The sequence below is a fragment of the Chlamydotis macqueenii genome, chromosome Z (assembly GCF_036417535.1).
Source record: "Chlamydotis macqueenii isolate bChlMac1 chromosome Z, bChlMac1.mat, whole genome shotgun sequence".
NCBI classification, from domain to species: domain Eukaryota; kingdom Metazoa; phylum Chordata; class Aves; order Otidiformes; family Otididae; genus Chlamydotis; species Chlamydotis macqueenii.
Window position 1 is genome coordinate 51,037,257 of NC_141593.1, and position 113,054 is coordinate 51,150,310.

At 41.8% G+C, this 113,054-nt stretch overlaps 1 protein-coding gene across 4 annotated transcripts; it reads left to right on the plus strand.

Moving 5' to 3' along the window:
* Positions 1 to 16,284: 16,284 nt before the first annotated feature.
* Positions 16,285 to 90,090, plus strand: SLC44A1 (solute carrier family 44 member 1). Of its 4 annotated transcripts, XR_015261416.1 has the most exons (17): positions 16,285 to 16,501; positions 35,235 to 35,324; positions 38,835 to 38,977; positions 47,023 to 47,159; positions 59,118 to 59,211; positions 65,305 to 65,474; positions 67,303 to 67,392; positions 69,441 to 69,568; positions 71,565 to 71,751; positions 75,563 to 75,728; positions 78,953 to 79,109; positions 79,364 to 79,447; positions 80,502 to 80,639; positions 82,211 to 82,447; positions 82,592 to 82,765; positions 86,413 to 86,493; positions 88,683 to 88,697. XR_015261416.1 is itself a non-coding variant. In XM_086770119.1 (16 exons), exons 1-16 carry the CDS (start codon positions 16,475 to 16,477, stop codon positions 88,704 to 88,706), a joined length of 1,953 nt encoding a protein of 650 aa, XP_086626245.1. In that variant the 5' UTR covers positions 16,285 to 16,474; the 3' UTR covers positions 88,707 to 90,090. The 4 variants fall into 4 exon arrangements, 2 of the variants coding, with proteins under 2 accessions (XP_086626245.1, XP_086626244.1); XR_015261417.1 differs by lacking the exon at positions 86,413 to 86,493 and having other exon boundaries at positions 88,683 to 88,718; XM_086770119.1 differs by lacking the exon at positions 82,592 to 82,765 and having other exon boundaries at positions 88,683 to 90,090.
* Positions 90,091 to 113,054: the final 22,964 nt, after the last annotated feature.

Below are 113,054 nucleotides of genomic sequence, written 5' to 3' on the forward strand. Positions count from 1 at the left end.
TGGGCACGGCTCCCTAGCCAGTTCTTTATCCAAAGAAGGGTATACCTACCCAGTCCACGGGCAGCCAGTTTCTGGATGCTCACAACGCAGTAAAACTGCTCTTAGTGAACTGCTCACCTTCCTATCCTGTCATGTTAGGCAGCATTACTTTCAGATAAAATAATGACAACTAGCAGGAAGCAGGAGTCCTGACAGAGTTCAGTGGCTATCAGCAATAGGATCCTTACAGAGACAAATTCCCTCCTCAGGTAAGGCAGGCTTGAGTTTCTGTTTCCCTGCTATTACAATGTTAATTCAATTTGCCCCAGGTAGTATCAACTCTACTCATGCATTCTGAGATTATCTATTTGACAGGATGCTCCAACTCAAAAACAGCCATAGGGCCCCGAAGCCTGAGCTGAGAGCTCAGGCCTCACAGCTGGTCCAAAGCACCAGGTCAGCAATGCACCAAGAAAACAGTTAAAATTACACATATGCTTGAAGTTCATCATCATTCAGCCAAGTATTTAAGCACATGGATGAAAACAACTACCTGTGTGAAGAGCTTTCCTAGACCAGGTCCTTACCTCCACAAAGATCTGAGACTGAGTTCTCCTACTAAGACGCCAGACAGGCCTGCAGAAATTTATAGTGGGAAGCCTTTCTCCTGAAGTTATTTAATTTTTTATTAGATTAAGTTGCTACTCATGGAGAGAGGGAAAAAAAAAAAAAAAAACAGAAGCCTGTGGGCATTGATTTTTGGCAATGATCATCTCTGAAAAGTCATCAAATATTCTGAAGCATCCTGTTGTCTTCGAAAACTCAGCAGTGAAACAAACCAAGTCTTGTATCACTATATTCTAAACTGAAAAACCTCCTGCCCTGCAAAAAAAAAAAAAAGACAAAATAGTGGGATATGAAATATTTGTCATTGAAAAACTATTTTTAATACAGTAGTTAACAACATTTCTGCTGACATCCAAATGCTGGATGCTAAAAATACTTTCCATCTTATTCTAATGCAGAATTTTGGTATGCACAAAGAAATAGCTGCTGTCTTCTTTGAGCACAGAACAGGTCTGACTTCTAAGGCTAGACACTGAAAAAAAAGCAGAATCCCAGGGCTGTGAGCTTACTCTTTTATTCTAAATTAGATATGCAGTTACTGCAGCTCTGTGGAAAATCAGGTCTTTGAATGTAGTAAATGGCAAGATGGCCATCTCTCTGCAAATCCCGCATGAGAGTAAGTAATATTTTTACAAACTGTACAAATACATTGACTATAGTGTTGTAAGAGACTCTCCCATATTCTTAAAAATAAAGTATCATAACATTTGAATAGTGAAATGAGACTTCAAACATTTTCTTATGTTAAGCAACAATGTTTATAAAAGGCACTTATTCCCATAGACAGCAGAAATAGAACAACTGGATCCTCCAGTATTTCAGCCAAACAAGTTGTCTTCAGCAGTTTCCATATATGTCAGAGTCAAAAATAAACCTTGGTTCCATTTCAGATGTATAGAGAGATGCTATTCCTGATTCCTAACTACAGGCACAATCACATTATGACTTGAAACACAAAGATTCTTGCATGTCTCAATGGAGAGAAAAGCAAACTTACTATAAGGCTGTGCAGTTTTCCTTACTCTTAAGTCTTCTTTCTGTACCATTCTCTCCCTCCTTACCACCAACAACCAGAAGTGATGGCCAGGAATATGAAGACAAAAGCTTTGCTTTTGGCTCCTTGATCAGAACATGTAGAAGTCTGATGACTGGGACACAACGCAAACCTCAGGTTACTGGCTGTGGAAGGCAAACAGAACTGATGTCAGATGTGATTAGAGTTTGGATTTCATCTTTTGCTATGCATGTTTTGAATTTGCAGGAGGAAAAATGTTGAGCTTTTCTTGTGACTCTTCTTAATATGTGTCAAAGATGCCACTTTCATAGAATCATAGAATCATTTAGGTTGGAAAAGACCCTTGAGTCCAACTGTAAACCTAACATTCCCAAGTCCACCACTAAACCATGTCCCTAAGTGCCATGGCTACACCTCCCTTAATTACCTCAACCACTCCCCTGGCCAGCCTGCTCCAATGCTTGATAACCTTTTTGGTAAAGAATTTTTTCCTAATATCCAATCTAAACCTTCCCTGGTGCAACTTGAGGCGATTTCCTCTCATCCTATCACTTGTTATTTCAGAAAAAAAACCAACAGCCACCTTGCTACAACCTTTCAGGTAGTTGTAGAGAGCAATAAGGTCTCCTCTCAGCCTCCTTTTCTCCAGGCTAAACAATCCCACTTCCCTCAGCCGCTCCTCATAGGACTTGTCCTCTAGACCCTTCACAAGCTTTGTTGCTTTTCTCTGGACATGTTCCAGCAACTCAATGTCATTTTTGCAGTGAGAGGCCCAAAACTGAGCACAGTATTGGAGGTGCAGCCTCACCAGTGCCGAGCACAGGAGGACAATCACTTCCCTACTCCTGCTGGCTACACTATTCCTCATACAAGCCAGGATGTCGTTGGCCTTCTTGGCCACCTGAGTACACTGCTGGCTCATATTCAGTCAGCTGTCAAGCAACACCTCCAGGTCCTTTTCTACTTGGCAGCTTTCCAGCCACTCTTCCCCAAGCCTGTAACGTTGCATGGGGTTGTTGCAATCCAAGTGCAGGACCTGGAACTTAGCCTTGTTGAAACTCATGCAATTGGCCTCGGCCCATTGATCCAGTCTGTCCAGATCCTTCTGTAGAGCCTTCCTATGCTCAAAGTTACCAACATTCCTGCCCAACTTGGTATCATCTGCTGATTGAGGGTGCACTCGATCTCCTCACCCAGATAACTGATAAAGATATTAAACAGGACTGGCCCCAATACTAAGCCTTGGGGAACACCACTTGTGACCAGCCGCCAGCTGGATTTAACTCCATTCACCACAAGTCAGGCAGATTTTTACTCTGCAAAGAGCAGACCTGTCCAAGCCATGAGCTGCCAATTTCTCCAGGAGAATTCTGTGGGAAACAGTGTCAAAGGTTTTGCTAAAGTCTAGGCAGACAACATCCACAGCCTTTCCCTTATCCACTAAGCAAATCACCTTATTATAGGAGATCAGGTTGGCCAAGCAAGACCTGCCTTTCAGAAACCCATTCTGACTGGGCCTGATTGCCTGGTTGTTCTGTTTGTGCCGTTTAATGCACTCACGGTCTGCTCCATAACATTCCCCGGAACTAAAGTCAGACTGAGAGGCCTGTAGTTCTCTGGATCTTCTCTCCGGCCCTTATTGTAGATGGGCATCACATTTGCTAACCTCCAGTCAACTGGAACCTCCCTGGTTAGCCAGGACTGCTGATGAATGATAAATGATGGAAAGTGGTGTGGTAAGCACTTCCACCAGGTCTCTCAGCACCTTTGAGTGGATCCCATCTGGCCCCATAGACTTGTGTGTTGTTTAAGTTAAGTGTCCTAAAATCCAACCTTTTCCCCTTGGATTATAGGAGCTTCACTCTGCTCTCTGTCCCTGTCTTCCAGCTCAGTGGGCTGGGTACCCGGAGAAAAATTGGCCTTACTACTAAAGACTGAGGCAAAGAAGGCATTAAGTACCGAAGTATTACACTTTCACATATAATAAATCCCCTTTCTTTTTGCTAAGAAAAATGAGGAAAAAAAAAACTCACTAGAAAAGAAAAGAATGGCAACAATACATTTATGTACAAAGACCCAAGGGAAGCAGGAAGAAAATATAAAATTTCTTAAATCACCACAGCAAACCAATTTCCTCCAGAGCCTTCAATACTCCTAGCCAGGGGAACAGAGCTGATGAAGGTTAAAAGCATTAAATTGTGCATGCAGAATAATTCTCAGTGGGCTGTGAAATGCAAAACTGGAGCTAGTTAGTACCATAAGTTTTTATTGCAGTTGAATCACCCTCAAGGTCCAAAGATTTTGGTTCAAAATCTTGAAATCTCACTTAACCTCTGTGAACATTCAAAAGGTGTTCTCATACTTGCAAGCTTTCCTCAAATCCTGCTACTTGTTTCCCACCTGCTTATTTGGAATGAAACACAAGGGGAAACAGACACTCCTTCATTAATCTGTATTCTGAAATATTATGTTCCCTTGTGAACAGCCAGAAACTTAAGTGAATGGGCAAGTTGTACTCTTCCTCCTTCATTCTGTTGTGAAAATTATGGAAGAGTCTCTCACTCCAAAGTGTACAGGACAGCAAAATATGCCTTTTACAGGATTAAGGAAGGTGGCAGGAGTGTTTTTTTTCCTCTGTGTTTCATGATAGCCCTAGTGCAGAACAGTTCTTTACCCTATCCTTCAGCCATTTTAGTATTTCCAGATATACCAGGACAGGAAACAGCAGTCTTATCCAGACTGGGAGATCCTGTTCTCTCTATTTGCTGCTCCTTTTGACCAACTCTTGCTATCACCAAGCACAGAAGATACAGCAACTTCAAGATTAATTTATCAAACTGGAAGCTGGTTTGATCTGCAGCTGCTTTATATATCATCATGTCTACCTTTTCTGCAACATATTTAGCTTTTTAAAGTTTAAAATCTCTCTGTAAAGCCACATTCTTGTTATACATGTTTCCTGGACATTCTCAATTTATCAGAAAGGTGCTTGGAATTAAAAACATTGTTTAAATATTTTCTCTACATTATGTGGCCTAAAGAATTAAACCAAGATAAAATACTTTGGCAGAAAGAGGTCAAAGTAGAAAAGCCCTCTGAACCTGAATTTTCCAAGTGCTTTAGCTTAGCTCAAAAAATATATCCTCTATGATCCTTTGTGATGTATTGTGATGTATTTGTGATGTATAGTGTTAGCCAAAAGCACTACAGGATGTGTCTTAGAGACAGATTCCTTTTGATGAAAAGTGCAAATATTGTTCAGCAAATAGAAAAACCGCATTGAATCAGGGTTGAACCTCTGTTGACACAGATCTGCAAATCAAAGCCTGAAAGATTTCATTAACAGGAGAACCTGTCAAATTTGCCCATGTCTTGAATCTGGCATAATATAAGTGACCTATCAGCTGCAGGACAGATCATATCCTTGAGAGGGAGTCCTGCTTGTTCCTTTCACACAGCTCCCTCTATCGTGATCTAGCAATTCATTTACAGGGACAGAACTGCAGTGGTTTGTAAGCACGGGGGGGGGGGGACGGGGGGGAATCCTGCACGGTTTAATAACGCCAATTCTGCCACCTAGTGTCCAAGGAAAATTAACCTACAGTTCATGACAGGGCTGAGGGAGGAGGACTGGCTCAAACTGTGCCATAGCTGGCGGATGGGCGCTGCCGTAACGCCATCGGTACCCATGGTTCACCCAGGCAGTCTGCCTGCGCGCTCAAAGCGTAAGAGGGAATGAGCGTATGCTGCTCAGCAGCGCGTAAGAGGGATGACCAAGCCAGTACGTAGAAGCCCAGTTTTGATTCCTTAGCACACACCAGAGCTCCTTGCTGATGACTCTAGACCTCATCTTCAGGGAGCTCAGTAAGTAGGTTCAGCTATTGCCTGCACAGAAGCACAACACAGGCAGAGGGAAAGGCAGCAGATACTGATGTTCTTTCCCAGTCCTTTGGCTTATTGGGCAGTGAGCCTGATTTGGACCCCAAATCTCTAGCATATGGGTGGTAGTTCAGCAGGACCTTCCTGTGTTCAGAATTCACACAAGGAATCCTCACAGTATTTGCTCAAAGTAGAGCTTCACAGCACTGTTCCCCAGATGAACTGCTAGCAATCGGCACTCTCCGTCTGAAGCGTGTTGGCCACAGAGTGATTCAATGCAATTTCCAAATGTCAGACGGAATCCTCTGAGCTGAGCCATCCATGAAAAAGACATAATCCGCATCCAGTGGAAATGTATGTGCTCTTCTCTGCCCAGGATCTTGTGACCTTATTTTCATTACTCTGTGCCATGTGCAGAGGTTATAGGAGGAGATAAAGCATTTAGGGTGGAAAGGTTGCTGTGCCTGCTGCTATGAAGGGAAATGGCAAATAGGATGGTGGTTAGAGATGTGTTTTCAGAGCAAAGTCATACGGGTTAAAACAACTAACTTCTACACATCTGCCTTGGAAGCATTCCTAGGCTAGATCATTGCCTATTGCTAAACTCATTGCTACCTGCTGCATTTCTCAGTGCTTACCTATAGCAAAACACTCTTCAAGCTTTTGTAAAAGGGGATGGCAATTGGATAGAAAACTACAGTTGAAAGACTAAAGATGCAAAAAGCTGAGCTGCTTACAGGCCTGTATTACTAATTAATAAAGTGTGCAATAAATAATTAAAAACTTGGCAGGGTCAGAGCTGCAAATAGAATCCAGACTTGCTATCTCCATCTTCCTTGCTCTAAAGACTTGAAAATCCTTTGTGCCTAGGTAGTTGTGCATCTGTTTTACAACCTTAGTAACACTGCTATAAAAAAGCTACTGGAAGTAAAGCTAGCTACAGGGCTTTAGTTTCAGGCAGCTCATTTGTTCTTTCTTATCCATCTGTAACTCAGAAAATTTATTCAGAATCCATGGAACTAAAACAAGGTGAGAGAAGAATTCAGTGCAGTGTCTTCAGAACCCATATCTCATACAGCTATTCAGCCTTGTCCCAGGAAAATAAAGGTAGCACTAAGCAGCTGAGCACATCCTTTGGAGACATTGTGGAATTGGTGGCTCTGATCAGAGAAAAGATTCACAGTAGGATGACATTTATTCTATGAGAGCCTGTGAGGTCAAGCTGTTTGGCAAATGTGATGGAATAAAACCTGAAAAGGAGGGAAGGTCTCTCGATTATAACCGAAGCTCTTTGAGATTTTTACTCTATCACTTTTATTGCAATTGAGCTCTCTTGTTGTTTTAAGAAATATTTTGACTAAGCAGTTTGTCCCTGAAAACTGCAAGTTCTTTGAAATGGAAACTTCTTGTGGCAGTGCATAGATCTTGCCCTAAATCTGTCAGAAATGAATTTTGATACGTGAAGTACCACAGTCTGCCCTTGGTCCAACCAGCTGTTCAAGGAGTGAGGCATTCATTTGAAAAATGAGTGAACAGCAGCACAATACTTTCAACAGCAACTGCAATATCTTAGTAATGAGCTGATCAACTCAAAAATATCTTTTTTTTTTTAAATAAAAAAATGTGAAGTTAATTTGTTTTTTTCATACTGCACAACAAACACCTACTGAAATATGTTTCTGTGGGATGGTCACTGTTTGCCACTGATAAGGACATTTTATTGTGTAAAGTCCAATGTCTAACATAACTTGCCTGAGAGTCACGGAACCTTGTGTTTTCTCTATCTACTCACAAATCTTCCTGCTTTTCACTGTTTTCATTCATTCATTTCTTCTACTTTGCAAACACAGACTTACCATACCCTCAACCTGTCTCAAATACACAGTGCATCAGGAAGCAGTGAGGAGGGCAGCTGCTTCACAGGGGAGGTGAGTTTGTAGCTGCGAGCCTTATGGCTCCTGTGAGCAGTGACCTCACCAACAAGAAACTGAGATGCAGAGCTGTATGTCCGGGTGAGGATCAGGGCCAGACACAGTGACTGGGGTCAAACAGACCAGAGACAAAGCAGTCTGATGTCAAGCCAGGCAGCCCAGTCCATGGGTCTGCTTTAAGGTGAAGATCAAGTGCTGACACATCTGCTTACACAGATATGATGTGGGAATAGCAGTAGAACCTCAGCATAAGAGCAGCAGCCAAGGGAGAGGAGGGGCAGGCCCTTACCTCTGGCCTTCTCTACAACAGTTGTTACTAGTGAAAGAGCTGACCTTGGGCTCAGACGGCTAAACTTAACTTGGCCAACTAAACTCCTGGAAGGTGGATGTGCTCTGCGCCATACACAGTGAAGATCTAAAGCAAAAAGGGAGATATTTCCTCACCTACTTCTACAAATTGCAGGAGGCTTTCTGGTAATGAGCTATTGCAATAATCCAACTTGGATAGACTTGGTGGATAGACTCCACCTCTCTAAAGTATGCAACATTCCCACAGCACTGTTAAAAAAACCACTTCTTCCATATCTAAATGTTTTCCATCTTTCAACTTGAAAACTGTCTCACTAAAACTTTTGAATTTCAAAGTGACACGCTTTTCACTCTTCCTCCATCCCTCCTACCAGCAATAGCTAGAAGAGCATCCCTATCAGTCACTGCATCCTGCCCCGGGGATTTTCCAGTGTGCCATGAAAACCAATAAAGCTGCGCTGTTTGTATCCAGGGTCTGTCGGAGGCTCCGTGATCAACGTCTAGCTAGCTGCCATGATTAAGTTTCTGGAATCTAATCAATGAGGTAACAGGGATAGTGACAGGAGGAATCAACAAAACCTCTTCAGTCAATTATTAGCACTCATGCCACCTTCCCCCATGTCCTTAGCCTGCTGCCTGAGCCCCTTCACAGTTCTGTCATTAATCACATGCTCATTAGTCCTGCAACAGAAGTTAAACACTTCTGCTTGTCTGCCACAACCGTGATGATGTCACAGCAAAAGAACTATTTCTCAGCGTCACCTGCTCAACAGTGATGTGTCTTCAAGTGAAACAAAAACACGTTTTGCGTGTCAGCGTATTATCTACAGGCAAACTGTTTCTGCTTTTATTTTGGAAGCATTCTCCTACCTAGGAACTTAAAACAGCTGTCAGTGGAAGCATTAATAGCAGGAAAAATTGGTGCAGGTGACTAGCGGGTGGAGTTTGAATGGTGTCAGGAGGAAGCAAAAAGCAACCAGAATGTTTCGGGGTACTTTCAAGTTAATGGTTATGGGAAAGGCAGAGAAACCAAATTCCTGCAGACAAAGGCTGGCTTTCTATACATTATAAAACCATTTACTTGGTGGATATTATTCCAGTATTTAGAGGAATACTTTGACAAATGAAACAGATGTAATCAGAACAAAACAAAACAAACCTAAAAAAACCACTGACTGATTGTGTGCCTGTAAAATACTTCTGAGTTTGAATGAACCATCAGAAGCAACTGTATCTCTGCAAATTCTGCAGGTGAATCGTAGCCTCCAGGTAATCAAAGACCTAGTAATCAAACATAAAGTGTTGACAAGAAAAAATGCTTGAAGAAGTCATGGAACTTGCTCTTCTCCAGAATACTGTCAGCCAGTGTTTTTCCTTTGGTGTTTATGCATACCTTGCAGATGTCCAAGGATTTTTTTTCACCCACCGGAGCTTTTTGTGGCCTTAGACTCGATAGCCTTGAGTGTAAGGCTGTGTCAGCCAGCACAAGCGTGGTTCAAGGGACACGGGCAGCCTGATACCTGATACTACTGAGCAGATGCAACATACATTTACTGGAGGACACACATTGTTCACAGTACCACCCAGCTGTCGAGGACCAGTAAGGATGGAAACCCTCCAGCTAGACCAGGTAGGTCACACAAGCTCTACCACTTGCAAAGTTTAAATTATTTTCTTAAATAAGCAATGTGGTGTGTTTTTTTTTTTTCCAAAGGAAAGTCAAGATTAACAGGAGCTGACAGATGCACAGAACTTCTGAAAGTCTCTTTCCTGCCACCCAGAAAAATTAATGTAACACCAGATTTTCAAACATTCTTATGATCCTTTAGAGGCTTTCTCTAAGCAAAGCTCTTGTTATGAGTTTAAAGTTAAGCATGTCTATATGTGTAGGAAACTTGCCAGTTGATATCCTCAATTTAAAATAAATCTTTATCCCTGTTTATATATATATGTGTGCTTATTTTTATATAAAAAGAAATTGCTTTTCAAATTTTTAATACCCTCATTTTAAAGGTGAACAGGAGTGACTCAAAGAGCAACCAAGCAGTGAGGCCAAGACCTTTAAAACCCATCTCAGAAGGAAAACATCCAGTGAAATTCAGTGTGAAGCCCCTCATATCTTCTCCTGGTTGTTGTCACTGCCAGCTGCTATTGGCAGTATGTATACTGCCAACTGCTGTATGGAGCTGAATTATGCTGAGCCCTGTGACAGTCCATTTCTCTATCCACCTTGCTGGCTTAACTCAGCCTCAAAGTTTCAAAATACTTTCAAGGATTCACAGACAGGATACCCATCAATATTTTTAGCTCCATCCATGTCTATTCACTTACACTGAGTATATTAATGAGGATTTGTGTCCATGATAAAGCAGTATTTGGTCTTAAGCCTGCACCTGAGTTGAATGCCAATTCTGAGCCCACTGTACCTGTTCTCCACAACAAATAGTCCAGACTTATGCTAATCTAGCAACCTCTAATTGGCCATTACTGTAACTAAGCTATAAAATCCATCACAGCCTAAGTCAACCTCTGGAGAGTGATGTTTCTATGTCTTCTCTCATAAAAAATACCATACAGAAAACCAGAGCAACACAACACTTGATATTGCCGTATCTCATTTCTTGTCTTACTCCGAGAAAAAGCTGAATCTTCCTTGATGAATGCTTCCTTGCATAACATTAAGGAGTGCCAAATGGAACAGTACCTACCTCCACAGTCCCTCTTCCCATCTTCCCCAAGAAAACAAATGGCAGGTCCCTTTAGCATAGTTTTTTTTTAGACAATTACTTTTCTCCAGGAGATTCACTGCAGCAGCCTTACAAGAGATTTGTAGCAGGCAGTCCTCCATCTGTAGTCTTACATCCTCAGTGTGAGTGCCATAATTTTCCTAGAGTGATATGACATGAGATCATAATGGCTAATCATGTATTATGATGATACTGTCTCTACAGGAAGGATTGCACTTGGCTTTGTGTCTCTCCTTTGGGCAACACAAAACTTCCTAATAAAGCTGAAACAAATTATGTTTTTCTGGTTGCTGCTGTGATATCAGTTGGACACCTCCCACCCCCACCCACATCCACACACACACCCGCCCCCTCCCGGAACAGCACTGTCCCAGCTGTTTTAAACAATATTTTCTGAAGAGTGGATTTCTCAGGGGTTTGGATGCTGGATATGGAACATTTAAGCTCAGATTGCAAGCATTATTTTGGCTTAGGCTGATAACAATGTCAATATGTGACAGGTGTTTCACTTGCGTGAAATGACGTATTCATACAGTTTTCACACACAGGGGTCCAACACCAGAATGAAGTCCAACTGGTATTAAACATTGCAAAGCAACATGTTCCAATATAGAAAGGATATCTGTTTTACTTTCATTATGGCATAAATGGACTACTGTAGGCACAAAGCATATTCTTAGCCATTCTCCCAACACCTTGAAATATTATTCTTCTAATGAGTCTTGAACATTTTTGATAGCCATCAATGGACAGGACCTCCACTGTACACCTCTGTCCTCTCAAAAAAAAAAGTAACATCTCTAAGAGTTACAATGGATCAACACTCTGATTCAGAACTGTGGAAAGAATATTTCGCCCTCCTGATTCATCCAAAAAGCTCTCTGCTGTTTTGTTTTTCCTTGGAGTCTCCAGTTCTTAACTTGAAACAGACCTAACATGACCAATTTATGAGGCTGCAGCACAAAGTAGAATCACAGTACGTTTTCTGACTTTCCCAATAAGTTCCCTGAATTGACCTGTTCCTCTGTGGTCAGACAGACAGCAAGAAGACTTGCCATGACTGACTAAAATTCATAACTGATAGGATCTTCAGTGTGCAAGCTGGACAGAGTTTGTAAGACACAACTTCAATTCTCTGTTTTGTGACTGATGTCATAGAATCATAGAATCATAGAATGGTTAGGGTTGGAAGGGACCTTCAAAGGTCATCTAGTCCAACCCCCCTGCAAGGAGCAGGGACATCCCTGACTAGGTCAGGTTGCTCAGAGCCTCATCCAGCCTGGCCTTGAACGTTTCCAGGGATGGGGCTTCCACCACCTTTCTGGGCAACCTGTTCCAGTGTTCTATAACTCGCATCGTAAAAAAATTTTTCCTAATTTCTAATCTAAATCTACCCCCCTCTATTTTAAAACCATTACCTCTCGTCCTATCGCAACAGGCCCTACTAAACAGCCTCTCCCCATCTTTCTTGTAGGCCCCCTTGAGGTACTGGAAGACCGCTATCAGGTCTCCCCGGAGCCTCCTCTTCTGCAGGCTGAACAGCCCCAACTCTCTCAGCCTGTCCTCATAAGAGAGGTGCTCCAGCCCTTTTATCATCTTCGTGGCCCTCCTCTGGACCTTCTCCAACTGGTCCATGTCCTTCTTGTCCTGGGGGCTCCAGAACTGGACACAGTACTCCAGGTGGGGTCTCACCAGGGCAGAGTAGAGGGGGAGAATCACCTCCCTCGACCTGCTGGCCACACATGTCCTGTGTGACTTGATACAAGCACCCATGCTGTAGTTCCCTAGCAGTAAAACAGTGCAATGGCATAGTTGAACTTTTCAGGAAGACTATCAGTTTCAGGTGAATTCTGAGATACACTAAAGAAAGGGGCCACCGGGCTCCAAGTGGGTCAGTGGCCTTTATCCCCACATTGCTCATAGCGACAGGCTGCCATCCTATTTGCCGTGTGTTTGCTGGAATGCCTTCTTCTGTTGTCCTTTCGTTAGTATTCTGGTGAAATCAGCAGAATTACTCGTAGGCATATTATGGAGGGCATATGTGTGATTCTGTATTTAAATAGATTAAAAAAGAGCTAAACAGGAATATTGAGGCTAAGCACACAGGATAGTATTTTTAAAAATGCAGAGTGGTTGTCAAGCATTCATAGGTGCAGATTTATTGGCAGGTAGAAGTCAGTAGAATGATAATAAGCTGAGTTTGTCTATTAGAACAGGGAGGTGAACACATAGACTGTAACAATGTCTTGCTGGTGCAATACTTAATTTTTAGTCTGCATAATGCAACTCTTCCATTTAATTAACAGCAAGGCCAGGTTTCGAACATTTCTTGATCGGGCAGTTAGCCCAGTAGTGAGCCTGTTTGAAAACTCAATCCCAAAACTCATACTTAAGAACACACGCAAATGGTCTGAATTTTATCTACTGCTATATTAAAGGCATTTATCTAATTAATATGGGACAAAAGCTATGGATTGTTTTGTGCCTTGGAAAATCCTTAGGTGTTTAATTACAGATGCGTAAGGTCAGATCCTACACCTGGTGAGGAAAGGTAAAATTATCACACAATTCATACTTTCTGAGATGTTTCCTTATCTTTTTTTCTGTCCTCCCCACCCTTGACAGAGTGGAAGCAGTCCGGATACAACCTACAATTTACGCAGGTACTAAAGGCATTTTTGTAATTTTAGGGCTTTCTCTTTCTATTGCCACCTTCCTTTCTTAGTATCAGATGGCAATGAAAGGAAAATATAGATAAAGCTCATCCTTCTTGGCTGAGGAGACAAGGGCAGACTCAAATCTGTTATAGAAAAAAAAAGCTAGATTCTTATTAACACTAAATCTGGGCAGTCAGATTTGAACTTGATGAAAGATTAGAGCAGATTACAATCAGCTTCAGAAAGGAATCCATAATGCACAATTAAAAAAATGCACTTAGACATATGCTTAAAGTTCAACTTCCTTATTACTGAATTGAGATTCGGCAAATTCCCACTTCAATCCCTTCCAGTTTCTTCCTGAAACACTAATCTGAATAAATATAAAAGCAAGTACAATCATGAATAAGCAAGAACCTTTTAATTTTGCCTCTCATAGAATACTTTGGGTTGGAAGGGACCTTTAAAGGTCATCTAGTCCAACTCCCCTGCAAGAAGCAGGGACATCTTCAACTAGATCAGGTTTCTCAGAGCCCTGTCCAATCTGGCCTTGAATGTTGCCAGGGATGTGGCATCCACCACCTCTCTGGGCAACCTGTCCCAGTGTTCCACTATCCACATTGTAAAAAAAATTCTTCCTTACATCAAGTCTGAATCTGATTCCTTCTGTTTTGAAACTATTATCCCTCATTCTATCACAACAGGCCCTGCTGAAGAGTTCCTCCCTGTCTTTCCTGTAGGTCCCCGTTAGGCACTGGAAGACCGCTCTAAGGTCTCCCCGGAGCCTCCTCTTCTCCACACTGAACAGCCCCAACTTTCTCACCCTGTCCTCATAGGAAAGGTGCTTAAAGCCCTCTGATTACTTTTGTGGCCCTCCTCTGGACTAATTCCAACAGGTCCACGTCCTTTTTATGTCCTTCTTACTCTCTCTTGTGTGTGGCTGAACAAAGCACAGTTAAACTAATGAAAGCCAGATATCTATCGCTGCTCCTATTACCACATCCCTGTCAAAAATGCAACCAAATTTCCTTGGGCCAGAAGCAAAGATAAGGGCAATTACTCTGGTGATTACTTCTAACACTCAGATGTGTTAACAGTTGTCACATACTTACACTAAACCTCAGCTACCTGTGCTACAGCTGGTGTATCTTTACAAGCTTTTCCATAAAGGCTTGCCCAGCTAACTAAGGACTGGTGTTTATTTAATCACTGTAAAACTGCCATTCCCCCTGTGCAGCTGCTTTTGATTATTGGCTAGAATGCCCTTTTTTTTTTTAAGGCTCCACAAATATGTGGGGCAGAGACTGTTTTAATCCATTACTATCTTCCAATAATCATGATGAATGTGTTTAGTCTACGTGCAAAAAGTAGAAGGCAGTATTTAATTACCATGACACATTTTGAGGTTCTAAATGAGACTATTAAAATGAAAGTACTAAATGAAAGGACTATTTTAAAAAATTGTATTTGGTCTATTTAACAGACTGACTAAATTACATCTATGCCACAGACATCATGCTGTTGCTACCCAAGCAAATGAACAAGACAAACACCAGGAGAAATTCAATTTTATATATAGCAAAACTGACGAACAGAGAAACCAAAGTGACATGTCCAAAGTTACACAAGCACCAACTACAGATTTCTTGTTATCTAGTCCTGTGTCGATCACAAAAGAAATATGCCTCCTAGAGAGTGTTCCTGCAAAACAGTCCTTTGATGGTCACACCTTTGAATGTGACATAAATATTTGGACAGAATGAGGTGGAACAATGAGAAATAACAGCAATGCACATATAAGGGATTAATAGGTATTTTAACCACATGTTAGAAAACATAAAAATTGCGAGAAGTGTTGTTACTTGCTATTAAACTGAGAAGAGCTAAAAAAAAAGTATGATTCACAATTCACCCACATGCCAGCTTTTGTTCTATTTTGGAAGCCTAACAAGACTCCTTCTCTAGTCACAAGGCCTCTTTTGCCTCATTCTGCCTGTCAAAGGATCATTTTAAACTGAAGTCATTGCAATGTTATTTCTAATCATGGATATTCTACTATATTGGTGAAATTAAACCTGCTACAGAGTCAAGATTCAGGAAAAAAAATATTTTAACTTAGACTATCACTTAATACATTTAGGCCACATTCAAACAAAATTGTTTGGCCAGTAAACATACCTTAAGAAGGACTGCCAGTTTCCAAAGAGAACTCTCTTTGATTCTGAGACCTTTCATTCTGAGACCATTCAGTCACTTTTCTGCCATTAACAACTACAAGATGCAGCCATGTAGTGACTTCCCTGGTTTAGAAGCTGTGAGGCATTTGTTGCTACCTGGGTGACTTAGGAACATGGTCCAGCCTGCAGTTCTGAGACTGAAATTGTCTCTGTTAACTGTGCAGCAAGCATCATCCTGATGTAGTTCACAAAACCAGCTTTTTGCAGTTACTGAGTTGTATGACTCCAAAGAATGAGACCTGTCTCTGAGGCAGCTACAAAGCTTGCCAAAACCAGCTGCACAAATATGTCCTAAGGGCAGATTCACATATTTTTCAATCACTCAGGGCTACTATTTTCAATGACTGAGTACTGTACACGTTGCAGCACTGGAAAGGGCAAGTCTGGAGAATGGGATAAGCCACACCAAAGGCTGTATAAAACACAGGCCCACTAGGCTGTGGGTTTCTCAAGCGTCTCTCACTGCCAAGCAGAGGCACTTCAAGCCTCCTCTAAGACCTGCAAGCACACGGCCACACAAGCAGCACTCTTCTCCTTTTACAGGTAATAGCAGCCACTTGGAAACCTCCCTGACCAGAACACAGCTTCCCGATGCGTCCCTCCCGCGCACTGTCCACGCACTGAGCGGCGGCCCCTCCTTCGGGAGGTCGGGGAGAGGGAGGGGGACGAAGGGTCGAACGCCTGACCACGTCTGGCTCCGGAAAGGCGGCAGCCAGGGCCCCAGGGCCGGGCGGGGCCCAGCCGAGGCCGCCGCCAGCCCTGCCGTCGCCGTGGCAACCAGGCAAAAGCGATTGCGCCAGCGGAAGCGACGCGCGGAGCTGGGCGGGGCTGAGGCGGAGGCGGTGCCAAACGCCCGCGCAGGTACCCCCCGCGCTGCAGTGCCCTTGGCCCCGCCCCCGCAAGCCCCGCCCCTTCCCCTCAGCCGCGGCAGCCGCTGCCGCCGCGGGGGGAGGATGAGGGGGCGCCGCGGCGGGGCTGGTGCTGCAGCCGCGCTCGCCTGATCGGGCCCGGCCGGCGGCTCCCCGGCGCTCTTCCGTGCCGCCTCGCACCTCGCCGCCGCCGGGCACCGCCAGAGTAGAGCCCCGCCGACGCCATGGGCTGCTGCAGCTCCGCCGCGCAGGTGAGCGGCCCGCGCCCGCCGCCGGGCCCTGCGGCCCCCCCGCCCCCGCTGCCAGGCCCTGTTACACCCCCCTGACCCTCCCGGCTCTGTGTCCCCTCCCCCGCTACCGCGTCTGCCTCTCACGCTGTCCCATGGCTGTGTCCCGTTCCCCCCGCCGCTCCCGCGCCTGCCGTGCTCTCCGATGGCCGCACATCGCCTTTTGCCCCTCGTGGCCCTGCTCTCCCGGGGCTGTGCACCGGTTTGCTGCCTCCCACCCCCGCAGTCCCGCTTTCCTATGGCTGTGTGTCCCCGTGCTGCACCTGTAGCCCCGCTTGCCCACGGCTGCGCGCTTGCTTGCATCCCTGTAGCCCTGCTCTCCCGTGGCTATGAACCCCTTCTTGCCTTCCCTTCCCTCCTCAAGCCCCCTCAGCAGCTCTGTTCTCCCATAGCTGTTCTCCCATGGCTTGCTCTCCTCTTCCATAGTTCTGCTCCCATAGCTATGCAGCATTTTGCTCTCTGTATAGCTCTGCTCTTCTCCCTTGTGGTTGTACACCTCCTTGTGCACCCCCCACAGCCTTGCTCCCACCATGCTATGCATTTCCACCTTCTGCATTGCTCTGCACACTGTTCTGTGTGCCACTTCTCCTGTGGATCACCCCTACTATGGCTTTGCAGTCCTTGCCATGCCATGCTCCAGTCCCCTGCCACGGCTGCAGCTGCATACCTCCAGCTCTCCCCTGCCATCCCCATACTGCCTTCCACCCTGTTCTAGGGCTCCATACTCCCTCTTCCCCTCTGCCATGCCCCCTGTATAGCTGTACACTCCCTTCCCTTCCCTGCATTTTTTTCCTTTGGGGTCCCTACTGCCCCACCCAGAGCGAGGAGCCATCTCATGGGAGGAAACTTGCTCTGTCTAGGGCTTCCCTTAGGTCCACTGCCTCTGGAAAGGGAGACGGTCCTAATCCCAGCCCCCTTCCCCACTCCACGGGTTCAGCTGCCTTCCTGCATCCTTTTCCCTATGTATGACTGGCCTCACACACGTCTCATTTCCAAGCTTGATTTTGCTTTCATTCCCCTCCCCCCTTGCTCTGCTTTGCCCTTACTGACTCCTTTTTTTTCCCCCTAGAGTGGTGCTGCACCAGGGCCGTACTGTTTTTCACTTGGCTCCTTTCCAAGGGCTGTAGGACGAGCGATCATGACTAACATTATGGCTGTGCTTTGCTTGCGTGTAAATGTTAGTTTCCTTTGGCTGTGTCACTTGCGGTGGCTGAATCCAGCTTTCAGTAGACTGCTTATGTGGGAAAGTCCGTCTCTGCTGTCCCAGATGACTCATCACAGAGATGAGTTTTTCTGGCTCATCTGTTCAGGCAGACTTTTTTTTTTTTTTTTTTTTTTTTTAATAAGGGCTCTGTCCTTCCAATGCAAAACACTGCAGAGAGCTGTCCAGTTGCAATAGGGAACATCCTTTCTGTACAGCAGTTTTTGCTGCAAAGAGGAAGGCAATCAGCTTTATGGTGCATGAAGAAATGGTTTGAATTTCAGAGAGGGAGATGCATGCCAAATGTTAGAGGAAGATTTTAAAATTCTTTGGTCACTGCAGTAGACTGCCAGGGGAGATTGTGGAGTCTGTATTGTTTGAGGTTTGCTAAAAAACGTGTTAGATAAACATCTCTCAGGAGTGGCTTAAAGAAAGCTGATACAGACTTGGAGCACTGAGAATGAAGTTGGTGTTCTGAAGTCTTTTCCAACCTTATTTTTGGTGATTCCTATCCAAATTGCTTTTCTTAAGTGTTTAATTGGCCCTTTCTAGCTCTTCTCTATGAATTTGAATTGCTGTTTGCTTTTATGTTCTTTTTCTTAAATGAAAATGCAGGCTTATTTGTGGGTAATGTTAGACCACAAGCAGAAGAAATAGAGGATCAGATGGTTTAAATATCTGGCTTGTTCATAGGTTTCAACTAACTGATTTTGTTTTTCAGTGAAATTTGTGTTGCACTGGCAAGGCACGTGAGGTTAATAGTACATTCCTGAACCTTTCATTTGCCTTCCTTATGTGTGACAAGATTCGGTACAGTAACTGAGCTTTGTATCCCATATGTGTAATTTAAGTATGAAGAATGGTTGTGTGCCTCCTCAGGAAATCCACATCAAAGGCTAGTTCCTGAATATTTTGTCAGGAACAGTTTTGTCTGCTATATTGATTTCAGAAACCTTGCTACCAACAATACAGCATTACATTAGAGACTAATGTCTGTCTTTTTCTCCCTTTTATCATTAACAATGAATGTTGTGTTCCTCATCTACATTATCTTTATACTTCCCCCTCCGTTATTTGCTCTTAAGCTTTCCTTGAGCAGGGGTCCATCAGATGTTCCTTCATGTTGCCTCACTTCTTGCTTCTCCCTATATAGCTTAATCTCTGACAGATACAGTCTTTCCGTTTATCATGGATTCCTCACCCTCATTCCTTCTAACTTTTTTTTTTTCAAATTGTTTCTCATTAAGTTTATTCTCTAGCCTATTTGATCTTCATCTGCTCATTCTCATTTCTGCTTCTGAGAGAAGTGATTACTTCTGTTTTGATTTTGCCAGCCATCTTATCTGGTTACTGCATCTCAAAGTCCCTTTCTCATGACTGCCACCTCCTCGTCTCCTTTATGATAATACTGACTGTTGAACCAGGCATATTTCTTTGACGTCTTCTTCCTAGCTCTTATTTCATACTCAATTATCCTTGTATTTTTGGTTTTTTGCCCCAAATGCATTTCCCAGTTCCTTTGCTTTGCAGGCTGTCTAGAGCTCTGCCTTAGGCTTTTTCCTGTATCTCTTCCTCTGCAGAATCTAAAGGTTTCTAGAGAAAAACTGATTAGAATTGGCATATTTACCTTTGCTCAGCACTCTTGCCTGCTACTTACAGGCAAGATAGATTCTCATGTTTGCTCTCTGCTTTTTCTATGTTTAACTGCTTATCCTGATGCCAAAGCCCCATTCATTCAACTTTTGTCTTTTAATGGCAAATTTCTGTTTTTTCCCTCTTGCTGCCATCTTACTCCCTTCCTAATTTTATTCTGAGCTACTATCCTCCATCCTTAAAGTTGACTGTCAACTCTAGTCTGTTTTTCACATCTTCCTACTATCTTATTCCTCTCCTAATTTTGTTCTGGGTTGTTTTCCTCCATCCTTGTAGCTGACAGTCAACTGTCTTCTTCCCTTCTTCAGACTCCTGGAACAGAAAAACTTACGTTTGTTCTTGTACGCTCTCTCCTCTTTCTTCGTACTAAATTCACTCCACTCCAGGTTCTGTGCTCTGCTGAAATTGCCTTCATTAAGATCTCTATAGGCTCCTTCTGGCCAAGTGGCAAGGATTCCCTGCCTTTCTTACCCACCTTAATCTCTACTGCTTTCGATACTATCTGTAACATACCACTTGCCTTATTCTCCCAGGGCTTCTGTAGTACTGTCCTCTTGTTACTCTTCACTGCCTTCTACTCTCTGTTATTTCTTCTCCTCTACTGCTGTCTGTGCTTGTACTTCCAGTCTTTTTTTTTTTTTTCCTCCCTTTTGTTAACTTACCTCCTATTCTACCAAATTTGTCAAGTTAAACTACTATGAGTGATGTTAACTTAATATAACCATACTGGGCTTTCTTCCAGGTGTACTCATTATCTCCTGTTGTTTCACTGCTGTTTTACCTGTTGAGGTGCTTCAGTCTGGAACACTTCTTTCCAGTGTTTGTTTGTTTTTGGTTTTTTTTTTTTTCCATTTCAATCTTATTCCATGCTTGCACAAGGTCCTTTCAGTTCCCCTAGTGAAATGTCTTCTGTGATCTGCACTTGTTTTTTATCATCACAACCAGAGTTCTTGTTGACCTGTTGTTCCTTTTTGGTGTTTCAACTGTGTCATCCTCTTTTGTTTCTTCAGGGGCTCGTGCTATTATCTAGTTATTTAGGTGCGCTTTGCTGTATTTTTTTTGTGCTTGCTGTCTCTTGACTCTCACCATCTTGAAGCTTGAGCTCGTTGGGAAAACATTGTGCAATGTCAGTTACACCTTAAAAGTTGTTGTCTTAGAGCACTCTATGTACTTTTCATTAATTATAATTACCAGGTTATCCTAACACATCTTTGAACCGTAGTTGTTTGGCCAGAGTGTGATGAGCTATATGAGATGAAAACCTGGTAAAGGATAGAGGGGAAAATGCCACCTCTGTGTATCTCCTGTCTTGCAGTGCTGTTAGTTGTCATTACCTTCATGTGGTTTCAGCCCACTGTTCTCCCTTGCCATATTTTTATAATGAGCTTCTTAAGAAGGGTGCTTCCATCTAGGTGCATTTATTTCATCACGGATCTGTGTGCAACAAACCTTAAAAAGTTTCTACTCACTTTTGATACAGATAAGACTTTTTTGTTGTGCTGTTTTGGAATTGATCTTCTCTTCATAAATGTTGGGATCTTTTGAGCGAATGGTGCTGAAGCTCTGAGTTGATAAATTTCTTTCAAATGTTTAATTTCATTAAGGAAGAAAAATGGAATCTGCAGTTGAGTGGCAATACTTTCTTCCCTTTCTTTTGATTCTTCTTCATCAGTGGTATTTTCTGCTATCTCACAGTACTAGTCCATTATAAAACTGGATTTGCAGGAGATAACTGCTGGAGTTCATTGCTCCAATGCCACCGTAACTGTCAAGGCTGTGATGTAAATCTGTTTGAAGTAATCCGTACAGGTTTTTGGGTGGAGTTTTTTTGGTATGTTTGTTTTTTGTTTTTTTTTTTTTTAAGCAAACAAACTTATATTACATCATAACTTAGATTGCTCCACTGATTGAGTTTACAACACAGCTCCACAAAGTTTTCATTGTTTTGTCTGAGGGGACAGAAATTGCACTTCATGAAAGGGAACAAGCTGTGGGGAGAAGAGGACCTTAAATTGCTTTCTCTTGCAGAGAAAGCAATCCATTCTCCCACCCTGCTCTTCTGCAGTTGAACTGAAGTGGCTCATTGTGTGACTTAAAAGGCATTTGCTTTGTCAAGGTGTTAAAGAAAACAAGGTATCTTACTGAGGTCTTACTGTTTGTGTTGAGACTCAGAAATACTCATGTATGTTTCTTTATTTTATCCTTAAAGCTTTGTATGTTAGTGGCTTAATCTAAGATATGTGTGAGAGAAGCTTGAAAACTTGCTGGAAATTTGAGGCATGACTGGAATGAACAAAGCACATGTTCTTGGTGGTTTTAGTGGTGGCCTTGGTCTTGTAAAAACCCATTATAAGAGGAGATGAAGACAGATGATCTGTTAACTTACTCTTAAGCATCTGTTGTCAAAGCAACCCAGGATAACTCTAGAGTTCCTAAGTTTTAAATAAATTAATAGTTCTAATGAAATGTCTCTTCTGAGCTATTATGAACAGTAGAGATTATCAGTTGTACTTCAGCCATATCTTCAGTTGTCAGATTCTTCTGGTCAAATATCTGAATATCGGGGGCATCAAAACTTGCCTGTTTCATTGTGGGCATGGGTACGATCACGGAAGAAGACCAGCTGAATAACGGTGTTGATGGGCAGAAACAGAATGAGTTGTGAATTCTGCATTCAGGAGCTAGGAAGCTTGATTTCCCGTTCAAGACATTGACGGTATATGAAGCTTCTGTTCTAGCTTCTGGCAAGTAGATGTAGTATGAAGGATAAAGCATGCAAGCGGTATTCGAGAACAGTGCTTATGAGTCAGGCATCTCTGAAGTTGATGACTACTTTTCTGTATTTCTGGTCTGTGAATTCCATTCGTTCCTTGTAAAGCATGAGATGTCCTTTTCCAAATGCTGTCACAAACAACTGCACAACCTCTGCAAATAATTCCTTTTGATCTTAATGTAGAAGGAAATACTTCAACTACATAGATTCCGAGGGAATGGGGGAGAGTGGTCCAGAGCGGGGCTAAACTACAACAGTTAGTAATTGTGAGGGTATATTGAGTATCATCCAACTGATGGTACTCAATTTCATTTATTTATTTTTATTTTATTTATTTATTTATTTATTTTTACTTTAGTTTTCATTATGAAGAAATGACAGTGTTTGTATCTAGTGAAGTTGTCAACTGTTTCTATGCTGTTGTTGTGGTTTTGTTTAGTGAGGGGGGGCCTAAGGTGGTAGCTTCTGTAGGAAACTGCTAGAAGTTACTCCCCTTTGTTCAGTGGACTCGGCCGGGCCTAGGGTGGACCTGCTGCTGGCCAAGGCCGAGCCGACTGGTAGCAGAATGTTCCATGATAACGCCTCTGCAATAATGTATTTAAGAAGGGGAAAACAGAAAAAAAAAGGCGAGAAGATGTGAAGAAGCTGAGCGGGGGCGGAGGCGCAGGCCTCACCCTCTGGCCTCTTGCCAGGCAGCTGACTGGGCCTGACTAGGCCCGGCCCAGCCCAGCTGCAAGAAGTGGACATGAGATGAGATGGATGATGTGAAAACATTCTGAGAGGCATCTGCCTGCCTGTTGTGAAGAACTTTTCTCATGAGAGGAACAGCTGCAGACACCAAGGTCAGTTCAGAAGGAGGGGGAGAAGTAATGCGGTTCCTGGCCAAGATTCCCCTGCAGCCTGTGGTGACAACCATGGTGGAGCAGGCTGTCCCCCTGCAGCCCATGGAGTTTACAGAGGAACCAGAGATCCACCTGGAGCCCGTGAAGTACCCCACACCAGGGCAGGCAGATGCCTGAAGGCAGCTGTGGAGGGCCCGCTGGGGCAGCCGTTCTGGAGAGACTGCACCCTGTGGAAGAGATGACCCAGGACGGAGCACTTTCATGAAGGACTGTGGCGTATGGGTGGGACCCCACACTGGAGCAGGGGAAGAATGTGAGGAGTTCTTCCCCTGACTAGGAAGCAGCAGCATAAAACAACGCATGATGTACTGACCGCAACCCCCATTCCCTTTTCCCCCTGTGCTGCTCGAGGGGGGAAGGTAGTAGAGATAATGTTAAGCTTGGGAAGAGGGAGGAGTCAGGGGAAGTTATTTCATTCTCTGTCTCATTCTCCTGCTAGTTCTAGAAATAAATGAATAGTTTTCCCCAAGTCGAGTCTGTTTTGCCCATAACAGTAACTTTAAGGATTTTCTCCCTGTCCTTATCTCAAACCTCGAGCCGTTTTTCCTTATATTATCTCTCCCTCTTCTCTTGGAGGGGAGTGAGAGAGAGACTGCGTAGTCTGGTCCCGATCGGGGCTGAACTACGACAGCTGTTTACTCTAAAGGTGAGCTTTGCAATAACTGTGCATGCCTTTTTTTGCCCATTGGGATGACTGTAATTTTTGTTCCTTTAAACTTATCTCAGTGGTTTCTTAATAAATGCAATGTAGTTAGGCAGCTGTTTACAGCAGAAATAAACTCTGGCCTGTTTTGGTTTTATTTTCAGTTGAAACCACTCTTGCTGCTCTCCAGATATGTTATTTGGCTGAGGAACAGACCTCTGACTGTCGTATACAGATCCGTAGAAACAAAACAGGAAATCCATTGAAGTATTTTGTTCAACGTCATGATAACCATGTCCTGGGAATGCGTTGTCAGACTCCTCCTAGTTTGCTATGAAAAACTGCAAAATAATTGCCTACTTAAAAGGAAGTATGCTCATGAAATAAGCTAAGGGCTTGACATATTTCCCTTTCCATTCTCCTCCCCCTCTTTCTTCTGTAAATCAGACAGAGCCTTCTTAGCGTTGGTTCCTGTTAATCTAATACGCTTTCAATGTCCTCAAGCACTGCCCTCTTATTGTAATCCTCAGCCGTTTTCTTTCTTGTTATGCCAGAATTTTGGACCTGCAAGTCAGAATTTTATATTTAAGAACCTCTGTAAGCTTTTTTTTTTTTCCTCCTTCCAAACATAAGTTTAAAGTTTTTCAGATCTTCATTAGAGGAAATTGGGGAAAAAGTGTTCTGAGAAGTTTTTATTGTGCTGATGACAACCTTTAAATGTAACTGAATGTGGCTGTTGGCTTCTCAATTACCAGCATAGCTCTGTCTTTTGATTTTCATACACAGCAATATGGAAGAATGCTCATGGCCAATGTATGCAACAGTTAGTGCGTAGCGTTCAGTGTAGTGCCAGAAGGACCATGTTTGTGTTGGCGTGTGCAGGTACAAGCCCTTAACCTCGCAGAACCCTCCAAAGTAGGCCTTTGGCTTTGAAAGGCATCCTCTGCAAGGAATGTAAATGCAATACATAATTACATGATTTCACAATTTTCAATTGACAAATCCATTTGAATATAGGATGCATTTTGAAAGAGGAGTTAGAAAACTGCCATGAATGTCTCTTCTAAGCGGCAACATTGTTATTTTTCACAGCAGTACTGTGCAGGCCATGAGCTCTTAAAGAGCTGTGACATTTTTGGTCTTGAATTCTGGCTTTAGACACTTTTAAAAGGGTGAAAAAAATCTTTTAGAGAAAATTACTCTTCATACATGAAGACAGTGCAAAGAACAAGGGCAGCATTTTCCATGGAATGTCCTTCATCTTCTGTGGAGACAACTAATTGGGGTTGTGTTTTTTTTTTTTTTTTTTTGCTAATGTCATGTTGTGATAGAGCTAACACATTTGGAACCAAAGTGTATATTGCAGTTGGACAATGTTTTACTAGTCTAAAGTTTGAAAATGTTTTGTAATTTGGGACTTACAGTCTCATAGTAAGAATAAAATCTGAGAATCTGTTGAATAGGTTGATGTACAAGGAGAAAATTCAGTGTAATGAAGTAACTTGGTAGGTGCAAAATATCTTCAAAAGTGAACTGTTGGGTTTGTTTTTGTGGTGTTTGTTTGTTTTTGTTTTTTTTTTCATGACTACTTTTTATTAATTATTAAGAACCATGGAAGTACCAAACATGCATTGAAAATGACATTTTGATCCCCTGAAAAACATTACTGTGATATTTGTAAAGTGTCCTTATTCACTGCTGCTTTCAAATAAGTACCTAAAAATGTGATAAAGAAAGGAAAAAATAACAAAATACTTTGGGGATTAAAAACTGGGCTTTTGTCTACAGATGGCCTTATTTCTGTGCTTCAAAACCTCAGCAGGTGTGCTGATCGTGTCACCTCTTTATTTGATCAGCTGTGTTATGTTTCAATATAAATATTTAAGTTGTAGACTGAGGTGGAAGCGTGTAATAAAGGAGTCTTAGAAGCAATGTTTTATATGAGTCAACTGAAAAGATGAGTGGAAGATAGTATACAACACAGCACATGTCAGATTCATAAGTGAAGTCTCCACGTACGAGTTTTCAGGGTAAACATATTTATGTTACATTATCAATAATGTTGTAAGTGCTGTCTTATGTGCTCTCAATTTTATTTATATTATGTTGAAGACTCATAAACACTGTGTGTGGAGTATGAGAACATCAGTGAAGTAGCAGGTGTGGACACATTGAATTGGTCGTATGCTTAGTCTTTGGAGAAGCAGAGTTGAAATTCATTACTCTTTGGTGGATAATTTTAAAGCAGTATTACACCATAAGAAAATTTTCCATATGAGGAACTCTTGAGTTTTGTACTTTTAAAGAGCAGATGCATTTTTTTCAGTGGACAAGGCGTTGGAGAACCAGTGGTGATGTGGAGTTATTAGGCAAAGAAGGACGTGGGTGCTTGTATGTAAAGTACTGGCATGTGGCTCTCACTGAAGTCCAAAAGCATGACTAATGACTGCTTTGCAGTAAATTGAAAAATAAAGCATTTTGGAGTGAGACTGAAGCAGAAATTCCACAAAAACAAGTGTTAGACACCATGTCTAGTTTCTGTCTTCTGTAATGTAGTCCCTTTAGGAATTACCCAGAGGCATTTGGGCTTGTCATCCAGAGGAGGTGTCATCGTTGAGGGCACCTGCAGGGAACAATGTGTATTGTTTTCCTTTCTTTCTAGAGACTGCCACTTGTAGCTGTAATAGTATTACCATGACAAGTTCACTTGCCCCTTGGAAGTGAGAGACCTCGCTTCAGTTCTGTAAGTCTGGGGGAAGTCAAGCATTTGCCTCCCAGGAGCACATTTTCCTTGGCAGGCTCTTTGGAATAGCAGCAACACTGCTCTTTCCCAGGGATAGATCCAGGACAAGTCTACACTAATAATTTTATTGGTGTGTTTGTGGAGATATTTTTATTGATACAGCATGGTTCATTCTTCCAGGGTATTGGTATAGTTTAGTAGAGTGAAAAGTAGAGTGAAAGTAGAGGGTTTGCGAGTGTGTGTTCCTTCTCTAGTAATGGAGGCATGCCAATAATTGCTCTATGATAAATCAGTTTTATTGTGAACCTGAGAGAATCATCTGAATTTGTGATAAACTGCAGTAAGCTACTGCTTGGTGCTCTATCTGAACACCTGTAGGTTATGCACCGAAGTCTGTGGGTAACGGTGAGCATTTTAACTAGGGCAACTTCACACGGTGTTCTTAGGCTTCATGGTGTGGTAAACTAAGGGTTTTCTATTAAAAACTGCGAGTTGTTGAAGTGGTGAACTAAAGGTAGTTTTGACGCTTCAAGACTTTTGTTTGGTTACCTAAGCAGAATGCATTCACCACACAAAGATTTTATATGGAGAGCTAGTTAACTTGAGTTGCTACTTTTGTTCTCAGAAGTGTACTTGTGTGGGGAAGTGAGCGTGGGTTTTTTGGGGGTTTAGATTTTTTTTGAGCTTTTTTTGGGAACAGTGTCATCCAATCTTCAGAGTAATAGAAGATCCTAGAATAACTGTAGACTGCATTCTCTGTAGAGGTAACAAACACAGATCTTCATATTGGCATTGTCAGGGATTCTCCGCTCTGTTTATCTGTGAAGGTGTTAGACAATGTCCGTGTCCTTATGTCTTTAACAGGTTAAAAGCTGCCTAATGCTTTTGTTTGAAAATGTGAAACAACTTGCTAGATTCTAATTTTATATTCTGATGTTTTACACACTTGTTCAGATCAGTCATTATCTACACAGTTGGCTGTGTATGGAGAGAAATGCTCTGTTTTTAATGAAGTAGTTATTGGCTCGTGTTTATAGTGAGACACTTCATCAACACTTGTAATTGGTATCATGTATGTTTTAAACCACTTTGTGGTTAAAATGTAGTTCAGATACAGCAGGCTGGTCATCTTATTCACTGCAGTTTAACATTTATAATCAAAGGAGAGGAATGGCTGCTTACTTCATTTGATGTCAAAGTGGCTGCAGCTGCTTATGAAATGGGGCTCTTGCTTGGTTTTTGGCTTCAGGTTAGAGTGATGTAGAAACATGCTAAACTATTAATGCCTGGGATCAGGACTCATTTCCTATTCCTCTTTAGACTGTAGAATTAAAGTCTGTTCAGAGGTGGAAGAGTTTCATTAAGACAGTGTACAGTTGCACTAGTTCTTCTTTTTAAAAGTTGAATAGCGTAGACGGGTGTGCCACGTCTGGGGCAGAAAAATGCCATGCTCTCTGTTAATGACATTCTTGCATTGGAAAGATTTTGGTAAACTAGTAGATTGTGGTTCCTCTTTTTCGTAGGTGGTATGCTTCGTGGTAAAGGCCAGCATGTGATTGGGGCTGTTCTTTAGCTTGTAAAAATACATAAAATGAGTGAAGAATCAGCTCCTTAAATGGCCATTAGGAAAAATGAGCAAATGTTTCAAGAACCATCTCTTTTTTGCCAGTGTGGGGATGTTTCAATGACTTAGAATCGTAGAATGGTCAGGGTTGGAAGGGACCTTTAAAGGTCATCTAGTCCAACCCCCCTGCAAGGAGCAGGGACATCCCTGACTAAATCAGGTTGCTCAGAGCCTCATCCAGCCTGACCTTGCATGTTTCCAGGGGTGGGGCATCAACCACCTCTCTGGGCAACCTGTGCCAGTGTTCCGCCACCCTCATTTGTAAACAGTTTTTTCTAATGTCTAATCTAAATCTACCTCCCTCTGTTTTGAAACCATTACCCCTCGTCCTGTCACAACAGGCCCTACTGAAGAGTTTCTCCCCGTCTTTCCTGTAGGCCCGCTTTAGGCCCTGCTCTGGACCCTTATGTAAGGTTGTAGTTTAAGCTTAGCTGTGGGACAACTTCTGGACTGTTACAAGCTCTTTAACCTGGCTTGCCCGTTTCCCAAGGAGAACTCCAGACTGGACCACGCCTTACATGTCATTTTGTGGTGTGCACAGTACTGCAAATAGACCCACCAGTTCTGAAGCGCTGAACATGCATTATAGATGTAAAATGACTGTATTATGTACTTGCTATGCTATTGGAATAAACTGAGTGCTACTCGTACAATCAGTTGAATCTCTGGCACGTTATCAGAATCAACTTTCCTTCTAGGAAAGAAGGAACTTTCTGCAGGACTCAGGGCAGTTTCCCACAAAAGGTCCTGGTCAGGATAAGTTGGGGTTTTTTTTTGCCTGTAAGGACTGTTTATTAATGCTGTGTGCACACTATGGCTGTTTGTTTGCTATGCAGATGGATAGTTAGACAGTCATTTGTGAATTCCTTGATTTACATGTACAAACAGCAGTGACCTGCTTACTCTCCTGTGTTGAGCTACAGTCACTTACACTCTGAATCCAGGTGTTACGTCAGGGTAATAAAACAAGAGAGAACTGAAAGGGCACGTAGTTAGATTAATGTGGTTCTTAGGATTTGGGTTCATAACAAAGTATTTTAAACTGTCGCACCACTAATAATATACCTTAGGATTTTTAAAAGTATGATAAAAACTGTCCTTTCATTTAAAAAGAAAAAAAAGAACCTACTTATATAACTCAGAATTTGCAGTATGTTCTTATCATTACTGAAACTGGTTGGGTATAACAGTAAATATTCCAAGTTTTTCTACTGTGACTCTGCAGAGGAAAAAAAAAAGAAAAAAGCTATTTGAAAAGTTAACTTATGTGATCCTTTAATAGTAATTTAAACTGCTAGTAACTTACTTTCTTCTGGAAACCGTGCTAAGGCACATGGAATATAAGGAGGAGATTGGTGACAGCCAACACAACTTTACTAAGGGCAAATCATGCCTGACCAATTTGGTGGCCTTCTATCATGGGGTTACAACATTGGTGAACAAGGGACGAGCAACTGACGTTATCTGCCTAGACTCATGCAAAGCATTTGACACTGTCCCGCACGACAGCCTTGTCTCTAAACTGGAGTGACATTGGATTTGACAGATAGACCACGTGGTGAATAAGGAATGGGCTGGATGGCCGTACTCAGAGAGTGGCGGTCAATGGCTCAGTGCCCAAGTGGAGACCAGTGGTGAGTGGCATTCCTCAGGGGTTGATGTTAGGACCGACCCTGTTTAGCATCTTTGTTGGTGACATGGACAGTGGGATAGAGTGCACCCTCAGAAGGTTTGCCAGTGACATCAAGCTGTGTGGTGCAGTCAACATGCTGGAGGGAAGGGATGCCATCCAGAGGGATCTTCACAGGCTGCAGAGGTGGGTCTATACAAACCTCATGAAGTTCAACCAGGCCAAGTGCAAGGTCCTGTACGTGGGTCAGGGCAATCCTACACACAAATACAGGCTGGGCAGAGAATGGATTGAGGTCAGCCCTGAGGAGAAGGACTTGGGAGTGCTGGCAGATGAGAAGCTCACCATGAGCTGACAATATGTGCCTGCAGCCCAGGCGGCCAACCGTATCCTAGGCCGCATCAAAAGAAGCGTGGCCAGCAGGTCGAGAGAGATCGTTCTGCCCATCTACTCTGCCCTGGTGAGACCCCACCTGGAGTACTGCATCCAGTTCTGGAGCCCCCAACTTAAGAAGGACATGGACCTGTTGGAGCGAGTCCACAGGAGGGCCACAAAGATGGTCACAGGGCTGCAGCACCTCTCCTGTGAGGACAGGCTGAGTGAATTGGGCTTGTTCAGCCTGAAGAAGAGAAGGCTTCAGGGAGACCTTATAGCGGCCTTCCAGGACCTAAAGGGGACCTTATAGGAAAGATGGGGAGAAACTGTTTAGCAGGGCCTGTTGTGATAGAATGAGGGGTAATGGTTTTAAAATAGAAGGAATCAGATTCAGACTTGATGTAAGGAATTTTTTTTTTTACAATGTGCATGGTGGAACACTGGAGCAGGTTGCGTAGAAAAGTGGTAGATGCCCCATCACTGGCAACATTCGAGGCCAGATTGGATGGGGCTGTAAGCAGCCTCATCTAGTCGGGGATGTCCCTGCTTCTTGCAGGGGGGTTGGACTAGATGACCTTTAAAGGTCCCTTCCAACCCCAACTATTCTATGATTCTATAATGAACAATTTGTCCTAGATATGGACTTTCAGGAATTTAGAGCACCTGCACTTGGAAACCTTCTCTCTAGACAGAACGGCATAGCTCATGTAATTGGTATCTCATGAAATTTACCTTGGTTTGGCTTTGCTGACTGTGGACATTGCTTCAAAATTTTCTCTTCTCTTGGCTTTCTTAACACTGTGTTTGGTAGTCCTGGAAGTTAGATTAGTAGTTTGGAACACTTGCTCTTCTTCATGAGTAGTGAATCTTCCTATAGTATTTTCATGGGACATCCTTCATCCTGGGTCTCTTCTGAGGCTTGTTTTGGGCTGGAAAGTGAGTGGGTTGAATTTCTTTGTTCTGATTTGGTTTTATTTTTTGTCTTTAACTACCTGAATGAAGTTATGGCTATATTCTTATAACTTGTGCGTTCATATGCAAATAAAATTAGTCCTATACTCTCCAGTTGCTAGCTTAAACTCACTAGCCAAAGTAGACGCTAGAGTCTAACTTCTCACTACATCTCCTTTTCACCTGGTGAATATTACTCAGGCCAGTTGTTTGCTGGATTATCCTTAATTCAGCCCATCTGTCTTAGTACTAGCTTGATTTCTTCTTTTCTGAAACGTACCATCTGATCACCACAGGACTTCAGGATTTCTTTCTGCTGTCTTTCTCATCATGCTGCAACATCCTCTGTTGATGGCAAATTCCATCTTTATCCTGATCTTATTCACATCTTTGCTACTTACCCACAGCTTGATTACCCATATATATAAAATACTGCAGATGTTCTTTACTCAGCTTCTTGCTTCAGTCACATCACTCTCAAATTGTACGTTGCATGAGACATTTTGTGTTTAAAAAAAAATTCTCTAACTCCTTGCATCTGTAGTCTTCTGCTGGCATGCTATATATTTTTTACATTTTTTTTTTGTGGTGTTATGTGTGTGTTGCACTCTGCTTGAGGCAGATGAGTGCTTGTATGGTAGCATCCAGTACAGCTATTGCAGTTAACAGTGGAAGGGGGAACCACTGGTTTTGTGCTACGTTGATATCTATGAAGTGTCTTACAGTATGCAGAAGAAACATAAATTCAGACCTGCTATTTGTTGCTGCAAAAGTATATTTTGGAAGTGGCAGGGAGAAAGAAAGATGGAGGGATGGGGGTTCTATGTTTGTTTTGAAGTGATTTGGTGTAATGAATACCAAGAAAAGAGCCCCTTTTTATTTTGCATTTGCACACAATTACTTGCTGTCTTGAGATCAGGTAGCTTTGAATTCACGAAGAAAAGGTAACAGCTAATGTGCTGGTATTCTTCACGCTTCTCTTCTGCAAGAGAAAGCCGAATTAGACATCCAGCTTTCTAGGTGTGGAATTAAGACACAATTGTGCTGCACCCAAGAGTTCTGATTTGTTTTTGATAAGAGTTGAGTTTACTAAGGCTTCTGCAAAATAGACAGATGTAAATTTTCTGAACATAGTTATTTGGGTTCTTGAGTAAATAACTTGAAAATCAGCACAGAAGAGCTGTTATGGACAAGAAAAGTGTTCCCAACCTGTGAGCTTGTCTTGGAGAGACAGGCTCTTTTGCCTGCTTTCCACTCTTGACTGATAATGCTCCTGATTATCTGTGCTGTTGTAACAGTGCACAGGTAGTCCTGTGCGTTGTTAATAGCAAGAATGTTCATAGAGAGCATAGCATAAATTATGAAAGCTCTGTTTTAAGAGAAAACTTAAGATGAACCAAATAATTTCCAAGAATTTTCTTTTTCCTCTAGGTTATCTAGTTTTCTTCCATCAGGAAGTACTGAAGGCTCTTCTTAATCTGTCTGCAGGAAAGGCTGGAATCAGTAGAAGTGCTGATTTAGGACTGCAGGCAAAGCACGTTTGCTGAAATTTTATGGTATTTCAGTCATAAAGGAGACAAAGTATAGTTTCCAGACTGCAGAACAAACAACATTTGTTAAAATTTATGCTGACCACAGATAAGCAATTTGTGTTGCCCAAGCATAAATACCAAGGTCTGAGTAAACATCTAAGGGTGTACAGTGAACAGGGAACAGTCACTAGAGACATAGACATCAACATCAAAGATGAGGATGGAGGGCTCTAAAGCTTTGGAAGAAGGTTCAGTGGGAATCCAGAATACAAGGGAGCAAATCAGAAGAAGAATGGCAGATAAATCATGGTAGCTAGCTTGGGTTGTAGCAAGGTCTGGAGAGAAGCCTCCTGGAGAAGGGCGTTGTTCTAAAGATGTAGTATTTCATACCATGTTAGTATGGCAGGTGGTTAAATTGAAGGTTGGTAAGTATCTAGTGCCCTTTGAGTTGCCTACAAGGGTACTTTTTGTTTAAAATACCTTCCTCTCCCCCCCACTCCCTGCGCCGAGTTATATTTTGGAACAAAATAAAGACTGTGGACACAGAATTAATTCCTCTCTGTAACCTTCTAACTATGTGCTACACTATGGCATTTCAAGTTTCTTTTTGACATATAAATTGTAGTCCACTTAGTAAATTAAATAGATTACTTGTGGTAACTGACTAGTCAGACAACCTAAATCTTTGCCAGACCTATTACAGAAAATATCCAGTGGCTTTAAAAAAATCCTATTAAAAGATTTTGTTTGCAGGTGGTACAAAGAGGATAAAAAAAAAACCTAACAGAACAAACAAACCACACCATGCCATGCATGGTACTACTCCCTCTTTTGTCAAGGGCAGCTTACCCTTAAGGTGCAGTTATAGTTGGCATTTATCTTTACTATTTGTGACTAAAAGTAAATCTCTAAAGAATCTAGAGTTCTTGGAGAGGGTTTAGGAATAGGAAGCATGAAGCTTTACCTATTTTGTGCAATTATGATTATGCTAATTATGCTAATTATTATAAATGTCACAATCTTGTAAATGTTAAGTTTGAATAGTGTGTTAGTTTTAAGTGTGAACTGCCAGGATCGGAAGACAGTTTTGTTGAATGAATGTGGTAGAGTGCATCATGTGACCTATTAGCACCTCTCACTACTGATTATTGAGTAAAATAAAAAGGCGTTTGGCTGTTCAGAGCTCAGAGTGAATTTGCATAGGTTGAATTTAAAATATAAATATAATATCTGCAAGTGGAACTTCCTTAATACAAGATTACAAAAGTAGCATGGAATTTTCTAGTGCAAAGCCAGACTACGCAGAAAACTCTGCTTTTTGAAGCGTAGTGCACCCAGGTTTTAATTTGTATTATACTCCATTTGTAGTTTTCTAGTGGTAGTATTTGAAAAGGTTGCTTTGTGCTTAAAAATTAGCAAAAGTCAAAGTAATGAATACCAAAAAGCACCCTGCTAATATCACATGAGTTACATGCTATAACTTTTTTGATAAAAATCTGCAAAAATACATACTGGAGATAAAAGCTGTTGACATTTCATCCAACCATTCTGTTTTAATTCAGTACTGACATTTCCTACCTTGTCAACAAAGTCTTGAAGATGCTTCAGAGTCTTGAGAGGAAAAATAAATTCAAAATTTTAATAGATTATTCCTTTTGCTGTATCTTTGAGCTGTTGTGTATTCTCCCTATGTCAATTTCCTTGTCTTCTGCAAGTATGAGAAGAATGTGTGCATTTTTTGGGTCTTGGTAGACATATATGAACAGTTAGTGTTTGGGAACTAATTGAAAAAGCTTGACTGTGTAGCTGTGTTTTTTTAAAAATAGGTATAATAAATATTTTTGTTATAATAAACAAATTCTCCTATGGTAATTTGCTTTGTACTACAGCCAATGCTCATTCTTTTTCTTAAAATTATTATTCTCTTAAAAACATTTTGCCTAGGTGGCAAAATGACTGTTTTTAATAGACTTTGTTTATCTTAGCAGTGTATACACACTTGAGAAATTCTGCCTCATGATGAGCAAACTATTGGTTACAACTGCCTCTTTATACTTTGTAATAAAGCCTCCATCTTTAGTATTTCAACCTTTAAGTACATGACTTTCCTTTCTGGCACCTGGGCAATACTAAGTAGGGATTTCTTTGCTGAACTGTTAAGCTCAGCTGCCTCTTGGTGGGTAGAGAATTATTCCTTTAAAAGCAACTTATCACCTCCTTTCTAGGTGTGCTGTGCTTGTTAAACCTGCCAATAGTGTTTTAAAACTTCTTCAGAGCTTTTGAAAAGTTTAACCTTTTATATTTCTTGGAAAGCACATTACTGGAAGGTAGCCGTGGAAGACTGCAGTAGCAGATATTGTTGATTCCATACCATTAGCTCCTCTTTTCTGTTAATAAAAAAGTAATTGAAAGTAACCCTTTTTGTGGATAAATACCTGTAAATTCCCGGGTAAATTACTTGTTTTCTGGATAAATAAATTTTGTTGCTCTAGCTTCCAATGGAAGAACTCCTTTGAGTTTTTTGATCAAGCTGCTTCAGCTATACTGAAGTTTAAAGATAACTCCTGCTGTATGTTAATGCCCTAGAGAATAATTTTTCTGCTTTCTTCTGTTATTAGCAGAAGACAATTCAAAAAGTGTTGTTAACCTCATCTCTCTCTTCTCACAAAGAGCTCCAAGCGAGAGTGGAAGCCTCTAGAGGACCACAGCTGCACAGATGTACCATGGCTGCTCTTATTCATCCTCTTCTGTGTAGGAATGGTGAGTAAAACTCAAAGAATTCTGTAAATGTTACATAGTTGAAGAGTTTGCATTCATGAGAAAGAAGTTTTTAAAGCCCTTCAGTAACTTCGTCATGAGTTAAGGTCAGGTGAACCATCAGCTGTAGAACAGAAACATATGTACATATCAAAAGCCTTTGATGGGGATCCATAATTTATTGTTTGTGCCTTTGTGCTAGTTCTTCCTCCAGCTCCTCTTCCCCCGAAACTCCAGTTTCATTTGTAAGTGACTTTCAGCATGGTGAGGCATCACTTAACTGACGTTCCCTATGGAACTGTGCATGTCCCAGAAGTCATATCTTTGAGTCCAATAAATGGTTCTATGAATCACAGTAAACTTTTTGCTGAGAAACAAAGATTGAGTATCAAACAGTTCACTGGAATCATTTTCTTGGATGCTTAGTAGAAGCACCTGCTATTAGCAGCCCTATTACTAATGGCAAGATCTTTCTTTCCAAGTTGTCACATCTTTGTCCTGTGTGATGAAACCATCACCTTTCTCAAGACAACCTCACAACACTGTGCACTTGTTGTGGTTTTGTTTAGTGAGGGGGGGCCTAAGGTGGTAGCTTCTGTAGGGAACTGCTAGAAATCGCTCCCCTTTGTTCAGTGGACTCGGCCGGGCCTAGGGCAGACCCGCTGCTGGCCAAGGCCGAGCCGATTGGTAGCAGAATGTTCCATGATAACGCCTCTGCGATAACGTATTTAAGAAGGGGAAAACAGGAAAAAAAAAAAAAAAAGAAAGAAGATGTGAAGAAGCTGAGCAGGGGGCGGAGGCGCAGGCCTCACCCTCTGGCCTCTTGCCAGGCGGCCGACTGGGCCCGACTCAGTCCGGCCCAGCTGCAAGAAGTGGAGAGGAGATGCAAGAAGTGAATAAGCTGTGAAAAAGATCATGAGAGACCTCTGCCAGCCTGTTGTGAGGAACAGCTGCAGATGCCAAGGTCAGTTCAGAAGGAGGGGGAGAAGTAGTGCGGCTCCTGGCCAAGATTCCCCTGCAGCCTGTAGTGACGACCATGGTAGAGCAGGTTGTCCCCCTGCAGCCCATGGAGGTCCACGGAGGAGCAGAGATCCACCTGGAGCCCGTGAAGGACCCTGAACCAGGGGAGGTGGATGCCTGAAGGCAGCTGTGGCCCGTGGAGGGCCCGCTGGGACAGCTGTTCTGGAGAGACTGCACTCCATGGAAGAGATGACCCACGCCGGAGCAGTTTCACAAAGGACTGTGGCGTAGGGGTGGGACCCCACAACGGAGGAGGGGAGGAATGTGAAGAGTTCTTCCCCCAACCATGAAGAAGTGGCGTAAAACAACGCATGATGAACTGACCGCAACCCCCATTCCCTCTTCCCCCCTGTGCTGCTCGGGGGGGGAAGGTGGTAGAGATAATGTTAAGCTCGGGAAGAGGGAGGGGTGGAGGGAGATTATCTTGTTCTCTGTCTCATTGTCCTGCTGTTTGTAGTAATAAATGAATAGTTTTCCCCAAGTCAAGTCTGTTTTGCCCATGATGGTAACTTTAAGGATTTTCTCCCTGTCCTTATCTCAAACCTCGAGCCGTTTTTCTTATATTATCTCTCCCTTTTCTCTTGGAGGGTGGGGGGAGTGAGAGAGAGACTGCGTAGTCTGGTCCTGATCGGGGCTGAACTACGACAGCACTTTATGTTAAAAAGACAAACCTCCAAGAGCTGAAGATTAGTGAAAACTAGAAATACACTTCTTTTCATCTTACTTTGTTTTGTGGACCTATGTATGCTGTTCTTCCTAAACAGAGAATGTCTGTCACTGTCTTGTAGTGCTGTATTGCAAACAGTAGCCCTTAAGAGTTTGGGACTTCCGTGCTCTCAGCGTTCTTTTCTACTGTCCTTTGATGTCTGGTCTTTGGAATTACTCCATTGAAACGTTTATTTTTCTTCCCAAAAGTGTTTTGTTATTGGCTGTACTTCAAATACAAACATTATAATGTTTTCTTTAAATCATATGAATTATATTCTTGTTGTAACGTGAATATCATAAAACTGTAAAAAGCACAATACTTCTGAAACAAGCAGCTCCTTTTTTTCCTGTCTTTGTTGATGTTCCCTCGATACTCAGTCTATATCTACCTGTTCCCCTAACAATAAATTAGTCTGCTGTGGGCAAGTGTCCCAGATTTTCCTGTCTAAGCAATATGATATACAGAGCAATTATCCTGTTGATCAAATGCCTGTTAGTTACTGTTCTAGGGGACTTCACTTGAAGGGTCAGGTACCGTGATGGGTCAGGAGGACATCTCTGCACTGTTCTAAATTAGCTTAGGTAAGGAATTGCATGACTTCCCTTGCCCTGTGTGTAGGGGGAAAAAAGTCTTGAACCAGCCAAGAACCTGAGTACTATTGTATGTAAAATGCATGCTAATATATCCTTCACAGAATAGTAAGGGATCTGAGAAATTGAAAGTGAATGCTGGAAATCAGCTTTAATTATTACTTGTGATAGCCTTTTGCTCCCTTTGCCCTTGTTTTCACTTTGGGTATTAAGTCTGTAAGTGCATTAGTGTGTTGGCAAGAGAAGATGATAACCAGCTTGCTGTCTGGAGTTTCTCTGTAGTGGTAGCATGTCCTGTATCTTCAGGTCTTTAAAACCACAAACATTTTAACTGTTCTATGCCCACCTATTGTCATCATCTCATCTGATCCTGTCACTAGCATCTGTTGCTCCACACATTTATCTCAGCTGTTTACTTTGCTTCCCCTTCTCAAATCTTACCTTGCCTCATGTGTAAGAACAGTTCATTGGTGGTAGCAGAGTGAGCCGACGGTTCACTTCTCCTTGTTAAAGGTGTTGCTAGACAGCTAATGATTCTTTTGGGCCAGTTTCATGTTTGCAAAATCACCACCTTGATCTTGGTTTTGCTAGTGAAGTATCTTACAAGACCTGCCTGACATTGGGTATTTTCCACATTACTCTATCAGAGCCATTTTGCATTCTCTTGCTCTTTTCTGCATTTGAACCCAGTATTTGGAACTGTAGTGGCCTTGACCTGGTCAATTGCTTTAGAGGATTTCTTTAAAAGGAACTTATGTCAGATAGTTCTAGCTCATCTTTGAAAGCATAATTTGTAGGAATAAAAAAAAAGTAAGAAAATGTGGACTATCTGAATTCTCAAACATGCATCCTAACGCTTGACAACTCCGCCTCTGCTTGCAGCTCTCCTTCATTGCCTGTTTTTGGTCTCCCTTCTGCTTCATGCAGCACTTGCTGACAATATGACTCTAAAAAACATGTAGAAGGTTTTTAACTGTGCTTAGATAATATGCAGTGTTAGATGTCTGAATCCTCTTTTGGCTTGTATTCAATTTTATAATTGCACAACAGTTCTCTGTGGATAGTCCTTGTCTTTCCTTTTTCAGTCTGAAAGAATTTTTAAAGAAGCTCAGCTTAGAAACAAATGAATTAAACTGACTTTTCCCAGCTGTCAAACAGAGTATTACTAAACTGTGGGATTTTTTTCTCCTCCAGGGTTTTATCTGTGGCTTTTCAATAGCTACAGGAGCAGCTGCAAGACTGCTGTCAGGATATGACAGTTATGGAAATATTTGTGGACAGAAAAATGTCAAAGTGGAGGGAATAGTCAACAGCGGTCTGGACCTCACACAGAAGAAGTGAGTATGTGATTCAGTTGGTTCGTTCTGTAAACCAGGAAAGGCAAAACCGTTCTTCCTTTGAGTGGTTTTCAATAAAATGGGAAAATGGATATGGTAACTCATTCCTACTTGTTGTTCTCCACTTTTCTCACCTAGAGAACAACAGTCTTTTGCAAGAACTAGCAACAGTACTTGGAGAGTGTGTGTTGACAGATGTGCTATATCAGTACAGCTAAGATATTGAGGAATTTCCCTGTCTTAGCATCCACTTAATGTAGGAGTTTATATCAGGCCACTGAAGAACCTAATTTGTTACAGTCTTAGGTATTACAGGTATTCTCAGTTTTGGGAACAGGCCTTTGATATCTGTGTAGAAATGTTTTGCTTTTGTTGTATGCTGAGTTTCTGCCACTGAGTTTCAGGGGAGGTGGAATATATCTGACACATTAAAATGAGACTTTAAAATGTAAACTATAAGCAGAATATGTATTAAGTGTAGTTTTCTCCACAAGGAGAAAATGCACAAAATTTTTAAGCTGCGCACTGCTCTTATGAAGCAGTGTCATGTTAAAACACATGCTTAGAGATAGCACAGATTTCCTGTCTGCCGTGCAGAAAATCATCATACTGCAGTAGTAGTACCAGTGCTGAGTAACAAGAATTCTGGACTGACCGTTGAAAACCTGTGAACATCTGTTAATGTATGTCTGCCAGTCAGTGCTCAGAGTGCATCTATACAACTTGTGTGACTTTAGAAAGTAAACTATTTAATCTAACCTTAGAACAATGGTCTTAATTGACAAAAAAGATGTTTCTGTCACTGTTGATCACTTCAGAGAACTAACAAGTCTTTAACTTCTGAGTACGGTGGCCTTTTACTTCACAATTCACTTTCAGGCTAAAGAGAAAATCCATAATTTGCATAAATTATTTTGGAAGGATGCATTCCTAAGATCTACTTATTTTAAGCTGCTACTCAAAAGATTTCTAAATATCTGACTTAAGATTTAATGTGGCTCAATAATTGGTGTGTTACCAGAAGCATTTGAGTTAAATAAAATAGCCTGAAACATTCTACAGATATCTTCTGTCAAAAGAATAATTTCTTCATCTAATCACAGCTTCCAGGAGGGTTGAAGGGCTTAAAACTTACGCAGCATAGTTTTCCTACTTTTTAATATAAATATTTTAGCACTTTCTAAAATCAAATATATTCAGTACAAAATTGTCATTCTTAAGTTCTGAGAAAAAATATGAGTTTTAAAATTGTAGTTTTAAACTTGCTCACTTTTAGAAAGAAATAGTGTCTGAGTTTGTGTGAAGGTGGAGAAAATCAGACACTTCATTGAAGTGTAACAATTGACAGTGTAATAGTCTCCTACACGTAACAGAAATCAGGCCATCATGAGGAGAAATATCAGCTATTGCTAAGTGATTTCCTCTTGTTAAGGGAAGATCGAAAGTCAGCCAATATAAATAGAGACTGTTGTTAACACAGTTAATAGACAAAGCCCACTGCTTGTTGAAATCTTAAAAAGGTTCATAAGGATTATGTTTTTCTAATAAAGGTATCGTGGCTTGAGGCATGACCTAAGCAAATCAATGGATACACTCATGTGGGGTATCATAATCTCTGTCTGGTTGGAGGTGAGAGAAAACCTTCTGCCAAGGCATGTTATTCTGTAACTGTTCACAGTGAAGTGCCTGGTGCAGTCCAGGATGCCCAGTTTTGGAAGAGGCCAGTTCTTAAATAAGCGAGTGATCCTTCCCACTTTGACACTCTATAACTTTTTAAATTAGCTTCGCAATCTGCTTTGCGTCTGTCTCTAGCAGATGGAGTTCCTGCAGTGTCTGAGATGCATTCATGGGAGTATTTCATGCTATTTTATAGGAATACTTTTCAGAGAGACTGTAAAAATAAACTCTCCTTCCTGCCTGTACCTTTCCATTTGTGTAGAGAAAGACCGAGCTTTAAGCTCTACAAATGTGGTTCTGGAAATATGACTCTAATTTCATTCTGCTTGCAGGGTAATTCTGTCTTCATTTCCTGGTCCAAAGCAGAAAAGCAAAATAATATGTAAAAATACATTTTCTTCCTTGTAAATGACAGCAACCCGTAGGCACTGTAATGAGGAAGTGAAATGGATGTGGGCTGTATGGGTACGGAAATCTGGGTGTTAAGGGTGAAGAGCAGAGTCCTCATGGGGATATAATTTGAAATTATAATAATTATAATTCAGAAATTATAATAATTATAATTCAGAAATACTGAAAACAGTGAGGTAAAATGTTAAGGAGGAGGATTTTACAGCCTGGTCTCATCAACAAAGACTGAATCAGGCATCTTTTTATTTTTACAAAGAGAACACAGTACAGACTTAATAGGCTGTGCTCTGGAGTCAGGCATGGGATTATAGTCTAGCCTTTGCAGTGAATTCTCATTCAACCTATCTGCTTCAAGTAAGCTCCTTGCTTTTCAAGTTCTGGCAGTTAGAAGGGGGTTAAAAAATGACCTTTGATTTGCAAATAAATTATGACCATGGCAACCAAATCTAAGTCCCTGAAATGCTAGTTCAGTCTGATTTTTTTTATCATTAATACTTTGCTATTTGGATACAATTGAGTTTGTGCTATTTACTCAAGTACAAGAAGATGTGCATGTGCCACTGTAGGGAGGAGTCAGAGTGGCATTCCACCTTAATAAATGTCTTCAACTCAGGAAAATGCTTGGGGTTTAGGTAGTGGGAAAACCCAGGGACAGTTTGCAACAGTATACATGCAGAGAATTTGGTTGAGTGAAACTGTATATGCCCTACCCATAATTTGTTTTAGAGTGGATCTGATCACTTAATTCACTTCTCCATTATTGTGATAAGATACTTGTAGATCACAGCAAAGCATTATTCTGTAAAGTACTCATTTGCCTATAAAGAGATGCCGTAAGGGCTGACAGAAGACTAATGACATTAGCAAATGTAAGAATGTTCAAAATAATTGAAGGTAAGATAGTCTTGTTCATATGATTTGCCACAGTTCTTCCAGAATCAAGGTGTAGTGTACAAAATGATGATGCTTTGTCTTCCTTTTTTTTGAAAGGGAAGAGAGAAGTGCTGTATTTCACATGGGTGTAAACAGGTAATAACAGGACATTGTCTAGTAAGCTACTAGTAAGAAAAAAAGTTGATGCCTTTTTTTTTGACCTCTGATCATTTTGAAATGGTATTTTTAATTACTTGCCTAGAAATATGGATTTTTCTTTCAGAAGTAAAAAAAAGAAACACATTGCAATATAAGCACAAAATTATAGTAAAGCATAAGGAGGGTTATCATATGGACCTATAAAAAAGTTATGATGCATTTTGAAAAGTTGTACTGAAGCTCATTTTGAACTACATGCCTCAGGATGGACAGCATGACTCACATCATGGCTTTTGAAAAGTTGAATAAACTTATTTACCTTATGATGTAGGAATCAGCTTAAAATTAAAGATGAGCTAAAAATTTCTAGGTTTTTTATGGTGACAGGAGGTAGACATATTAAAAATTACATGCAGTTATTTTTACTGAAGTAACTTTTTCATCATGCCGTATTTCAGAGTTTCTTTTAACAAACTCTGGTTGTCAAAGAAGTGGATTGTTAAGATCAAAGAATCATAGAACCATAGAATGGTTTGGGGACCTTTTAAAGGTTGTCTAGTCCAACCTCCTTGCCATGGGCAGGGACATCTCCAACCAGATCAGATTGCTCAGAGCCTCATCCAACATTGAATGTTTCCAGGAATGGGGCATCCACCACCTCTCTGGGCAACATGTTCCAGTGTTCACCATCCACATTGTGAAAAATTTCTTCCTTATATCTCATCTAAATTTACCCTTTTTCAGGTTAAAGTCATTACCCCTTGTGCTGTCACTATAGGCATTTGTAAAAAGCCTCTCTGCATCTTTCTTGTAAACCTCCTTTATGTATTGAAAGGCCACTGTAAGGTCTCCCCAAAGCCTTCTCTTCTCCAGGCAGAACAAGCCCAACTCACTCAGCGTGTCCTCATAGGAGAGGTCTTCCAGCCCTCCCATGTTTTTCATGGGCCTTGTCTGGGCCCACTGTAACTGGTCCATGTCCTTCTTCTGTTGGGGGCTCCAGAACTAGACACAGTACTCCAGGTGGGGTCTCATGAGAGCAGAGTAGAGGGGCAGAATCACCTCCCTTGACCTGCTGGCCATGCTTCTTTTGGTGCACCCCAGCATGTGGTTGGCTTTCTGGGCTGCAAGGGCACATTGCAGGCTTATCTCTCATTTTTTCATCCACCATTATCCCCAAGTGCTTTTTGGCAGGGCTGATACTTCATAAAGATGCTTCCTAGGTTGTAAATCTGATACACTGAATTTCTTGTAGCAAACAAATTTCCACTTGCAGTGTTGAAGCATCTCTAACAATATGATTACTTTGTTTACTTCAGTCTTTGTATTGCTGATCTAAGTTACTTTCTTATCAACAAATTAGTCTATTGTTGATTCTAAATAACTGTAATTGCAGCACAAAGCATGTAAGTACATTTTTCTAGTAAGAAACAAAACCTGTGCTGCAATGACACAATATGGAATTTTCTCCAGTAAAATCACTTGCTTTCGATAAGTAAGCTTTAAAAACAAAAACCAAAATACAATTTCCTCTGTAATGCTGGTGCTTAGCATTTTGATTCTTGTTTTAGCTGCTGGAAATTAAAAAAAAAATCTTATTTCTGTCTTCTTAGACTATGGATTGAAGCCACAGATTTGATAGCTTGGAGTTTGTTGTGCAACTGCCTTACTGTTGTCAGTAACCATGCGATGTGGTGTTTGAATTGCATGTGTCTGTTTAAGGGTATGCCAACACAGAACACTTCTGTCAAAACTGCATATGTCTAAATTTCCAGGCTTAATTTTAAATTATAGTGTTTATTTTACAAAATATTCTTATTTCTTCTGGCCATTAACATTATAGCTTGCACCTTGAGCTTAAATCACTGTTGAAGCGGGCTGGATTCTAGCTTGTTAATGCCGCCATTCCAGACTGTTTCCTTAGGTGATATGTATTAAAGGACAGTCAGAGGAGCCTCCTGTCCAGCTACTGGAGCCCAATGTGATACATCATGGGCCTCAGTCTCTGTCAGGGCTGAGGGATGTGAATGGACAGATACACGTGGGACACTGAAACAGCTGGTTACATGGACTGGCACTGACGTGGTGCTGCCTTCAGCAGCACCCACAATGCAGGTCTCCTAAACCTAAGCACAGACAACCATGCACTCATGGACTTGCAGAAACAGGTCACTAGTCCAGGCACCTACATTATATTTTCTAGGTTTGCAAACATATGCACATTTACAGGTCCCCTGAGTACCAGCACAGCCCTTCTGCCCACGCAGCACTCCTGCCCTGATCCCAGGCCCCCTTACCCACTGCATGGGTCCCCCCTACTCGGCAACTGGTCCAACTTGGTACTCGCTAGCAAACGCTCACACACTCACTGCAGAGGCAACCTACAGTCACAGGTTTTCACAGATACCAACATAGACCTTCCATGCACCTGACACGTGGACCCAGAGTCTCCTACTCACCAGCTGGTACGGCTTGGAGTTTGCTAGTGAGTTACACGTGCCCATAGCCACTTTGGGGAAGGTACAGATACTTGGCCCCTGCCATCAGCCAGCACCACATGGCCTGTCACCCATGTTCTTGCTCCAGCTACTCCTGCTAAGCCTTTCGCCTGTTTAGCTGGTGGGGGTTTTTTTGGACACATGTTCCCACACCAGTGGCTGATGGCCAAGACCCCTCACTGCCCCAGTAACTGACACTGAGACCCCACTTGGCAGCTGACACCACAGGCCTGGGGCACCCACACCTCTGGTCTGTCTCCAGTTGCTGGTGCCAAATCCATCGCACCGGTTCCCTCAGTAGCTGGCACTTAGTCCTTGTGGCACCTGTGGACGTGGGATAGAGACTGGAATTATGCAGAGAGAGTTAAGAAACGGTTTAGTAAAAGGATGGGACAAGCTGCAGTGGTCAGGCACCAGACTCCATCAGACCAATGTACTGACCAGCATCGGCTTACATGCAACCATCCCCTTTTACACCCCATACTGTCTGCCTCATTCCCCTCTATTTCTCCCTGAATTCTGTCCCATGCACATTCCCTCAGCAGCTGGCACAGGCCTGCTGACCCCTTCTGCGTCATACACCTTCAGGTTTGTCTCCTTATCAGTTGCAAAGTCCTTGCCTGCAGTTTCTTGATAGTTCATCAGTTATTGTGATTGACCAAGTTTGGTTTTGGTTATTGTTTTCATTAATACTAAGTGGTCAAACTTTATGTCTGAGAGTTTCCCTCCTTTTGCTTATCATCACAGTTTGGCAAGATGCTTAGCCACAGAATCTTACTGAAAGATAATGTCGTGGTTTTGTTAGTGAGGGGGGGCCTAAGGTGGTAGGTCGCTGGTCCGATCGGGGCTGAACTACGACAGTTATGAATTCTCACACCCCACCAATTAGTGCAACTGACCGGGTGTGTTCCCATCACAGCCTGCCTTACCATATGTTGTCAGGTTTGATTCTGTAAGTGCTTGTTTGTAGCTCCTTTGACCAGATACAGTCAAAGGAGCAAACACTCTCCTTCCACATACCCTTACAGTATGGAATAGCAACTGCAGGAACTTGCCCTCATGAAGAGGAAAATGTAAGAGGAGTGTCCAGTTGTTCTGGTTTCAGCAGGGACGGAGTTAATTTTCCTCTCAGTAGCTGGTGTGTTTTGGATTTTGTAGTGAAGAATGTTGATAAACACACTGATGCTGTGAGTTGTTGCTAATGAGACCAAATACATTGTTTGGCGTATCGCGTCTCACTAATGTATGTGTGCAGGAAGCTGGGAGGGATACAGCCAGAATAGCTGACCCAAACTGGCCTAAGAGAGTTTTCCATGCCATAAATGTCATGCTCAGTGTATAAGTGGGAGTTGGCTGGGTGGATGTACCTCTCTCTCACTCCTTTGCTTGCTGCTCAGTTTCATTTCTGTGATTGCTGCTTGGGGAAGGGCTGAGAAATTGTGCACTGTTCGTTTAGTATATTTTAGTATCCCTGTATTTTTGTTATTATTGTCTTTTTCCTTTGCTCTTCAAGTAAACTGTCTTCACCTCAACTCATGAGTCTTCCTTTTTTCCCGATTCTGTCCTCCATCCTGCTGGGGAGGGTGAGTGGGAGCAAGCAACTGTGTGGTGACGAGGGCTAAGCCACAACAATACAAAATACAAGTAATTAAGAACAGCTTTTTGACTGAGATTTTCCACACCACTGGTGCATATGACTGAGTAGATTACTTCAGTATTTATTTTGAAAAAAAGTTGCTGAGATACTCAAGTAGAACTACCTAATGTTCAAGTGTTCTGGCTATATCCCTCACAGCTTCCTGCACCTGGACATTAGCAAAACCTGGGAAGCTGGGCAGTTTCCTTGGTCTCTAGCAACAACTCATAGCATCAGTTGTTTATCAACATTCTTTACACACCAAGTCCTGTAGTAAATCCAAAACACAGTGCTACTGAGAGGAAAACTAGCTTCATCTCAGCTGAAACCAGAACATGTGTATTCACTAAAACGGCCATGGAGTTTGTTCTTTTTGCAGCATAAGTATAACCTTATGGGGTTTGTTGCGTCTTTTTGGAAAAAGTTGGAAATCTTGAAGCCAAGTTTAAGGTTGGAGTGAAGCTTTGCTTGTGAATGTTTAGACCTGTATCGGTGAAGAGGCCTGGCAGAAGTGCTGCTGTTTTTATGAACAGCACTGTTAGAATGGACTTGAATATGATAGACATCCTTTCTGTGTGATCCAGAAGTATATAAATATCCTTATATTTGTGGTGCGTATGTTGAGTGCTTGAATTCTTTTGACCTGCACTATTATGATGATAAAAAAATGTCCTGTGTTTCTGGGTAGGCTGAAGGTTAGTCGTGGCTGAATCATTTAGTATTAAGAGAAATCTATTTTGTTCAGTGTAATGGTTAAGTAAAATAGAAGTAATTTACCTTTTTTTCTTCCCTAGGTATGTGTTCTTTTTGGATCCGTGCAACATTGATCTAGTACATCAGAGGATCAAATCTATTGCTTTGTGTGTATCAGCTTGCCCAAGGAAAGAACTAAAAACTCTGGCTGATATTCAGAAATTTGCAGAAACTAATGGTATGCAAAAAGCATGTCTGTTTTTGTTCATGTACCAGATATTTTAATAGGATTTTAAAAAGACTTCTACATGAGCTGAACTAAAAATGAAGTACATATTAAGAAATATCAATAGAAATAATGTGATCCTTCTATTAAGCTAAAACTTTACTAAATCTTATAGTATGCTTCTGTTCTGTCATATCCTGGACAGTTTTGAAAGCACATTGTTAAAACAGGTGTACTAAAGTGTAACAAGAATTCGAGGGAATATCTGACTGCAGGTTATGTTCTCAACTCCTACAGAAATGTTTTGCAATTTCTGGTCAACAGTAATGCTGTTGAAGTATCCTAATGTATACGGGGTTAGTGAGAGCAATGCTGCTATTGAACAGCAGTTGCTGCATGGGTTATGGCTGTGGATGTGAAAATATTCCTGCTCTCATTCAATGCTACAGTGTAGTTCCTGGTTTTTTTTGTTTCCTTACACTTTTCTTTTTTAAAGGAAGTGTAAAGGAAACTAACCGTATTAACAAATAAACTATTGTACCCTATTTCCCCTCAGAGCATTACTTTTTCTCTGCAGTAGTAATACTGATACAGAGTTGTAGAATAGTTTGGCTTGGAAGGGACCTTTAAAGGTCATCTAGTCCAGGCCCCCTGCAAGGAGCAGGGACATCTTCAACTAGATCAGGTTGCTCAGACCCTCATCCAACCTGACATTGAATGTTTCCAGGGATGGGGCATCCACCACCTCTCTGGGCAACCTGTTCCAGTGTTCCACCATTTTCATTGTAAATATTTTTTTCCTTATATGAAGTCTGAATCTACTTCCTTCTATTTTAAAACCATTCCCTCTTGTCTTATCACAGCAGGCCCTGCTGAAGAGGTTTTTAATCTGTGTGCACTGTTGTCAAATACAAGCCTGCAGTGAAACTAGCCAATATCTGCAGTTTTACTCTTTACTCCTTATCTGAGCATGCTGTGTTTTTCTTAACTAATGCAAGTCAGTTATTTGTTGGTATGAAGTTGAGGTCATTAGTAGTTGAATTTCTTAAGTACCTCTTGAAATAATGAAATGCAGTAATGCCTTCTTTTACCACGAACATAGTTTCTGTGTTTGTAAGTCAAGTCTCTTAATAACTATGCCTGAAATATGTTTGGTATAACTGCTTTTGAAGCACACCAAAACCCACTCTTCCTAAAACATGCTATGCCCTTTCCTCATGGTTCTCCATTCTAACTGTATCTCCCATAGTGTTTTAGATTTTAAAACCTAAAGATAAACAATTTTTAAAAAAATTAGTATGACAGCTAATTGTTTTCATTTACAGAAGCTTGGTCAAAAATATGAACCTTAGTGTTGCAGCAGAACAGAATCATTATTGAGTTCAAGTCTCAGTTTTCATTATATGATATTGGGCATATCAAAACCAGGTACTAAACTAAACTGACCTTTTCTTTTGTAAATGAACTCTGTGCAAGACTGGACTCACACAGTTCAGACAAATACTATCAGCCTCATAGTTATGTTTCTGCTTGAACATTTACCAATCTGTGCAGGTTCCAAAAAGTGGTGGTTTGCAGCAAATGAACAGCTTAGAGTATTAATCACCTTAAATGTAGCATATGATATAAAAGTTCAAGCATGATTCAATTGTGCAACAGAGCAAGATCAGTGAGGTAGCACCAAAACTATAGTACTTAGTAGGCAATAGTTTTTCTGAGAGCCAATTTGAACTGTGATAGTGGGTTTAAATCAATGAATACTAGGGTTATGTTTGGCAGTCTGTTTCAAGAGACCATAGACTCCACTGTAAAAAGGATAGTAGGGAAATCTGAGGACTTTCAACATGACTGCACGGAGCTTAATTGCAGTTTCTGTGTTTGTGATGATATCTAGTTAGAATTTAGAGTTCAGTTGTCAAGTTCTAAAGGGGAAGAAGGGCAAGATATACGTGTTTGGTTTCTTGTGATAATCAGTGCTGCATTTTCCCAGGCTTGCAACTTTTAACACTCAACAAGAAATCCACCTTAATGTTTTAAATATATGGGTAGAGAATGCAGTCAACTCATAATTTTGTTCTGCTGAGCCTTTCTGAAAGCTTTAACCTTTCCTGTAACCTGAAAATAGCAGTTGTGCTGGAGATAGGCTCTGTGTAGGTTGTTGCATGTGCATTTCAAGAGTTAGTCATTTTCACCTGGCTCACATGCCATCCCTGAAATCACCTTGCTTGTCCATACACCTTGGAATTCTTTCATAAATGACTGTTTAAGAACGCTTCCATCCCAAATAAATCCTTTGTGGTGACTCAGCCTGTCAAGAGGTGGTATGGTAAGTTCAAATTAAATTTTTTTTTAATCTAAACATCTTTATCAAAAGATGTGTCATAGTAAAACGTACTACAACATCCTTTTATTGATTAATGATTTTATCAATACCAGTTATGATCTTCCAGCTAGCTTAGCATTTATGCTATCTTTCCCAAAGTGAGATAAGCACTTGATTGCCTGTATGCAACATGACAGAACTGCCAGACCTTAAGGTTCAAAGCAATTATGACAGAGCTCTTATTGTGCAGTACAGCTTGTAAGCAAGATTATAAATAAGCATTTAGGGCAGGGAAAATGCTTGCTTGAGGCATGAAGATCATTTCATGACAAAGCAGCCTTTTAGCTTCCTGAATCAGTAATGATGCACTTGCTTTTCTGCTGTAGTTTGGAAAAAGGAGCTGATTTGGTGACTAACACTGCACCATTTCAGGACAGTAACTTCACTCCCACCTCTACCCCACTTGCCTATCCTGCATTTGTGATATCTTCCCATTTAAGAGAGGAGAAGTCCATCCCTCACAAAGCCTAGCTGATTTTAGGAAGACAAGAAAGTGTGCACCTTTAATCTCTTGAGAATAATTGACATTCAGGACACTGGGGCCTTAGAGACCTTTTACAAGAGGAGGAAAAAGGGAAGGAAAAAGCTAGACAGTTGACTTCTCAGATCTTGGGCCTGTTGAAAGGTGCAAATTGTAAAATACAGGAAAGTTCTGGAGCAACTCCTGGAAGTGATGCAGAAAGGTGCATTGTTGGCTGCGAACGTGTTCTGATGCTGTTCTCACACAGCCATGCTTATACTTGAGTTTGTAGAGCTATGGATTCGACACGACTGAGAATGTTGCATATTGTGAGCTGGCGGCTGCTGATCTCCCCAGGATTTTCTCACCCAGCAAAACACCTCAGGCAGGGAGTATAGTACTTGGAGTTCAGTGTTTTTGTTGGTCCTGGAACTTAAAAATGATGTATTTTGAGTAATAAATATGACTGAAAGCTGTTTTTTTTTTTTTTTCCAGAAAGCTAATTGATGCTTCAAAACTTAATGTGCATGAAATATTGCAGCACTGTTTTCAAGGACTTGCCAAAGCATTTTGAAATGTCCTTGAAGATATAATTCATATATGACTGTGCCAAACGAATAATGAAATGTCGTTATTAAAAAGAAACACTAAACAGGTGGCCATAATTTCTGTTATGTTTAATTCAGTGATAACTGTCCTGACTAGTCATTGTGGGAACTAATATTCCTGTCTGTTGTGTAAATGACTGGATACAGATTTAGGAACCTAAAATGAAATTTCTATTTTACAACATGTTGGCAGGTGTAATTCTGTAGTTAGGCCAGGCTAGTTGAAGTCCGGGTGGACTTACAGCCAGAGGTAAAGCTACATTAAGTTTTCTACAGAGACTGACCTGAAAGAAATCGGTAAAGGAAATAAACCTGGCTAAGTCAGAGCAGGTCATCTCTCTGAGCAATGGGAAGACACCATAAGGGAAACAAAAGGATTTTTCTTTTTTCTGAAGATAATAACATCTTCATGTGTAGTAATCAAAGTATGTCTTTGCAGTTACTATTGATACTTGCCTTAATAGTTGCATTGATTGCTGCCAGCTTCCAACATTTTTCTTCTGCTCCTGTTCCCCACCTACACTTTGTTTTTAGTGAAAGTGTGCTGGTTAAAATATAATCCTTTGCTCATGATTTTCCTGAAGCCTGTTGTACCATATTAGTTGTAGGCAAGTTATGGTTAAAGAGATTCTGCATCACTAGATCTTTGGGAACCCTAAGTATGTTAATTTTGAGTGCCATTTTTTTAATGGCTGGAATGAAAGTACACTAATGACTAGTTTTGACATACGGAGTCATCCACTGCTACTCTACCTTGTTACCAAAACTGCCCATCAGGGTTGTCTTTTGTTGGAACTTGATCGTCCAGTCAGAACAAAATAATTTTCACAACAGAAAGTGGCTGCACATGGAATCTTCCAGTAATATTGTATTGTTATTGATTATATTAATAAACCATTTGGAAAGGGGGAGGAATGGTGAGGTAATAAATCTTGCTGCAGCTATTGAATTATTTAGAATTACATGAAAAAAATCTTATGTCAATTTCAGTGGAATAAAATGGTGAATGGAAATGAATGCCTGCAGAATGAAGGGGTGGGAAGCAACCATTGTTATCCATTTAGTGTTTTGATTTAAAATGGTTATTGCTACTTGGGAAAGAGATTGTGAAGCTACTGAGGATAGCGAAAGGATTAGGTGGAGGCACAGCATTGTCTGAAAGTGTGATGTTTATTAATTGTGAAGAGAAGAAATTAGGGACTGTATTTTGTGTAAACTCATACACTGGTGGCATCGTAAAGGCTGTGTTGTGATCCTTCCTTGACAAAGTGTTTTCTTAACTTTTTAAAAACTTATACATGTGCAGACACATATATGAATATTCTCAGTATGTGCACACACACAGACCTATGTGCACACATACTGAGAAGGGAAACAATGGTGATGACAAGGAAGACCAATGATTCTTCTGCCTGGAAAAGGGAAAACTATCAGGGGAAAGTAAGGTTATTAAAAGCAGGAATAGCTTAGAGAAGGCTAAAAAAATTATGTTCCTTGATTTCATAACCTGAGTATGAATAAATGTAAATGAAACTTATTGCCATGAGGATGTTTTAGATACAAAAAGATAAACTATTAGAACAATAGTGTTTGGATATTTAATAGTAGGTTAATACTCAAGGATATCCTTGAGCTCTGAGTGGTGGAGAGCAAAAGTAGGAGTCCAGTGCTGCTGGACTAGGTGAACTTTTAATTTGATTCCACAATAGGTGATTTTATTTAGCACTGGAAAAAAATATGAATGGATAAATGGGTAAATTAATATTTGTTTTCAGCTTTCTGTGCTGTTCATGAGACTAAGGGATAGAGAAAGAGGATAGTCTTGTCTTTTCAATTACAACTTAAAATGTACATATATGAATTCTGACTCTAGGATTTTATTTTTTTTTACATACACTTAGTTGTAACAGTGACTGTGCTTAGCTACCTCAGTCGTTCTTTTTGTGGTCTTCAATTCTGGAGACATTTAAAGATTTAAGTAGTGGGGTTTTCTGTTGGATTTTTCGTGGAACATTCTTGACCCTGGAGAACACTTACTTCCACTTCAGTCCCACATTTATTTTTAAAAGCCAGCTGTTACTTCTCATGCACTCTAATACTGATTCTTTTAAAGAAGTGATGGTAGGTCTCTGTGCAACAACTAGAGGTTGAGATGTATACAATCCTTACTTTCCTTCCTTTAAACCACACACTGTACTTCTGGGAGGCACCGCTGGATAGTTCTAGAGAATGAAACTTACTTTCTTCACTGAGAACAAATCTGTCATATTAATCTGAGAACTCCTGACTGCAAAGTGGCCTGTCTTGTGCCTTCCTGCTTGCCTTACTATTTTTCTAGGCCTTACTATGGCCCAAAAATTAGGTGTAGGTGTTAAGGTTCAGCTCTGTCCTTGTTTGGCCTTCTGCTTCTTTTCCTGCACCATTTCCAAAAAGCATAGCTGCAATATTTAGGTACATTTGTGCAGTCCTCTGATGCTTCCACACTTAACTGCTACTTCAGGCTGTGTTCAAATCAGTGGCTAAGAAGTGAAGTTCCCGTTTTCTCACTCACTTCCAGCTCTGATGCTAATCTGTGCACACTGAATGCTACTTCATTCCTAAATGAAGCATCAAATGTGAACTCTGCTTCTGGAATGTTTTTGTTATTCTAAAAACTCATAGGCAAATGCTAAATTTTACAAGCCTAAACGTTATGTATTCTTAGTGCTTGTTTTCTGAGTAGAATTACTTCCTATAGGTGTAGACAGGGTATAATTAAAGTTGTCAGACCTAGCAGACAAAGAATGAAGAAAGTCTGGTCAGCATCGATGTATTTCCTTTCATGATGGCCTGAACCTTTTTCTACTTGGCAGGAGTTCCTGAAGAGATGATCTTGTTATTACTCCCCATAGGCACGCTTTTTCTGAGGTCATGCAGCAGTGTTCTCTATTACTTACAGGAGTCAGCAGTGGATAGTAACTTACCACTTTCTGTGGAAGTAGTACTTGGTATCCTGCCTGTTCTGTGTTTTTTGGCTGTGGAGTTTGCAGTAGAATTCCCTGCAGATACATGAGCCAGTGTCTTAAGCTTCCACTTTTCTATGCCATGTTGCTAGTCCATAATATGTTAAGATAGCTTGCAGTTATTGGTAGTATACGAAGTTGTCTCATTGTGTGAAGCTTTGAATCAGTAATGTGGTTTACATTAATGGCTCAGAGCTGATAGCGTTCTACAGATATATTTGAGGCAAGCTCTGGAGAGAGAGAAGTAGAAAAGTTGTTAAGAATTTCATCCTTGTGAGAGTCTCAGAGCCTTGTCGTTCCTGAATACCAGTGAACTCTACCTCTGCCAATATCCGTCTGTCAATACCTCTAGCTTGTATTGTGTGTATTGGTCAAGCATAATCATCTGTGAGTCATGTATTAGCGATGTTAGCTGTGTTTTAATGGGTGACACTTACTCATAAAACACTCAGAACCCAAGAGGAACTAGCACTGGCCTGAAAATACAGAGGCCACTAGTTGTGATTTGAACAGTCTCACTCCTGCTAACATTTGTGCACATTTTTGTATCCATGACTACCTGGAGTTTGACTCCTGTGTTGGGGACTTAGGTAACTGATAGACTAATAAGATGCTGCCTGAGAAGAAGAGAGAATACTTGAAATGGAATAAGATACTGAGTTTTTTAACTATAATCTCTGCTTCATCATATGGTCTTTCAGAAGTCTGTCATGTCACATACATGCATAATACATGCATACTGTCAGTCAAACTCAGAACAGTGAGACCATGCATGGAAGATCGTATAAATTACCTTATCAGACAGTGGTTTCTAGTCTCTCAGGCTGTACTTTGCCATGTGCCTTTGAAAAGGGGTATGTGGAGATGCTTGGAGCTGCGCCTAACTTAAGTAGAACATACTCCTAAGGTGACTATTCTGCTTCTGGTACTGAAGCTGTCCCGGGTTATCTCTGCATAGTTCTGGATTTTTCTGCTTAAATCCTTGACTCTGAATATGAGTCCATGTTTTTAGATCTGAAAGTTCTTGTAGGCTGGTCCTCTTAGCAGATGACTTAGGAAGTCTTACAATTTCTCAAGCTGTAAACTTTGATATTGATAGTGATGTTGATGTAGCAGGGGTTTTGTTTATTTGTTTACAACACAGTGTTCACAGGAAGGAGAGCTGTACTGGAGCACTGATCTCTAAAAGCAGTTTTATCTAACCACCCCAGGTTAGTATGGAACTTCCTCTTTACTGTACTGCTGTGGAAAGCAGGGGCTTATGTCTTCCTCTTCTGTGCATTGTGTCCTCTTGAGTACACAAAAGCTGTAGTGATTTGCGTTCTCAGTTGGAAAGAATCTTTGAAATAAGAGTTTGCCCCCCATTGCTGGTTTTCTACAGCATTTTTACGTAATTTCTGTTAAATGTAGCTGGTTTTAGGAATCCCAGAGATAATGACTTTTCATCTCCTTACTAATCCAAGCCTAGCCAAAACAGAAAGAAGGCTTTTAAAGCAAATGGTGGCTGTCACTCCTATGGCTAGGGTAAGGTTGAAAGGAAAGTTTGTCTTTTGAGATACTTTGCTCCAGTCATGACCCCAAAATATTCCAACAGCTGGAGCAACTCTATTAATGGAAAAGAAACTATGGAACAGAAGTTGTGTTCTGTCTCCAGGATACCACTTTGTAGGTGAAAGCACCAAATACAGCACCGTAGGACCAGTAAACTCTGTGTGCTCACCAGTAGCCCAGCAACTGTTGCTCTGCATAACTTAGAACTATTTTTCTTTAAGATTACAACATCTCAAATCCAATCCCTGTAGGACAGTTTGATGTTGTTCGCCTAATGATTTCTCCAGAAGAAATATGTGCATTGCTGTAGGAAGCAAAGGATGTATTAATTTAATGATTTTTTTGTTTGTCCTCTGAATTCTACTGTAATGTTTTTGAAACATTTACAAGTGATAATAATTTAGGAGTAATAGTAGTGTCTTTGGTAAACTATTTATCTCAGCAAGGTAGATGATCCAAATGCTCTTTAAACTTTTGCAGGCTTTGCAAACTCAAACAGCAATAACAAGACAGGGTGTGCTAGGACAGTCTCTACTAACCCAGAATAACTAGTATGGGGTGGAAGGCTTGGCAAAGCAGTCAATTTTTCCCATTCTCACCTTACAAAATTCAAACTTTCATTTATCAATGCACACAGATTCTTTCATTAAGAAATCAGTTGAAGTTTGATGTAAAGTGATACATTACTCAAGCTCACGTTTTGGTTGTAAAACTCTGCTACACAATATTAGAAAAGTTGAAAGGTTGTCAAAATATAAAGAAATATTCATGGGAGTAGTAAAAATTTATTCTGCCTAATTATGTAGGACAGAAGGACAAATAAATCTCAGGGGCATTATTTCAGCTATTGGACTTGTAGTTTCATTAGATGCAGGGCAGTTATTGTCTCTTGTCTGACAAGCTCCATGAAAATATTTTTCTGCTTGGCTGGGAGTCTAAAGAAGCATGCTATGTGAGGTAGACAGCTGAAGGGAAAAGATCTATCTAAAGGACCTTCAAGAGGAGTTCGTAGGCAAGAAATGGTAGCGGCAGCCAGAGTCATCTACTGCTCCGTTGCACGACAGGAGGGAATATGCCATTGTGTTCCAGAGGGACATGGCAAGGTGTCTCCAGTTTCCTCCACAGCCAGGGGTTTGTTGGGTTACCCTAGTCTACAAGTCCTACTTGAACGGCTTGTGACCTGTGTGCAGATCAGCATCTGGCATTTGGTTTTGCTTGGATTACATTTGTAATCCAAACAGAACGTCTTCAGATACACATTTGTGCAAAAAGCCTCGAACTTCCTTCCCTGCCCATAGCAAATCCTACCCTTTTTCTCTTCTGCCCAAACTGCTAGAAGTCACAAGGGAGCATGGGCATCCACAAGTCAGCCATGTCCCTTAGGCATGTTTAGGTGTGGGGACCTCTGCATAAGAAACTTAAACTGTAGTTTAACACTGGTAGTGTTGAATGGCAAAATGACCAAGCTGGCACCAAACATTCTGTATCATTAATCTGTACACAGTTGTCCGCATCCAACCCCCCTCACTTCTTCTTAGAAAACTTCTTGTTCTTTTCATGGAATCATAGAATCATTTAGGTTGGAAAAGACCTTTTAAGATCACCCAGTCCAACCATTAACCTAACACTGCCAAGTCCGCCACTAAACCATGTCCGTAAGTGCCACGCCTACATGTCTTTTAAATACCTCCAGGGGCGGTGACTCAACCACTTCCCTGGGCAGCTGGCTCCAATGCTTAATAACTCTTTCAGTGAATAATTTTTTCCTAATATCCAATCTAAACCTTCCCTGGTGCAACTTGAGGCCATATCCTCTCATCCTATCGTTTGTTAGCTGGGAGAATAAACCAAGACCCACCTTGCTACAACCTCCTCTCAGGCAGTTGTAGAGAGCAATGAGGTCTCCCCTCAGCCTTCTTTTCTCCAGGCTAAAGAACCCCAGTTCCCTCAGCTGCTCCTCACAAGACTTGTTCTCTAGACCCTTCACCAGCTTCATTGCTCTTCTCTGAATGCACTCCAGCATCTCAATGTCTTTCTTGCAGTAAGGGGCCCAAAACTGAACACAGTATTCAAGGTGCAGTCTCACCAGTGCGAAGTACAAAGGGGCAGTCACTTCCCTACTCCTGTTGGCTACACTATTTCTGATACAAGCCAGGATGTTGTTGGTCTTCTCAGCCACCTGTGCACACTGCTGGTTCATAGTCAACCAGGTCCTGAGTGTCTTTATGACTTAGCTTTTGGCCTATATTCAAAGCAAAACAAAAGAAATGTAAATATCTTCAATCTTCTTTTTCCTTCTCTTTTTAAGATAAACGTGATTTGCTCTACTGCTGTCCCTCCATCAAATTCTGGAGTTGTCTGTAAACGCATGTGATCCAGGAGTCTTCATATCTACAAAAACAGATTTAAAAAATTTGCAGCAATATAGAGGCTTTTGTTGAAAAAGAATAGTGATTACTTTTAGATACTAAGTTTACAACTATGATATAAGGATAGTGGTTTCATCTGTCTGTTTATCCAATGTCATGTTTTCCACATAAGCAAGTAGAGGTGTAAGGATTCATATAAACAGTATAATTGAAGATGGAGTTTAGATGTTTTACTTGATACCTTCTCTTTGCAAGAAATCTAACTTTTTTTCAATGGTATATTTGGTGTTTTGAACCTGCCTCCAAAAACCAAGGTTATAGAAGTGATATTTTAACTAGTGTTCAGAGACTGCGTGGGATGTCCTGCGCTGCTGCTCTCTCAGTCTTTAAATAGAAGAATTATCTTCATGGAGGTAGCAACGTAGGAATGGTGAACAAGATTTTTGCAAACAGTATTCTACAATTTCTACAAATAATACTTCTGTTTGGTGTCACAGGCCAAGATAAGGCTGTGACAAAAGTCACAAGGCTTGGTTTAATTTGGGTAAAAGTGTTTATGTATTATCCAGATCCATTTTGTAGAACTCTCTGCTACAAAGTATTTCTGGAGATGAGACCATCGTAATGGCAAGAATTGGACATCTGTGGGGATGATCAGGATGTCTTTAGTTTATTATGTAGGGCAAAAGGACACTAAAGGCTGTGTATCCAGAGCCCTTCACTGGGAAGTAAGCAATCTGTTAGCAAACAGGCTTGGGAAGGAACTCATCTTTGGTTAGGCAGGTTATACTGTTGATGGCTTTCTTACCTCTTCCTCCAATTTCTGACAGACAGTTGCTCCAGTTTGATTTGGCAGTTGTTATATTCCTAGAAGCATTGTCTCAGATATTCAGTATCTTGATTACAGACAAATGGAAAGAGATCTGTCTAGCTAATGTACTTCCATTAGGCAAATATGAGGTACTAACGAAACCTTAAATTACATGTTCAGTTTTGTTGTAGGCAACTTGATCTTTATTGTGCTGAACTAATTTGTTCACAGAGGGAGTTCAGCTTTGTTAAAATTTTTGGACATCTAATTCATAGCTTGTGTTATTTTTCGTCTAACTTTCCAACTTCAGCAATTTGGTTGTGATTTTCCTCTCCCTGAAGTCTATCGAGTGGTTGTATTTTGAAAACACACACACACACAAACTACTGAAAACACTTGAATGTTTTCTTTCTGTAATGATTGTTGTCATATGCAATATTCATGCTCTAAAAATGTTTAAGAAAAAGCATGGTGGAGTAGCAGAGGAGGGTGATTTCAAACTGCTTTGTGTCCCTCTCATTTACACTGCATTGTGAATTAGCCTTTTCCATTCAAAACCACAAATCTTGGAAGACCCAAAGCTAGATGGAAAGTGTCGTTCTGTTACACTGAAGTCTGTATTGGGTTTTATTCACTGTTCCATTACAGAAGGAACTGTACCATAACTTTGTGGTAACAGTATGAGCAGCTGCAGAATCAGGACCAGTATCAGTTTTAATACCATTTCCAACAAATAAGAATACTTTATTTCTTTTTTTCTCATAATTTTTTTTTTCATCTCAACAGGATCCACTCTGTGTAGCTATGAACTACAGCCATCAGAATACACTACAGACCCAAGGGCTGCCAAGTTATGTCCTAAATATCCTGTTCCAGAGAGGTAATATTAATATCTTGTCTGCTTGGGGGTGGAGGGAGCAGAGATTTGTTTTGTTCATGGCAGTTCTTTAGAAAATACGCAGCACAGATTTATTCTGTCTTAAGGTAGATGTTTTAGTATATTATTGCCACATGTATTTAAAAGATTGCGAAAGCAACTCTTAAAGAAAGACCCAAACTATCCATGCATGTATTACTGAGAGTACTGAGCTGGAATCTTTAAGTTCTCTTCTAAGTCCTGTAAATGACACTGTGCTGAGTATCAGCTGTTTTACTGCCTTTCACCCTATAGCCAGCTGCCTATCACCACTGCAGGTCAGAGACAATTGTGGATCACTTTGGATCTTTGGGAGAAAAAAGGATATATTGACATGCAGCTCTCTGCAGTGTTCACTTTTCATACCTTACCTTTGCCAGTCAGATTTAGCAAATTGCTTCGTTTTTCATTCTTTCAGTCCCCAAATGACTAATATGAGGATGGTCAAGTACCAAAAAGAGGGCTGTATTTTATAAACAGATTGATTTGAGTTTTATTGTTTAAAATACTACATTACACTGCTTTTTTTGAAGTAGAATAGAAAAGTTCGTAGCTCCAGAAACTCTGCTAGGTGTGCTGGCTGAAACTGTGGAGAAGAGCATTGCTGAGAAGAGATCTGTTTGCTGTTGTGCAGACCCTTCTGTCAGTAATTGCACTCACTCAAGAAAAATCATGTTGTGTTTTCTCAAAGTTTAGCTTCTCAAACATATTCAGTAGTGGGTTGTAACTGCAGAGTCTCTTCATCTGTACAATTTTCTGTCGCAATTTTATTAAATATTATAGAATCATAGAATCATAGAATGGTTAGGGTTGGAAGGGACCTTCAAAGGTCATCTAGTCCAACCCCCTGCAAGGAGCAGGGACATCCCTGACTAGGTCAGGTTGCTCAGAGCCTCATCCAGCCTGGCCTTGAACGTTTCCAGGGATGGGGCCTCCACCTTTCTGGGCAACCTGTTCCAGTGTTCTATAACTCGCATCGTAAAAAAAATTTTCCTAATTTCTAATCTAAATCTACCCCCCTCTATTTTAAAACCATTACCCCTCGTCCTATTGCAACAGGCCCTACTAAACAGCCTTTCCCCGTCTTTCTTGTAGGCCCCCTTGAGGTATTGGAAGACCGCTATCAGGTCTCCCCGGAGCCTCCTCTTCTCCAGGCTGAACAGCCCCAACTGTCTCAGCCTGTCCTCATAAGAGAGGTGCTCCAGCCCTTTTATCATCTTCGTGGCCCTCCTCTCGACCTTCTCCAACTGGTCCATGTCCTTCTTGTGTTGGGGGCTCCAGAACTGGACACAGTACTCCAGGTGGGGTCTCACCAGGGCAGAGTAGAGGGGGAGAATCACCTCCCTCGACCTGCTGGCCACGCTCCTCTTGATGCAGCCCAGGATGCGGTTGGCCTTCTGGGCCGCAAGGGCGCATTGCCTGCTCATGTTAAGCTTCTCATCCACCAGCACTCCCAAGTCCTTCTCCTCAGGGCTGCTCACAATCCATTCCCTGCCCAGCCTGTATTTGTGCCTGGGATTGCCATGACCCAGGTGCAGGACCTTGCACTTGGCCTGGTTGAACTTCATGAGGTTGGCACGGGCCCACCTCTCCAGCCTGTCAAGGTCCCTCTGGATGGCATCCCTCCCTTCCAGCATGTCGACGGCACCACACAGCTTGGTGTCATTGGCGAACTTGCTGAGGGTGCACTCTATCCCACTGTCCATGTCGCCGACAAAGATGTTGAACAGGGCCGGGCCCAGCACGGACCCCTGAGGGGCGCCACTCGTGACCGGTCTCCACATGGACATTGAGCCGTTGACCACCACTCTCTGAGTGCGGCCATCCAGCCAACTCCTTATCCACCGAGTGGTCCGTCCATCAAACCCGTGTCTCTCTAGTTTAGAGAGAAGGATGTCGTGTGGGACAGTGTCAAATGCTTTGCACAAGTCCAGGTAGATGATGTCAGTTGCTCGTCCCTTGTCCAGCGATGCCGTCACCCCGTCATAGAAGGCCACCAAATTGGTCAGGCACGATCTGCCCTTCATGAAGCCATGCTGGCTGTCACCAACCACCTCCTTGCTCTCCATGTGCCTTAGCATGGTTTCCAGGAGAATCTGCTCCATGACCTTGCCAGGCACAGAGGTGAGGCTGACCGGCCTGTAGTTACCCGGGTCTTCCTTATTCCCCTTTTTAAAAATTGGGGTTATGTTCCCCCTCTTCCAGTCATCGGGGACCTCACCAGACCGCCACGACTTCTCAAATATGATGGCCAGTGGCTTGGCAACTTCATCCGCCAGTTCCCTCAGGACCCGAGGATGGATCTCATCAGGACTCATGGACTTGTGCACCTTCAGGTTCCTTAGATGATCCCGAACCTGCTCTTCGAGTACAATGGGCAGTTCTTCATCCCTGCAGTCCCTGCTTGCACCTTATAATTGTGTCAGTTCAAAACCCTCTAATTTTAAGTCTCTCTTGTCTGCATGGTAGCCTCTCCAGTGAATAATTTTTTTTGTATTGCAGTGACAATAAGTAGCAGCTGGAATATTAACCTTTTTTTTTTTTAGTTTTCCCCACATCAGATTAATATTCCATGCAGCTAACTAGCTGTTATAGCTGTAATACAAAAACAAATTAAAACTTTGGTGCCAGCTTGCATACTGAAAAGGCTTGTCAGTCTTAATTTTTGCCAGAATTATACTGACTTTTCTCACTTTGTGTTCCCATGTCATTCAGTCTGAATGAATATAGCTTAATAAGAGAACAGGATAAAACAGTGTGTCAGAGCTCTAATGACACTATGTAAATTCCTCACAAAAACTACATCAAGAGTTATTTTTGAAAAGCTATTGTGTGGGTGGAGCATTTCCCCTTTTTTATTTTGTATTAATAAAATGTTTAATATGTTTTAATATTTTTGAGATTGAAAAGTCTAAACTTAATGCCCCAAGGCAAGAAATGCCAATATTGTATTTGTAAAACACTCTGTTTTTCAGATGTTTGTAGTTAAATTATTTGAGTAAATTAGTGTAATTTGGAGGGGAAATGGAATCCTGTGGAGACAAACAAATGAAAACTCAGTGTTCTGCAGGCTAAGGCATTCAGGAAGAACTTACCTAACACTTCTGCTCTCAGATTTTATCTGTCAGAGGCATGAACCATGATTCCTGTTAAGTCCATAAGATGGAGGTAGTGTATGCTGTGAGGACTGTCCCCTGATGTTTTCTGTTTGATGACCAGGCTTCTTCATGGCCTTCAGTTGAGGCTCCGCCTCTCAATGGACTCTGATCCTCCAGCTTCGAGGCATTACATCCAACTTTGACATAACAATGCAGTCTAGCAATGCAGCCAGCAATACGTGTTTCTTCCAGAAACCACGCCTAGCCTCAGTAGAGCAGAACCTCACTGTTTAGAGGATCCTAGAGGAAAACCTATCCAGCTTCTCTGTGCAGCATTTATGTATCAACCAGGTGTGCTGAGCTGTGCCAAGGGGTTGCCCCTGAGGAGCCTGTAAGGAGCAGGTAGCAGTGGCACTCCAACTAGGAGCTGGTAGTGGCACCAACTAGGTAGCAGTGGCATCCCAACAAGGCGCCCCGCATACAGCTGTATATGCACAGCTGTAGTAGTGAGAAGATAAAGCTCTCTTCTGAAATCTAGTACTTGAACAATCAGATACGTCTTTTAACTTCGTTTGAATATTGCTTAAAAATACAGTTTTTAACACCGTCATCTGCTGGCTTGAACTTTACTTGCTTTTGTTCATGATTTGAGCATGGTGTTGTTATTCTCAGAAACTTATAATTCCATTTCAGTATGTTATATACCAAGTTATAGTCAAGAGGCCATACAAAACAGTGCAGGTCACGGAGAATAGAATCATAGAATGGTTAGGGTTGTAAGTGATCTTTAAAGGTCATCTAGTCCAACCCCCTGCAAGGAGCTGGGACATCTTCAACTAGATCAGCGTTTTTTATTAAACAAGACACCTTACCCCGCCTACTCATTCAATCAGAACCACTGAAACAGCAGCAGATCTCAAAAAGGTGGATTTTCAGGAGTGCCATGTACTCAAAACAGGTTATAGGAACCACTAACCTAATTTTTTAAAATTAATTACAACGAAGTTAGAAATCAGTTATTGTGCATGAAAATAGGTAACTTAAAATGCGTAGTGAAATTTCTGTAGCTTAAGGGACATTAGATGAGTAGTATAAACCCTTGTAGACATAAAGAATGTTTTGCTCTGTTGGGATGTATTTTGGAACAGTAATTTAATCCCATTAGATCTCCTTTTAAAAAATGGATATTTTTGTATTTGGATGCAGGAATGACAGTCCTTTGCCTACTCCCAGCTCAAAATTTGAGCTTTGTTAGTGATATTGACAACTTCTGAATGCTCTAGGCTTTCTGGAAAATTGGAATAGTTAGCAATTAAATAAATCTCTCAAATTTCAGTATTTTCTAGTATTATTGCATATAATGAACTGCAGTATGCTATATATTCCAAAACAGACTATGTTGTAAGAGGCTGAGAGGATATGTGGACTGCCTTTTAAATAGGGCAGCCATCATTATAAATTTAATTTGGTTTTTAACAACTGTGACTAGTTCACCATTACTTTGCTGTACTTAACTGCTGTCTTCATCATTACCCAAAAGTAGACCATCAATATAAGCATCTTCAAATAAGTTTACCTGCTGAGCAAAGTAAGTTTAAAACCATATAATTCACAATCATCAGTCACTTCAAACAAAAACCTAGGATCTACTAATTACCTAGGTAATAGAGGCGATCATCATTTCTCCCAAATTCCATACAGAATAATTACACACTAATAGTTTTCAGAGTGTCATCTTTTCTTTTTCCCCAAAAAGAATGCATAGAAAGGATGTGCCTAAGACAGCTGATTTACTCACTACGTGTTTAAAATGACAGAATTTTGGAAAGGCTTGGACTTAACAAATAGTTACTGAGTACAGAAAATTGCTGGTTTATAGGTCATTACTGAAATGGGGAAACTGCAAAAGATTATGTGCATTGCTGCTACAGTCCACTGAAATCTTTTAAGTAAGGAAGATTGGGCAGGGTGGAAAAATACAGAGGGTAGAAGAAAAGACTGTCTTAATACGAAAGATATTTCTTTGATTGGATCCAGTTACGAAAAGGAACAAGTAATTCATGGAACATGTGTCTGAAGTGTAATTGGGGAGATTGATCAAAAGATGTAATAGACCACTTAGAGGTCTTGCTCATAGTGCTCATGAGCAAGAAAGGCAGCTACCTAATGGGAAACATTTGGAAAACAAAATTACCCACTTTTAAAGTGAAGGTTTTGCTCTCTTATATCTTCCTGTGATGGAGCTGATGACAGGTTCTGCTGAGCTTTCTGCAAAGTTTAATGCATAGCATCAGTATTTTTGGGCAGGATGCTTCCAAAACAGTCCAGGAATAATGAAACATTACAAGCATCTCTGCATGTTTTTCAAAGAATGTAGTGCACAGTTTTAACAAAACTAATGAAAGTAAGCACCACCATTGTAATCTTCAATATAAGAGCAAGTTTAGAATGGGCACAGACAAGGAATAAATACATTGTTTTTCCTTGGCAGCAGTTATAAGTGCTGATGTCTTTTAGCATAAAATGTATGCTTGCAAGTAAGAGCATTGTCATTCTGGGATTTCTTTTGCTGCAAATATGGGCCAGTATTCCATTCTAACATGAGTGAAAGGCATTGTTTCAGCTGCTAGTTCACCATCTGACACTTGCATGAGAGACGTTTGAGCGGAAATAGGAATATGTATTTTCTGAGCCTTGCCATTTAAGGGTGGGAGGGTAGCAATTTCCTATTGGACTGTGCACTTCAGCCTCACAGGGTAACTTGTAAGAACTGCATCACTTCCCATTATGATCATCCTCATTCCAGCAGCACTTGTGCATTCAACACATGGTTTCTGGTTATGATGTTATGAGGGTGGAATGGTTGCATCTATTCACCTTTCATTTTGTGTGTTGATGTGGCATTTATATTAAGTAGGAGTAATTTTTTTTTCTTATTTTTTTTTTCTTGTGTCACCAGTGCACCTATTCCATTCTTCCATCGCTGTGCTCCTGTGAACATTTCCTGCTATGCCAAGTTTGCAGAGGCCCTGATCACCTTTGTCAGTGACAGTAGTGTCTTACACAGGCTGATTAGTGGAGTTATGACCAGCAAAGAGATTATAATGGGACTTTGCTTGTTATCACTAGGTAATTGTTTTTCTCATTACTAGATATTTCTTAGTACTGCATTAGGAGATTGTTAACACCCTCTAACCACAATATGAGAAAAAAAACATGTATGATAGCAATAAGCCCTTAGAAAATGGTTCAGAATGTTTTTTTTTAAATTTTGTTTGACAGCTGGGTAACTTATTCAGAAGCAATATACATATACATTCCTATTTTTTCTCCTCTTCCACTGATTATGAGATAGAAGATGTGTGGCTGTTGATTAGCCAACATTAGTTTTGGTATAGTTAACAGAGTATCCCCATTTTCTTAATTTTTATTATAGTATTCCCCTTTCCCGTTTCTAATATTCATCTTCTGCCAATCCAAGTCCAAATAAATCTTTTACAAATAAAAAGGACAGGGTGGGAAATGCACAGTAGCACACTCTTCTAGAGTCTAGGGGATTTTGTTTGTTTAATTTAACATACTTGTGCAGGAGTATGAGAATTTCAGAGGGAAAACAAGAAACTTAGGTTCATGTTTGTTATACTGTATGTTATCCTCTTCTTCCCCTTTCCCCGAAATTAAAAACTTCAGGCCTTTGAAAATCTCCGCCTTGTCTGAAGAGCTGGAAACTCCCAGCAGTACAGAGGTGCTGAATCTCAGAGCTGCGAGATGTCTCTGGCCCATAGCATGGCACATTGCACTAGAGTGAAGTCTTTAACAAAGTCTTGTGAATTCAAATGGAATGCTACTCGCCCACATAAATTAGTTTCCTAATGAGTCTATTTCACTCTTCCTAAGTATAAAATCTGAAATCCTAAAATGAGAGGCTCCAGATACTAGCTGTGTGTATGAGCAGTGTGTGGTTTAGAAAGAAACACTGCGAAGCTGTACCAGATAAAGAAGTCCTTTGTTTTCAGTCTGCCTTTGTGTTGTTTTTTTTTTTTTTTTAAAAGGATGCTAGGTACCATTATACCATTTAAAAAATAAACAAACCACAAAAAGCCATTGAGTATCTTTTCAACTATAGCTGGAAAGCTGATTATTCTTCTATCTTGACAGCTGTAGTATTTGGTAGTAATGGTAGAAAGACTGTTCTGAGTCTGAAAGCTAGTGGCTGATCAGCAGTGCTACTATTTGATTGAAGTCAGAAGTTGGTACAGAGTTTTACATACAGTTAATTTACAATTTTTTTCATACCTTCATAGTTAAACAGAATTTATTTATTTTTAAGCAATGGGTAAAGTTGTCTGATTCAGGAAGCCAGGTTCCCGTGGCTTTCATGTAACTGCTCACTACATCTTAGCTGGGTGGGATTCTAGAAGGCCAGAACATGAAGTTCCTGAATGACAGTGGAACTGTGTGAACAAAGCATGTTAAAGAACTCCTTTTGAATGTTGAAAATAAAATCGTAATTTTTTTACTTCTTGTTGGCATGACATTTTGGAATGCACAGGCCTCACATTGTCTGCACTTGTTTGACAAGTGTATTTGAGTGCAAATTCTTCTCTGATCCTCAGGAGGTGTGCTCATGTCACCAGACTCAGACTGCTATCATGTCTTGGTCTCTGTTTTGTCATTGTCTAAATCTCTGTCTGTTTGTACACATTGTGTCTTGTATTTAATGTATCGTGTAAATGTATTTATGCTCTCTTTGTTTTAATGAACAGTATCAAAGCAGAAGTTGTAGAGGTACCTAATTTCCTTAACAGTCTGTGCAGTGAGTTTTTAAGACTCAGAGAAGAAATCTCTGTCTAAAAATTCTGTTGGAAGGAAGTTACCTTAGTGCAGTGGGAGAATTAGGAAGGCTATTTCTACTTGAAATAAGTGCTCGGCTTATTTTGTTTGTCTTCTTTTGCAGTGTTGTCCATGAGTTTGATGGTTATAATCAGGTACATTTCAAGAGTGCTTGTCTGGATTTTAACAATTCTTGTCATTCTGGGATCACTCGGTAAGTCTTGCTTGTCTCTCAGTTTCTGAGTGTCCTGTTCTAATCTTTGTGGTCCATGTCCTCAGGCCAGCTACATCCTGCACAGGTCTTGGATCATGCATTTCCCTTCAGCTTTCCTTTGAGTCCCTTGCAAGACATATGTCAAAAATGCCACCTTTGTAATTGCTGTTCTCTCCCAGAGAGTACCTTGCTCCTTAGATGCACATCTTGCTTGGCTGGCAAGCTTCCTGTCAGTCTGTCTCACTAAAGCCTATGTAGGCAATATGAGATATTCCTCGCAATGCTTGTAGCGCAGCCCTAAATGTTGTCTGCTTCTTTGCCTGCCTTTCAGACATTTCAGTAAGGCATCTAGTCTGAGTGTGTCTGATGGCATACCCACCCACTGGGCGTACTCAACCATGCAGGAATCAAAGGGCAACTACTGTTTATACAGCCTCAGAGGACCTTAGGATATAGGTGTGTCCATGCAACCTTGACATGTCCATCAGCCCATTCAGTCTTCTTAGTAGCTCTGTAGGTGTATCTAAGACAGGTTCTTGAGGAGAGAAAGCAAAGGTGCTTTTCTAGCATTTCTAGTCAAATCTTTGTATTTCCATATGACTCGGGAAGTCCTGCATGACCTAGATCATGTATGAAGTAGAACCAGCCATGCAGTCTTGGTAACGGTGAAAGATTGTGTCATCCAAATGTGATTATCACATTAACTTTTACATTTGTAAAACTGAAGTTTTCTGTTATTGGTACACAGTAGCTAAGCCAAAATGTATGGGCAGATGACTGTAGGGAAGGAACAAAAATAGAATCATCAAGTTAGAAAGCACTAGCAATTTAATTCTTGCAATTCATGACTGCAAAGGATGGGAAAACAAATCAGCAGACCATCTATGTCTTCAGGATCACTTGGTTTTTCTGCTTACTGGTCTCTGGATCTGTGACCACAGAAAAGGAAAATAAATAGATTTTTAAAAAATTATATTCTCTTTAGAAGCTGAACAACTATGTTAAGTGAAAGAGTTGAATGACTTATCTTACTGCCATCTGTTATTGTGTTCTAAAAAATTGCATCCATTACACAGACTGAATAAGAACATGTCATTTGTGAGACATACTGCTCATTCTGTATTCACTGTTTGATTAGGAGACACCAAAAGAGCATTCTCCATTTTAGACCTGAACGGACTACCTTCAGCAAAGACTTGTGATCTCTAGATAAGTTTACGCAGCTGACTCAGAAATAACAGCAGAACAGAGAAAGACAATCAAAAGAGGAAAAAAAAAAAGTATCATAGGGGAAAGGTTATCTCCCTGAGGGGCTGGAGTCCTGTGTTTAAGAGAAGTTCTATCTTGGAAAGGTAGCTAGAATAGGAAAATGACATTCTGGCCATAAGGCTAGGATTTCGTAATAGGTGTTAGAAGAAAGTACCTCATGTGCCTTTCACTGGTGTTTTTTCCAGTACCCAAAAGACATTGTCTGATGTAGGTATAGCTATGTGTCATTAACCTGAGGTGCTGTTTTCATCATCAGGGCTGTTCCTTCTCAATTAGTATTCCTAGGACTTGTAGACTCCTCTTTTGTTTTATTTCTCTTGTTATTTTGCATCCTAATCCAAAGGTCCCTCTCTGTTTCCTCTCATAAATTCTTACTCCCTGCTTTATTATATGTACATACATCGTACCATATAACCCTTTATTATTCTTTTTGTTCCTCTGTTACCTAATTGGAGCTGTGATCTTCATTGTTAGGGCTCCCCATGAACTAGTCCTTTCATGCACTTCACCCTAAAACATAGAGTCAAAGAGCTGCAAGTCTCTTAAGCGGTCATAGTGGGGTGAGACTGTGCAAAGAGTATATCCACCTGAGAAGAGGGCAACAGAGAACTAAGCACCTCCTCAAAAGTTCCTGTTGGGTTAAGCATCAGTGCTCTTGGGTACCAGACTAGAATTAAAAAGAAGAAAAGGTTTAGTTTATTATGTAGTAGGTAGTATGACTGTGTCACATAAAAGAACCATCTTTCACTTACCGTTTTTTTTTTTAATCTAAAACATAGGTGGTACAGGAGTCCTGTGGTGGCTCTATGCTAAGCAACGAATATCTGCCAGTGCTGTTGAGACTCAAATAGCCAAAGACAATCTTCAGGCTCTCTTGATCTATGCCATTTCAGCTACAGTCTTCACGGTATGCTTTGCTAATGACTATATTATTTTCTTGTTCTGTCTTCCTGGTGGTGTCTATTTTTTTTTACTCAGGTCAAAAATTTATATTGAACACATTTTTGAGGAGTTTATATGTACTGCAAGCTCTGCAGTCAAATTTTGTTTGGTTGGTTGTTTTTTTTCACTTCCACACATTGTTCTCTAATATCTGATTTTGAGTCAGGAGAAAGTTTCTAACCCTGTAGCTACTCTCCTCTACTGTAAAATGTCCACGGGGACTTCCAAGAATAGGTGCAATACTGGACTCCCAATCCAATTTCACTTACGAGGTTTTTCTTAGGTTCCAGTTCAGAGGGACTTAGTAATTTCAATTTATTTGAAAGTCCTTAGACCTGCTTCTGAAATTGGTTGTTTCCAGACTTTTTCCATTTACAGAAGGATCATTGTGAACTGAAATGGGTTATGGGTTTGATGGACGGACCACTCGGTGGATAAGGAGTTGGCTGGATGGCCGCACTCAAGAGAGTGGTGGTCAACGGCTCAATGTCCATGTGGAGACCGGTCACGAGTGGCGTCCCTCAGGGGTCCGTGCTGGGCCCGGCCCTGTTCAACATCTTTGTTGGCGACATGGACAGTGGGATAGAGTGCATCCTCAGCAAGTTCGCCGATGACACCAAGTTGCGTGGTGCTGTCAACACGCTGGAAAGGAGGGATGCCGTCCAGAGGGACCTTGACAGGCTGGAGAGGTGGGCCCGTGCCAACCTCATGAAGTTCAACCAGGCCAAGTGCAAGGTCCTGCACCTGGGTCATGGCAATCCCAGGCACAAATACAGGCTGGGCAGGGAATGGATTGTGAGCAGCCCTGAGGAGAAGGACTTGGGAGTGCTGGTGGATGAGAAGCTTAACATGAGCAGGCAATGCGCCCTTGCGGCCCAGAAGGCCAACCGCATCCTGGGCTGCATCAAGAGGAGTGTGGCCAGCAGGTCGAGGGAGGTGATTCTCCCCCTCTACTCTGCCCCGGTGAGACCCCACCTGGAGTACTGTGTCCAGTTCTGGAGCTCCCAACACAAGAAGGACACGGACCAGCTGGAGAAGGTCCAGAGGAGGGCCACGAAGATGATAAAAGGGCTGGAGCACCTCTCTTATGAGGACAGGCTCAGAGAGTTGGGGCTGTTCAGCCTGGAGAAGAGGAGGCTCCGGGGAGACCTGATAGTGGTCTTCCAGTACCTCAAGGGGGCCTACAGGAAAGATGGGGAAAGGCTGTTTAGTAGGGCCTGTTGCAATAGGACGAGAGGTAATGGTTTTAAAATAGAGGGGGGTAGATTTAGATTAGAAATTAGGAAAAAATTTTTTACGATGCGAGTTATAGAACACTGGAACAGGTTGCCCAGAGAGGTGGTGGAGGCCCCATCCCTGGAAACGTTCAAGGCCAGGCTGGATGAGGCTCTGAGCAACCTGATCTAGTCAGGGATGTCCCTGCTCCTTGCAGGGGGGTTGGACTAGATGACCTTTGAAGGTCCCTTCCAACCCTAACCATTCTATGATTCTATGATTCTATGAAATACTAACACTGATTACCAAACCAATTTGGTCTTCTTTAGGCCTTGCTGTTGGTTTCGGAGTCACTGACCTTACTGTTAACAAATGTTTGACTAACTTACGTGACAAGATCACCACACCACGCTCAAATGTAAATGTTTCATTGTATTCTGTGTTAAATCTTGCTGATATCACTGCTTTGTAGAACATAAATGAGGATAGAGTCTGGTCTAATTTTAACAGCCTAAAGCTGATGATGATTCCAAATACATAATTATGAGACTGGAATTCCCCAAAAGGATAACATGGAAACTAATTTATCACCAGAAGAAGCTGACAGAAGTTTTACATTTTGATCTTGTGATCTTATAGATAGTGCATGTGTTAATTTGCTGTGTTTGAATATCCTAGCTGTGCGACATGATAGCTTGCTTATTTTTCAGTTGCCTAAAATGTGATTTGGAAACTTCTTCCTCTAGGTTATCTTGTTCTTGATAATGTTAATTATGCGCAAACGAGTAGCTCTCACCATAGCCTTGTTCCATGTGGCCGGCAAGGTCTTCATTCACCTGCCACTGCTAGTCTTCCAGCCATTTTGGACATTCTTTGTGCTTATCCTCTTCTGGACATACTGGATCACAGTCCTGCTTTTCCTTGGTACTACAGGTAAGCAGTTACCAGGCTTATTCTAATAAATTCCACATTGTTTTGTATTGTTTCAGGCTGAGTTGCTTAAAAAGTATGTGATAACTTTTAGTAAAAAAACACACATATTGTCCTTCTTTTCTTGTTTACTTCAGTCACTTCAAAATACTTGTATCAAGAAAGTTAGAATCTTTTCAGTCCAGACTGGGAGAACTGAAAAAGTTTACATTATCTGTGTATGAGAAGAAGTCCACGCTTATGAAGAGCTTGTACACTAAAAACAAAATTAGTTGTGCATTTGAATTACTCAATGCCCAGTATGTTGCTTTGTGCCTTAAACTGACTTTTTGATTTGATGCGAGTTGGCATGTTCAAACCACAAGACTCCATTAGTAAGACTACTATAACAATTTTTCAAATAATTCCCTCTAATTTTACACAAACAGGCTAAAACCAGCCTAATCTTACAGCTGATCTCAAAAGGTATTATATTGTAGCCAGTACTCACGCAGATGAAGACATAGTAATAAAAGGACTGTTGCACAAAATTACTGTCTCACAAAATGTACTGGAAGTAGTTTTCAGTTGTTCATAACTTAGGTGTCCAGCATTATTCCAGCATTTTCCAGGATTATTAGGGAGATTTTTCTGCTTTTTCTGAGAGCAGCCAATGTACTCTGAATTTCTGCCTGCTGTGAACAGCTTTGTTTGCGTTCAGGATCTGACAAGAGCTTCTAGAATTAGCTGATCCTATAGGTCCAAATCTTAGTTACTTCAGCAGAGAAATCTAGCAACTAAATGGGAGATGTCTGTGTTATTTTGAATTAAGTTGTAGGCAATAGAGACTATCATTCATTATTAAAACCTTAGAATTTTGAAATTTATTGTTTACTGCTGATCCAAAAGTAGTAATGTTTCAGGTCACAGAGCTATTTCAGGATAATGCAAGATAAGTATTTTTTATTTCATAGTCTGAATTCTTGTCAAGGGGTGGAGGTAATAGAATTGACGTGTTCTCATTCTCATTACTGTTGAAGTTTTTAGTTTTCATTACATGCAAAAAATGTTCTCCTCTGAAAGTGAGTTAAGTCTGAGTCCCATGCTTCACTCTGTGAGTTAGACCACTGCATAGGGACTAAATTTGTAGTAGAATTTAGGCTGATATTATATGTTATTGACAGAACTCATTGACCTTGATTCTGCAAAGACTAGTTTTTGGTTTTAGCTTTATATGCACTTAGTGTTTCCACTGACACCAGTTAAACAAAATCTTTATGCAAATAGAGACAAATCTTTTCAATCCAAACTGAGAGAACTGAAAAAGTGTAGATTATCTGTGTATGAGAAGAAGCCCACACTTATGAAGAGCTTATTCACTAAAACCAAAATTAGTTCAACAGTTCGATTTATTCACAAGAAAATACTGATTTTTTTTTTATATAAGCATAAAAGCATAGCTAAGAAGATGGAGAAGGTTCTGTCAATGCTAAGTCAAAACAATGTTTTTTGAGGTAAGCATTTTATACAGAGATGTTACTTTCAGTGTTTTTCTGACTCTCATCAGCTGCTCATATAACTGTTGTATAAGATGAAACATCTCAATGTGGGTTAACACACTGAAATAGAGCTTATCCTGGGAGAGTTCTGACATGCACAAGTCCATGGGACCTGATGAGATGCATCCATGGGTCCTGAGGGAACTGGCAGATGAAGTTGCCAAGCCTCTGGCCATCATATTTGAGAAGTAATGGCAGTTTGGTGAGGTTCCTGCCAACTGGAAAAGGGGAAATATAACCCCCATTTTTAGAAAAGGAAACAAGGAAGACGTGGGGAACTACAGGCTGCTCAGCCTCACCTCTGTGCCTGGCAAGGTCATGGAGCAGATTCTCCTGGAAACCATGCTAAGGCACATGGAGAGCAAGGAGGTGGTTGGTAACAGCCAATATGGCTTCATGAAGGGCAAATCATGCCTGACCAATCTGGTGGCCCTCTATGACGGGCTTACAGCATTGGTGGACAAGGGATGACCAACTGACATCATCTACCTGGACTTATGCAAAGCATTCGACACTGTCCCACGTGACATCCTTCTCTCTAAACTGGAGAGACATGGGTTTGATGGACGGACTCATCAACTCAACTCACTCAGTTGGTAAGGAATTGGCTGGATGGTCACACTTAGAGAGTGGTGGTCAATGTCCAAGTGTAGACCGGTGATGAGTGGTGTTCCTCAAGAGTCAGTACTGGGACCAGCCCTGTTTAACATCTTTGTTGGCCATGTGGACAGTGGGATAAAGTGCACCCTCAACAAGTTTGCTGATGACACCAAGCTCTGTGGTGTGGTCAACATGCTGGAGGAAAGCGATGCCATCCAGAGGGACCTTGACAGGCTGGAGAGTTGGGCCCATGAGAACCTCATCAAGTTCAGCCAGGCCAAGTGCAAGGTCCTGCACGTGGATCACAGCAATCCTAGGCACAAATACAGGCTGGGCGGGGAATGGATTGTGAGCAGCCCTGAGGAGAAGAACTTGGGAGTGATGGTGGATGCAAAGCTCCATATGAGCTGGCAGTGTGCACCTGCAGCCCAGAAAGCCAACTGCATCCTGGGCTGCATCAAGAGAAGCATGGCCAGCAGGCTGAGGGAGGTGATTCTCCCCCTCTACTCTGCCCTGGTGAGACCCCACCTGGAGTACTGTGTCCAGTTCTGGAGCCCCCAACATAAGAAGGACATGGACCAGTTGGAGAAGGTCCAGAGGAGGGCCACAAAGATGACCAGAGGGCTAGAGCACCTTTCCTATGAGGACAGGCTGAGAGAGTTGGGGCTGTTCAGCCTGGAGAAGAGGAGGCTCCGGGGAGACCTGATAGCAGCCTTCAAGTACCTAAAGGGGAAAGATGCAGAGAAACTCTTTAGGAGGGCCTATTGTGATAGGATGAGGAGTAATGGTTTTAAAATAGAAGGAATCAGATTCAGACTTGATAGAAAGAAAAAAATTTTTTTACAGTGCAGGTGGTGGAACAGTGGAACAAGTTTCCCAGAGAAGTGGTTGATGCCCCATCCCTGGCAACATTCAAGGCCAGGTTGGACGGGGCTCTTAGCAACCTGATTTAGTTGGCAATGTCCCTGCTTCTTGCAGGGGGTTGGACTAGATGACCTTTAAAGGTCCCTTCCAACCGTAACCATTCTATGATTCTATTCTGTTCTGTCCCTCTCAATACTTGATATCACTATTCAGATTAGACAAAAGAGTCAATGGATTTCTGAATGTATGAAATCTCATGTTTAGGATCTCTAAAGCTGCTCGTTACATCTGTGAATACCTCTAAAGCTACAAATATGGTTGAAATACATATACAAAGACTTACCATAACAAAAACAAAAGTGATTGTTAATGTTAACATCTAGATGTCAGGATCTATGAAGTTGAGTATTGATTCTTACTCTATGAATAATATCAACAGAGCAACAGACTGAAATTAAGAATGACTGAAGCGAGCTTCTATTGTGTTTGGTGTAAGAATTTTTGTTACTTGATGGTGATTAGTTTTGGTAGTTTTCACTATGTAGCTAAAAATTAAAATAAATGTTGCAGGATTTTGAGTATGCTCAGAATATGGGGGGTTTTGTGCACTTTTTAAAAATGCCATTATGCTGATTGTCTCAAAAGCTGTAACTTTCTTAGAAACAATCTTCCTAAACGTGCCATTTAGAACTATTAGTAGAAGCTAGAGGGGTAGATGCTGTAGATGGTTATGAGCTGCTAATACCATATGCTTCCTTCTTTCTGAGTTGATGTAAGCACAATTTACTTTTTTTACTCTCATTTATTTTTAGGTAGTCCTGTCCGAAATGAAGAAGGATTTGTTGAATTTCGGATGGTAGGTCCTTTGAAATACATGTGGTGGTACCACGTAGTGGGACTTATCTGGATCAGCGAGTTTATCCTAGCCTGTCAGCAGATGACAGTAGCAGGGGCTGTTGTGACATACTATTTTACAAGGTAAGGAGAACTTAGACAGCTCTACTGTGAGTAGCCTAGAAATTGAATTAGCAGAAATAATGAGAGACAGAACTTTTGAGGAGAATGGTTGCTTCTGTCCTGAAAGTTGGAGAGCAGTTGATTGCATTGACTCTTTTAAAATCATGTCAAGTTCTACACTAATATCTTTTGCTGCTTATAGATAGTATTCTTGATATTTAGGACTTGGAGTCTTGTTTGCCTTGTAATCGATGCACGTTGTACGGACATGGATAGTTGTTTAGAAAGCAGGATGCACCTGGAAGGTCATCTATGATGCTAATAATTAATGCCAATGAGCTCAGTAGAGATTTTAAAAATACTTAAAGCAATTTATTATTATTTTAATTGCAAAACAGTGCCCTTTAAAAAATTTACAGTGCTTCACTAATCTTTCTTACATAAGATTACTTAAGGTCTTAGTACATTCATAATTTACATATAGATTCTGACAAGATTATGTAGAAATAAAATGTGATAATAAAATATATGTGTATTAAAGCTCCATAATTCATTCCTATATTTGTGTACTGAATTGTGTATCAGGGTATAGTTTACGCTGGCTATTCTGCCTGTATCTGCTTAGCTATTCTGGAAGACAATACTAATTATTAAGCAGTGATTTTACCAACCTTCAGGCACAAGAATTTTACTTCACAGAGGTAAGAAACTGCTTTCAGAATTGTAAATTTAGCTTTGGGGTTTTAGTCTGTAGTATTTGAAAACTTTTCTGAAATTAATACTGCTTAAAATTTACCTTAAATAAGTTAAAATTAAAGTTCTTAATTTAGGCATTTAAGACCCAAGTTTTCCAGAAAAAAAAAGTAGCATCAGATGCTTTTTTAGTATTTCATGAGAATAAATGGTGCTTCAATGATCTGAAGTATTATGTTTTGGTATGTAGAGCAGAACTATGGCAATATTTCTGGTAAGGAAAAGAAGCACGTACACTACACCTGTTTTGTAAAAGTATAGTTTAATGAAGCTTCTCCACATGTCATCCTAGACCTAGTAGTTCATGATACATTTCTTAAAAAAAAAAACAAAAACAAAAAAAAAAAACACCCAAAACGAAACACATCATTGTTCAGGAACTAGATAAGTAATTTTATTTCAGATGTTCTCAAAGTCTTTTCCAAACAGTATAAACACAACTCCTCTGGATAAAGAGCAGCATGAGCAGAGGATGTTGACAAGATATTTGGCAATGGCGGTTTATTTAAGAAAGGAAAACCAAGATGCTGGAGTGATGCTATCCCCAGGAAGAAAAGCATTGGTATCTTAAATAAACATATAGTTCAGCTAGTGGTTTTTACTATGTGTTTTTAGCCTTTCATAGGAAGAATATTTTAGCCTTTCATAGGAAGAATATTGTATATAAAAATTTCTAGTGATACCCAGCAAACACACTCGATTCTTGCCATGTGCTTTGAAGTCTGTTTTTTTTAAAAGATGAGTTTTTAAATAATGCATACAGATATTTTTCAAGTGCACAATTCATATCACAAATGTTTAATTGGTTTGTCTTTTTCATTGAGACTGTTATCTGAATTACATTTGACTCCTTATCTTCCCTAGTCTTTAAAACAATATCAAAGGCAAGAAATTAATTTACTGTGCTGACAGAAATTCTGTTATTGAAGACGAAGTGCTGCAGTATACAATGAAATACCTTTGTGATGTTATTACAAGATGTCACAGGGATGTAATCTTGGGAATAATTAAACTAGATTGAGTAAAGAACTAAGAAAATAGGAGAGGGGATGAGTTCTCATTGAAATAGATCACTTAGTGTGTATTCTTCATCTGTAAGTTTATGTATTTTCTGTCTCCTGAGGGTGAATGATTTTTCTTTTAGCTTTACCCTATCATTCCATAATAAGAATTTTATTTTAAGTTAGTAAATACCCATTTCTCCCTATTGTTATCCTTTTTTTTTTCATTTTAAGTTACAATTCTAATCTGAAAACTGACTTGGTAAGAAAGGAAAGGGCATTAATTTGAACTTCCCCTCAATAGCAGCTTTCTACAGCAAATGAGATGAAATCATCCATGGAGAAATGTTTTATGTATGTTCGCTGTTCATTCACCGTAGCCAGATGGATACCTTTCAACTCGGACAGTAACAGACCTCAAGGTGTTCTGCATTACAAACTCTTCCCTCAGTTATATTTACCTCAAGAGGGGGAAGTGGTTGGGTTGCCTGGGTGTAAGGCTCAGACCATTTATGTGATTATGCCCAAAGGGGAATAGATTTTGGTTTCCCTCACCTGAGCTCTAAAAGTTAATTGGAAAAAAATACAGAGTAAACCTATTTCAGTCATTAACATCTCAGGATTAAGTTACGCAGATGTTAGTTTCATGGAATGAAGAATCTACTTTTTGTCTTTTTTGAATGAAACTCACATGAAAGAGACTCTCTCCCAAGATGGGGAGATGTTTTATATTTGAAGTGTTAGCACTTGTTCCTTTAATATGCTTATTATTATGCTCGTATTTCTAATAAAGAAGAACAGCCATTCTTTAAGTGTTTAGTCAAGCTATTCTTTGAGAGAGAAATAGAAGTGTCTTCCTTGGTAGGAAATATAAATAAAAACTTTAAGAGGGAATTGCTTCAAAACTGTGAAAGTGAGTATTCATCTGATAGATCAAAAATATTCTAGCCACGTTGCAATAAAATAGCTTGTTTTAAGGCTTAATACTTGGTTCCTTGAGGATATAATAGCTAAATCAGAAATACAAAACATCTGAGAAAATAATTTACCTAATAAATAAAAAGAGTAATATCCTCTCAAAAGTCTGCACAAAGACCTCCAACAGAACAGGAGGGAAGGGGAAAGCAAGTTTTCCAGTAGCCTGACTGGAAAAATAGTAGCATTGTTTCTCACTTTTTTAGAAGGTTTTGAATTGCACACCATCAAATGTAGTGTTACAGAATCTGCTAGTTGGTAAAAGCAGCAGTGCAGCCAGCCGCTAGTAGGACTACCCTTAAGACATACTGATTCCTTATGCTATTCCTATTACTGCATTAGAGCCAAAACTGTGACTTGCACAGACTGTCAGTGTGGTGTGAGCAATATACCCTGAAAGCTAGAATACGGATAATAGATCCCTTTAGCATCTTATTTTGTTAGGAATTTGTAGCACTTCTAGATGATATTACATACATACTGATCATTCTACTTTATTCTTTCTCTTTTCAACAGGGAGAAAAGGAATCTGCCATTTACTCCTATTTTGGCATCTGTTAATCGCCTAGTTTGTTACCACCTAGGAACAGTAGCAAAGGGATCATTCATTATCACACTAGTGAAGATACCACGGATGATTCTTATGTATATTCATACACAGCTCAAAGGAAAAGTAAGATAAATAGATTACATGTTTTTACTGAAACTCAAGGCCTAACATGTTTACAGCTGATTTAATTTCATTTATGTAGGAGGCTGGAAGTCTTGTTTTGGAATATTTAATCTTTAAAGGACCATGGGATTGAGGGGAGCTGCTTAAGTTACCAAACTGAGTATTAGTTACTGAAACACAAAGGAATATTGTTTTCTTAAGAGATGTTGTTTTTACTCTTTATCTTTGTTTTCCCACATTCTGTACTTTCCTAGGAAAATGCTTGTGCTCGCTGTATGCTTAAAGCCTGCATCTGCTGCCTTTGGTGTTTAGAAAAGTGCCTGACCTACTTAAATCAGGTAAGATTTTCAATATTCAAGTTTTATGTAAGGGCTGATAGTATCTGATAATATATATATTCCCCGAATGCAGTTTGAGGCTAATAATGTATCATACTTTGGAACTGAACTTGAATGACAATGCTTCAGTCTTGTCTCCATTACTGAAATTACACTGCAAATAACTCCGTTAATCTTTGTTTCCATTGGAAAGTTGAAAAATAGCCAGTATTCATCTTTGTGAGCATGGTATCTCAACTTTATAACAATTTGTTTAGTGGTTGGAGACATTCCCACTTATGTCCACTCCATCAAACTACATCTGAGTTTCAAAATATGTTGGCTATGAAAAGAATGAAGCTTCTCTAGGCATAATATTGAAGGTCCACAGAACTGAAAACCTGTACATAACATCAAATTGTCATAATCATCTACAAAGTGAAAAAAGAGTTGCAAGTTGTGACACACTGGCTAGTCAGATCTCTTTATAAAATAGGTTTATTGGTCTGTGGTTCCACCTCTGTTAAGTACATCTATAAATATCTCTCTGATATCTTTTTTACTATTCTTCTTTTTTCCTTGTGGAAATATAGAAAATAAAATCAGAAGAAAGCATTTTTAAAACTGCAATGTAATCTTTGAAAAATGTCCTGGCTAACCTTGAGTGCAGTCTAGTGAAGTATCTAGAAATAAGCTTGGTGGGCTTGCATGACTCTCAAACTCTTCTATATTTCCAAAATACTTTTTCTAACTACTTAATTGCTGTAGTTATGCCACTGCTTACCTCCTCCTGCAGAGAAATTGCAAATTCTGTCAATTAGCTTTTGGGAATAAACTTGTTAATGCATAAATTATGAGCAAAGGAGGAGAAGAATAGTAATTCTCTACCTCATATAGTCTTCTGTCAGCTGGTACATACTGCTTGATTCAGCAACTCTCAAGGGAATATTCATTCATTAACATCACATGACTTATGTGACTTATTCAGAGGCTGTATTTTCCCCCTCTGCTTTCCCCCGTTCTGTCTGAAATATCTGCTCATTCCATGCGTAAATCTTCAATCTTCTTTTCCCAGAATGCATATACAGCCACAGCTATCAACAGCACCAATTTCTGCACCTCCGCAAAGGATGCCTTTGTTATTCTAGTGGAAAATGCTTTGCGAGTGGCTGCCATAAACACAGTTGGGGATTTTATGCTGTTTCTGGGAAAGGTATGTCTACTGTATATAATTGTCACAGACGTACATAGTAGCAAGCTTTTCTTAGCAATGGTTTGCACTCCAAATAAAAATGCCTTTAAATTCCTGTTTCTTAGCAAGCACTTTATCACATCTAGCTGCATTGTGTCAGGGAGGGACTGTCCACAATAGAGAGGATAAACAGATGATCCGCTTATGTTAAGTAAAAGTGATTAGAAGGAATGGCTGAAGATAATGACATCTTTTGCATGAAGTTATTTTTAGGGAGGCAAGAGAAAAGTGAATAGAAATCTAAGTTTTTGATTGGTTTTGAGATTAAAACCTAGAATTGTAAGGAAAGGGAGCATTTTCTCTAAATTCTGTTTAGTAAGGGCTCTCAAGATTTATGCTGAAAATTGACATGTTATTGATCACCATTTCTGACAAGATTTGACTGGAAGGTAGTACAGAAGCCTGCTATGAGGAACTGCCAGCATACTCAAGTAAATTACCTCTACTCTGAGAATTAAAAGGAGACTAGAGTAATTGCTATGGTCAGTCAGCTATTTATGTCTCCAGCTGATGGAGATATACTTTTATGGAAACAATCCGGTGAATTATTCCTATCCTTTGCAGGATTTTATGCCATTATTTACTAAAACAGTTAATACCAATCCACTCAAATCCCCTGTGCCTAAGCATTTGGACAATGATTGGACTGAACTGTATTTCTTATTACATTCTTCTACTTTTATTAAGTCAGAGTGCAGGGGGCTGAACTTCTAATCCAGTAATTAAGTCAATAAGATGTGAGAAGAAATAAGCATATAGTGAAGATATATGTGCTTGGGAGACCATGTAATTATGTAGTGTGGTTTTATGGAGGAGTATGAAAGATGTTAGAAAACAACTCCTTGAAAAGTTATCTTTCAAATTATTAGAGAAATGCACACCTGACAGAAATGTTAAAATGAACATATGAAAAATAGTATCAGCTAAAACAGACCTAGGCTCCCAGCCTGTCTCCTCTACCAGTCTAACCTGGTATTTTCATAATACACTAAAGCTGACCTATTGTACAATTTCGTGTTTAGCTGCAGTTCATAATAATAGGTTCAGAAATGTTCAAAATGTTGAGTGGCCACAACAATTGTTTTAGTCCATACCATTCTCCTAAGACTTATCTTCTTCCCCTCCTGCAACCATAAAAACAATTGCAGGTTAGTTGGTTGGTAGCACCAGGCTCAGGGGTTTTTATAACTGACAGGATAAAGTTCTTTTTTATAGGAATGTTCTGTAACACTAGAACTATGACAGCAGGATATAAATGTAATTTGTTCTGAAAAATACCTTTTGTGTTGAAGGAAGTTTTTGAAACTACTCTGATTTGCATGTGCTGGACCAATGGAAAAAATGTCATTTACACTCGGAGATGTGGGGCATCCAGGAGGTAAAGATGTCATTATCACTAGCATCTCTGACCTCTCATTCTAGCCCTGGCAGAGGAAGAAGCACATAGGTTAAAAAAAAAAAATCAAATCAAACAAACCCAAAAATATCAAAAGGCTTTTGCCATTACAGTTATCTTCTGTTTTCTTCTTCAGGTCCTGATTGTTTGCAGTACAGGTTTGGCTGGGATTATGTTGCTGAATTACCAACGAGATTACACCATCTGGGTGCTGCCACTCATCATTGTCTGCCTCTTTGCATTCCTGGTTGCTCACTGCTTCCTTTCCATTTATGAAATGGTTGTTGATGTCCTTTTCTTATGTTTTGCCATCGATACAAAATACAATGATGGGAGCCCTGGGAGGGAGTTCTACATGGATAAAGTTCTCATGGTAAGTGTCCTCTTGCTCTCTAAGTCTAGGGATATGGTTCCATAAAATGGGTATTTTGACAGTGAAATGAACTCACTATCTGAATTTAATACGGTATTTTTTTTTACCTGGGTTACCTTGCTGTCTTGTTCATGGCTTGATCAGCAAACAGTGTGATCTGATGAGCATCAGATAAGTAATGATGCTTCTTTCCCTGGCGTCACTGGTATTGGCTTCTATTGCTGGCTGTTAGATGAGCTGTCCTCTTGCGGAATCATACTCTTTGGTGTCATTTCTTGTAAATGGTACAGTGGAGAATGGAAAGAAACAAAACAAGAGGTAAGGACTTGAGTTTTGTACTTTCCAAAGAAGGACCTCTCTTGGGATGTTGAAATGATAAGGCTTAATTAACAGAGTTGACCCATAGATGATCTGTATTGCATTGCTATGTTCAGCAGAATGGTGTTGTTTTCATTATAACTTCTTCAGTATACACAGAATGTGAGAAAGTAGAATCATAAAATCATAGAATGGTTAGGGTTGGAAGGGATCTTCAAAGGTCATCTAGTCCAACCCCCCTGCAAGGAGCAGGGACATCTCCAATTAGTTCAGGTTGCTCAGAGCTTCATCCAGCCTGGCCTTGAACGTTTCCAGGGATGGGGCATCCACCACCTCTCTGGGCAACCTGTTCCAGAGTTCTACTACCCTCAGTGTAAAAATTTTTTTCCTAATATCTAATCTGAATCTACCTCCCTCTATTTTAAAACAATTATCCCTAGTCCTGTCACAACAGGCCCTATAGTCTCTCCCCATCTTTCTTGTAGACCCCCTTGAGGTATTGGAAGACTGCTATAAGGTCTCCCCAGAGCCTCCTCTTCTCCAGGCTGAACAGCCCCAACTCTCTCAGCCTGTCCTCGTAGGAAAGGTGCTCTAGCCCTCTGGTCATCTTTGTGGCCCTCCTCTGGACCTTCTCCAACTGGTCCATATCCTTCTTATGTTGGGGGCTCCAGAACTGGACGCAGTACTCCGGGTGGGGTCTCACCAGTGCAGAGTAGAGGGGCAGAATCACCTCCCTTGACCTGCTGGCCATGCTTCTCTTGATGCAGCCCAGGACGCAGTTGGCCTTCTGGGCCGCAAGGGCATACTGCCCGCTCATGTTAAACTTCTCATCCACCATCACTCCCAAGTTCTTCTCCTCAGGACTGCTCACAATCCATTCTCCGCCCAGCCTGTATTTGTGCCTAGGATTGCCGCGACCCACGTGCAGGACCTTGCACTTGGCCTGGTTGAACTTCATGAGGTTGGCATGGGCCCAACTCTCCAGCCTGTCAAGGTCCCTCTGGATGGCATCCCTCCCTTCCAGCATGTTGACGGCACCACACAGCTTGGTGTCATCGGCGAACTTGCTGAGGGTGCACTCTGTTCCACTGTCCATGTCGCCAGCAAAGATGTTGAATGGGGCCAGACCCAACACGGACCCCTGAGGAATGCCATTCGTCACCAGTCTCCACATGGACATTGAGCCGTTGACCACCACTCTCTGAGTGCAGCCATCCAGCCAATTCCTTATCCACCGAGTCGTCCATCCATCAAACCCATGTCTCTCCAGTTTAGAGAGAAGGATGTCGTGTGGGACAGTGTCAAATGCTTTGCACAAGTCCAGGTAGATGCTGTCCATTGCTCATCCCTTGTCCAGTGATGCTGTCACCCCATCATAGAAGGCCACCAAATTGGTCAGGCATGATTTGCCCTTCATGAAGCCATGTTGGCTGTCACCAACTACCTCCTTGCATTCAATCTGCCTTAACATGGTTTCCATGAGAATCCGCTCCATGACCTTGCCAGGCACAGAGGTGAGGCTGACCGGCCTGTAGTTGCCCAGGTCCACCTTGTTTCCCTTTTTAAAAATGGGGGTTGCGTTACCCCTCTTCCATTCATTAAGGACCTCACTAAACTGCCACGACTTCTCAAATACAATGGCCAGCAGCTTGGCAACTTCATCTGCCAGTTCCCTCAGGACCCACGGATGCATCTCATCAGGTCCCATGGACTTGTGCACCTTCAGGTTCCTCAGATGCTCCCAAACCTGCTCTTCCACTACTGTGGGCAGTTCTTCATTCTCCCATTCCCTGCTTCTTGTGCCTTCCACAGCTTGGGTGGTGTGACAAGAGCCCTTGTCAGTGAAGACTGAGGCAAAAAAGTCACTGAGCACCTCAGCCTTCTCCATGTCTTGGATAACCAGGTCACCTGTTTCCTTCCAGAGAGGGCCCACATTCTGCCTGGACCTCCCTTTCTCCCCAGTGTACCTAGAAGCCTTTCTTGTTGCATTTGACATGCCTGGCCAGATTCAATTCTGTCAGGGCTTTAGCCTGCCTCACCTGATCCCTGGCCACTTGCACAGCCTCTCTGTAATCCTCCCAAGTTACCTGTCCTCGCTTCCACCCTCTGTAGGCTTCCTTCTTTGTTTTCATTTGGTCCAGGAGCTCCTTGCTCATCCACGCAGGCCTTCTGGCCTTTTTGCTTGACTTACTCTTCATCAGGATGCACTTCTGTTGTGCTTGAAGGAAGTGCTCCTTGAATACATCATAAAGTACATCCTAAAAATAAGTAACAACTCCAAGCCTTGTGTTGTTTTAATTGTAACTTCTTCAGTACAGATGGAGTGTGAGAAAGTACATCATAAGAATGGACAACCCTTTGGCCTTGTCTATGAAAAAACAGAAGATATGCAAGAGCAAAGCATTATATGACAACAACTCCATTGTTTCCTCTTTTGAGCCCAGTGTTCTATCCCACACGCAGATAGTGACCACAGTGGAGTTTTTCTTCTTTCAGATAGACAGCAACCAGAATTTGACAGACAGTCTGTCACGCGTGGGAACAACAGGTTCTGTCCTGGAGCTTAGACGCTATGTCAAGGCCCTTTGCACAATTCAGTTCTTATTTGTTTGTTCCATCTTACTCCCTGTTCACTCTAGCTAGAGACCAAGATGTAAAGATTCTGCTCCTCAAACCCTTCAATTTGTTGTTGAGTAGGTAATTTTCTTGACAATGTTTGTAAGTGGCAACTGTAGAATATGTCCCTATAAAATGTACCCCCATGTGTAGGTTAGAGGAAGACTCTCATGACTTTTTAGCATAACTTTTTTTTTCTTTCTGATTACTTGTTGGCAAACCATGCCAAGAATTTAACGTTAAATTTTTTATAAAATCACCTGTGCCTAAGAATCTACAGTATCTACTACAGAATCGAGATTATATAATAAAACAGTAGCTGATGAGTTGGTTTTTAGCACAGAATAAGAGTAAAATGCAGCATGCTGTCTTGGAAGACAGCACAGATAAATCATAAAAGCATTGTGGGTTTCTTTAGTCAACAGTTGATGTCACAAAACACCAGCAGCTAAAGTTTGCTTTAAAGTTTAATTTAAGTTGAAATTTGCTACAGAATGCTTGCTTTTAAGAGGAAAAAAGTATGTAAAATTGAATTAGAAGCTTTGCTAATCTTTGTGAATAGCTGATTGTGATCTGGTGAAAAATTTAAGTCTGAACTGAGGGAAGTTATGGAAATCAACAAGACCTTGCAAGTAATTATCTCCAAGTGCCTCTGTTTAATGGAATTCTAACATTACACACAATTCACAGGATTGGATGTAGTAACTGGGATCTCTGGATGTTTTGTTTTGTTTTGACAACCATGTTCCTACCTTTCTTCCCTATAAAGGACAGCATGGTGTGGTAAATGTGAAAGTTCTAACAGCGCACAAGGCAGATACCTATTTGGCTTCCAGAATTAGATGGAGAAGAGTTTTGTGGCTCTTCGGGAGGCTTTTTTTGGTATTTTGTGGACAAATCTCAGCAAGAGAAGTGATAGGAGCAAGTTGTGTTGACATTTTGAGCAGTTATATCTTGACATTTTGTCTTGAGATTTGATGTTTGGAGTCTACTCTACGAAAGCACTTTTCACTTCATTGCTTTTTTTTCAGGAGTTTGTGGAGAATAGTAGGAAATCTATGAAAGAAGCTGGCCGGGGAGGTGGAGCTGAAGGCAGAGAGCTAAAACCAATGGTAGGTGCAGATGAGGAGGTGGCGATCCTCCAAGAGTTTCACTTTTACTTCTTCTCCCTCTTTGTCTTTACTGACTGCACTTCTTCAGGAGAAGTTTTTGTTCTCTGTATCACTCAAGATGTTCTGCTTTTTCTGTTTGTGAGCTTGCCTATCACCTGGATGGCAGAGTTTTTGTCACAGCTGAGACCATCTCCTGTAAAAGTAAGATGAAAGGAACTGTGTCATATGAAACAAATGCAGTATCATTTCATTAGCATTAGTAGCGTATGCTGTGTGGTGTACACAAACAGCCTCAATTGCCGAATATTCTCAAAATAAGATGGCTCTGGAATTCATTGGCCTGTTCTGACTTTAATTCTCTTTCGAACCCTGAGCTGAACAATTTTCATTTATCTTATGTTCACTATGAAAGCCTGAAGAACACTATTGAACACATTAATTGCACCAAATTATTTTATACAGTGCCAACAAATTGGATACAGTGATTCCTTTCAACCTGCTCAAATGACATTTCTCCCAGTTGTTTGTTTTTATTGCCAACTACTTATGTTGCTTGTCTCTTGTGTGCTCTTTCCATCTCACACTGTCAGATAGACAGACAGTGAACAATGCATCATTTATGCTTCTGCAGCCTGTTTTACTTATGGTGTGCCTGTTAGGAAGGCATTGCATGTCTGACTAGCCTGGAATAAGGAACAGCTATATATGATGCAGATAACAGATAGGAGGATGAGTTTGGAAGGTGGAGAACTGAGAGCATATATGATGGAGAGCCAGGCTGGGCAAGGTATGACTTGTCATCATGCAAATGACTTTGTGAAATAAAATATTTTTCCATCATTACTTCCTCAGAGTATTTGGGGCCTGACTCAGTTCCTTACCACAGGAACAGTTTTTAAACCTAATAGAATCTACATAAGTGTATGCTAACATTGCACATTTTTTTTCAATGATGTTTGTGAAGCCATGTTGCATGAGCACTTTTTGACCTAGCTGAAATGGGTTCCTGTTGTAGAGTGGAAAGATACGTAGCTTTGCGTGTTTTGCTATTTCATTATAGCATACCAGTTTCTAGATTTGCTTATGCCTAAATGCTGCTGTGTTTATACATCTAAAAAACTAATTCTATGCTTATTTACTGTTTTCTTCTGGGAGTAATTCTAGCTGTTCAAACAGACACTAATGTTGAGATTTTCAGAGTGGTCTAAATGCTGTAGCTGTAAAGGGGCTGTTAAAATGATTGAGAATTGGGTGTGCAAAGCCTTTAGTCACATGCACAAAAAAAAAATCTCAGTCCTAAATTTTATTATGTTAACCTCTAATTCAAATAAATTCCACTTACACGCTTATCAGTGCTAGCACAGACCGCTACTTATACTTTTGTACTCGACTGCCTAAAGCTTGGATGTTAAAACCTTTATTCACCTCACCTTGTAGAAGGTCAAACAAAGTACTTTCAAGAAAAGGGTGGTCTTGTTCTTTTAGGAACTTGACTCTAGGCGCTTGAGCCTGGCACTGGTTGAACGTCCTCCTAGGACTGCTGGAGAAGATGCTGATCACTTAGGGCTCAGCCTGAGTGTCATCTGCTGAATTACTCCCAGTTCTGCTGCTCATGTGATAGTCTTGTTTGGAACTGATTGGGCCTTGTTTTCTCAAGTGGTCTTCCATTTACGGGCATTCGCTTCCAGTTGAATAGATTCTGAAATACTAGGATCTCACTTCCTGACAAGGACAGGACACAGCCGTTACCTCCAGGAAGTTTCTGATACCTTTCCCCAAGGCATTGATAAAGGCGTCAATTTACATCTGGAATAGGATCATTCATAAGTCTGTTCTGTACTCGTAGCGCCTGTAGTCCCCAAACTGGATGTCTGAAAATTAGATTAATTTTTCTTTTTTCCCTTTCTTTTTTTAAAAATAGTGTCTTCACTGTTTTGTTTCAGTCTCCTTGAAATGCAGATATTTCTTAGTTAGTTCTGAAAGTGAAATGTCCTCAGTGCAGTTGTATTTTAATATTAATAGCAGAGATTAGGAAACATTTAGGACCTTCTGTTCTTTTATCAAGGCACAGGAGAAAAACCAACCTTTTCACACTCCTTTCTTTATGGTTTCCAGTGACCCCTTTGACTCAGTTTCTCCTTGTCCTTTGGCATTTGTCTAAGACTGTACTGTATGACTTTGTTTTCTAGGCCCCTGGAGCAAGTTCATCTTGAAACTAGCGAGCCATATTGGAACCCATTGACATTCCAAAACAGTATATATATACATATATACATACATATATATATATATATATATAAATAAACAGCCAAAATCAGAGAAAAGGAACAGGGATTTAATACTTTTTTTAACAATTATTTTTGTGAAACATGTGCTCTTTTCATACGGGTGGCTTTTACAAGCAGCTTTATCATTGTTCCATTTTTTAAATTATTCATTGTGGTCATGGAAATGTTGATTCTTATCTGCTTGATATTTTACAATCTGGAGGAGGTATCATTGTAAAGATAATCTGAAATGACGTCTGAGTTTAGAGACAGATTTCCCATGACACTGCTAATCTGCTGAGCATTTTACTTGTTTAGTTTGTTTAAATTTGCATTAATTTCAGGACAGTTACATGTAAGGGAAACCTTCAAATCAAGAAAAGTATCAAATTTAGTTTTTCAAACAGTGGTTTCAGTGGGAGTTCATGCAGTTTGAATGAGTTTGTAAGCAGTCATTTTACTTTACAGCCCTGGTGGGGCACAGTTTTGTTTATCAGTATCAGATATCACAATAACCAACTCCTCAGGTATTCAGGTGTGTGGGAGCCCTTGCATCTCCTGTTAAACAGAAACTACAAAATGGGGACAGATCATTTTTATATGCAATTAACTTCCTGTTTTACCCTACTTATCCCTTATACCCATTGCCCTCTGTCCTGCCCTTGAGTTCAGTAGCCTCCTTCACACTTCAGCAGTGCTCCTTTGAAGGGTATGGATTCCAGATAAGCAACTGAAATAACAGCTTGTTAAAGCTCAGTATTAGCCATACTCATTATTAATTCATGACTAGATATAAAGATGCTGAGGATGGGAAGAGAAATGAACTGCATTGCTGTACAAAACAGTACTGTGTGCTTCATTTCATTTAATGCCAGAGAGCTCTGGGAGGTTGAAGGGACCATTCCTTGCCTGTCGTTTCATCCATATTTGTATGTACTGTAGCAGGTGGCTAAAACAGGAAAGGGCGGAGAAACGCTTCTTTGGAAGTGTAACTGCCAGGGTAGTTATCTAAAGTTATCAAATAATGACAAGAGATCATGCTTTTTTATGGTTATTATTATTACCTACGAACATTTATTTTCAGTCTGGAAGCTCACCAGATGTGAATGCTAATATTCAATTGCTCAGCATATTGTAATGGTAAATGCTTAGAAGTGTATTTGCTAAGAATTCATGATCTGTCTATGCTGTATACTCCTTTTGTTACAATTTTTTTAAGAAAACTATTTTTGTTAATGTAAAGTTAATATTTCAGAGCAGAATTTTTAAACTTATTGCACTAAATACAAGCTCTGTACAAATAAATAATGCCTCAATGGTTTGATCACTCCGTTCAAGAAAATCTTTTGAAAGAGAAAAGCCCTTCTGCAGAAGCTTTGCCATGGAGTGGAGAGGTGTGCCTAGGGAGAGACATGCACAACTCATGTTATCAAGGTTTAATAAATAAGCAGTTATTTGTGCTTCCTTTCAGAGGATCAGACTTCAATTACTGCCGAAGATTTAAAAGAAAAAAAACATAGTATCATGTAACTAACCAGTGATCTTACCTTTTGGCGATAGTGGAATATTTCACTTCTGCTTCTAGAAGTCATTTGAGAACTTAAATTTGTTTAGTTTTCTTTCAGCAAGCCAATTAAAAGGATTTACTCTTTTCATATCACAGAACCCAAACTATATGAAAGGTATGAAAATAAAAATACATTTAGAAATTACAGCTGCTGGGGAGGCAGGGAGACAGACTTACCCAATCCAGCAAGTGCTTAGACAGTCATTTAAGTGAACATCAGGGCTCTCTAGGTATGGAAGTTGTAAGTTACGCATCCACGTAAGTGCAAACTGGACTAGGGCTTCAACCTACGGATTCAAACTGGAGTACTGGCAAGGCCTCTCAGTGCAAGACAGAGGTCAAGACTTTCTAGAAGAAGCGCTGAGGCAGCCTTAAGTTCTTGGAGAGGAGGCATTCCTGCTGTACCAGTGTCTTAAGACAGCAGTGGCACTGAACACTGGTATTTGTGTAGATCAGTTAGGCTTAGCAAGAGAAATTTAAAAACTGGTTCAGATGAGTCATAGAAAAGGCATTCCAAGGCTAAGAGACGTACTCAGTTGCTTCCAGAGAAACTAATCTCCATCTTGTTTGGAAGTTATTGGAGGTGCTTTGAAGCCTTGGATTCTGCTCATTTTGACAACAAATTTCTGCCATGACCAGTTCGTTCTGCAAGTTTGTGTTCTCTGCTTGCTGGAAGTCCTGGGTAGGGGCTTTTCTCTGTAATTGCAACTAGGACTGCAGCAGGAAACAGATTTTGTATTTTTGTATGACTTGACTGTGCACCATTTTTATAGCAGTTTATCCTGTTTTAAAAATAAATTTGTTTTATTTACATGGTGTTTAAGAGATACAGGCAACACTTTTCTATGGGTAGTTGTAACATTTAAGTGACAAATTATATCATTACAAAGTTCTTAATAAAATTGTGTGCACCATTCTTGAGTGTATATCCAGTATGCAGAGCTTTTCAGGCATGCCAGAAAGGCATCCACACACAGGCTTTCCAGTGGCCCTTTAAAGCTTTTGAATGTCCTATGAAGTTCATTTGCAACCAAGTTACAAGCTGCCCTCTTCCAATTCTGTCTTGTGCAGGGAGATAAGCAGAGGACTGACATCTGAAGAGAAAACTTTTCAGGACAAATTTAGACTCTGCTTTCCTTTCCTAGTGGGGATAGTGCAGTGGGAGAACATTTGACATGTAAATCCCTAGTTGGCAGTAGAGGTGCTGGGGGTCTACCAGTTGTGATGGGTTAAATGCTTTTTTTTGCCAGCTGGTTATTAAAGCCAGTATATGGACTGCTTTGTGGGAGGCAGTCTAGACTAACTAGAGAGTGATGTTCCATTGGGAACAACACTGCAGGAGGATCAGATGAGATAGCTGAGACAGAGAAATCATATCTTTGGAAAGTCCACTGAACAAAGTAGTGCTCGAGGATTGGAGATTCAAGCTGGACAAATTGGGTTTAAAAACCAAGCCAGTGGGATTACTGGTTCCCAGTATTTCGTTTCTGCAGCCAGTCTGCATCATAGCCTCTGATCAGCTAGGTTTCAAAGGAAAAAAAGCATACCATTCTTTAAATTGTTTGATGTTTTTCCACATTATTTTACAATGTTTTATTTGGAAATTGAGCAGCAGTGTGTCATTGTTATTGCTTCTTCCAGCCTAGATAATTTTTTTTTGTTCTGTTAGCTCTCATTTCTGTATTGCTCTTTCAGCAAAGGAGTGCCAAATGGCGGAGTATCAGTTGCCCTTTGTCTCACCAGTCTTAGCACATGCCTTCTCACCTTCCCGAGGCAATGATTCAGGATATCGCCTGGACTGAATGGGAGGGGGAGTAGGTGCTGAGCTGAAGTTCTGAGGTGGATTTTTTTTTGTATGATATCACTCCATCACTGTGCTTGCTGTGGTTAGGAATGCAGCCCATCACTTCCACAGTTTCGGTGCTTCTCCACAGCTAGACTAAGCATATGGTATGGCCTGCTTAGAAGTGCATCTTCAGCCTTCCAGTAGCTTGTGTTTGCACTCCCAGCTCCTAAAAACAGGATGGGGTTTTACATATGGCCCTTGCTTGGCATTGTAACCCAAGGACTTTCTGTGTTAGGAAAGCATGTCCTAGAAGGGAGAACTTAATGTGGAAAAGCCAATTATACATTGTGGTGGATTGACCTTGGCTGGCAGGTAAGCCCATACTCTCTGGCTTGCTCAGTCCCCCAACAGGATGGGAGAGAGCGCTGGAAGAACAAAAGCATTGAGATAAAGACAGTTCATTAAGTAAAGGAAAAAAATAAATAAATCCAAGTGATGCAAAGGCAATCACTCACCACCTTCTGCCAGCAGACGAGTGCCCAGCCAATCTCCAAGCAATAGCTACGTTGGAACCACACACCCACCCCTATACACCAATTTTATTGCTGAGCATGACATTATATGGTATGGAATATTTTATCAGCTGTCCTGGCTGTATGCCCTCCCACCTTCTTGCCCAACCCCAGCCTACTGTGCTAAAAACACAGTACCACGTGGGCTGCTGTGAAGGAAATTAAAAATCCATCCCAGCCTAATCCAGTACACAGGTCCACTTACCCACGAGTTAATCCAAGACTCGCTCCCTGCGTTTCTGTACAGCACCTTCTCAGGGTGGTTACTTCTTTCTGAAAGGGCTTTTTCACAGCAGGCAATTAGCCTGCTCCACAGTGCTCCCTTTCATGGAGGGAGCAGGGGATGCTAGCTCTTACTCTTTCAGCACAAAATGGGGATATAAAGCAAAAATGAGCCCTTTCTGTATCAGTGTTCTGGCAATTGAACAGCCAGTGTTGGAGACAACATAGTTAATGTGCCCTCAGGGCATGCACTTTAGCGGTTTGCTCTGCGTGGTTATGATGTGTTCTATGAATGTACGTTATAGAGTCAGAATAAAATGCATGTAGCAGGCATATACTCATCATCACCATTCAGTGATCATTTGGTTCTGAGTGCATATTACATGCTGTATTGAACATGGCACAGTCATTTTAAGAAACACTTTTAAAAGTAGATACCTAACAACATCCTTGTTTTTTAAATCATGGCTTTGCTTGTGCAGATACTGTTTACTAAATCTAAACATCCCTTGTCCATTGTATCTTGAACAGCTTGTGTGTGTCAAATTATCACCACAGAAATCCTATTTCATCTTTGTGGAAGAAACCCCCTTGTGCTTCCCAAAGCAAAACCCAACAGACTTATTTGAAGCATTTCTTGCACTCAGCTTGTTTGTTGGGATAATGGAAGTTTACTATAAATATTTCATTTTTAAATGCTCTTTCGGCTATTTTGTCTCTGCTGTTATTTCCATCACATAATAAGAGATTATGGAGACTAGTAAATTTGTATTTCTTGTGTTCTGTAGCAAATACTGTTCTCAAGGTATTTTTTTCTTTTATATTTAGAGAGATGAGAAAAGAGATGAAATTTGTCTCTTGTGATGTGAGTCATGTGTAAAAGGCAGAATTTCCAGTCTGGGATGGAGCTGTGAGGTGTCTTGCAGTGTCTGCAAGCTGATGCAATCAAGCCAAAGCTCTTCAGAGATATTAGGATTATGAAAATTTTTCTAGGTACAATAGGTGGCATGAATCCATCTAAAAATACCCATTTGGAGGCTAAACTATCTGGCATTCATTTCACAGAGATCTGTTATAACAGATCTTTTATAACAGATCTAGCAGAAAACCAGCAAACCATCAGATTCTACTCTCCTGTCTCACTGTGGTCAAGTCATCATTTGTGAATATGGTGAGCAGAATTTGATGTTTTGAGTATTTGGTACTTTTCTGTAGAAACATGGGACTCCCCTTAGAACCAAAGTTGCAAGAATTCAGAGCAAAAGTACCAGCTGGCTTTAGCAGAACTAGCCTAATTTCTGTAACTTAAAGACAGCTCTGGCCTCTCCAAGTATGTGATGGAAGATGCTGGCCACGTAGGTGACTACCATTCCTCAAGTTCGCCACTACTTCCCTCTGGCTTGAGTGAAATAGGGGCAGCTAGGCAGTATTTCAGAAAGGTTTTGTGAGATTAGGAAGCTGATTACTCCTGAAACCCAGCAGAAGTTGGATGCTGACTGGAGTTTTCACAAAAGTAATAATTTTTAACTCTCAAATAAATACTGTGTGTACTCCAGTGTTAGCATTGGTTGGGTTCCTCCCTACGCAAACTGAAAAGGGAGAACATCTCTCGTTAGAAAAACAGTGCCACAGTCAGTATGTGTCTGTTGGGGAGTGAGGGAGGAGAAAACAGAAAGGTTGTTTTGTTTCTAATGTAGGCCAGAAAGCAGCTGCCGGAGGTTAGGTGGAGCCACGGAGAGCAGGATTTCACAAGCAGAAAATATTCTGCAGGTTCTTCACACTAGATAAAAAAATTCACATTCTGATTCACAGACATCTCACAGCAATATCCCCTGTGTCCTGCTTTTATTTTGCTCTGGAGTCCTTCAGAGCAAGAGAGAAGGTGGAATCCTGTGTCTATAGAAAGGAATTATTTCTGTATGGTGGATTGTGTTGCTGATTATAGCAACTACCCTAAGGAAAAAGGAAAATCTTCTGAACAGGTTTTAAAGGTTTGACAGTACTTGCATTGTCATAGTCCATCAAAGCTTCATCTGGAAACAAATTTTTCATCCTCTTTCACTTATACTTCTGACAGGGCAATCAAAACCCCTGGACTGGCTTAGTGATTTACATTGAATCAAAATCACCTAACAAGTGCTCCTTTTTCCAGTGGAATGCCACCTCCTTTGGAAATGGGAAAAGTAAATGTAACACTGTTTATTGTTGTCTTGAGAACTTGAAATGTTTTATACTGCAAGCTATGAATGCACGAAGAGAAGGGAAATTAACAGTGCTGATCTAATCTTAGATTTTCTGTGTAAACTGATGTGCCAGAATACTGATGCAAAACTGTATTTTAGTCTAAGAAATGTATAGATTTTTTAATGTATCAAAATAAAGTTTTTCTTTTTAAGTAAGAAAGAAATTTCGCTGACTTCTCTGTGGGGTGCTAACTAATCCCTGCTTTTCTTCTTAGGAATACTGTCTCATGGCACTGAAAGCAACCAGAGCCTGTCCAAATCTTTGCTCAAGCTTTGCTTTGCTGTGTGCCTGCCCTTCAGCTGAGTAGCTCCAGTAGTTCTGGACATGCCCTCTTGGCTCTCGCTGTTCTGGTGCCAAGAAAAGCATTGTGATGCTAATGCTTTGCTGAGCTGCGTGTGGTGAATGGGGTTTTGTAGAGCAAGGCTGGGCTTTTTTTTCTGTCTTTCTTCTCTCTAACCTTCTGGTCCTCAGCTTCTGTCGTAGGGATAGGAAACTCTATGGCAACAGTTTCACCCATCACCAGGGTCCTTGGCTTTTATAGGCCAAGGATATATAGGCCACAGGGTGTGTGGAAAGGTCAGTCACATGCAGAAGAGATTGCTAAAGTAAGCTGGCTAATAACATATGCTTTGCCTTATAGGGACAGCTCAGGGGAAATCCAGAGTAGGGAGGGATGAAGGAAATCTTGTTGAGTATTACAAGCTATGCAAACTGCACATCCCCATGCAGCTCCTCTTGTGGGGCCACCTCCTTGTTCTGCAAGGTCCTGTGCTCCCAAAGCAGGGTCTCCATTCTGCCAAGCTGTTCTAAAATGCTTGGATAGCTGAAGATGGATGGTGAATAGAAGCAATTAATAACAGCACCTGTATAATCTTACTAGCAGACGCATGTGCAATCGTAAAGATTCCTTCACTTCCCCCCACTCCTTCCCATGGGCACTGCAAATTTCTGCTTTCTTTACTGCCAGTTTTTTTAAGACACTAATAAACCAAGCTGAACTATGTTTTCTTGCTTGTATTACTCTTTACTGCAAACCACTTCAGCACTGCATTTGCATATGATGGTTTACTTTATCTGGGAACTGCTGCCTCTTCTGAACCTGAGGGTGAAGCTGTTGTGGCAAATCACTAAATACAGTTAGGATTAAGAAGCCCAACCAGCCCATCAGGCAGGACCTCTGCACACAGGCAGAGGCCCATGCTGCGGACCCAAGTGTTTTGCTGCGCGTCTTGAAGTGGTGTGAGTTCCTCTGAAGGTATGTCTCCTTGGCTTGGAGTGTCTTTTTCATGCTTTATGAAGCAATGCTGATTCTCCCAGCTCTGAAACAAAAGTTTTGTGGCTTCCAGCGGGAAAAAAAAGGCGGGGAATGGCCAAGGATGGGCTGGGGAGGGCTAGTGGGAGAGGCAGAGAGAACAGAATGGGATGTGGGACTTGAAGTTAAAGGAAAACCGGAGGGCACCGGGGTGAAGTGGGCAGGAAAACCGAGGGAGCTATTAGTGGGCGGGAGAGCAAGGACCCAGGGACAGAGGATGGAGCTGCAAAAGCAGGATTTTTCCTTCAGCCACACAGCAGTTCCCGCTGCCAAGACACTCTGCATGTGGTGAGCACACATGCCTTAACGCTAGTCTCAGGACCCACTCCTTGGCATCAGCAATTGCAGAGCAGCATGAGCAGATGCCTCCTCGGATGCCAGCTTCCTCAGCCACCCTGCTCTCCCACCACAGCTGAAGGACCAGTCTCCTTGCCTGCAGGACAGCAGAGCTCCTTGGCTGCCGAAGGAGCTCTCCTGCCTCATGAGAAGGATGGGGTTCTCTGTGTGCAACACTCAGCATGCAGCAAACCAGCTCCTTCTCCAGCTGGTGAGGACAGTTCCTGCGCTGCTGAAAGTGGCCACGGCTCCTTCCTCCCCCTGGGGGCCACTGAGGAGCTGACCCAGTTTTATTTGCTGGTATTCAGATGTTTAATGAATATTAGCTAGTGCCCAGGGAGATATTATTTAGAATTTGTAATTACTGTTTAAATTATGAATGTGTGAAATGGATGGAGCTTGCACTCCCACAGACCAGGCACCTAAAAAAGCTGGTTTTCTGACACCTGCTGCCATACTCTCCATCTATAATGCTCAGTCCTTGTCTACCTTAGATACACTAAAAATAAAGTGGAAGAAAATCCAGGGCAGATTTTCTGAGACCCTTGCTAGAGCAGTCAAAGCTAGAAATGAAGCTTATGACAGAACCTACTGAATTTTTTTTTTATCTAGCTACCTCAGCTGACAGTAATGAAGTAGGAGACAAATAAATGAGTGAGCGGGTATTTCACCCTGTAGTGCTTTGAAGAAGAAATCACAGGCCTGAACCCTGTGCCCTGCCAAAAAAAAAAAAAAATTAAAAAAGAGAAAAAGAGTAAGAGTCTGCCCACAGTCCAAGAAATAGTGATAAGATGTCCCTTGATTTTAATTACTTCTCTGACAACTCTGAGCTGTATTCTAGTTTTAAGTCCCAGAGGAATACAAACCTTGGGCAAAAAGCATTCAGTAGGCATTGGCAATGTCAGATGGAGCAGAGTGGTCTGGCCAGCTCTCCTGATCACAGGGCCCTCCACATCCCCCCAGCTTTGCTCCAGGGGCTTACAGGTAAGAGAGGGACAGCTCAACGATGTGGACACCTGCCTGGGGGCAACACACTGCTGCTCCACCACAGACCCCCCTCTGCAGCCCGGGGCTCATCACTTGCTGCCTTTGTGGCTCCCTTTCCCCGCTGAAGGTGAGTACAGAAAAGATCAGTAGACACTCAGATACTCCAGGAGAAGGGACAAATGAATAAAATAGGGCCAGGTAAGTCTATGTGGGAAGCTGGGATATAAAAATGCCTCTCTGCAGCTGCAAGAGGCAGCGAGTTGGGCCAAAGTTGCAAAGCTTGAACCTGCTTCTGAAAAGATAATTTTGGGGATCTGCAGCTCTGCAGGAGGGCAACCAGAAGGTTATGGCAGATCACGAAAGTGATACAGACACCTGAGACTCATCCCTCTTCTAATGCTTAAATATCTAAAAACTCAATCCTCTGCTAGCAAACCCCCTCCAGACCTTTAGTGGGCATTGGGCGCTCATTAGATACATGAAGTAATCCTGACTTCCTTTCACCATAGGTCATTTACTGATTTGTTTTTGACACTTCTGGTTTCAGTGGAAGCTTTCCTGGCGTAGGATGCAATTCAATATCCCATGTTTTCCTGTGTTGGAATTCATTGCCCTGACTTTTCACCAACAGAAGGATGGAGCGGCAAGAGCAGTGAACGATGTCAGTTCCAGGGAAGGGTGGAGAGGAGGCTCAGAAGAGCATCTTGAGAGAACTAAGGGTTTTATTTTGCTTTTTAAGCCACTGATAGCAGGAAAAAAAAACATGCATCAAGCAGTCCTTTATAGAAGTGGACTGAAACAAGATCTCTCAAATCGCGGGCCAAGAACACCACTTTAACAGCCTGCTTTCTGCAAGAAGAAAAATTCACTTGTTAGAAGGCACTGCTGAGTCCTTTCCAAACCTCTCCAAATTGCACTACCCCTAGTGATAACAGCAAAACTTGACTTCAATACTTAACATTAGAACATTGCTAGAGAAAGTAAAGGGATTTCAAAGTGTGCCTCTTTCCTAAGGCCTGGTAGAAATGTGGAGGATTACCTCATTTTTAGAAGCACAGAAGTCCTGCTGCCTCCAGGCAAGGAGCACCACAGCTTGCTTTTGAAAACTCTGGTGTTGCCTCTATTCATCATGAGACAACACGAGGACAAGAAACTGCAGGAGGGGCTGTATTAGAATCATAAAATCATAGAGTAGTTTGGGTTGGAAGGGACCTTTAAAGGTCATCTAGTCCAGCCCCCCTACAAGAAGCAGGGACATCTGCAACTCAATCAGCCCAGTCCAAGCTGGCCTTAAATGTTTCCTGGGATGGGGCATCCACCACCTCTCTGGGCAACCTGTTCCAGTGTTCTACCATGCTCATTGTAAAAATTTTTTTCCTAATGTCTAATCTGAATCTACCTCCCTCTATTTTAAAACCATTACCCCTCGTCCTATTGCAACAGGCCCCGCTGAAGAGTTTCTCCCCATCTTTCATTGCTGTGTACTGCATCGCAGCAGGAGACTAGCCTGCTAGAAGAGCATCTGAGGTTCATGCTGTTGATGATGAAGCCTGAGAGCTTTATCAGCATAGAATTTGCTCCAGAAAAACTCAGCACAAGAGTGTGCAGGTCTGAATTTCCCAAAAGGTGCACAGCTTGAAAAGCTATTAAGCTTCAGAAAGAAATAAGAAGGAAGCAAAGCGTCAGTGAAGGATGTAGGAGAACTGTACACAACCCTGACATTCATGTTCACATTCATGTGTTCAGGGGCCAGGGCCCCCAACCCTCCCGTAATCATAATCTGGACTTACTTTAAGAATATCACATAACAAGACAAGTAAAAAGTGCCCATCAAGGTTTTGAGCCATGGGGGCTCAAAGCAAGTGGAACATTTTATACAGGGCCACAAAATGGGCTTGGGCTCCAGAAGGGTCTCAGATATGACATGGAGAAGAAAGTGGGAGGAAGAAGGGAATGGACTGATGACATGCTAAGCCAGAGGCAGGACATCACCTGGGTTAAGTCCCAACAATGGCAAAGCCTTGCTTAGTGTCCAGGCCGCAGAGTGCCTCGTATTTGCACCTTGTAGCTGTGCCCTCCCCTGCTGAGCTCTTGCAGATATTTTCCAGCTAACCCTTCTGGAGGGACCAGACGAGAAAGGCAGTAAGTAGGGAAAAGGCAATGGAAAAGCCGGTAAATATGGAAAAGGTAATAAGCAGTAAATTAGATGCCAGAATACAGAGACCTTCCTCAGAACTGGGCTGCAGGAAAGCTCAGAAGATCCAACAGAATCACCAGTGCCTCATGTATTGGAGGAATGGCAGCAGCGTGTTTCTTTGCAGGATGGGTATTTGTGCTTGCCTCTACCAGTTACAGCTGCCCTGGACAAACACAACTGCTGCTGGCAATTAAAACGAATTAGGTCATCTTTGGTTATAATTAAGCATTTGCATGGAGGTGTCTGGGAAAACTGTATGAAGACAGATGAGCCCCTGCAGCTGAGGATCATTGGATTTGCTGCAGAAGGAGCTTCTGGAGAGACCCTCCCTTGAATGTCTTACTTTTGCGAGGGGACAAAGCTGTCCTTGCTGCCTGTCCTAACAGAAAAACTATTAAGAAGATCTGGTAAGAAATAATGTACCACTGCCGGCCAGGACACGCAGCATCTTCCTGTGACAGCAGTAACACAGCAGGCAAGTGGTACTGAGCACGACACGTGTGCAGATATACCTATGGTGTGCTTGTGCACATTACCTGGTGGAAACTATTATTATAAATGATAAGCACTTCACACTGTAGTAGTCTACTCTTTAGAAAAAAAAGACCAACTGCTCCTGAACCAAAGGGTTAATATTTTTGTATTTAAAAGCAAATATATTTTTGTATTTGTAGACAAATACAAAATCTGCATTTTCACTCTTCCAGATGACTCCTGCCAACTTTTTCAGCCTGAGGGCACAGCTCAGTACAAGGCACAGGCAGCATCATGAGCCTAAGCAGCAACGGCTTCATCTGCTATTCTGTTCCTTCCTTTGCAGTAACAATAATGAAATCCAGGGGGAATTAAAAGTATTCTGACTGCAGAGCCCATCAGTCAACCACTGTAATTTGGCCATGAAATACACAACCATAGACTAGCAAGCACAACTGGCTAATAAGATCGGTGCTTCATTATAACCCCATTTTAAATGGGCTGCTGATAGAGTAATTTTGACACAAAAATACCATCACAGGAAATGTATATTCACTGAAACTTATTGCATGTTCAATTAAGCAATGTTACAAAGAAGCCAGCCAGTGATTTTCATCGCAGGCTGTCACTGGGAGGAATTCCGCTGCAGAACACTGTGCTCAGACCTGTGCTGGTAAGTGAATTTTCTGTGTCGTATCCTTCCCTCAAGCACAGCCAGGGCTGCACAATTATGAGTGCTGGGAAGATTTTAGGCTGCCCACATTTCCTCATCATGGATCTCAGCTGGGACAGGCACTGTGGACGTCCAACCGCATCCTTAGCTCCGTAATATCCTCCCTAAATTACTCCATTCAGTTCAACTCAGTGGGCACTGAGCCACATTTATTCCTCTGGGGTGCTATAGCCCTGCTCTTTCCCCTGTGCATGAGGACCAGGAAACAAGAACAGCTATGCTTGTTTCACTGCGGGCTATTCCAGCAATCTCCTAGAAAACGGAGTTTTGCTGTGGCTGCCCAATCTCACCAGCAGCTCAGAGCTCACTGGGGCATCTAATCTAATGCCCTGGCAATGCGCAACTGCTTCCCACAGCGTGGATGGATGCATGGCCCTCCCTGGGTTTGGAAAGCCCCCCAGCAACAATGCTTCCACTGTCCCGACTGGGAGTCTGAGTGCACCTCTCTGAAGGGAATTTAAAACTTTTTTTTTTTCCCTCCTCTAGTTTCTCCTGTAAAAGCAAAGCGCTCCATTTTATATTGACTTTAGGCTCCTAACAAACCAGCAAAGGCCAGTTTGTCTCCTGAGAGCTGGGAAAGGCACCTCCTGGACCAGCTCCGGTTTGGGAAAGCCCTACATGAGCTGTGGTGCTGCAGCTGAGTGGTGTGGCATCAAACCGCCCTTCCCATTATCTATTATCTCCGTGGCCCCTCTGCTTTTTGATCGTGCTCCAAGGGTGGGCTTACTGCTGTGCCAGGTTACTGTGCAGTTTGCGATCACCCTAGCTAAAAGACTATTGCCAGCTCAATGACCTCCTCTTAATGGCGTATCGTGCCCCCCTCCCCACCTCCCTCCTCCTCTAAGTGGAGGATGACTTGTGTCAGTGTTTGTTCCCCTGCAGCCTGTGGTCCAGACACTGGGCACCATATCCATGCCGGATGCAGCACCTGGCATGGTATCTGTGCTGGATGCAGCCAGCCTATGAGCGCTGTGAGGAGAGTGAAGAGATAAGAAGCTCGCTTCTCGACTGGCCTAGCCCACTGTCAGGAGATGGTGAACAAGGTGCTGGCATTGCCCTGACCTCCCCCAGCCCCCATCCTTGCCTCCTCCAGCTAGCTTATCAGAGTAGGACCCAAGGCAATGCACCAGAGGTTATTGCTCTCAAAGAGCTAGCACAAAATTAGCCTTCCAGGCAAAGGTGACCTGCTCCCTTTGTGTTTCGGTTACGGTAAATGTAGGACAGGGTCAGAAAACCCATTTCGCGCTCCCCAGCTTCTTGTGCTTAAAGAGTTATAGCTCATCATGCCCAACTGTACCATGTTTTTTTTTCCTGCTGCCAACCTTCTTTTGCTGTACAGCCACACTTCTCTGCAAGATAGGGGAAGTTAAGGGATCAGATCCATCATCTGTTGCTGGTCTCCTAAGGGGGCACACAAACACACGAAACACTGTGCAGAAATTTAACTTTCAACCCTTTTATAATTCTCTTCTCGTCCTTAAGGCTCATATTCCCTGAAATCACCTTTTTCACCTCACCTTAATCACTGCAGTCCTATTTTTTTTTTCTTTTAGCAGACAGGAGATATTTTTCAGAACTCAGTCTGTACTTCTGTTGTCCATACACTCAGCGCTTTCCTTCTCCCCATCTGCCTTACACTCCTTCTCTTCCCTCACAGTCTCGCTTAAGCATAGCCTTGGTTCTGCCTCCCAGTCACCCCTCTGATTCTCTGTTCTTCCCTGTGATTTTCCCAGATCAAGTCCTTAGCCCTAGCCTTGAACACCATCTGTGATCTCCCCCTCTCCCCCAGCCAGACCTTCCCTCCCCAGTGCCTCTCTCTTCTTCCAGCTCAGATCTGAGGTGCCACACTGCTGCGGCCGCTCAGCTCGACTCTTGCTCTTGCAATCTGGGGCAATGTTTCTCATCTTTCCCCTGCTATTTTTGTCCTTTGTCAAGCTCGATACCAAATGTCTCTCTCTCAGTTTAAACATTCTTTGGAGAGAGAAAATGGAAGCAGTCTCCACTCTGCAATTCTGCCTTGCCCTGATAACTTCAGTGAAGGTAGTCAGATGGACAACAGCTTTATTTTACAAGATCTTTTGATGACCATGCAGTTCTGCTGCTATTCTAAGCTTTAATCTCCTTGCTTTGTAGCTAAAATCTTGCAAGGGAGAAACACGGGTGTGTTGCTACTTCCTTGCACATCCATGCCACAGTTCCTGTCTCTTGTGTAGGTGGGTAATTGTGTAATGCTTGGTAAACCAGGGGTCCCACTCTAATATAAAATGCTACTGGTGGAATTTCAATTGCACTTGGCTCTGCCCCCTCTTAAGTGCACTACAAGCAGAGTAAAGAACAGAAACACACTTTCAAGTGCTTTTAAACATACCATCCTAAATTATCTTGAACAAGGACCCAGAGGCCTTATGCGTGGTGGTTTTCAACTTCTTTCTTCAAGTAGCATTTAAGTGAAAGTGCTACATGCCGGGTCCCTCGCTGGCACAGCACTCTGCACGTGGCAACACAACCATAAAGACAAGCAGTGATCTATTTACATGTCATTCAGAGCTAGAGCCTAGACTCAGATCTGAACAACCCTAAAGTTTTGTTTTAGAGCATGTTTTGCCTTGGGTCCAGTTATAACTCAAATGAGAGGCCAGTACTCAGCATTTTAAATTGAAACTTCCTTCAGTCAGTGACATTATCAGAGTATAGCGCCACATGTTGTTACCCACCTCTCCCACGGCAGACCACTGCTGGTGTGTGGCCCCCATGATCCTGGGCACACAGACCCCCCATACATGCAAGGTCTTCTAATGGCAGATGTGTCCCTGCAGCAGTCCCATGGTGTCCTTCTTCTGTGCGGACCCCCCGGCATCCACGGGCAGGTGAGGGCTGTGACGTGCAGGGCCAGACAGCTGCCCCTGAGAGAAGGGATCAAGGGAACCTGGGGCATGAGTGGGGACAGACAGGGAGGCAATGGGTGCTGCTGATACCCAGGTCTGGGGGTGCTTGTGGGGATCCAGCAGAAGCCCTAGGATAATGCAGGTCACTGCAAAGCCAGGGAAAGTGCTTGCAAATTCACATCCCCCACCACTCTCTGCCTTATCCTTGCTCTTCAAATCTTGTACTGAGTTCTTCAAATGTCCTCAACAACTTCGGTATACTGTATTTGCCTGAGCAAAACTGCAGCCACTTCAGAAGAGGACGTGCCCCCAAAAGACTGCAGTAAAAAACATCACTATAAATGCCGGTTAGTGAGCAGCAAGTTACCAATTTAGCAAGCTGGCCAGTGAATGGAGAGCTCTTCAAGCCAGGCTCATCCAAATTGCTTTAGCAGCAGCCAGCTGTTTCTGTGAAGAAAGTTGTGCACACCACATAGACGTTTTCTTGAGGGTCACAACAGCCTGCTTTCCATCGCGAGTCTCCGGCAACAGCTACACTCTTCTAGAGTAGCACGTTTTATTTCAGGGAAGGTCACAGGCCATGATTAAACCTGTGGAGCTGCAGTGATCCAGGTGGCCATCGCACCCTGCGGAGGCAGCCAGCAGGCCACAACGGGCATGGGATGTCTGCAACTGAGAGAGCAGGCAGGCATTGTGGTGAAAGGAATCAGATCTGCTTGGCCATGGGCTGTGAATGAGGAATGGGTGCATCTCTTCTTTTGCAACAGAGTGCTGGTGATGTCTGGGACAGGGTTTGAGCTGGCTATCCTTGGGAGGAAGGCGTGGGGCCCCTCCTTGGGCTTTCAGATCATCCACAGCCCCCAAGGGGAGGGGAAGGATTGCTGCCCACACCACAGCTTCCAGCTCCATTACACCCAGGCTACGCTCTTCGTGTGTGCAAGAGCTTTCTCCTGTGCAAAGCTTTCAGACCCCACCACCCACCTCAGCAGACCAGCAGTAACTAGCAGGTAAAAACGACAGGTTGTGCACCATGTTTTGAAGCTGCAGCATTCCTGCTAGACACTGATCACATGCAGGTAACCCACTGCTCTCCTCCGGCCAGCAGACCAATGAAGACACAATGCCATCAGATGGGTGTTTGTAGCCACCTGTCTGTCACCAGAGTCCAGGTGACTTTCCCAGCAGGAGACACGGGCTTCATACAACCACATGTTTCGTGCTTGACAGGCTCTTTGGGGTGGACAACAGTGCACATTGAGCATGTGCTGAGGAGCGCAAATCAGTCTGCAGCACAAAAACAGGATTAGGAGGTCCTGAGCCCTTTAGGAGGACAGTGGCTAATCCTCGGTACGAAGCAGATTTGGGAGCCTTGCGTCCTCCATGGCATGCCCCGCCATCCACCAGCAGCCACTCGCCGCCTGAAGACAGGCCCAGCAGCAGGGGTGGCCCCAGCATTAGCAGCCGTCTGCCGTGGGGGCAAATGCCTTTGCCTGCAATTTGCTCTGTGAACCTCTTAGAAGGAAAGGAGAGGTCCAGGTAGCAAGTTGGAAAAGTAATATTCCTTAACTTGTAACCACCAGAGGAGAGAAACTGATCGTACAGCCCAGAAAAGCACAGCCAGCCGTGAAAACCTTATTAATTACGCTTTCTCTCTTCCAAACTGCAACTGGTCTCTCACCTGGAGCATGCCAGCACACCTCTCCCTGCAGCTTAGAGCTCCACGAGTGACTCATCTCCCCTTACCCTCACTCACCCTTACTCCCTCACTCTCTACTGGAAAAAAAGGCAGCAGCAGACCCTCTTTCCCAGGTGTGCTGCTTTTATGCCATGTGCAAAAGCTCTCTTTCTCTGCTCTTTCTCCTGCTGATCCCCAGTTTACCTCCTCACTCTGTCCGTCTTCTTTCTGCTCCGGGCTGGCTTCAGGGCTTCTCAAAATCTGGTTTTCAAATGTGAAGTGACTTTTGGACTGTGTGACTCTAGGCCAAGCCTTCATAGGTGGTGGCTAAGAAAATGTACGTATTCACTGCTTTTCAACATGGGTCAAAGCTTATTCCAATAGACACTTTGTCATGAGAGGAGCAACTTCAGAAACTGACAGAACAACGTGATTTGAGGAATTCAGCATTCGTCTTTATGGATGGGTGACTTCTGAGAAATATACTTAATTTTGTTTTTACGTAATGGGTCTTTTGTTTCTTCCCAGTAGCTCTCATGAACTCCCTTGGCTCTGCTTTATTTGAGTTGTGTATATGGGTATATACTACCTATATAGATATATCCTGCATCCTGAAGAGTTCCTGTCTCTCTAGGTTGGGGTGGGGGGGGAAGAAAGAAAAGAAAAGAAAAATAAGAAACTCTAAAGCTAAATTGAAGATCAGCAGGTACCAACACAGGGCAATGGCCTGCCGTTAACAGAACTGGTTTTACTGGGCTGGGATACTCCCTTTTATTACTCCCACTGTTCATGCATTTTAAAGTAAGGCCAGTTTCCTGTGATGGAGGATGGCTATTTTTGTTCCGTCATGAGCTCTGTGACAACTTGTGGCACTGAAGGGGTATTTTCTGTAGGCTTAATTGTACCCAAAATGTGCACAGCCCATCTCTGTTCAGTTTCCTCTGCAGTCACGTACAGTTTTTATTATTGTCCTACTGATCTGAAGAAGACCATGACCCAGGGCATAGCTGTGAGAGTCTCTGTGATTCTTCTGGCACCACGCATGTGCTTGGAGCCAAGGGATTTAGGAGCCTGCTCCAAGGGAAACAGCTTCTGACAGTGATGGAAGGGGGAGCTGCCTTAAATTGTGGGTGTGGAATGGTATGTGATGTATGTGGGAGAGTCATGCATGGTAGCAATATGAAGAGTACAAAACTTACAGATAGGGGAATACAAAGAGGGAGAGAAATTAAGTATGGAATTTAACAGTAAAAGGTACTCTGGAGAATAACATAAGGTATCTAAATGATTAGCTTAGGCATGATTTTTTTTCTCGTGTCTTCAGAAATGTTTTAAAGCAGGTTTTGGGACATGTGCAGATGATAATCTTTGTAATAACACATGGAGTGCCAGGAGCATGTACAGACCCTTTCACTGAAACCACAAAATTAATCTACATGGGGCAGGATGTTTAGGTCTTCTGGAAAACAATGGCATGCCGGCAATATTCACCTCCCCAGTCTACAGGACTGCCTTCTGGGGAAATGGTTTTGTATCCATCGCCTTCCCACCTAACTCTATGTGCTCACAGAAGCCAGGTTTCTACACAGTGAAATCTCCAAATACCAGTACTCTGGCTGAACAAGGCGATGCTCGATGCCACGTTTCTTCTTTTGTTCTTATTTTCCCTCCCCCTCAGAAATATCCAAGACTTGCACTCCAAGCTGCGTGGAGCAAGGGCCAGTTGAAACTGAAGCAGATTTGATAGCCACAGCTTTCTCTGCATGCGCATAAATAAAAGCTCACTGTGTTTCCTTCAGTGCAGTGACTAACTGATTCAAAGAACAGTGGGAAAGCCTGTTTTCCTCGGCCCACTGTCCTCTGTTCCTGATATAAAGCAAAACACATTGATAGAGGAGCACCTCTACCAGCTGGGGAATATCAGGGGCCATTTTAATCAGAGTTTCTCAGGTCAATCCTTTAACTGCAGCTAATATGTTGTTTGTTTCAAAAAAGTAAAAGTTCAGTAATTGTTAGTGGGGAGGAGAAAATGGCATAAGTCTTGTTTTCTTGAGTCATGATAGCAGCACTGCAGTAATTACATTCAATATGAGTGTCACGTTGAGAGGGTGGGTTGCCAATGAACCCTTTATGTTTGCCCAGTCTGTAAATATCTCAGAAAAGATGAGACCCTTATGCCCAGCAGTTCATCCGAACCCACTGGGCAGCCCACCACATCGGAGGGTGATTCAGCTAACCTATTCAGGGATCCACGCTGACAGCGCCACCGAGTCAAACCTCCTTACTTCAATTATTCAAGGTCCCTGGTCCATTTACTTTTATGCTGTTTCTTACATTAAGATGGCGTTTGAGTGACTCTAGTCATATATTCTTTTATTACTGATTGGTATAAAATTCTCTCACCTGGTTTCTTAAAGGCATAGTAAATATATATATATCATAGAATCATAGAGTCTTAAGGTTGGAAGAGACCTCCAAGATCATAAAGTCCAATGGTCAACCTAACACCACTGTGCCTAGTAAACCATGTCCTGGAGTGCCACATCTACATGTTCTCTGAACACCTCCAGGGATGGTGACTCCACCGCTTCCCTGGGCAGCCTGTTCCAGGGCCTGATCACTCTTTCAGTAAGAAAGTGGTTCGTAATATCCAACCTAAACCTCCCCTGCTGCAACTTGAGGCCATTTCCTCTTGTCCTATCACAACTTATTTGGGAGAAGAGACCAACACCTGCCTCTCTACAACCTCCTTTCCAGTAGTTGTAGAGAGCAATGAGGTCTCCCCTCAGCCTCCTCTTCTCCAGACTAAACAACCCCAGTTCCCTCAGCTGCTCCTCCTAAGACTTGTGCTCCAGACCCCTCATCAGCTTCGCTGCCCTTCTCTGGACATGCTCCAACAACTCAATGTCCTTCTTATACTGAGGGGCCCAAAACTGAACACAGTATTTGAGGGGTGGCCTCACACCAGTGCCGAGTACAGGGGCACAATCACTCCCCTGCTCCTGCTGGCCATGCTGTTCCTGATGCAAGCCAGAATACTGTTGGCCTTCTTGGCCTCCTGAGAACACTGCTGGCTCATGTTTAGCCGGCTGTCTACGAGCACCCCCAGGTCCCTTTCCACTGGGCAGCTTTCCAGGTACTCTTCCTCAAGCCTGTAGCATTGCATGGGGTTCTTGTGACTGAAGTGAAGGAACCTCATACAGTTCACCTCGGCCCATTGGTCCAGCCTGTCCAGATCCCTCTGCAGAGCCTTCTTACCCTCGATCAGATTGACACTCCCACCCAGTTTGGTGTCACCTGCCAACTTACTGAGGGACCACTCTATCCCCTCATCCACATCATTGATAAAGATATTAAACAGAACTGGCCCCAGCACTGATCCCTGGGGAACACTGCTTGTGACCAGCCACCAACTGGATTTAACTCTGTTCACTGCAACTCTCTGGGCTCGGTCATCCAGCCAGTTTTTAACCCATTGCAGGGTACACCTGACCAAGCCATGAGCCACCAGCTTTTTTAGGAGAATACTGTGGGAGATGGTATCAAAGGCTGTTGTGGTTTTGTTTAGTGAGGGGGGGCCCAAGGTGGTAGAAGTAATGTTAAGCTTGGGAAGAGGGAGGGGTAGAGGGAGGTTATCGTGTTCTCTGTCTCATTATCCTGCTGTTTGTAGTAATAAATGAATAGTTTTCCCTAAGTTGAGTCTGTTTTGCCCGTAACAGTAACTTTAAGGATTTTCTCCCTGTCCTTATCTCAAACCTCGAGCGGTTTTTCCTTATATTATCTCTCCCTATTCTCTCGGAGGGTGAGGGGAGTGAGAGAGAGACTGCGTAGTCTGGTCCCGATCGGGGACAACATCCACAGCTTTCCCATCATCCACTAGGCAGGTCACCTGGTCATAGAAGGAGATCATGTTGGTTAAGCAGGACCTGCCCTTCATGAACCCAGGCGGGCTAGGCCTGATCCCCTGGTTGTCCTGCCTATGCCAGGTGAGCACACTCAAGATGAACCACCCCATAATCTTCCCCAGCACTAAGGTCAGGCTGACAGGCCTGTAGTTCCCTGGATCCTCCTTCTGGCCCTTCTTGGAGATGGCTGTCACATTGGCAAGCCTCCAGTCAACTGGAACCTTCCCTGTTAACTGAACTGCTGATAGATGATGGACCGTGGCTTGGCAAGCTCCTCCACCAGCTCCCACAGTACCCTTGGGTGGATCCCATTTGGCCCCATAGACTTGTGTGTGTCCAGGTGGCTTAGCAGGTCATTAACTGCTTCCTCCTGGATTGTGGAGGTTTCATTCCACTCTCCCTCCCCGTCTTCCAGTTCAGGGGGCTGAACACCCTGGGGATAACTGGTCTGACTATTAAAGACTGAGGCAAAGAAGGCATTAAGTACCTCAGCCTTCTCTTCATCCTTGGTGACAATGTTCTCTCCTGCATCCAATAAAGGGTGAAGATTCTCCTTGGCTCTCTTTTTGTTGTTGATGTATTTGTAGAAACATTTCTTGTTATCCTTAACAACAGTAGCCAGATTGAGTTCTAGCTGGGCTTTTGCCTTTCTAATTTCCTCTTTACATGACCTTACGAGCTCCTGGTACTCTTCTTGAGTTGCCTGCCCCTTCTTCCAAGAGTGGTAGACTCTCCTTTTTTCCCTGAGTCCCAGAAAAAGCTCCTCGTGCAGCCAGGCCGGTCATCTCCCCTGCTGGTTTGTCTTAAGGCACATGGGGACAGCCTGCTCTGTCTGCAAGACTTCCCTCTTGAAGAATGCCTCCAGAAGTCCATTGTAGTGGTTTTGCTGACCCCTCTCCTTACCTCTCCAGTAACTGAAAACCCTATCATTTCGTGTTCGCTGAGCCCAAGACAGCCTCCAACCACCACATCTCCCACTAGCCCTTCTCTGTTAGTAGACAACAGATTGAGCGAGGCACCTCCCCGGTAGGCTCAATCACCAGCTGTGTGAGGAAGTTATTTTCCATACACTCCAGGAACCTCCTAGACTATTTCCTTTCTGCTGTGTAACATATAGGATGCATGTGCAGTGAGAGGTGGTCTGACTTTGGAGGTGGGTAGCCTTTGGGATGGAGGTGTGTTTTAGTATTATAATGAGGTTATAATAAGCAAAATTCATCTAAAGGATACAATTTGTGGGCTCAGCAATTGACATTCTCCTTGTTTGACAGCTGCAATACAGTTTATTAGCTACTATACAGCTTATCAGCCACCAGGTACCATGAAGATCCCAGCCCTGCAGGGACTGTATGTTTTACCACAGAGCAGGATCAGCACAAAAAGTTCAAATACCAAAATATTTCACAAGCATAAGTTTCACCTGATTTATTAAAAAAGAGAAGGTAATAAAGGATTAGTAGTGATTATCAACAGATTAACAGCAATAGCGTTTAAAGGTAACACATCCAATCATTACTACATGAAAACAAGTACCGTGATTAAGAAAGAGACATCACCAATTGCCCTGTTAATACGTTACCATCATCCAGATCCGCAGTCGCTGGGGAGCCCTGGTGCAGCAAGGATTTGGAGAGCCTGTCCCGGCAACTGGGAGGTCCTACGCAGTGCGTCCACTGGTAGGTGAGGTCTCCAAAGTTGCTGCAAGAGGGTCCAGCCTTTTATAGTGATAAATAAGCAACTTTGTTTCTTTATTCTAAAATGTGAAACCACCTGGTTTCAGCTACCCTGTTGGCGCCCCCTCTAAAGCTTGGCCAGAGCTCAAAAGAGGAAACAAGGGAGTTGTTATCATATAATGCTTCTCTCTTGCATATCTTCTGTTTTTTCATACACAAGGCCAAAGGGTTGTCCATTCTTATGATGTACTTTCTCACACTCTATCTGTACTGAAGAAGTTACAATTAAAACAACACAAGGCTTGGAGTTGTTACTTATTTTTAGGATGTACTTTTCACACTCTGTGTATACTGAAGAAGTTAGAATGAAAACAACACAATTCTACTGAACATAGCAATGCAATACGGATCATCCATGGGTCAGCTCTGGCTCAGGCTTGTTAATCAGGCCCAGTCACTTCAGTGTAACAGAGTTTGGCCATGGTGTCTTCACTGTGCTCCGTCCTCTGTTCTGTTCATCTTAGCATACGCTAAGGGAAGCAGGGTGTGTTGCCTAGGGAACTGCTGTAGTGAGCATGCCGACCGCATTCCATCCTGAAGTAGCAACTGCATTTTACCCTAAGAAGTCCTTCTATTAGGATGAACCTTAAAGAAACTCATTTCCACCCCAGTCACTGTAACAATGAGCCATCACCAGACTGACTCCTGAGCTTTGGTGTTCATCAAGGTAATGATGCAATAAGCAAGCACTGAAAGACGAGCACTGTCATGATCTCTTTGTACATCCCCAGTGACTCTCAGGAAGCCCTGGGCATGGCCCATGAAAAGTCTGCATCAATAAGGTGCCTCCTTTGGTGGAGGGAAGGGTTTGTCTGGAACCTGCTCCTTGCTTTGGTACATGCCCAAGCACATACCCTTAAAAGCACAAATGCGCTCCAGGTCGAAGGTGGGAGTGAGATGACTCTTTTTTTAAAGACACAAAAAAAAGCACCTTTTCAAAATAATGGGTCATGGTGATTTTCAGCTGCACAATAAGAGGGATCAGTTGATGCTAGAGCCACACTGAATTGAATGTAAGCAACTCTGATGTCTGTAGCAGTTGTCACAGGGTCCAGCCCTTCTCAAAGCAAGCACAAAGCAAATACGTGTTATAAAGGCCATCCACAACCCTCTTCCTACCCTGTTACTTTGCTAGCTTGGTTTCTCAGATGGAGTTTGTAGTATCGGTTTTAACTACTTCCAAGCCTTCTTCCATACAGAAATGCAACAATCTGCTGCTGCCTCCTCACAAGGCACCTACATGTATCCGGCACTGCAAATAAATAGAAGTACTGCAGTCCAACTATTTTTGAAGAAAACAAAAAAATGGCATGATCTTATACTTGGAGCTGAATGAAAACAACATTTATATTGTAATTCCCATGAGTTTCAAGATAGTAAGCACTCCTAAGAGGCCGCCAGGTAAGGCTAAATCTTGCTTTTCTCTTCAGGTGTTAAACTGTAAGGAAGCAGTATGTTTGGAGCTGGCTACCAACTTCTCTCCCAGGCCAGGACATTAAAAATGTCTTGAATTTTAGTATTTTGTGGCTAATCAGTTTGGGTAAAACAGCACTGATGCCTCTTATCTTTGATTCATGGAGTTATTGTTGTGGTAGGTCTGCAGTCTCCCCAAGAAGCTGTGTTTAGAAATGGAGGCACTGGGTTCATTTGAAGAGCCATAGCTGTC

What these genes read in the sequence shown, in the direction of transcription:
- SLC44A1 (XM_086770118.1), top strand. Translation starts at nt 16,475, where the DNA reads ATGGGCTGCTGCAGCTCCGCCGCGCAG. An exon ending in AAATATCCTGTTCCAGAGAG is followed by an intron (nt 59,212 to 65,304) that starts GTAATATTAATA and finishes TTGTGTCACCAG; the next exon opens with TGCACCTATTCCATTCTTCC. An exon ending in GCTTTTCCTTGGTACTACAG is followed by an intron (nt 71,752 to 75,562) that starts GTAAGCAGTTAC and finishes ATTTATTTTTAG; the next exon opens with GTAGTCCTGTCCGAAATGAA.